This window comes from Saccostrea echinata, unplaced genomic scaffold, assembly GCF_033153115.1.
Source record: "Saccostrea echinata isolate AGI-Se365-2 ecotype Australia unplaced genomic scaffold, CSIRO_AGI_Sech_v1 ptg000045l, whole genome shotgun sequence".
Classification (NCBI taxonomy): domain Eukaryota; kingdom Metazoa; phylum Mollusca; class Bivalvia; order Ostreida; family Ostreidae; genus Saccostrea; species Saccostrea echinata.
In genome coordinates this window covers 6,654,514-6,776,409 of record NW_026889794.1, presented here as the reverse complement: position 1 = coordinate 6,776,409, position 121,896 = coordinate 6,654,514, and the positions used below count along the sequence as shown (strand labels likewise).

The 121,896-nt window shown below is 33.3% G+C and overlaps 2 protein-coding genes and 1 long non-coding RNA gene across 4 annotated transcripts in view; 1 reads left to right on the top strand and 2 right to left on the bottom strand.

The window, feature by feature from the left end:
• The first annotated feature begins 478 nt into the window (after positions 1-478).
• LOC133201845 (uncharacterized) lies at positions 479-69,500 on the top strand. Of its 2 annotated transcripts, none has more exons than XM_061337647.1 (18): positions 479-692; positions 1,061-1,317; positions 1,691-1,799; positions 2,367-2,636; positions 3,066-3,221; positions 3,632-3,688; positions 4,180-4,359; positions 4,608-4,732; positions 5,431-5,863; positions 6,577-6,663; positions 6,963-7,079; positions 20,148-20,329; positions 21,602-21,730; positions 25,633-25,799; positions 29,059-29,178; positions 29,796-29,952; positions 30,372-30,561; positions 66,984-69,500. In XM_061337647.1, the coding sequence occupies exons 1-18, from the start codon at positions 479-481 to the stop codon at positions 67,286-67,288; spliced, it is 3,255 nt and encodes a 1,084-aa protein (XP_061193631.1). In that variant the 3' UTR covers positions 67,289-69,500. The 2 variants fall into 2 exon arrangements, with proteins under 2 accessions (XP_061193631.1, XP_061193630.1); XM_061337646.1 differs by having other exon boundaries at positions 4,605-4,732.
• A 22,901-nt stretch (positions 69,501-92,401) lies between these two features.
• LOC133201829 (uncharacterized) lies at positions 92,402-93,221 on the bottom strand. Its single transcript, XR_009723152.1, has 2 exons — positions 93,055-93,221; positions 92,402-92,917 (listed from the first exon to the last, which is right to left on the bottom strand). It is a non-coding gene; the product is annotated as an uncharacterized LOC133201829 (long non-coding RNA).
• Positions 93,222-116,906: 23,685 nt separating this feature from the next.
• LOC133201843 (G1/S-specific cyclin-D2-like) overlaps positions 116,907-121,896 on the bottom strand; it is an 8,114-nt gene continuing 3,124 nt past the window's right edge. The window contains exons 4-5 of the mRNA XM_061337645.1: positions 120,370-120,500; positions 116,907-119,869 (exon numbers count right to left, since the gene is read on the bottom strand). Of these exons, the coding sequence (XP_061193629.1) occupies positions 119,693-119,869; positions 120,370-120,500 (308 nt within the window). The 3' untranslated portion in view covers positions 116,907-119,692. The remainder of the gene's footprint in view (positions 119,870-120,369; positions 120,501-121,896) is intronic.

The following is a 121,896-nucleotide window of genomic DNA, read 5'->3' as shown; positions in this document are numbered from 1 at the left end:
TGCAGTACGACAGGAAAAAAAGTTGATTTTAAGTTTGTCAGGGGTTCCACCTACATAAGTGGACTTAAGACCCCTGATGTCATGAGGATGTATTATCCCATGCTCTCTGAGTGACTTCAGAATGTTCATAAAATAATTTTCATTATCCCTTGCTTGTGAATTCTCCTTTGTTCATACCTGAAAATCATGATTTTTTTTCAAATTCATTGAATTCCTCACAGTTCCTCACAGTTCCTACTACTTAAACCTAGTTATTTTAATTATTATATTTCGTTGTTTATCTTGTAAATTCAATAATGAATATAGGTAATCGTTTTTTTTTTTTTGGTCTGTTCCACCTCAGAAATTGGTACTCTCTTGCCATAGAAATAGTTTTCTCAAAGTCCTTATGTTTTTTAGCAAGAAAATTGAATTTAGTGAGTGCATGAACTTGCTAAAAATTTCTTTAAAAAAAGTAAAGCAAGGTATTAATTCCAGAATGGAAGATGATCTCTCAGAGGGGAAAATAGGAAATTTTGAAGGAGGAACAATTACCTTAAATTTGGAAGATGCCACTCAGCTGATCCTTCAGCAGCAGGGGTTACAGGGAGGAGCCCTACCCCCAGGGACATACCAAATCCTGACCCAGGACGGAATTCAGATCTCTGACAATTCCCTGACAATCACAGATGATGGTTTGGCACAGATACTGGGTAAGATTCTGGTACCGATTTTATAAATGAAAGATGTGTAAATTAACATTGTTTCCTTTGTAAGAAAAGAATTTGCTCACTTTAAGGTTTATTTCTCTTCATTGACATGAAATGTGCAGATTTTAAATGTTCATTACGAGTACTCTATTAGATTTTAGATAAACAGGAGAATACACCATGATACCTGTCAATTATATATTTATATATACAAGTATTCATGTATTTAGAGAGATTAACTGATAGTGAGAAAAGAAGGCAGCTGCGATGAAAAATATTTTTTTCAATTGTGAAATATTATCACATTATAGATTTTTGCGCATAAGAAATTATCAATAATGTTAGAAAAAATCTCATTCTTTATCCTGTAGGTGTTGAAAGAGCAGAAAACCTCAGTGAGCAGTCTATGTCAAACAGTGTAGGGGAGGTAACTGGAGCTAATGTTTTGGACACTACATCTAGTGATGTACAGAATGGATCAGGGGAGGTAACTGAGGCCCATGGAGAGAGTGTACCTCTAGTAGAAGACTCATCAACGGCCACAGGAGGAGAAAATTCTCTGGAACAAAATGAAACAGCTACTAGAGCAGAGGGACAGACTGAAAAAGAAGAAACTGAACAACAAAAGGTTGGTTTTTATATCAAACATCTAAAAATGGGCTTCTTCCTTAGGAAAAAAAATCAAGATTTATTTTTCAATGAAAAATTGATTAACTTTAAACCTTAATAGAGTTTTAGGAAAGTAACTTTTACTGTATGGGGGAAAAAAGTATGTCAACTTCTTGTTGTCCATTGGGATTTAATTGGAAAAATGAGGATTTACATGTAATTAGAAGCAGTGATTAGTAGTTTCTATTAACTTCATATGTTGTAATTTTTTTCAGAGGATACCTCAGCTCAAGCTTGTAAAATAGAAGCATCTGTAGACTAATTTTGGTCATTAGCATTTTCCATAAATCATATGTATGATATTCTCTGTATTAAATTTGATATAATTATAGCCACTGAATGCAATTTCTTGGGAAACAAAAGATTTCACATCTCCAGAAAGCCCAGAAACAGTCCAGAATAAAACATCACAAATCTTACTGGAAAATATTGAGAAAACAGGTTTGTTAAATGGTTGCTGTGCAATAGCAATATTTTGTATTTCTGAGTGGTTAATGTACATGTCTGTATTAAAAACTTTGAATTTGGTCATGATTAACAGTTTATTATTGTGCCTTGTGAACATAATTCATTTTCACCATGTTTTCAATAGTTTTATACTTCCACTAGAGTATTCAAAGGAGATCTGCATCAAAAGAAAGCTTTATGCAATCTATGATAAATAGTAGTGTAAAATTATACCTGCTAATTATTTCAAAAAATATAATGTATCTTTATGTTGGTCTTGTCCTGGATGTGATTTGTCCTTTAATTCTTGCAAATTTCCTGAAATTACAAAGCACACAAGGTGTAACCTTAGAAGTCTGCCTGAAACAACATATGTATTTTCTTTTCTATCATTGTTAATATTGCACACAAAGTAAAGCACCATAAGATCTGCTATTTTCGTAATTTTATTTGTATAGTATAAGTGATGGGAAAGTCAGAGATTAGTATTAAAAAAAGGACCTAAGAAAAAAATTCTGAATTTCATACAAACAATCATATGAAAAATGATGTGCATTTTAGCTTCAAGTGGAGATAGAGACGTTTCTACTATTCAGCCAACCACAGGACCCACCATTCCCTCTAATCAGCCAATCAAAGATCTCCATGTTATCATAGAACAAGAGGCTCCGCCCACCCCTGACACACCCACTTCTGGCACATCACTTGATCTTTCCAAACCTATTGAAGTGACCAATGAAACCATTGTTATAATTGATGGAAAGAAGTGTGTCCTGTCAGCCAATCCAGACACAGGACAACTCTGTGCCTATCCAGTGTTACCATCTGAAGGTAGAGAATTATTAAATCTAGTGATAATTAAGGCTATATGCTAAAGGTACATGTATTTTACTCCTACATGTACCAGTAAGGGCCTAGTCCCTATATGCTCCTGATGTATGCAGTGTCAAGTCAAAAGTATCTTGCTGTGAACCTCTAGCATGCCGAAGGACATATACTTTAGTTAGTGACCAAATTTGAATTTGAAAAAAAAAATCTGCAAGCATATTTTCAAATTTGTTCAATAAATTTCTCTCTGAGAGCACTTGCTGGTAGAATTCCAGCAATACCAATGCTATTTTTAATATTTTATTTCCAGGTAACATGTTAATGCCACATTCTTGTCTATATCTCTCGGTGATGTAAATTCAAAAATTTCTGATTGTATTCTAATGATTTACTTGTTTTTCTTTATTATTAATTGCATTGTTTGGATTACAGGCAAAAGAAAGCGTGGAAGACCTCCAAATTCCTCTCGGAAAAATGTAGGAATGGTTCCACCTGCAAAGAAGGCAAAGAAACGAGACCCAGTATTAATGGAGACTTACATGGAACAGACGAATGCTGCAGAGGGTCTCTTAGAACTATCAAATACAGGTGATTTTTCTAACCCTACAGAAATAGAAGCAACTAATTAAAAAGGGCATCACAGCTAAAAAGATAACACGCCTGTGTTGGCTAGTTTATGAAAGATTAAGAGTAGCTAATAAATATTAAAGTGCAAGAAAATATTAGAATATTATTACATGTACCCAGGACTTCAATTTCATGTTGTGGGTAATTCTGATGTTGAACTACAGTCAAACCTTGTTATTTCGAACTGATTTGGTGGAGAAAAAACTTCAAATATCTGTGGATTCAAGATATCCAGGGTGAAATACTTAAAGATTTGCAGTTGAGACTTCCAAATCACTTCAACATATCCATGGTATTCGAGATATCTGTGTTTGAGATACCGAAGTTCAACTGTAATACTTTGACAGAAAGTTTTTTGTTTTTGTTTACAGGCCCAGATGGAGTAAGAAGAAGTGGAAGAAGCAGAAAAAAAGCCAGACTTCTGGATGGTCTGTATATATATGTACTTCCTCTTTGCATGTAAATTAAAAAAAAAAACTTCTTTTCTTAGTCTTATTGCTTTTTAAGGCCAGTTTTTGTACAATCTTGTTTACTTGTAGGTCCAAGTTTTTGGCTTGTAATCTCATATTCTTATGAACAGCAGACTTAGCTTAAGTCAGTATCTGTTTAATAGCACAGAAATATTGACTCTTCATATACAGATGTGAAATTTGAAATACTACAGATAAGGACTGTTCTCTTTGGTCTTTTGGGGTTTTGGGTTGCATTCAGCATTATTTAAATGCATTAACTTCTGAATTGGGATCAAACTTTGTATAATATTTATTCTCTTGATTTGGAAATCTGATTTGAGGATAAATCTTGCAATAAGTATTCATATGTAGTGTTCATGATCTGAGGTGTATATCATTAATTACATTTGCATGATACTAAATCTAAAGCGTAACACCTGATAACATATGTCTGTATGTTTTCACAGATTACGAGGTGACGGAAGTCGGCAGTGATGAGGAAGTTTTACATGTAAAGGAGGAGAAAGATGAAGATACGGAATTCTCCCTGCCTGGAATTAAGAAACTCAAGACAGATTCTAATGAGGTCAATCCAGTCGTCCTGACAACGACCATGACCTCTAAAAACTTCCTGTCACCTACTGGAGGTCAGTTGAATATGATGTGTCTTATTCACCAGAATTATTATAAACAGATAATGGAAGGTTTTCATTTGTAAAGTTTAAGTCCATTTACTGACAAAAGTAAATTTTGTAAATAATACTTATGTGTTGTTTGAGATTAGGATTTGTGACTTCTGATTCCTTTCTTTAAGTCAAAATAGGGTAAACTTCTGATAAAGTTCCCAACATTTTAACAATCATGTTTACCATCTACTGAAATCTATTACTAGCAGTGAAAAGAGGAAGAGGTCGTCCCAGAAGATACCCTCCTCCAGGCCAGTCTAATATTCCCACCCAAATCCCAGCTGTGATCATCCCAGGGGCTAATGGACCAACAATAATGATGGCCCCAGTACAGGTATATATTTCAGTATTGGAAAATACAGTACGTGTACATAAATTGGTGCATTCAAAATTTAGCGCAATCAAGGGGTATGGAGTTGTTGGCATAATCATGAATTAGCGCTACACATGTCCGTGCCATGTATTGTATTAGTAAACAATTTCTTAGCGGTATTCATGAATTAGCGCATCGTTGTCTGCGCCAAAGCTGCTAAAATATGAAGCCCGCTTTTTGAAGTACACATACAGTAAGTATGAGAGGATACAGAACTTGGTTAGAAATATATATATAAATTTAAATGCATCTTTTAACTAGTAATGAAAGTCAGTGCTTTATCTATTTTTATCCCATGTTTACCCCTTTATCCTGTGGATATGACTCATTGGATATTTTTTTCATAACCCGCAGTTAAGTGCAGTTGTGACGTCACAATGGTTTTTGCGTTAGAGTGATGAAGTAAAATAAAGTGGAGTATAAAACAGTATAAAAAGGTATAAAACATTGGTTGTGAAGTATTAAACATGGGATAAAAAAAATCTCCCATGATTTGTAGTTGGATATGACTTTTATCCAACTCGTTGTGTGTTTTTACCCCCTCGCCAAGGCTCGGGGATAAAAAAAAAACACAACTCAATGGATAAAAGTCATATCCAACTACAAATCATGGGAGATGCTATATGTATAATTGTTTCTGTATGTCCTTTTTTCTCTAGGGAATTTCCAATATGAATGCTTTGGCAGAACAGATAAAAAGCTTACCCACAATTGTTACTAAAGTAGTGTCACCTGTAGCCCCTAAGCCTACCACCAGTGGTGTAGTGACAGTCCAAATGGGGGCCAAAGGAACACAGAGTACCTCAGAAATAGCTACATCATCCTCCATCATACAAACCTCTATATCAGAACAGAAACCCTCAGTGACTGTGATGGACACCGGTCTGTCTGGAGACCCAAATCTGACCACCAGCTCCAGTGTGGTGTTGTCCAGTATTGTAACATCTCAGTCCACCTCTAATGTCGACACATTGTCCCTCAGCCAGTCTGTGTCAGACAACATACCATCAGAAACACTGCCCACCATCACCATGGAGTCTGATGATCTGGACAATAAAGATCAGCTTTCCCTGTCTATGTCAGTGACAGAAGGTAAACTTATCAAGTAATTAACAATACTGTAGATTTCAAAAAACATCAGACTACTCCATTATTTTAAAATAGTCACAAATGTAGATGTAAACCATACCAGTTTTATTCTATTGATTGTGCTTCAAATAATGTACATATTTGCATTATCTGATATTAGGGATGTGCGATTTTATCGGTATACCGGTATATCGTGATTTTTAATTGCGTGATACGTATCGTGATACGGAGACTAAAATACCGGTATTTAGGTACATAGTTATAAATTCCAGAAATTATTCATTTATTTTGTTCAATCTTTCAAATTACAATTACAGGAAGTGTAAAAAATGTTGAAAACAGTAAAAGAAAGGCATCCTAGCATCCAAAATTGCTTGATATTATGTCAATAAAAAATGAAATAAGTGAAGTTATGTTTTTCCAGCACATTTTTAGGAAAAATTATGAATATTCATTTAAAACCATTGTAAAAATTGTTTGTAAAAATATCATGATATTATTGTGATATTTTGGGAAAAAATTGTGATATATTGCGATACGAATTTTTTGGCGATACCCATTCCTACCTGATATGTAAAACTCTAAGCAGGATTTTATATAGAACTTTTGAGTTTATTTGTTGGAGTATGAGTTTGCTCCCTTGGCAGTCTGAAATGCAATAATCCTCACGAATTCCTAACATCAAGTAATTAATGTGAGTTTAATTTTAAATACAGATGAAACTTTGGATTTAGATGAAACAGTCGATTCCTCGGATCAGATAAATGATGAGAAGGAAGATGACATCAAGCAGGATTCAGAGGGTGAGTCATTTATAATGTCAGCATTTAAATCCAGCAACAGAAGTTTATTCTGAATGTTTAGATTATTATATTTAAATGGGGGGGGGGGGGGGGGGGTAATGAAATTTGCAGTAAAACTATGATACTCTGATATTTTGAATATCTACCAAAGTGAAGATTTAGAAATACAGGTTTATTTTGCATCATGGTAAAAAATTCTCTGAATATTAAATTTGTTGTGATGGTCTGATTTTAGTTTTCAATAAATTCTATAGAATTTATTGTATGTTAGACAGTCATTTTATTTTATTTTGATAAAGATTTGCCCAAAGCAGACATTTTAAAGCCTGTGGATGATCCAGATCAACAGACAATTATTCGAATTCCAGAAAATCTTATCCAGATGTTTCTACCCAAGAAGGATCCAGTCAAACTGGGTAAGCATAAATACGAAGGGTTCTCTCAAAGTTTTAACCACAGAACTTAGGGAATAGACTTCATTTTGACCATGGGGCTTATTTGTGACCCTTCTAGGTACACAGTTCTGCATCCTATCAAATGGGAATTTGAAATTGAAAAAGTGACAATATAGGGAGATATTGATGACTTGTATTTTGATATACTGTAAAAATAAAGACATTAAATTGTGTGCTTATCCTCTATCCACATCTTTATGAACTATTATAATCTAAAACTTCAGATTTCTGATAAAAGCACTTGAAAATTCCAATCTTCTGGTCTTATGTGAATTTTTGATCTTAATTTTTTTTTTTTGGGGGGGGGGGGGGGGAGAGTCACTTTTTAACACAGCACTTGGGACTGCGTATACTTTTACACACCCCATCCCCATGCAATAAAGACAGTATTTAACATGTTTATAGCAAAGTGCCAGGGACAAACAATTTCGATTCATTATAAATGTACAATGTAATTCATTATATCAGTGAAGTTCATAATAGGTTTTAAATCTACAAGGAGGGAAAATCACTTTGTTGTAAGCATGAATTCATTACAAACATGTACACTGTAACCCTGTCTTAATGTATTAAGCCCTGGAACTTCAAAATAGCTAGTGGGTAAAGTGCTAAGCCTTTGTAAGCATCACAGATTTAAGGAATCTTGAAACCCTTTTCATAAACTTTGAATGTATATGGCTATAAGAATTTCCTTTGATAAGAATGATTCTAAAAATAAACACAAGTAGATGTGATGATTTCAACAATTCTTATTGAAATAATACCTTGTAAACAGTACCAGTAATACATTTGAACTTCAATATCTCGAACACTGATATCTCGAATACCATGGATATGTCTAATTGATTTAGAAGTCCCAACCGCTTATTCTTTAAGTAGTTTACCCCTGATATTTCGAATCCTCGGATATCTCGAAGTTTTTCCTCGGTCCCATCAAGTTCAAGATAACGAGGTTTGACTGTAGTTCATTTGATCTAAACATTGAGTCTTGTGGCACTTAAAGTAGAATTAACTTGTGTAAGTTTTGAATTTCAGTCATATTATGTAGGTACAACAAATTAGGAAGACATCAAATAGCTCTTTTATTTTGAAAATCAGATGCAGATTAAGAGTTGTCTTTCTTTTCCCATTTCTTTGTATATTTTATTGTGACATAATTTTTTTTTTTTTTTTTTTTTTTTTTTTTTAAGAATTTGATATTGGAGACTGTGAATATTTCTGGCATGCAGTGTGTCATCTTTATATTATATTTGTCTAAGAAATGTTCAGAGTGAAGAAATGTACATGTTTATGTACATATGCTGATAGAACAGAACAGAACAGAACATGATATGAATGATGAATCCTCGGTTTTAGAATTAAAGCTAATGCATAGAAGGTTGATGCTGATCTGTCATTCAAAGAAAATAATCACTAGCTATTTTAACTTAAGTTTTTGAGTATATTCAATATGACTGAAATTTTCAGTCAACATAAGTGATCATAAGTATCATAAAATTGAAAGGCATCATAAGCACATGACTCTCTTTTATTTTATTATTTTGGTGGTGATGGGGGGGGGGGGGGGGGGGGGAGAGATGGGGGTAATAATTTCTCATTTTAGATTTATCTCATACTGGTATATTGGTGAATATGGCCAGTTGAAAACACAAAGGTTTATCCCAAGGCCTCATTACATTATTCTATATATATCCTTTGGTAGTAATGTCATATGATGCTTTGAAATAACTTAAAATGAAAATCATGTAAATGCATGGATCTAGTAAAAATTAGTGGCATAAAAATTACAGTAAACATAATTGATTTAGTTAGTATATTTTTTTCTGTAAGCCTTGCATTTCAACTTGTTTTAGTACATATTTTGTAGGTCTCAAATGTAATGCACACTGTATTTATATTAATAATTTGTTCACTTGAGATTTCTCTAAGCAACAAGATGTATTCTTCAAAGGAGAGCAATTATAATTGTACTTACTTATCCCCTACTCTGAAAACAATTCTGTACATAAATAAACAAGAGTTCATGAAAACATCCACATGGGGAGGCCTCTAAGGGGGCTCGGTCCACAGTGAGAGGCCCTTCAGGGGTCCTGTGAAAGTAAGCTGTTGTTCATTAAGATGAGAAAAGTCTGTGAATGAAATTTAAGAATATTTAGGTTAAGCATCCTTTGAAGAGGTAATCCCCATCAGCAGAGCAGTGAACTCAATGTACTGAACATGCATGGTTAGAAAATCACAATGAAAACTACTCACTTTACAGTGTAAAGTAAAACAGGCTTGTCTCTGGGGCTGGAACAATAAACACATTACTTATCTAAATACACAGACTAGTGATTTAGCTTGTGGTTTGTTTAATCTATTGCTCAATGATTTCAAAAAATCTTGTTGGACAAAAGTTTACATAAAAAGTATATGTTCATGTTTACAAGTAAATGTCAATGGCTTTTCATAGAAAACTTTTTTTGGAGGGGGATGGGGGGGGGTGATTAGACAGTATATAGATTTAATCTGAACCTATATAGAGTTTATTATAATATATGACATTTGCATGTGAGAGGTGTGAAATTGACTTTCAGCTGACTAATATAGATGAAAGGTTTCTCTTGATTTATGTACATGCCACTTTATCTCACTAGTGACACTTGTGTGAATTTTAACAATCTATCAAAAACAAGGTATTGCTGATAAAGACAAGAATGCCAGCAAATTACAAAATACCATGTAGGTGCAGTATTGGGCAGAGATAATGAAGTGGCTGATATATATAGGATTGTTCTGAAAAATGGAGAAAATTCTTGGTTTTTCCCATTTTTAACTTAGATTATATAACAGTAAATTCTTTAGAATGAAATGTCTATTATTCAGGGGAGGGACAATTGTAGTAGGAAAGTAGCCATCAGTCTGTCTTGTCATGGAGGTATCTTGTGGAGCAACATTTCTCTGATATTTCTGTATGGCTCATTTTTTCTGTTCATAAAATTGTCAAAAGATCTTTCAGCAAGAATTTTTTAACATTTCTAAAGGAAGGTGTGGAATGAATCAAAAAGTATTTCAGATAGACTTATTTCAAAATGTAAATAATATGCATGATAGTAAATTGGAAAATCCTCATCTTGCAGGTAATAATTACCTCCCCTGACCAAGTAGAGTTTATGTGACTTGCAATTAATCTGCTACATATATGCTGTGGTAATGACAGCTTTAAATGAAACTTTGTAGAAAGGTGCATTGCCTCCGACAATAAATAAATAAATGACAATTAACAGGGCTCAACAATAGATAAAATGTCCAGTAAATGTTACTTTTTTTGGAATTCTTTTTCTATTTGTCCAAATCTGAACAAATATATAGAAATTAGTACAGCTTATTTTTCAAGAATGGAGAAGTTAGAAATAGTATTGACTTATAAAGATTGTTTAATAATGACAATAATAACATTACTAATCTATAAAGTAGCACTATGTGTAACCTAGTCTTGATCACCCTTAGTTGTCCATTAACGTTATCTTGTGAAATGAGATTAAGTCCTTAAGATTGTAATGTTTCTTAGATCTTGTTGATATTTGTGATTTTAAAAATAAATGACAGTGTTAAGTGAATTCTGTGGGTTTTTTTTTTCATCTTCACAATATTCTGCAATGTTATGAAAAGTAACTTGTCCAATCAGACAAGTGTGTTTGGAGATTGACTTGTCCGATTTTAAATTGAACTGGACACAGACATAATCAGACAAATGTTGAGCTCTTATTAAGAAACAGTCTGTATGTGTGGCAAGTTCTTTATTATTATACTTTTGAATTTTTTTGTTAATGCCATCTGTGCAAGGTTTTTATGCCCCGCCATGAATATGGCCTGGGCATATAGTGATTGTCATGTCCGTCTTCCGTCTAGCTGTCCTTCCGTCACACTTTGCGTTTAGCTCTGTTCAAAGCACAGTTTCAAAGAAACTATCCAAGATATTTTTATCAAACTTCATATGCTGATAGATATTGATGAGAGTTATGCAACTGCATCAACATTTTTTGACCTTGACCTTTCATTTGACCTTGACCTCACTTTTCTTAAATTAGTGTTTAGCTCAGTTTTAAAGATACCATTCAAGGTAGTGTAATCAAACTTTATATGTTGATACATACTGATGTAAGCTATTCAACTGCATCAACATTTTTTGACCTTGACCTTTCATTTGACCTTGACCTCACTTTACTTAAATTAGTATTTAGCTCAGATTTAAAGATACCATTCAAGGTAGTGTAATCAAACTTCATATGTTGATACATACTGATATAAGCTATTCAACTGTATCAACATTCTTTGACCTTGACCATTCCTTTGACCTTGACCTCACTTTTCTTGAATTAGTGTTTAGCTCAGTTTTAATGAAATCATTCAAGATATTTTTATCAAACTTCATATGCTGATACATACTGATGAGAGCTTTTCAACTGCATCAATATTTTTTGACCTTGACCTTTTCTTTGACCTTGACCTCACTTTTCTTAAATTAGTGTTTAGCTCAGTTTCAAAGATACTATTCAATACAGTGTTATCAAACTTCATATTTTAATACATACTGATGTAAGCTATTCAACTGCATCAACTTTTTTGACCTTGACCTTTCCTTTGATCTTAACTTCATTTATTTTAAATTAATGTTTAGCTCAGTTTTAAATAAACCATTCAAAATATTTTTATCAAACTTAAATATGCTGATACTTATTTGTGAGAAGTATCAACTGCATCAAAAACATTTGACCTTGAACTTTCCTGTGACTTTGACCTCACTTTTCTTAGATTTGCATTTTGCTTAATTTTAAAGAAACCATTTAAAGATATTTATGTAAGTTTATGCACTTATACATAATTTGGTGCGAATTTATCATCTATATATCCAACTTTTTAGATTTCAATTTTAAAGGAACTTTTCAAGATATTCTCATCAAATTTCATACACTAATACAAATTTTCATGTTGCATTACTAATATACCTTCAGCGGGGCATTCATGTCCTATGGACATATTTCTAGTTTGACATAATTTAAACAATAATGGATGAAGGAGGGGGGAATTATTTGTTGCAAAAAGTATGTAAAGTATAGTATTTTTGATCTGTTAGTTATGGTATATGTTTCATTGATGGAAGAGCCCACTGTTTACAAAATGGTTTTAAAAACTGGTTCAAACTAGTTTAGATTTCATCGATTGATTAATGGATGTGGTTTTCATAAGAAATAAGAGGAACAAAGACAACTCAATCTGTACATGTCCATATATGTCTGTTATGTTTCTTTGTAATCTGTAATACTTTACATGTAATGCCTATCTGATGGGTTTTACCGTAAGTTTGACTTTAAGATAGATCACTGTTACATACTTTTGGATGACTGATAAAGTTTTATAAATTTTCATTTGAGTATTGATACAATCATCCTGTGGAAGGATCTTTATCCTTGGAGAAAACTCTTTAAAGCATTTCCTTCAATTTGAGAAGAGCTCAGTACTTCCTTAGAAAATTCTCAAAATATGACACTTGTCTGGTTCTCTTGTTTGAATGAGGATTAACAAGGGATGTTTTTATTGGAGTGCATTATGAAAGTTTTAAGATTAAACTCCTTGCACCGAAAAGGGATTATGTAATGTCCTGTGATAAAGAGCCAATGAGATTATGGAAACATGACATACTGCACATGTTGCCATACTGTTTATCTAATTTTCAACAAGATTTTTTTTAAAGAATGAAAGTAAAGTTGTAAAGTATATCTGAAAACTTTATGAATGGCTTGGGAAAATTTTTTGTGAGCAACTGCAAGAGGCACACATGAGGGAGATTACTTCTGCAGAAATAAAGCCATAGGATAATTTTACAACTGAAAAAATTCATTTTCAAAATAAAAAAAGAGAATTTTAGGTTCATAAAGAATGAATCAAATTTACTGGATAATTCAGTCATAGATTAGTGCTATGACACTAACTCACTGTGTAGATTATCAATAGTATCATCAGGGTACCCCTAGAAGAACGGACAAAAACAGATGTCGGGGCAGGGCACATTTCCTGTGCCAGATTTGTCATGATTCCACCATTCTCTGTGTATTGGCAAAATTTTTCATTCATCCTTTGTTTGTGTAAAAGGAAAGAGGAGATGATATAGGACACTATAGCTATTGGACATCAACCCATAAGCTCAGTTAATAAATGTCTGCACTCTGTTTTCAAAACAGGTGTAGAGCAATAAAGAAAAAAAATTATTTCCTTTAGCTCATTGTTATATGTACTTGTAAAAAGGATGAAATATAAGCCATCATGTAAGATGCTCTTATTAAGAATTTCACTCTGATGAACATGGGATTTAGAAAAAAAACATTTGACACTACGCAATTACATGGAGGAAGTTTTTTTATAGTATAGTATGAAGAAAACGTGTCAACCATAATAAAGTGCTCTCATTTATTTGAAGGTGGCATGTAACTTTCTATAATTGGAACAAAACATCCACTTTCTGTAATATAAGTGTAACTTTTTTGATAGCTCAGTAGAAAAACATAATCTATATTGAAATCATAATAGCATAAAAGACATTTGTTGTCTCATGAAAATTGTTTCCTATATAAATCTTTATTAAATAAAGTCAAATATTTCCAACTTTTACAGAATGGTCTACAAAACCAATCATGAGTGAAATGCTGGACTGCTATGAAGTTTTTACATCACACTTGATTTGCATTTATTAATCCAAACCTTAGATGTGGTCATCCAACACGTTACCTATTTTGCATTCTAGTGACTGGGTTTTTGTGCAGAATGCATTTTGACAAACCCACCAACCAAAATCTATTAGCCTATCAGCCTCATGCTAAATAAACAGATTGGTTCTCATGTTCAACAAAAGGCACGTGGCCCTCAATAAGTCAATAAATGTATAATTTATTTAAATAACAACAGCGTTAAATTAAATAACAACAGCTTTAAAATACATTTATAAGCTCATTTAATAACCTTGCCATGTATGAGGTAAGATTTCTGTGTTATAAACTTCATAGAAATTAATAGTTTACAGAAATTTCTGTATTACTAACTTCATGGAAATTTCAAAAAGCAAAAATGATAGAAAACAAATATCACTAGATAATTATGTTAAAAATTCTTAATAATTTTATTTCTTTCTGTCTGTCTGAAGTAAGCACATTTTCAGGTCACCTTGATAAATCAGGATTACGTCATGTTATGTCCTCAGTGTTGGCATCCTAGGTTAAGGTTTTTTAGCAGGTCTATTTCAAAAGTAAGAAGATGTGTTTGTGAAACACTGATGCCCCAGTATGGCAGCTCAAGGTCAAGGTTAAAGTTTTTTTTTCAAATTTAGGTCAAACTCCAAGGTCAAGAGGTTAAAAATATTGGTACCCAAAAGAAAGGTCTTGTCACAGGGAATACACATGAAATATGAAAGCCCTAGCACCAACCATCCAGAAATTATGACCAAGGTTAAAATTTTCCAAAATAGTTTATGCTCCAAGGTCAAGGTCACAAGGTCAAATATGTTGAAACCCAAAGATAGGTTTTGTCACAAGAAAAACACATGTGAATTATGAAAGCATCAACCTTTCAAAAGTAAATATGGCCAAGGTAAAAGTTTTTGGACAAACAGACAGATTAAAAACTATATGCTCCCAAATCTTTGATTACAGGGGCATAATTATGAGGTGTACCTGGATCAAAGTTGCAAGGATGATGCATCTAGAAATGCACACAGCCATTCTTGCTTAGTATGCTGCATTTGACCTATAATTTCCAGATGAGTGACCATGTTGAAGTTTTGAAAGTAGATCCATTCCTGAGATATAACCAAGACTAAACTAGTACTTGAATGATAATGCTCTAGGAGTGCACATTACCAGTTACATTCAGGGTTGGATTTAATGTAATATGATTAGTAATCTGCCGGAAAATCAAGGGTCGTACGAACTGGAGCAATCTTAGATCTGTTTATTAGTACCATGTGAATTCTAAAATGACATGTGCCTACACTGTATAGTTTACAATTATAATGAATATTAGGTAAAAGCAATTTTCAAAAGCAAATTATCATAACTTTCTGATAAAATAATCTAAAATAATAATTGTAAAGATTTTAGTCTGCTTTCAGGCGAATTTAACAGAATTAAAAGTACAGATGTTGACGTTTTGTGTATTGGGGTCCGAGAAAGGAAAAACCAACTAATCATACGTTATCGCGGCAAATGTCAAACAAAATATTTTTCTGCACAGTTAAAAAAAATTAGCACTTCAAATGGCAACAATGTTTATAAGTCAAAGGTGTATTTTTATGTTGAGTTTACACTAATTTTTTATTTGAAAGCGATGGAAAAATGAGAAATGATAACAAGTATCAACAAGCCTGTCGAATAGAACCTTCGAGAGCCCTGCACGAGTGTCGCCGAGTTCCCGTTTCTTCCTTATCCAGCGATTATATTAATCTCCAAACTAAATTTTAGTCAGGAAAGTTGCTTTTTCAAGTTCTATTTTCAGTTTCTTTTTCTTTTTGGTCGACTTTGTCAATGTAGCAGGCCTACCAGGCTTCCCTCTCTAACCATGCTGTTTTGTTTATGAAAACTACGCATGCGTGCATAGCATGGAATGTGGAACCCCGAACACGTTGCGATGTATATATTTACGTCCCATAAATAACTATTAATTTTAACGAAATAATCTAAATTATTTAATTGTGACAATTGTAATTTTCTGAAAGTTTATACATTTATGAGCAGTAAAAAAATACCAAATCTTGTCGGAAAATTTTATCAAGTCAGTTTTTTGATGAGATGCGCCGTACTGTCACTTTAAGTTTAGAAGCAGATACATTCTCAGTATATTATTAGCCTTCTAGAGATGCACTCTACCAGTCTAATGCATTGGATACTGCATCTGATCTTTATTTTCCAGATGATTCTTCAAGTTCAAGATTTTTGTGCATTAATTCCCTTGAAGCTTTGAAACCTACCTGAACTAAGATTTCAAAGATCATGCACCTAGGGGTCAAACACCACCAGAATTCTTATAGGATGCTGTGTTTACTTAAATTATTAGCAAAAGACCAAAAGTGTGTCAGAGTAACAATGAGAATTTAACATTTTAATAACAAAAAGGAAAAAAAAATATTTAGGGTATTTTAATTCTAAGTGTAAGTTTTCTCCTAGCTTATTCAAATCTCTAGAGCTACAGCCTTACCAGAGACTTTTTTTGCACACTGACCTAGTTGCATAACAGGTTTTCTTTCAATCAGCTGATGTATGCCACCATGTTCCGTGTGGTATTTGAAAAATGAAAATCTGTGTGTGATTAGATTAAGTCTGTTTAAATACAGGAAGATGACTAATCTTTTCTGTAGATTTTTTATGGGAGATATTATCAGATGCTGGAAATTTCTACTAGCTGATGCTGCAAAAAAAACTTTCTTCTTTGCATGTAGTGCTGCAATCCGTGCAACCTTGGAGAAATTGCCAAGGTTTTATGTATTTTCATTCTTGTAATAACACAATTTTTGGGGAGGGGGAGTTTAGAAAAAAAATCTTTAAATTGAAACTATGCCCAGTTTTTCACATCTAAATTTTGTGAAATCATATCTCTATGACGTGGCTGTAATCAAGAGTGAATATGCTTGTTAACATTGTGTGGCATTGAGAGGTTTTTGTATTGCCTTTAGTAGGTTTTGTGTTATTTTTAATGATTTTTAGTTTTCCTGTGGTCGGTAACTACTTTTGATTCCAGCATGTTGCTGACACAGGTTTCCCCTTGATGATACAGCATTGTCTCCTGACTTCCTACACCAGCGCCACCTGCTTGCTGGTTTGTAATCAATGTAGTCAGCAGATTTTTATGAATGAAGTGTGCAGTTCTAGTCGCTGACCTTGATGAGACGAGCTTCCTGTAGTAGACTCTAGTACACAGTACTCATGTCACATGAGTTTGGTGACAATAGAGACTAGCACTCGGAGGATTGGCAACAGAAAACAAGGCCACAATAGGCAAGCAGCATCAAAGCAACTGCAGAGTCTGGGAAAAGTGGGGGAGGTGATTTGTAATGAGAGAGAGCTATAGTCTGTTCTAAAGAAATTGTAGAAGATACGCATAAAATGGGAGCCAACGGCATTCATTCATAAATCTAAAAATTTTATTAGCACTTTCTTTCAGAAGACAACAACCACTATTTACAATACTTAGCTAGTACATGACTGGAGCTTAATCAATTGCAGTTGAATCATAATTTTAATGATTTTAAAAATGAATCATCACTCTATATAAGTATTTCACATATATATATATATATATATATATATATATATATATATATATATATATATATATATATATATATATATATATATATATATATATATATATATATATGTATATAGATATAGATATATAGATATATATATATGTAATTTATTTATTTAAACCCAGTGACATTGGGGTCTTTTAAAGGTTATGGTAAAATCGACCTGAACTGCTATGTCAGCAAAAATGTATGATTGTACTGTATATGTGGCCTATATAAAAAAAGAGAGATATTGATATTTTTTTAAGATCAGTAGTTGCCATGTGGTTTTGGTAATTAGGGTCCTGCTGGTAGAGCGCACTTGTTTAAGATGTGTGAATTATTCTAAAAGGATTATTTTAATTCCCCTTTGCAGTAACACAGCACCTTCGGCTTTAGAGCCAGAAGGAACATGCAAGAAGTGGCCCCCATCAAAATTAATCTTAATTGTCCAAAAATTCCTCACAAATGTTTCTGTGGTTTTTACATTACATGCATTCACCATCATCAAAGGTTTTGGTATTTGTAATGAAATATCAAAAAGAGTGAAATAGACAAGGAAACATTTTTTTATTTTCAATTTTGCAATTTCACTTTCCATTCAGAATGAGACTGGTTTTAATTTTTTTATGTAATTATGAGTCAAGTACATGGGAAATTTATTTTTGTGTTTGTCGGAGCTGTTTGAGCGGCCCTTCATTTGATGAGTTTGGAGTAGGAGAGAAAACAGGGTGTAGCTACATGTATACAAATCGTATAAATCAGAACAAAGCCAACTACAGAACACATTTCCTTTTTTTGGTTCCTTGTCGGTGTTGGTGTTTATAATCATATAACTGAATCTTAGCATGGTGTCAACCAATGAAATGAAAGCCCACGTCAGCATTACTTAAATCAGATGTCAGAATCTGGAATACATTGAGATAAAAACCATACATTATTCTTAATCTGTATTAAAAAAGAAAATTGTGATGATCTCTTGAAACTATATCTGTGTGCATCTTACATACTTGTAAGCTGGAAGCTATGATATAATTTTAAGAACTCTTTATCCTTGAGCATCTCAGAAAAATGAAGATTAAAGTGAAGTTTAAAGATTATGTTTTGCAATTTTTTACTTTGGCATAAACATTTTTTCCACTGTTACAGTAGAACTACATTTGTTGAAATAATAATTAGTACATGTAACTTCCCCAGAGTTTAATTTTTCTCATTGCTGTAAGTGCAGGGACTACTGTATACAAGGTTATTTTCGCCGCATGTTATTTTTGCCCTTTCACACTTGCAAACAATTTTTCCCCGTCTTAAATCCGCCCACCCAGTCACAGTTTTGTTTAAGAAATTATATACCGTGTTCTTTGACTTTGCCCCATTTTAAATTCGCCCTTTTGTGGGTAGGGCAAAAGGGGCGAAAAAATAAAATGGGGGCGAAAATTTCCCTGTATACAGTATGTAAATGTTGCATAAGCACCAACAAAGTTTTCTAAACTTCCAGTTTCTTATCTGTAACAGTTCTGCATTTTACCAATGAACTTAATATGACATGGTCCAAAAATGTTACGTTATATATATACAGTTAAAATCATAACTTTGTGAAAAAACTTTTATAACAATACTTGATTGAATTGTTCTTATTCATATTAAGATAACAGTTAAATTAACACAAAGAATAATAAATTAATTTGCTTTTTCTTTGAAAGCTAAAATTTAGCTCTCTATAACAAGATACTATTAACTATACATACTTTTTTAGCATTATGCCCATGCAGAATCAGCTCTTTCTCATATTCTAGAAAGAGCCATTGGTTTTTGCTAAATAATGAAAAATTTGAAATTCTAGGGAAGTGGAGATCTTCAACTTCACTTGAGAAGTATATGCATATATATTATATATGTTTGCGGAAAGGTCATTTGAAATTGTGGAATGTTGTTGCATGATAAGTTGTCTCATTGGTATTCATTCCATGAGTTTAAGAGTAATAGTATTTTTGAAAAAAAAGAAGCTATTTATGCAGAGGTCTTCTATTCACACTTCTTTTTCAAATACCCGGTATGTCAAGCAACATTTCAGAAATTCCAGATATTTTCATATAGGAGAGACAGAAGCAAATAATTTTATTTATGTTTATTAAGCTATCCTCATTACTTGAAGATCTATATAGTCTAGAAAAAGCATACTTTGACACCAAAGACACATTTGTTTCCCTGTTACCAAATAATTGTTCATTAAGTCACAAAAAACAGTTTATAGAGAAAGTTAAAACAATTGGAGGCCCCACTACTTTACAAGTGTCCAAGAATTAGTACAGTTTTGGAGAAATGCAAATGACTCCCTATGTATTGCACATTTATTTCTGGAGTATAGACATCATACACAAAATATTTGACACAAAACACCAGATGTTTATATTGGGTAAAGTCAGATTTTTTATGCTAAGGTCAGAGTTACAGGTCATAATTGTCAGTCAGTATATTGCAGTCACAAAAAATATTTATGCATGTTCTTGGACATTTTTTCAGTCTTTATTTTAGCTTTAATTGGCTTATTATATATTTGATATTTTATACTGGTTAAGAAGTATGAAATTTAGTTTTTTTCTGAAAGCAGATTCTCATACATTTTATGTGGCAATTAAAACATATTTATGGAATATATAAAGAAACTGTTTGAACTTATAATATGTACATGATGAATAATTATTTTTTTCTGATTGTAGGTCTAAAGTTAAAGTTCAACGATCAAGAATTACAGAACATGAAGTGTCCTAAGTGTGATTTCCAGGCCTACTACCCCCAGCAGTACCAAAGCCACATCGCAACCCACCCAGAGGAAATTCAGAAGTGCAAGTGTTGTAACTTTGTGTCTTTTGACCCAGAAAATCTGCTAGCTCATTTCAAGGTAAATTACTGTGAACAGGTATATTACAATTAACACTTGTACATAAGCCACTGTTTAATTTTTTTTTATTACATGGCATTTCCTGACAATGATGAGAGAGAACATATTTTTCATGGAAATTTATTTTACAGATGGCTTTGTATCATAGAAATAAAGGATTGTTTTTTTTATCATGCATACTTCAGCATTTAGATTTTCTTGGAAATTGCCTGGCCCAATTTTTAAGCAGGAATTAAAGAGAGAGAGAGAGGAAGAGATAGGGAGGTTTTTTCTTGACTGAAGTTTAAATACATCTTACAAATAGAACCTAATTTCATATGAACTTTACCAAATTCCTAGAACTCTCACAACATAAAGTATTTAATTGTTAGTGAAAAGGTTCTGGAATAAGTCATTACCTTTGAATTTTTGCCAAGGTCATGTCAAGGTCACAATAAATTTTCTGAACTTTCTTGACACAAGAATTGTTAAATTTTGGTAGATATGACAAATGATACAATGTTATGTAATAATAAAGTTCAACTCTACTACCTATTATGATGGAAGCTAAAATACTTAGAAAGTTGTACTTGTCTCCCGATTTTGTTGAATTGCTGACACTATTCCATCCCTTAATGATGGTGACATTTGGTACATAGATGGTTATCAAGTAAGGATCTGGTATTGTTATTACTGGACCCTGGCCACCCTAGGTGTTTTTCCCCCCTCAGATAAGACATGGCTAGACTTTCATTCATGGTAGAACAGATGCTGAATGTCACTCAGGCAATCCTACTGCAAAAACGGTGGCTGGAAACCTGTCAGTTTGGATCTCATTCTATCAATACCTTTCTACTTTTTTGTAGATTTTGCTTTTTTTTTTAACTGTGAGAAATAATGCAGAATGACATATATCAGAGGAAAAAGTGACTTCATTGAGGTGAATGCCAGAAATAACTGGCTGCTACTTAAAACTGTGTGGCATTTCCTCACAAATTCTCCCAAAGAAAATTGTCATGTATGAGCCTTAGCATTTTGTATGAAGCGCTCCTATTACATGTGGTATAGAGTGTTTAAAAGTAATGACATTAATATTCCACTTGTTTTACTTATGCATACTGTTCAGTTTACCATCTGGCAATATATTAAAACTCAGAATTGCTTAATAGAAGATGCAGAAGACTATTACAATATTGTTTCTTTCTATGCACTTTTTTAAATTCATTTCAAGGCTGTATTAATCTTTTTTTTTTTTTAAATTGTTTATTAATTTCAAACGTTGTACCATTTCAGGAAAACCACCCAAGATGTATATGCAATGTGTGTAATTTTATGGCAGAGCATGCTTACATTATCAAACGTCACATGATGAGGCACAATATGGAAGGTTGCACCTGTCACACATGTGGTAAAGTTTACAAGGTAAGGTTTACATGATGGGACACAAAACAAAGGGCTGCACCTTTTACACCTGTGGTAAAGTTTACAAGGTAAGGTTTAAATAATGGGACACAAAACAAAGGGCTGCACCTTTTACACCTGTGGTAAAGTTTACAAGGTTAGGTTTACATAATGGGACACAAAACAAAGGGCTGCACCTTTTACACATGTGGGTAAAGTTTACAAGTTAGAATTTACATGAAAGGGTACAAAATAAAATGCTGCTCTTGTTACACCTGTGGTAAAAATTACAAGGAAGGGATTTATATGCTGCACCTGTTACACCTGTGGTAAGGTTTACATGGTGGAGAAATATTTAAGGGTGAATTGTCACACTTGTGGTAAAATTTATAAGATAGGGTTTACAGGATGAGGAAACAAATTAAAGGCCTGTTAGAAGATCAACAAGGTTGGGTGGGTACAATATGGAATTCTGAATTATCACACCGGTGGTAAAATTTACAAGGTAGGGTCTGCCTGATGAGACACAAAAGACAGTGCTGCACCTTACAAATCTGTGATAAGGTTAATAAAGTAGGGTCTCTAAGTTGGGTACAATATGGAGCAACGGAAGTACACTAAGAATTTATCACTTATTACGATAATGTCTGAGAGAGTTTGGGCCTGACGTAGTAATCTCTCTTGAGTGTTATCATAATAGGTAATATATTCTCTATGCACTTCCGTTGCATTTACCTAAGGATTTTTCAATGCACTGACTGCAATGCTGTAAAAGGAGAAATTGTGGGATTGTTACGAGTTTCAGAGTCAATCCGATAGCATAAACTAAGACAGAAATATATGTAGAGACAGTGTGAACCAATATTTTAGGTTAAAATAAAATAAATACATGTTTTTAAACCCAGAAAGACCAGTTGGGGTACAACGTAAACAAACTGGAGTGGCATACCTTTTTCTCTTATAATGTATAAGTGGGGTATTTTTGTGTGGAACAATTATTTTGGGGTTTTCACGATTTTTTCCTATGGTACACATGATGAATAAGTGTAATAAATATAATTTGTGAAAATAATGTCCAACAAACCTTGGGGTTGAATTTGGGGGGGGGGGGGGGGGGGGTCCTGTCCACAAGTACCTGTGATATTTTTGTGTATTTTCATGCCTTGAAAACATCTTTTATGAGTGTCGCTCATAACACATATGTTCTATTATTATGTATACATACAACATGTTGTAAGTACTATATATACACATACAACAAACCCCACCCAACCCCCTAACCCTACCCCTGAATAAATACATACACTACACATCCATTGCTCTAACCAGGTAAATTCTGTGGATATTGGGGGAGGGGGCATTTTAAAAGTTCATGAGTGGGTCTATACATTTAGTTCAATCTAGATTGTGTTCTAGGGTTAGAACACAACAATCAATAAGAAAAAGTGAGGGGGGGGGGGGGGTGGATCCGAAGTTTACTGATGGAATAAGCAAAGATGGCATTGTGAAGGGTTAATGAGCTTAGCTGCTTTACCGTTAATTGGTAAAGTTAAAAGTTTTATTATATTATAGGTATGAAATGTACAGCAAAACATATATACATGTACTGAGTAATAAATTTTACAAATTTAAGACAATAAAATGGTTGACTTATAAAAAAGATGTGAGAAATTCACTTGAAGTGATGGATTATGAATGATAGGTGTATGTATAAATGTATCTAAAAACATATGCAACCTGTAAAAACTATATTGGAAAAAGAAATCTGATAAGTTTATTTAAGTTGAAGGAAATATGTATTTTAGAATGCAAAAATAATTGACTTTTGAATCAGGTTATAGGTATCCAACCGACACACATACAAAAAACTGCTTTGGAGGTTTATGATTTGATCATTAACAGAGAGATTGGGGAAAAGATATTTTCACTGTTGCCACCAATGTGTTAACAGAATAGCAGTAGACCAGGGGAAGCCCTGTGAAGTTCAAAGCTATCAAGTATATGGAAAACTCTAAACCATATAATATGTTAATAGCTTTATTTTTAATAACAGGAAGTGTGCATTGAAGTTTGTAAAAACATTGTGATAGGAACAGGGTCGTGACCTGAAATGGACACAGGTCATCTCCCTTCAATCCCAGCACACTGATGACTTCCTGTGTAGAGGGCAGCTAAGTGCTCCAGAGAAAGCGGCTGATCCGATTCACTCCCCACTCAGAACAACCTTTTGCCTATTTAATTGGCAAAACAGTCAATAGAAAATAAATCAATGTATTATGAAGATGTATTAGGTTTGTCCCATATTACGCTGTAGATATAATGAAGAAAAAAATTAAAGAAAGGAAAGAAATGTTATAAATCAGTCTGAAGGCAATTGATTGTCTACCCTTAGAGGGGAAATTAAAATATTATATTCTTTTTATGTCTTGGATATATATTTATATATAAGCATGTAATAAATTGTGACCTAGTTGTTAGAAATAAAAGTGTCAAGTGCTATTGTTTTGCTGTGGCTCCTAAACATATATTTAGATTACCATTCTGTCTGATGCAGTACGTACAGCAGGGTGACTGAACTCCGCACCGTGTGGGAACAGAGAAAAACTTTCATTCAGCAAAATCCAAAAATAGATGATACATGTAGTGCTCTGCTCATTATCTGTTGTGTGTATTTTCATGTGTACTGAAAGTAGAATTGAAGGAGCAATTAATTAATGTTAATTTTTTTTACAAAGGAAATAAGCAGAGATTGGTGCAGCACAGCATGTTCTTCTAATTATTTCAACAATGTGCAAATTAATAGTTAATTAGGGATAATATGCTATATATAAATTGATGCATTTTATGCATACTTCAAATAATATCCATTTGGGGGAAAATTTGCTGATAAATCAAAAGGTTTAATATTAAAAGATATTGTAAATTTTTCTAAAAACAGTTTTATGATAATTATTATGATTATATTATAAAATAAACAATTTAACAATCACAATGCCCTTCTGATCAGTTGTTTTAAATATTGCCAGATTACTTCAAATAATTACTTTTTTGGTTAAATGTATGCTCAAAGCTGTGTAGATTTGTAAATGCAAGGAATGTCCAATTTAGTGCTGAGTCAGTAAATGACAGCCCTAATGCCTGTAATCTGTGGTAGATAATCAGACAGTAGATTTTGTAATATGTGTGTCCTTTAACCATCTGCCAAGCTGAGTCACAATATAATAACAACATATATACTATTCATCCTGACTCACTTTTAATTTTCATGAGAAGCCTTCAGTCAAACTTGCATGCACAGTGTCATTTCATTTTTTTTCCCATTGCAGGGTTAGAAACTCCCTAAAATTACAACTCGCAAATAATTGCGAGTACCAAGAAAGTGAACTCGCAATTTTATAAGACTACTCGCAATTTTCATATAAAGTTAAATTTATATAAATTAAATACATGTAACTTAAGGAAAAAGTAACTACTGTACAATACACAAAATACAACTACAGTGTGCCTTTTTTTTTTAAATTACTGATTTAAATCAAAAGCGTTGTGTTCTGTCATATTATATAATTTTGCTACAGTTTCAATGCAAAAAAATCAACTCGCAAGTTTTTGCGAGTTACCTAATTTTTAACTCGCAATTTGGGAATTCTAACTCGCGTTTTGCGAGTTGTATATAGTGAATTTCGAACCCTGCATTGCATTTGGAACACACACCCCCCCCCCCCCCCCCAATGAAAGAAAAAAAGGGGGGGTGGAAAATATTAAAAAAAATTTCACTGCAAGTGCATGCAAGTTCAAATGTGTAAAAATGTTTATTATATGGCGTATGATGCAGCATATAATACATGAATATAATAAAGAACTAAATGATGTATGTTTATATTTTGAATTGGTTTGAAAAGCTGTCTAAATTTGTTTTTTCACAGGACCAGTACATCCTGAAAATGCATGTAAAAATGGTTCATATGCCAGCAGAGGTGTTGTTTGAGTGTACAGTGTGTTCGAAGAAGTTCACCCGCAAAGCTCATTTAAAACGTCATCTACGAATCCATGAGCCGGAAAAACCATATAAATGTCCTCATTGTGACTACAGGTACATAGACAAAGGTTTATAGAAAAAATGCCATAATTCTAACAACAGGTATCTAGACAAACCGTATAATTATACCTAAATAACTTCAGTGTGAGAATAGGTATATATATGTAGACAAAATGTATGCCTGCATATGACCAGATACCTATAGACAGACTGAACTATTTATGAATGCCCTCATTGTGGCCAAAGGTGCATGCAACCATAGTTATATAGATACACTGTATATCTAATATCCTTCTTGTGACAAGGTTTATAAGCAAACTTTGATATTTTAATGCCTTCCATTGTAAGATTAAGGGTTTGCATGCTGGTTGATTCCATCCATATTCTCCTTACTAGTTACAGAGCTAATGTGTTTATTTAATAAGATGACTCCATAGAGACAACAGAAAATTGCCTGAGAATATACAGTGGAGCATGGGTAATCTGAATGCTCCACCTTTTAGAACAAAGTTGTTGTTGTTAAAATTTACATTTGAAGCTACCAGTTGTGAAAAGTATGTTTCAGTAAACCAAACACTTCATTTATCTGGACAATTTGCTTGAAAACACAAGTATCCAGATTAATGAGGATCAACTGTTTACACACGGATAAATATACAGTCAAACCTTGTTATCTCAATCTCAATAAAGAACTTCAAGATATCTGAGGATTTGAAATATCAAGGGTAAAATATTTAAAGAATAAGTGGTTGGGACTTCAAAATCACTTTGACATATCCATGGTAGAGATATCTGTTTGAGATACCAAAGTTTAACTGTATGTGTTCAGTATTTGAATATTATGATGAATCAATTAAAAACAAAAATCAGAAGTCATCATGAAAGTACCAAATGAAATATATAGTTTTATGTACTTTTTTTAAAACAGATGTCCACACTTGCCCCTTGGTGCTCTATTGAACTTACATTAATTACAGTGAAACTTGTCTAATCCAGATGTTGTGTATTCCGAAATCTTGCCTAATACAATGTAAACTTTAAGTCCTTTTCTTTGAAATATTTTCTAATCTGTAATGTTGTCTTGTCCAGCCATTACCCTTGGAACCATTGGTGTCTGGATTAGACAAGTTTTACAATACTGTTCTTTATATCTATTATATTAATATTCATAGGTCTTTTGAAGCTAGACTATTTTTAAGTTCATTCTTAGAGAAAAAAAAGGATAAACTCAAGGAACAAAATGTCTCTGTTTATTAATTAGGTAATTGTGAAGTACCGTTTCTGTACTGACATATTGTTGACACTGCCCCTAGATAAGAAGTATTGGTATACACGGAGCAGATGCTTTACTTGTGAGAGTGTCTACATCCTTTGCTGTAGGCAGAATGTTTCCTTCCTATTAGTATGACAGGACTTTCCATAGCAACATTTTTATGTAATGAGTTTGATATACTAGTATTTTTGATACAAATATACTGAAAAAAGACTATTAACATTTGTATTCATGTATGCAAGGGATAATGTTAATTAATGCAAAAGTCAAATGGTGTAAGAAAGTTGAAGGAAAGGACAACTGAGTCTTGCAAACTATAGATATTTTATTAACTCAGGTACTGTTCATCTGACTTTTTAGAGACTATCAAAAGACCCCCCCCCCCCCATTCCCCCAGCTAAGTAGGCTTCAAGGCACAGCAAGGGAGAAATGGATTAATTTGGAAGTACATGTATATAATATAGAGCAATTAAGGTCTTCTTAAAGCAAGTCATAAAGCATCAGCACTTTTTTGAAGACAATGTGGAATTGCATAGACAGTACTATTATTTAGCTATAAGCTACCGGTACATAATACATAATCTATATGTTTTCTCTGTGTGTGACATGTACCAAAGGACCCATACATTGTGAAACTGAAACCCACCAAAACAGTCTATCTCTTTCATTACGAGCCAGCTCCAGTGAACTAGGTTGTTTGACCACTGACATTCTGTTTTGAGACCTCTTCTCTGCTGTATTGAACTATAAACATACCTAGCCTGTAGATGATCACAAGGACCACTTAGGTTCCCTGTAACCTAATCCTTATATACCAGTAGATAGCATTGGGTAAGGGAGGTATATAATAGCTTACCCGCCCCCTAACAACATAATGATAGGGGATATGTAAAAAGTGAATCTAGTCACAGAGAAACTAAAAGCTTTCCACATAAACTGAGATGACCCCTAAGTCTGGGATCTACCTGTGTAAAAGAGAAGTCAATTTATGACCAATTACAGGATTTTCTGAGTGAGACACAGGCTTAAAGATCAGTTGTCTGGCGATCCTTGCTAATTCCTTAGCTTTGTTCTGATTGTCAAATTGTGTTTTAAAATGTTCTATATGCACATATCCATTACAGAAGAAAGATTCCAGGAATCTTGTGTCCCGTGATTTCGGTACTTTATGCTAGCCTTATGCTTATGTCAGTCCCAGTGCAATATGCTAGAAATGAATTTTAATTGCAATATTTTTATACTTTATTTATTAATAATGATCAGATGTAAATTTTTAATGACATTATTATTATTTTATTTTAATGGTTTTGTTTGCTTGTTTACATATCTGGGGGGGGGGGGGGGGATTCTATAGTTTAAATAAAAATCATATTTTGAGTATATTAAAACCCAAATTTCTTTCTGATATGTTCATTCTGCTTCGTTGTCCTGTTGGACTGCCTTGTTATGGGCATTTGGAGGACAGGGTACATGTAGGTGCTATATATATACACTCAAAGACATTAGCCACCACAAAATGCAGTACATTGCCTGAACTTTCACTTAGTTTTTTTGCTGATTATTTCTGTTTTGTTTCAATGACCTGAATACCACAGACAGATGACCTGTTTAATCGGTGCATGTAGAACAAAAATTCTGCCTATGCTGTAAGATTTGTCATGTACAACCAGGTGAATTGTCTTAAACCGCAGACAAAAACAGGAGTACATCACCTATCTCAGTGTTCAGGTCAACCCTGTTACGTTTTGCTTTACTTTGTTTCCTGTGATATAGAACAGATGTCTCAGAAATTTGATGAGGTTAAAAAGGCTAGTGTGTGAAAGGCACAGTATATATCTCGAATTGTGCTGATAATGTAAATTATGTTTCAACTGTCACTTTTTGTGACATGCTACATGTTTCTAAACTTGTCTTCAAAAAAAAAAAAAATCTTTGTATTATCTTAGTGTTTTCTTTAATATATATGACAGTTATCATGCAAAAATAACTTGGTCACTTTCCATTTTTATTATTATTATTTTTTTTTTTTTCAAATAACAGAGGTTGTGAAAAATCAGATATATCAAAGCACATCTTAATTCATGAAGAACCAAAGCATGTATGTGATGTGTGTGGTAAAGCCTTCAGACACATCAAAAACAAAGAACTCCACCTCAAAAGGTAGGACTGCATTCTCTTTAATAAGTATCATGATCAGGTTCCCTCTGAAGTTATCATTGTCTCACTGTCTGTCCACAATATTTCTGTTCATATTCACCCACAATATTTCTGTTCATGTTCATTCACAATATTTCTGTTCATGTTCACCCATAATATTTCTTTTCATGTTCATCCACAATATTCATGTTCACCCATAATATTTCTGTTCATGTTCACCCACAATATTTCTGTTCATGATCACCCGTAATATTTCTGTTCATGTTCATCCACAATATTTCTCTTCATGTTCACCCATAATATTTCTGTTTATGTTCACCCACAAAATTTTTGTTCATGTTCACCCACATTATTTCTGTTCGTGTTCATCCTCAATATTCAGATTTGTAAAATTCACTGTAGCAGAATATTTAAAAGAAAGGGAATTAATTTGTATAACATGGTGTCTGGTGAGTTTCAAATGCATATACATTCATTTAAGAAATTCTGTTTGTCATTTAGCAAAGTCAAGAACAAAATGACTTTCTTTTCTTTCCCAAACAAAGTGGCTAGCAATATGTTGTAATTTGAGCACTTATAATACTCCAACTTCTAGAGGGAATTCCCCCTTATTATTGCAGACATAATGGTCAGAAGGACTATAAGTGCGGAGTCTGTGAGTTCTACGGCTATACGTTTACAGACATCAGGAAACATATAGAGAGAAAACATTCCGATGTCAAATCTCATGTCTGTGAAAAGTGTGGGTCCATCTTCAAAACTGATCCTCTTCTTAAGGTAAGAATAGCCTTAAACTCAGAACCTGGAAAAGTGACTGATCTCATTCATTATTTCATCAATAAGCGAACAGCAGTGTTTTACATCTGTATTTTAATACCTTATTTTGGAGTGCTGAGAATTGAATATAGTATTAGAAAATGACAAGTTAAAAGAGATTTATGTTCGGTAATTTCAATTCAAAAATGAGAAATTCAGTCTTCATAAATTATGCATTCTTATGATGGGGATTCTCTTCTTTATTTGTTGGATCCAAGTGGAGAGAAAGTGTAGACTTCTCTTTGCAGGAAAACTTTGTTCAATAAACTTTGCATTTTGATGACATTTCCTATCCAAATTTTTGGCAATTTTTGTTGTGTTGTTTTTTTTCCATATGTTATTGTTAATGTTATACAATTAAATCCTTTCTTTTCTTTCAGGAACACTTAAAGAATGGGTGTGAGATATTTATGATAGAGCAGGCTTTAGCAATAGCCACATCAACAGGGGGGACAAGCCAAGCCACTATTCAGATTCCCTCCAACTCTATGGGAGTGGACAACGAGTTCATCTCTAAACAGGACAACTCAGGACCAGTGAACATAACAGTAGAGCAGGTCACTCTGGGAGGTAGGTGGTCACCTAATATCCATCACTGACCACTTTGGCTAAAATGAAATAGAGTTGCTTCCCTTTGACCAGTGAGACACGTTATATATTCATTTGGTGTATGCTGGACAAAACCATACTTTAATCTGAAAGAGCTACAGGTTTAGCAATAAAATTTTGAAATAATAAAGATAAAACTTAATTGTTTCAAACATGACATTTGTTGTCAATCACAGCCATTTTTTCTAGATTTTTTCAAAATGAATTCAGGTGTTAGCAAAAATTAAATAACAGTCCTATAAGAAAGAGTGAAAGTACATCATGAAAAAAAGAAGTATGTCAATCAAATGTGATATGGCACTGTCACAAACAATAAAATGAACTTAATTGTGAATTTGAACAAGAGCATAATTAATCTCTTTCAGAAGAAAAAGATCGTATTTATTTTTAGGTATACTTAGAAGTGTTCTAGCGAAAACTTGAAAAATGCCATTTTGACTTCTGAAACTGCATTTGGATCCCCACATTTGGATGTATATAGATCTAAATTTGCTTTTATAGACATAAGTAAGTGATGAACTGTAAATACTTATTTAAAATAAAAAGATTAAAGTAGGGCAAATGAAAATCAACATTGAAAATCTCATAGTAATTTTAATACAGACATGATTTTTTTATGCTTTAAAGCAGAATTCTGCTTTTAAAATTTGTTCAATCCATTTCAAATTTGTATTCCGATTCTTTTTTTTTTAAATCTATTTAAAAATCAATATTATCCGATTATACCATTTTTGTCCAAAAATCTGTTTTATACCTACTGTGTTGATTCAATGTAACATGCAGTTTCATTGGGCCATTTAGAATTTAGAACTATTTATTTAGCCAATTGCTAGAAGTTTAACTAGAAACATGGATTGTAATAACGGATGCAAAAATTCTGCGTCAGGAATAATGTTAAAGATACTGGATGTCGTTTGGAGTATTTATTCAGCCACTTGTTGGAAATTTTATTGGAAACATTGATTATGGTAATGGATGAGAAAATCTTGTGATCTGAATTATTAAACAAAAGTGTGAAAGATGTCGATAAAGAGAAGGTAACGAGTAATATTCATATTTTTTTCCTTTAAAAAGGGATAATTTTAGAGTGAATTTAAGTGCCAGGAAATGCAAAGAATGCAGAATTTTGCACCATTTACTCCAGAGCTTTTGGGGTCCTAGGCGGTCCCCAGACCCCCACCTGGGGTCATCTTTTAATTTGCTTTTTTAATTTGACTTCTGAATCATATCTGTTAATATTCATAGAATTTCTGAGTTGTCTTTCTTCCCCCAGACTTATACATCAGCTCCCCTAATGTAATGCCTTTCTTTAATGAATGCTAATTTATGCCTTCAGTGCATACACAGATGACGTATAATTCATATCTCTCTCAATTGAATAATGTATGCAGTAAATGCATCATTTAGACAGAGATGAAAGTGAAATTAGGCATTCTGTTTCCTTTTTGTTCACTGACTATGTCATGTGACTAAGGTTGGGCATTTGTTATGAAATGTGAATGGGAGAGCTGTTAAGAGATGATTATCTTAAGCTGAAATCATGCTGAGTGGACTCAATTGTAAAAGGAAAATAAAGATCACCACACTTCAAAGGAAATCCTGTTATATATCTGCTTCACAACAGATGTAATATGTCATAGGTATAGAAGGACCATGCTGCTGATAGTCTTTCATTTATACACTTTTTTGTCCTGGGTAGTTGGAACTGTCAAAACATGACCCTGCTGCTGGTACAAATTGCAGATGCTGCAAGTGGTGTCATGTCATAAAAAATGCATGTTCTTAAATACCATATTGGCCCCACTAAGCATCCTAGGTTGTAAAATTTGGGAAAGGGGGGAGAGTTACATGGGATCTGTGTAAAGTTTTTAGGAGTTAAAGTTTTGAATGAAAGACATTTTTGATTCCAAACATTCATCTGATGATTAAAACAAGAAAACTAATGCCTTTTAACCTATGAACACCCAACACTGTTGAACACATGTCTGTAAATATTGTAATTTGGGTTGTTTTCTTGATTTAAACATTATTTATTTTTTCAATAATCTTAAAGAATCATTTTTGTTAACTAAAGCAATTTTAAATAAAAGTGAGAAATATTGTTTTAAAGGATGCTTTCTCTGTTTCTACAGGGGTGCTTATTAGGGTGAATACTGCAATATCAAATGCAAGATAAAATGCCGGAGACAAAAGCATGTGATGCAGGTGGTGCTCTTTGTATGATACCCGAACACCTTTTATTCTGAAGGGTCCAGATCAAAATATTGTGTATCTGTCTTCCTGGTTTGCAGCATACACCATTTCCTGTAAATAGAATCTTTACAGGAAGTGAATTTGGCATTGGATCTGTGCAGCAACAAAGACTGTGAATGTAGAGCTTCTAAATGGTTTACCTGTGTAATAATGTCTTGCATGGACTTAAATTTGGTTTAATTGTGTGTTGTCCACTGAGTAATCTTTTCATTTCTTTCAAAGAAAAAGAAAGAGAGAAAAAATGACTGTCCTTGGGTCTTAAGATTTGAAATAGGAAACTTGTTTTGCCAAATTTGACTCGTTTAAATTCTTTTGCATTTGTAATTTGTACATGCATCTTTCTTACAGGTAAATATGCAGTTGTGCAGAATTTTGTGTGGTCTTTAAATGTTTCTTCTTTGTGTTGTTGATGTACTGTACCTGGATATCACCAAGCTTTTTTATGAGGGAGAGAAAAAAAAAATTCTCTCCATATCAACAGAGCCCAGGGTTATGAATGAGGGGAATGCAGTCTGTGTGGGGAGGAATGTTTTAGCCGCCCAGGCTTATGAATGGCATACCACACAACACAGGCTGCTTTTATGATGTCCCATTTAAAATATCAATTTCCTTCCATTTTAATTCCTTTTAAGGTTCATTTGTACATGTGAGGATTTGATCACAGGTTTTGCAGGTACTGTAAGAGTTTAGCTGCAGTGGTGCGACAGGCCATAAAGATTAATCCTACCTCTCTAAACTACCTGACCAAGGGCTACAAAAATCTTATCAGCACCAATTTCTCATACTTCACATTTTCTCCTTTTCATCCACAAAAACAAGATTTAAAAAATAAACTGGTTTTCGGCAGGCATGAAAATCACAGTGTAAATATTTAAAGATTAGGCTCGAAGGATGAGAAGTACCGTGTCAGCAAATTTCAAGTGACTGTTGACAAAAGCTTAGACTGTACAGTCACAGAGTCCTGCAGTGGCATTAGGGGCCATATGTTAAGGGTCTAAAAATGTAGGTCAAGGTGTCAGAAATTAAACAGTGGTCAGTTGGGACCACCATGTACAAAGCTAATACAGAGAGGAGTGTCTTGCATTGTTACTGACCAGAACGCAAATATGCAGTTTTTATTTTTATGTCAGGTTTGTTTTTTCAGCCAGGACAGATATGTCATATTTCTGTATCAATTATAAACGCAAGGTGCTTGTGGGGTCCACTTCTATGGGCTACTTTGTGTTCCTGTGTTGACCTTGCTGATGAATCATTAATCACCTAACAGCTAAAGTGAAAGTTTGCTAATTTCTTGGGTAACTTTATGTGCAATGACTAGACAATATGATGATTTGGGTATATTTGGAAATCTGGGTCATATAAAATAGATATTTTCAATTTTTTACCCCTGTTGTGATCTAGAAATAGTTAATATATATCTTTGCCATTCATGTAAATTCTTTAATCTTTGAGGTATATACAGAAAATATTGATGCATTAGCATAATGTTATAGGGGGAAAATGATGTAATTGTCATAGATGGGAGTTTTAGGATGTATAAAGTTACATATCTGATCTACAGTGATTTAAAGTAAGCATTTAACAGCAAAATTCTTTACACGATATTGAGAATGTCAGAATCAAATATTGCAAACTTCAATCAGAGGGGAGGAAACAAAATTTATGTAGCATGAAGTGTATCAATTTTAATAAAAATATTTTGATATCTAATTGGGATAAATTGACATGAATCGTTAATTCGTTGGGAATGAGAACCCCTCATTGTTGCAGCTCGCATCATTAACTCAATCCTTAGGATTAATTTCCCTCCACATTTGGGAGGTATTGGGTGGAAACTCCAAACTTAATGGATGGTCAAGTCAGTCAAACACAAGAAATTGAAAAAAAAAGAGATGGAATGTGGAGAATTTTTCTCAGCAGGTTGAGTTTTCATTGTAACTGGTCAGGGGGGCAGGAAGACAGGTACCAAGACCCTGGATTGATGTCACTTTCTGCAGTAGCCCTGTGGCCTACTTCCTGTGTATTGTGGACAGTTTCTATAGGTTATGGTAGAGTTATCATTGAGACTCATCATTGCTTTATTGTTATGGCCTTGTAAAACATGGGTTTTCAGAAGGTCAGGAATTCCAGACCCTTCTGTGAACATATGTTGTGTTTGAAAACTGCCAGCCCAAAATTCTTTTGCTTTTAAATTTATTTTTACTGGAGTTTACTGTACTCAGAAGTTCATGTTCACATTAAACTGATGGTAATATTTATCTTGACACATTAAAGAATTGTGGCATAATGGTTTTTAAATAAATAATGAAGGGGAGTCAGAGATAGTACAGGAAAGTTTCCAGGAAAAGACATTCATTATAAAATTTTTATAAGTTATTAATGCTTCATGGTAAATTACACAAAGACCTGGTATTGTTGGTGATAGAAAAAGTCAATTTTTAAGTTGTACTTCGGTAATCATTGCTAAGCTTTTTACTCAAGCGTATATAGTAAAGGGGGGAAAATTCTCTATAGAGTTAAAAGTTTTGAGGAAGCTACTTCTTAAAGATTTTTTAGATATTGTGGCTTAATATAATCCCAATTTGATATATTGTCAATAAAATACTTTCAAAACAACTCTGTAGAAAATACTACGAAAGGGATACGGGAATTTTCATAGGCTAGTATTTAGAACCAAACCAACTGATAAAACATAATGTAGGTAAAAGTTAACCATACACAAAGTTGAACTGCTGAGCCAAACAAGTTTATGTATCAAATAAGCAAGTATCTTGTCTCCTATCTTCTCCCAATTTAGCAGCAGATACCAATTTTTTATAAAAATCAAAAAAAAAAACAGAGCTAAATGGACCAAAACTGCACTATTGCAACCAATAAAAACATGATTTAGACAGATAACAATATTGCTGTATGACTTAGATCTTTTTGATCAATTAATGTAAGTACATGAGTTTTATTGTCAGTATATAAATCTATAAAGTAGGGTTTCTTTCAGTAGGTGGTCACAACTCAGCAAACCCAAGTCTGATTACACAACTGTTTAAACTTTTAGTTTAATTGAAAAAAATATATATCTGATTTAGACAAATATGGCAGTTTTTGGCTGCACTGTAGCATAAAAGTTCAATACACCTTTTTAATGATGTAGATAAGATATACTTTGTAGAGGTGGTCCCTGATGCTGATTATCATGAGTGTGGTAATGCACAGGGTTTAACTACTTCATAAACATTTTGTAATCGTGTGCAACCAAATCTTGTGTGTGGGTGTTGTACAAAGTCATCCCTGATTTTCATATATAATTTTTTAAGTACTTAGTAGTTACTAAGCAGTTTCTTTATGTAATGAATTCTGGGTATAATGGTACTTTCAAGTCAGAGGGTCTATAAGCTACAGACAGTACAGATAGTCTTTGTTTAATTAATTGACTTTTTTGCACTAAGGATTATATTTTTTAGGTAGTTAAGTCAATGCTTTACAATTTGATCATGTTGCATTTCAACCAGTTTGCTTAATGTTTTCAAGTTCTATTGTACATACTGCAAATCAAAATGATTAACTTGTTCATGGTTAGAGGTTTTGATTATCCAGCTAAGTCAAACACAGTATCTTTTAAAATCCCACAGCACCAGCATATCACTAGCCAGATAAAGTACATGTAGATGTTGAGTGATCAAAGGAGAATAATTGACTTCCTTTGTACAAGTTTTTTTGTAAATTTTAACTGAAAACAGAGTGTAATGTACAAGGTTATTGTATAGATATAAGTAATGTGGTTTTGGTTAAGAGATCAAAGTTGTTGACGGTGGACTGTGGGATAATTAGAAGCATCAGTCCATGAGATGAAGCATTATGGATATATATTGGTTGAGAAATTTTATCTGTATGATATTTGATGTAAAATAAACACATTAAAATCCCTCATACAGGGAAAATGATAAGACACAGCAATATAACGGTAAATATTCCATGTGAAGTCCAGGGAAATGAAACTATATCAAATAATGATTTGATAGACCATGGTGGAAATTGTCAGCAAAGTTTGGTCTGAGATTGGAGGTGACTTTGATTTCCCTTAAAATCACCAGGGTGAAGCTGGCATTAAATGAGTAATAAAATCTGGACCAGTAAATATTTATGTGTGGAATGTAGAAACAAAGGACCAGTCTGGTTTATCAATTTGATTGCCTGACCAGCAAAACCACTCATGCACTTTCCCCAAATAAACCAGGGGATGGATATCAAAGGCATTTCTGTAACAAGAGGGTATGAAATTGATTAACTGGTTGTCAATTATTGGGGGTATGATTGACTGTGTATTGAATTTTGGGAGAAGTTTTCATGCCTTGGTCAGCAGGAGCCGTCCAAAGAGGTGACCAAAAAAAAGTTTAACAACTACAGCTCTTCTGATTAAGTTCACACATTGTAATCTTTTTTAATGAGAGTTATTTATGAAATTCTTGATGCCCCTAAAAAGCACTCTTTGGAGGTGAACATTATAGAATCTGCTTATGAAATCTCTGATATAAAGGTAGTTTATGGGATTTTGAAAAAAAGAAATGAAATTTATGAGATGATTACAATGGTTCTGACTTTCTGAAAAAAGCTTTGGTTGTAATATGAGTGTTCAACCACATTGTGGTCATGAAGTTTGTACAGAAGTGAACTGTAACAGATGATGAGATAGGAAAATGATCGACTTAAATCTTGGAAAAAACGAAGTTTGAGCACACCAATGTTGTCTGACTTTTGTTCTGATTTTATTTGTGTGTGAATGGTTTTCTGCTCATGGGACCAGTAGATGTACTGTTGATAAAACATGAACTGCAGGTAGATCAGGCTGATGTGAATCTAAATTACAATTCCCTTGATTACTTTATAATTCTCACACATGACAAATTGAGTTTTCTCAGCAATTCTCTGTGATGTGGAACTGTATCAATAGCTTGGCCCCAGAGTTAGCTGATCCCAGGAGCCCTCCTGATCGCTGCAGTCTATGTCAGAGTGCCTCGGCACAAAAACCAGCTGTGACTGCAGAGTCCAAAAAACACCTTACACAGTAGGATCTCATAAAGGGGAGGGGATCAGGTTACCTTGAAAGGTGACAATAGATGTGCAAATGAGGACATATATTACCTACATAATGTCTTTGATCTAATACGAGGTAACATCCAATAAATAGCACATAACACACAGTCATGGGGAATGAGTAATCCTAAATGATTACCTCTTCTTCATAACACTGATTTTCTATTGATGGGTTCAATGTGACTGGTGGGACACAAAAGGAGATGTTGCAGTATGTAGGAATGTAGGTGGATAATAAGGTAACAGGTCATCATGGTTGCTTTGCTTAAGAAGTGGATAATTGTATAGTGAATGCACACTGGTACCACATATAACAGGTGGTTCTGCTTCATCAATATTTTCCATGCAATCCTTTAGAACACAAATTAGAGAGAAAGAGAGGGAGAGAGAAAGAAGGAGAGGGGTTGTCTAGATCATTTCTTTTTTACATTTTTTCTTGTGCATAAAATGATATGAATATGGAATTTTATAGACTTGAAATTTAAGTATGGACAAATGATGTCACATGAATGGAGAACACAAGGACAACTATTTTTTTTAGTTAATTTCCTGAACATCATATGATTTCTAATCTTTATTGGGAAAACTGTAAACAGCTCAAGATGACTCTCACAGACTTAAATGTGATCATCCTTAAGTTCAAAGAGATAAACAAATTGATTTTATAGAATTTCACATAAACTAGTATTTGAAATGGTCTGATAGAGTGCAGTGGTCATCAACTGATCCGTTAGATGGTATCAACTCTGGTAATGATATAAAAGAGAACAACTCTCTTGTATTAGTCTTACTTTGATACAAGATAAAGAGATAGGAGAATATTATCAACTGTTTAAGTGCAGTTTTAAGTAACATGCAAGTCGTAGAGATTTGAGAAGAAACAGACAATCTTTTGTACATCTTCACGCAATCTAGGACACAATATACACTTCTCTAAGCTATCAGTTAGTAATTCAACATAGACAAAAGCAGGGTAAGAGTTTCTGCCTTGCTGCCACCATAGGGTTTTACCGATTATAATCTCTCGGATTATCCTTGTGTATTCAGAATCCGTGATCTCTCCTGCAATACACATAATACCACAACAGCTACAAGGACTGATTGTTTAATAACAAGACCTGTCATAAAGTTGATATAGCATGATTTGCCATTCATTGGGATGGAATTTCATAAATAATTGGTGTATCTGGGTGCACTGTCATGTTTGCATTGGGTAGGTGAGGTCTTTGTGAGAGGATTTCAGGGTATAACAATGAATGAGATGAAAAAAGTGGCTTTACAATAAGACTGGCCTATCACAGGAGACCATGGCATCCTGTCATTAAGAGTTAAAAATCTTCAGGGTCAAACAAATTCTTTTGAAACCCATGCACCAATTTCTTAATGTTGTTTAAAGATTTTTTTTTCATGAGGTAATTTTGAGGGGAAAAATAGGTTTTTAAAAATGTGTATGTGTTGAAATAGGGAAAAATATCCTAAAGATACTGATCTTTTCCAAGTGTCATAGATGGGAGCTGTTTAAAACTGAATAAAGGGCAGTAATTTGTTTTTTCAAGGGTCAACGGTATCTCTCATTAGATATTGTCTTATCTCTATAGTTCGAAGACAGATTTAGTACTGTAAAGAATGAAATGCCATCCATTTCCCCAAATTTTTCTTTTTGTAAACAATAGCAACTTTTGTCCTCAAATAAAGATATATGATGTCAGCTTTGCATGTTAAGAAGAGATATATCCTTGCAAACCTTGCTGATTTCAAAGAAGAAATATATCCATGATAAAAAGGAGTAGATAACTTAATTTTCATTGTGGGGTCCTTGGTATTGAGATGGTACACAGCATCAAGTGATTGTTATTACACCTTTACCTTAATGGGTGGCTCATACCACAGGTTAAACAGGAAGCAAGAATTGAGGATATAGATAGCTTATCTTTATAAAGTAGACAGGTAAACCATTGACCTCTTAAGGAGTGGGTTAGCTTTGTCTTAGGTGTATGAATGAAATGGAAGTATATCAACCTAGGTATGTGACAGCTTGCAGTATTTACAAAGGAAAGAGATCAAGAGCAAGAAACTGTTGAGGGAGTGTCAAGTAGTGGTTGCAATTAGGTTTAAAAGCAAATTATTTCTACTCTTGAATCTGCTGATTTGCATTTTTATCAGGACTGGTATTGTTGAAGGTGTACACATTGATTGCAGATTTCCTAGGAAAATTATTTGGATTGAAAGCAAAAGATGACTCTTGCAATTGTTTTCTTGTTTGAAAAGAAACAACAGCCCCTCTTGACATTTCCAATTAAGTCAGTATATTAAGGAATTAGCTAGAAATTGATGAGTCTGTTGACAGTAAAAACAAATAAGGGGACAGTGGATCTCCTTTAATTATTCCTTCTTAATTTGACACAAATGATCAAACTATTGACTCAATCAACTTGGTGTGTATGAGAGAGTCCAGTGTTTGTTTTCTTGCTGATGTAACTTGCTGACCCTCAGCCCTTTAGTTGACAGAAGAGATAGAGCAGTAATGAAACTAGAAACTTCACCTAATTACTACCAAAGGAGAAACAGCCTCTTCTAATGGCATATCCAAGTAGTCTATATTACTTACTCCCTCTCAAGGAGACACTCAGAACCAATACACAAATTGACCAAGTCTTTGAGGTTATTCTGCTTTTTCTCCTGTCCTTTGTGGTCTGATTGACCAGGTCAGTAGTTTTAGGTTATGGATGTCAGAAGAGGAAGATAACTGATTATGAAAGTTTTCTTGTTCTGCTACAGCTCAATTAATAGCAGTTTGATGTAGAGTAACAAGTAGGCATGCGATGCCTCTGATAACTAATGCAGTGCCATCTCCGAAACAACCATGATACAGGATAAAGGTGTGGCCTTGATGGGCAAGAATTTTACCAGAGGTGACAAAGAAGACTAATAAAGTTTTACAGATGCAGACAGAAACTTTTGTGTGTTGTTTGATTTGCAGTAGATGCTTTGAATTTCACCAGAAGAGCATCAGTTAGTTTTATTTTTTTATGGTTATCTACATGGATGATTTGATATATTATAATGATCATCCTAAATTTGAATTTCCAGAGGCATTTTGTATAAAACCAATGTTATGAAAATTTTAACATAGAGGGACAAATTTCACTTACTGTCATTTGAAATTTTAAGTTCAAACAATGGGAATGAACCAGTATGCATCCTAAATATATCTTGCAAGATGGCCTGACAATGAATCTAATACACACAACTTTAAATATCAATATTTAATGAGAAAGAGGGGTTTGATTGCTGAGTGATTTGATGTGTGTCTAATTTTATCTTATCAAAGTAATTTGAAAATACTCATTTTCAGCAATTAGTGTGAAATATTAAGTGAATTGACACTGTAAAATTTGTAGATTGATTGCAAAGCAGGTGCTTCTAATGAAGTGATGATTTAGGGAATGGTCAGTTTCACTGTTATCTTCCACAATTGTGGTCATGGCAGAAATTGATTCCACATGTAACAAGCTTAGTACATTGTTTTTAATTTGAGGGGACCTAGGCTCTAAGTGATGAGGGACATCTCAGCTGATTTGGGGAGGGCTTTTTTCAGCTGATTAGGGTCACATTTTCTAGCTGTTCCGTCAGGGTCTGCCTAATCTTGTCTGGATCAGGATGGCATGACCCTATTATGCGACTCCTGGGGGCCATTTGTAGAGATTTTTTTCTCCGCACCAGTCTTTTGACCAGGGCATTGAGAGGACACATACATATTGCATGTTGTATTATATTAGAGTTGTGACCTTTGATATATATCAGTGTGTTAACTTCTGGGTTTCTGCAGGATCTTAAAGCTTAAGATTGTTGAGATCAGATAGATAATTACAAGGAGTTATATACTTGCTGATGTAATAGGAAAATACCACATGAGTTTTCCCCTGTCTCAAGAAAGTTTTAATAATTCTGTCAAGAATTTTCTGAAAACATGCCATTGTTTTTTGTGTATCTCTACTGCTCCCCAAATGTTCCAGAAAGTTGTAATGATGTAAGTCAAATCAGCAATAGACCAAAAATGATTGATTTTTATCACCAAGATTGATAGAAAGATTCAGTAAAAAGACAACTGATGAGGAAAAATTCCCATCTGGAAGCTTCAAAGTGACTTAAAGTCCATTTGTCCCAAAGAAATACCTATTCTCCTCACAGGATTGTCCCATTAGGGACAAGGCATTTATCTTTCTGTGGGTCTTCAAATCTGTATCAGTTACACAAGCTATTAACCACAGATTAAGAAGTCCCTATGGAGGTCTCCACTGATTTTAGGGTCACCCTTCCTTTGATGACTGTCCAGTAGTGAATTCTTGTCCATCAAGCAAAACATGAATGATTCCCCTCACTTGCTAAAATTTCTGTAATCTGCAATATGTAGAATTCCCTATTGTATATGTAATTAATGATGTAGTCAATCGAGATTATCAGTGATTAATTGTATCTTTCGCAACTTAATTAAAGGTGTTGTTTTCCTAACATTTTTCTTACTTTCTTATCAGATAACTTGCTGCTGTACTTGGATATCAATGGTTTCGAAGGACAATTTTAGGGAGAATTTTTGAATTCATAAATCAAAGTGTAGATATAACCTTATTACTTTCATTATTAGCAAAACTAACTTTGGTAAGTGATTTAATTTCCAAATCAATTCCCAATCCTCCCAGAAACTGAGCAGCATGCCATTCAAATGGTATTATTGTCCAACTTACCAGACTTTTTTTTTACCTGAACCCCCACGTTTTCTCCAAGTTAGGTATGTACCAGAATACATTATGATAAATTTCTTGAATTATACGTATAATTATGATATTGGAGAGAGCTCTGGTTTAGCATATCATGGAAAGAAAAATGAATAGCTAAATATAAAGGGTCAGTTAGATGTATCAGAGGTTATTGACTTCGTATTAGGAGGTATTTTCCCTGGGGCAAGGTATGTAAGACACAAAACCTGTCCTCAAGGTCTGCCATGCTATTGGGAGGTCATGTATAAGTACAATGTAGACGGTGCTAATACCATTGGACAGGTGACATCCTGGAGACCAGTTGAGCGGGAACCATCCAAATTTAACAATAATCATCAGCAGATTCTAGGTCTATCCTGTTCAAATATTTGTATTTTAAAAGATGACCATTTGTGGTGGAGGAATATTTGAGAGTGACATAGATACCTAAGGTCATGAGGCTATAAGGAGAAGTGAATCACCAATAGTATATTTAGCCTGTTGAATGTGATTTAATGGGAAGGCAAGAATGCCATACCTCACAAATAATACTCTTGCAAACAAAAACACTGCATAATATGTGTGACCAATGAAAGACCAGTTATCTTTGGCTAATATTTGTGAAAATGATAGGAAATCCAGGAAGCCAATATAATGCTTCACCATCTTTGTGTGAATTAAAACCATTCATTAAATTGTACAGATACCAGTAGTTGTCCCACTTAAAAATTTTAGCTATCAATTAATTGATTTATTAGTTGTAAATATTGACAGATTTTGACTTAACTCTGGGAATATCTTAGGTTTATTGCAATTTGTTTTATTTTTTTATCAATAAACCACTTACAATTTTAGCAATGGGTGCATTTTGTTTGCATACTGCATAAAGATTTATTGATGCTGTTTGCATTGCACCAAATGTTTATCTGAAGTTCTGTCCAAGTACTCTTCTCTTGTGTAGCTCATATGAACCAAACATTTTTATGTTATGTTCTTCAATTAGTTCTAAATATAAAGAATTTCTTCAGGGACAACCAAAAGTGGCTGCCATTGGACTTCTAAAATATTTCTAGAAAGGATTTCTTTTGAACTTTTTTTCTAGAAAGAACACAAGTCAATTTCTTGACTAAATAAATTGCAATTTGGTCCATTGAAATTCTGACATGATTGCATTTTACAAAGAAAAACACACATATAACTTTTTTTAAAAAATAAATTACAGCATTCAAGATTTAATGTACAGATTTGTTGTTATTTTGCAGTGTGAATATATGACAAGTAACCAAAATTACTTCTGTCTTTTATGACAAACAAACTTAAAGATTTTGTTGGTATACACAGAAGGGAACATTTATAATGACACCCATGACATCATCATTTATTGCACACATAATAAAATGACATAATTTAACAGATTTAAACAACTTTGCAAGCCATTTTATTTCTTGTTTTACAGGTTAACATCTGTAGATATTACACAGTTTTAGTATGCTCTGTAATCATTGGTCATAACATAGTTTTGTACATGTTAAACTGGCCAATAAAGGTAACAGGTTGGTCATAGCAAAGTGTAATGACCATTACTAGTCATGATGCAACACCGACAGATTGTATTGGAAAACAAATCATTAGGGAAGACATTCAATTTAATGAAACAGAGAATTGGGTTATTTCATCTTGTATGACCAGGTAAGATTTATACCCCACAATTCTGCTGATTTTAATGAGGAATCCACTTGGGTAAGTTGGTTTAAGTAATCACTAAGAGGGGAACCCAGCTGAGATAGTCTTATTGTGCCTTCAGTCAACCTCACATCGTAACAGCTTGTGGAAAGACAGTACACTGGGCTCTCTAAGATAGTTGTTTGATAGCCTTTGTCCCTATAATTGAACGTTCTTCTCCATGTCACATACCAGAGAAATCAGCTACATGGTCCAGAGGGTCACTCAGTTTACCTACATGAAAGTTTTGATATCATATTTTAATAATCAGACTAAAGAATTTTTTTCTATGGTAGAGCACCCTAAGCAATAAATTCCAGGAACACTTAGTTTAATCAGTATTAAGATCTGATGAAGAACATCTTAACATGATCTGGAATGAAAATTTGTACTTTTGAGGTAGAAAGGGATGTAGATTTTATTTTTTTTTTTAATCCTGACCTATCCATAATTTAATCCATTTGTGTTCTGTTTATTTACATGCCTTTTGCACAGGGTTTTGTAGGGGGAAAAACCTGAAGTTATATATATATATATATATATATATATATATATATATATATATATATATATATATATATATATATATATATATATATATATCTTTGATTACTACTTTTAGCTGGTATATATACGATTTTATAGATGTACATCTTTTGCATTACAGTCTATTGGGAAACAACTGTAAACTTTCCATTCACCACATAGAAAATGCATCAAAAATGCAATACTTTCCATTTTTGTAAATTATGCATTTATCTGATCTATCTTAAATCCAATTTTTATCCCCCCCCCCCCTTGAATTTGGCTGGGGAATATAGTTTTTTTTCATATAATTGATAATCGAGGCTTCATAGAATATATATTTATATGTGCAGACTAGGGATGGTTATCACCAAAAATTTCGTATCGCGATATATCACGATTTTTCCCCAAGATATCACGATGATATCATGATATTTTACAAGCAATTTTTACAATGATTTTAAATGAATATTCATAATTTTTCCGAAAAATATGCTGGAAAAACAAAAGTTCACTTTTTTCATTTTTTTATTGACATAATATCAAGCAATTTTGGATGCTAGAATGCCTTTCTTTTACCCTTTTCAACATTTTTTACACTTCCTGTAATTATAATTTGAAAGATTGAACAAATAAATGAATAATTTTCTGGAATTTATAACTGTGTACCTAAATACCGGTATTTTAGTCTCCGTATCACGATTCGTATCAAGCAATTAAAAATCACGATATACCGGTACACCGATAAAATCGCGCATCCCTAGTGCAGACCACTTCGGAAGCTGAATGTGGTCTTCTTTCTTTCTTTTCCCCAAAAATGTGCAAGTCCATAATAAGAGTTTTGATGGAGGGGTCATTTATGGAGGATTTCAACCTTTAATGCATGGACCAGTTTTGCATGAATGATGAATGGCAGCATTCTAGGAGACTTTTTATTATCACAAAAAGTAATCAAACAAATTGCCTTAATCAAAATTTGGTAAAAAAAAAATTATAAAATTTATTTTTTGGATTTTTTCTCACAATTGTTACTATATAATGTTTTTTGAAAATATTAACACTAACCCCCTCCCCCCCCCCCCCCCCCCCAAAAAAAAAAAAGGAGAGAGAAAAAGCAATCTCAATCTTTGTATCATACCTCAAAACTAAGTAAAGAAACTTCAGATAAATTAGAAGGAGTGAAGTATTTAGAGACTAACATAGTAACGTTCCAAGGCACTCAGTAGTTAAGTCTGGAGCATTGATGTCAAATAGTCTGCATAATTAATCCCTAATGCATAATGTACATTCTTGCCTTTTTGTACATTTTTTGCATGTCATTATGACCTTCAAAATGGATCAAATTTAAGTACTGGAAGGTAACAAAAATTGTAAAATGTATATATGGTTTTATCTTTCAAGTATTTAGATACTAATCTGTACTGTAACCTGGTGTGTAAGAGAACTATAGAGTAATGAGGACTGTAGGATATGTTTTTCAATTAAGACTTTCTAGGGAAGTCATCTATCCCTCATACAAAGGCTTACTCTTAATGAGCATGATCAGATGATGTGACAGCATAGAAAAATCTTGTCCTGAGGAAGTAATATTCTGATTGGTTAAGGTTGAGAAGTTAGAAAAATCATCTGATAGTGACAAACATTTGTTACCAAAACTGTCAACTTTGACCAAAAACTAACAGAGAAGGTTTTGAGCACATGGGGAGGAGATATGTCCAAGTCAATAGTCCAGATCCCCCTATAGGGCTATCTTTTGATTCTGTGTATTGGAGCTTACACATTGTACCCAGCTAACATTGCTGATTATAGACCCCATATGGTGACATTTCACTCCATCTTTCACAGCATTTTAAACTCCACAAAATAGCTACTTATCTACTTTATCATTGGAAATCTTTCTTTTGAATGACAATTTTTAAAAAAAATAATTAAATGGGTTACTAGGAGGTCTGAAGAAATGGCTTCATTGTTTGTCTGTCAGTTTCTCTGTTATTTTATTTGTTTGTCAGTCTGACCTATTCTCCCCCAAACATTATCTTTTGATGACCAGTACTGACCCCCCAAACAAATCTTGTCACCTCTTATCAACATCAAATTGACCTACATGAAGCAACATTGCTTGCTACCAGACTACAAATTTATTGCATCCCATTTTTCTCCCCGTCTTTGTAATGTCAGAATGTCTCTGTTTTCTGACCTGAGAAAATGGCCAGATTTCTCTTTCATCAAAATTTGTGAATGGGGAACAAATTGAGACAGGGAATGTGTGCTTCCTGTTGTAAAACAATTGCAGGAACCATCAGGAGAAGAATAACGATAATGGTCCTGTTTGGAATCTGCCAACACCAAGCTCTTGAACATCTCTCACCTACTTAGCTTTTTTTATTACCAAATGGAGAAGAAAGCTGCAATGTCAATTGGCTGGCATTGTCTGGGAACAATGAATGAATTAGTTCAGTGTTAGCTTATGGACTTTTATGTGTCCTTCAAGAGGGTGATATTCACACAAAAACTGTAGGACACTGGTGGTTCAATCCCTCTCTTCTCTAAAGCCCATTCACTAATAGGCTGATAGAGTTTTCATTCAACCTCAAGTGGGTTTGTCTATTGTACATGCTCATACCTTTGGTGTTGCACCAATAACAAATGTGGTTCTCTCTCAATTGAGGCAAGAATTTGAGCATTAAAGGTCTTCTTACATGAAATGATTTTAAAATTCTATTTACCAACAATTTATGCAGAGTAATCAGTAAATGTATAGGTCTTCCAATTTTCTCATATGTTTCTTGAGATGGTTATCGGTGTTATTTAAAACGGTATTTTGTGTAAATCTTTCATCTTTTATATCTGAATTGAAATACAGGTCAACGGATGTGACTGTCAAATGAGGATTCCATTCTAACACTGTCTTGTCTGGTAATGAAGTCCTGACTAGGTGTAAAATCAAGGTCAAATCTCCCTCAACCAATGTCAAGATTGAGTTTCATTGCCTGATCTCATGCTTTTCTCTCCCTATAAGTTACTTGATAATGACCAAACACCTACATTGCTAAAACTCAGATGCATTAATGTGAAAATCAAAATCGGTCAGCTCTCAGGGAGTTTGATTCCAGGCAGATCTGCTTTCCTTTTGTGTGGAGATACATTTGAATTTCTATTTTTTTCTGCACTATTTGACCTGGTCTTAGCTGGGAGAGCACATCTCGGTCTCCCCTCCAAAATGGGCCACCTAGGGGACGAGTTGAACATTCAAGTCCTGAATGACCAACCTTCAGTCAAACTTAAGTTCTCGCTGCATTTTCTCATATACAAATTTGCAGATAAACTCTGTATCCAAATTACAGTCATTTACCCCTTTCACCAATTCAAAAATTCACCTGGCATCCTAAAAAAACAAAGTGCTGCAGAATAATTGGTCATTGCATAAAAATTGTATAAATAATTTGTATGCAGAATATTGGACTCATTTAAAATTCCCTCCATGTAATACATAGATATACTTCACCTAATTTTGACCTCATGTGTGAAGCCTTTTGGTCACCTTTGTGTAAATATTATGATAACATTTCAAGGTTTCCCTCTGTCTTGTTTTTTTTATTTATGACCTTTTTTGATACTTTCATTTTGGAGGGAAAAATTATACCCTCTGAGTCATCAAAGCTGTAAATCTTCTATGTGATTTAGGTCTCCTACAAAACTTAAGTTTTCTTTGTCTCATTTTATTCTTATAACATTGTGGAAGAAAATAATACATTTAGATCCTCTTTAAATGCATAACAATGTTGTAATATGATATTGCATACATCACTGAGTTTATCTCCCTTTTCTTGGAAAAAATTGCACATTTTGCAGCAATGATTGAAGACATTCATATAATCTTGTACATGTATTATGATCATGTAGGATAATGTTAAAGATCATGTACGAGTATTTAGGGAAAGAATTGCCCAATCCTTTTAAGTCATTTTTCTTTAACCCTTTCTAAAGGTAGTCCAGAAGACTAATTTGCTGAGTCTGGACAACATGGATCTCTAAAGCTCTATGGACCAGAAGAATTAGAGGAATGTTGCCGCTTGGTTTTTGTGCTTGGTTTCAGGTCTGACCTTCGACTTTGCCCTTTAACAAGTGTGAACCTCACTGATCCTTTTGTGTTTGTCCAAACAGTTTCATTCATAAAGAAAATATAAGTGACAGTATGACAGACCGTGGGATGGTTGGATTCAGTTGAATGAAAATTTCTTTTAAAAACAAGAGACATCATAAGGGCAACATAACAGATTAGCAATGTGTATTGCAGAAGGCTAATGGACCAAACTAAAAACAAATCCTGCTTTTGCTGAACTGCACAATATAACATTTTTAGGCTATAGCATTTTATTCTTTAATACACCCATCTTACTGTCAAGACCCTTCTTTTCTTAATGACCCTGGTCACTCACAGTTGGAAGGAGGGGCAATGATTCTTGTGTGTGGCCATGGGCCCCAGGGCTATACAAGACCTAAAAATATTGTAATTATATGAAATTTTTATTCTGTTTATATTTGGCAATGTCTCGGTAGTACTGCCAATAATAATGAGGTCGTGTTTACTTCTCCCAATAGAAGAAGCACTTGAAGAGACAGAACAAATCGCATTCTGACAATGCTTACATTTTTTCCCCCTGATGTATGAGATAGAGCTTTGAACTTTTTTTGACAAAAGTCATGAATTTTTTTTAGACATGTTATTAAGATTTGTACAAAGGAATGTCTCTGAAAAGAATGGCTTAAGTTGAGAAGAGCACTGAATTAACTGTTAACATCCGTTTAAGATGTGTAAATTAAATAACTTGATACAGAATTCATCAACACTTCAATTAGATGTCAGCAGGACTTCTTCTTCAATAAAATGACATCAAGTGCAATCTTTACAATATAAGGATTTTTCTTTTTTTCTCTCTTCTTTTTGTGGAAAATAATTTTAAGTTGGTCATTAGTTTGTGCTTTGGAAACTAAGGCAACATTTGTAAATTCAGAATTTTTTATCGATAGCTTGCGCTTACTTGTAAAAAATCTTGTAATCAATTAAATTCTACACAGTTAAATTATATACTTATGTGGGATTCCTGTTTGCAATTCCAAAAAAAAATGTTAAACTGATAGCTTATTGGATGGTGTTACTTTTAGCAAATTGCTCTATGACAAATAAGAAGTCAATACTGGGTAACATTTTTATCACTTATTTAAATAAGAATAAACAACTGAATCAGCATTTTTCCTGTGTTTTATGGGAGGTTTTTTTTCACTATTAACAGTGCAAAAAATTAAACAAAACAAAAACAAAAAAAAAAAAACGGTTATATTACACAGACTGTAAGTCTTGCAAGTTGTTGCCAAGATATTTTTCTATCCTTTTTTTCATTTCAATTTCACTTTCTACATTGTTAGCATAAAATTTATATTCCCTTGAAATTTAGTCCTTTAGGGGATAAGAAAACAGACTTGGTACTTATCGTCTTAAATCCGTTACAGAGAATGACCATCAAGATTCGCACTGTGTAACGGGAGAAAAGAAATTAATTTTCTCAGGTATTTATGGCTTTCAAGACTTATATAAAATGTGACAAAAAAGGTCTTGATTTTCCTAGGGTGACAAAGCTGTCCATTATTGCTGGAGATTTGCTCTGATAAGTACACACTTTGTCCATAAATACCAGAGAACGGTTGACCAGCCAGCTTTAGTTCAAGCCTATCATATTTCAAGAATGTTTTATGGCGGCCACCTTAACACCCTGTTCTCAACACCAAGTATTCAATTTGATGGTCTTAAACTTCATTTGAATGTCTATCAAATGGATTTTTTTGTATAATTTTTTTTTCTACTTGAACTAACTTTCCTGGACAGTCAATAAGAAACCTAAAACCTATGATGTTTTATTGCAACATATCAAAAAGTTAGCTATGCTTGACCACAAGTTGTCCTTTCCACACAAGTTCACAGCAAAAATTAATATTTAAAGAATGTATACATTATATTATTTGTTATCTTCATATATATTTGAATAGTTTCAAAATTATTTTAAAAAACACAAAGAAAGACTGATATTTTACTATTCTTATACGTTATACTCTTTTGTAAAATTGACCGTATAAATCTTTGACCAGCTGTAAACCACTTACCTGGTGGTATAATACCATACTCACCTCTTATGGTTTACCACTGTAATCACCTCTGGTGGTATACTGCTGTACACACATCTGGTGATATACCACTGTACAAACCTCTGATGGTATACCCCTGTACTCACCTTGGGTGGTAGACCATAGTACTAACCTATGGTAATATACCACTGCACTCATCTTTGGTGATGTACAACTGTTCTCACCTCTTATTGTATACCACTGTATTTATCACCAGTAATATACCATGTACTCACCTCTGGTGGTATACCACTGTCATCACATCTGGCAATACACCACTGCACTACCTCTGATGATGTGCAACTGTACTCACCTCTGATGGTAAACCACTGTAATCACCTCTGGTGGGATACTGTTGTACTTACCTCTGGTGATATACCACTGTACAAACCTCTGATGGTATACCCCTGTACTCACCTTGGGTGGTAGACCATAGTACTAACCTATGGTAATATACCACTGCACTCATCTTTGGTGATGTACAACTGTTCTCACCTCTTATTGTATACCACTGTATTTATCACCAGTAATATACCATGTACTCACCTCTGGTGGTATACCACTGTCATCACATCTGGCAATACACCACTGCACTACCTCTGATGATGTGCAACTGTACTCACCTCTGATGGTAAACCACTGTAATCACCTCTGGTGGGATACTGTTGTACTTACCTCTGGTGGTATACTGCTGTACTCACCTATGGTAATATACCACAGTTCTCACCTCTGGTGGTATACCAGTTTAATCATAGGTGGGATAATGCTGTTATTACCTCTAGTGGTGTACCACAGCACTCACCTCTGGTAGTATGTAACTGTACTACACCTCTGGTGGTATACCACTGTACTTACCTCTGGTGGTATATACCACAGTACTCACCTGTGGTGGTATGTAACTGTACTACACCTCTGGTGGTATACCACTGTTCTCACCTATGGTGGTATACCACTGTAATCACCTATGGTGATATTACACTGTAATCATTTATGGTGGCGTACCACTGTACTCACCTTTGGTGGAGTACCACTGTACTCACCTCTGGTGGTGTACCACTCTACTGGCCTCTGGCCATATATACTGCTGTATTAATCTCAGGCACTACTGTGTTCTCCTATAAATGAACCAAAAACAATATTTTATAGCTTAGATGCTGGTATTCTTTTTGACATTTCATTCACCTCTTAATTATAGACTTACACCATTTAAAGTATGACTGTGATCTGTCTCGCTATATGTTTAACTATATATTATATGCTAAATCTAAAGAAAAAGGTATCTACATGTTTCCAGCAGTGGCCTCAGTAATGTTGTATAACATTCAACATTTTTTCTTCTTTTGATAGAAAAAAATTCTGTAGGTGGGATTAACATTTGCTTACTTGTTATTTCTGTCAGTTTTGAACAGACCCATCCTCTTTCAGTTAAAGAAACTGTAATTGACTGAGATTAGGTAACAGTTACCATATAGCACTGCGTACTATTGATGTTTAATGTATCAATGGGGAATTGATCAGCCTTGGACCATCCTTTGCCCATTCAGTTTAATTCTAATCATTTGCTTCTAGGCTTTATCTTTTTATTGAATCTTTATTTGTGTAATTTGTTTATTTATTTTCATTTAGAGTTTTATTTATTTTTCACACCTCAGAAAAAAAACTCACAACATGGTTACATTCCGATAAACCAAAATTAAACCTTTAAGGTTTTTAAGAACTCGGAGACTCTTTTACTTTTTTACGGACTGATCAGAGTAATGTTTCTGTAAACTAATAGTGACACTTCCATTGTTCCATTGATGCTACAATCCCTTTGAAGTAATGAGGAATTCTTTGTTGAATGAACCCACAAGAGGATTCAGGAATAGGAGAGGGTTAAGTTACAAGGTATCATCCACTAAATGCTTCCACACCATTATGATGAGACCTCTGTACTTTGTTAGGCAAGGGGTCATGTACCCCTAATGAATACACATCACCCAACAGAGAGTTGGGAATAAATAAGGGAAACACTAACCACACACATCAGCAGGTAGCTAAGATTTCACATGTATTACCTATCCCATAGGTGTTACCTCCCTTTGAAGTTATGTTAGTCCCATGCCTGCTGTTTGATGGGTCTATAATACAGAGGTGATATTAGATTTATACAAATGACTTTAATTTGATCACCAGTATGTACTTGAAGATCAGTTAACTCCTGTGTAAGCATAGTTAAGGGTAAAGGACAGGCAGTGAAAGCTTTTGACAATTGATTCTGATGAGATGCAAATCTGTTTTCCATGTAGTGGTACTAGGCACATTGTGTTGGTCAGCAAATTTTGTTTGAAAAATGGGGGATGATGTTGAAGATAATTGAAAACTTTTGATAATTAAGATCAAAATTTATAGCACTTTTGACTATGTTTTGACACATATAATAGTAAAATATATTAATAAGAAGTGTACCATGTGTGTATAAAATTTACTGTTGACTTTGTCAGTGAATCATTCGAAAAAAATGTCTGATGTTGCAGATTCTCTCAACCAACCAATTAAGTGCAATGAAGAAAAAATGAGTTCAGCAGTCAGTGCACTAAGTGGGTGGGGACTTGTTAATTGTGTCATGGTGCCCTACATTTCCATTTTTGTATGCTTGCAATCCCCTATTGTTGGAGCCACTGACTACTGAAGACCTTCCATATCATTGAAGAAATCCAGGAGACAAGAATGTTAATCTGTTTAGTTTTCAAAAGGCAGGAAGTTAAGAGTTAGCAAATTGTCCCCGATCAGAGGTAGTTTGGTCGATAAATTCAGTCCTGGTTGATGTGGAGGGGAGTTAGGGGAGGGGACTGGCTGACAGGTATGAGGGGGGTCTTAATACTGAAGCTTTCTAATACCAACTCAGCACCTCTCCATTAGAGGATTAACTCCAGAAAAAGTGAGGCCTATAAAAATTATTGCAGCTCAACCTGTTGTAAAAATGCATGCAAAGGAGCACTAAAATTGTAATTAACATTTGTAGGAATGTAAAGATACATTATACCTTTTTTTTCCAAACTTAGAGTACACCTAGGGTAACCCTTTAATAGTTATTACTTTTTATACATATTTCTTTTATGCCCTTTAGCATATTTATCTGATAGATATTCCATGGATGTGATAATACATATGTCAAAATAATCTGCTAAGTGGAAGTTCATAGGTTTGAACCTTATGTAAGGGTTTGACCTAAGAAGATACCTTTTGCATGTTTGTTTGCAAAGAGTGCAAAGGGCTTCTAGAATGGACTCCTTAAAATAAGTCCTCATTTGAACTTTGCTGTTGATCATTTGATTTTTAAAAATGATCAGTTTATTAACCATAATTATGATTTATCAGTCATGTTTCAACATAAAAGTTTTCTGTGAAAATGACCAAAACAAACAATCTGCAACATCTTTTATCCAAAATCTTAAAATACAAACCCTACAAACAAGTATTGAAGTTTACACCAAACTGGAAGATACGTACATGAAAGAATTAAGTTGTATGGACAAAAAATCCCGATGGCTGCAGTCTTTGAATTCCATTATAGAGCATTGTTAATAGTAATGAAAGATTTGTCTTTTGTTTTTTCAATTGATTGATTTTGAGCAAGATATGTAGTAGCTGCATACCGTTTAATTCTTTTGTGGCCAGTAAAAGATTTTTTTGTTATAAGGTGTTCTTTGATATTGTTTTCAATGTTGGTAGATAAACATCATAATGTTACACAATGGCTTTCTACCTAACTGCATTAAAATTACCAATATTGATGGGCTTGGTACAAATTTTCACAAAAGTTTCAAATATGTAGTGAGATCACTGAAAGGAACTCCAAAAAACACCAAAAAACAGTGATGAATCTGATATGATTAATAGTTGCAATATGCAAGTTTTTTTATCTAATGTTTTAACGAAGTCTCGTGCACACACCTGAGTGTTTTCTGGTTCAGTATGCTTGTATAAGATAAAGGTTTAGTTTTCAACAGGTCAGTAAGATGATTACAGAGAAAGACAATCAGTGGGTATCGTCACTGATCATTTCACATCTCTAGTGATCAAAACGCTCCAGTGATGTCGATTGAGATCTTAGTCTGATTCATGGGACGCTTGGTGCATTTGTCACATGGTAACAATAGAGTAAAGTGGTATGTCCAGTGCAATTCCAGAGGTTGTCACTTGGCCTATCTGTACACAAGCAACAGATCAAGGCATATAATTGGAATTCTATACTTCAGACTTTGAATCACTTAAGCTTCCTTGAAATTGCTGATTGTGCAAAATCAAAGTGATGTGGACAATGTGGTTATTATGAGGTCTTGATCCATATATACCAGTATTTCTATCATAATACATAGCACAAACATTATCAAGTATTCAGTGAATTTATAAAGAGAAAACTGCCTGATTAAATTATGCAAACATATAATAGATATTATCATAGGGGATTGGTCACCATCATAAAGAGACATGTGTCGCATGCTTAATGAAGAGATCAAAGACAATGGAATGAGAAGTAAGGTGTGAGGAGGCCTACAAAATATTGACTTAAAATTGTCATGTGACAGAAACACCACAACTGACAGAGTGGGAGGGGTTGGAAAATCCAGTTCTGCAGGCAATTCTTTTTAAACAACCTTGAAGTTTACAGCTTAAAATGGTATTGCATTACATTTTTGCAAGATTTTTGTTTTTCATTTTTTTAAAAAGGGTGTAAATGTAATGCAGGTTAAAATATTGGACAGGCATTTTCTTTGATTTGTAATTACTTAAAATCCAGTTTTAAGTTGATTCTTTATATATAAGTAAAACAATTGATTTTAGCTTAGGACAGGCTGTTTTGCTCTATTTTATTAAATGTTAATACAGAAGCATGTCAATATACCACTCAGGTGTGTAGAGTGGGGCTGGGGGGGGGGGGGGGTCCCCAGGAGGTTGAGGCTTTGGTGTAATGCATTTTGTGCAATGATCCTGAAGAGATGCATTCTCCTAATTGAGATGCTACCAATTTCCAACCCTTTTTCATCATCAAATCTCTTCACCCTGCTTTGGTAATTCATGTCAATAATTTCACAATAAACAAGCTAAAAAAAAAATTATGTAAAATCTCATTACCAGTTATATCCAGAGATAGATGTTTTTACCCTGCAGATGCAAAATATGCATCGTCAAGTTCTCCGAAATCTCTTATCTTCACCCAGGTCTCAAATTTTCCAAAAATGTTGTAACAATGAACATGGTATGAATAAAAAAAAACTTGGTCAATATGTCACCTTGATCCTCTATGGTAGTGCTTAAGTTTACAGAAAACTGAACCAAATTAAATATTTTATCTTAAACCACATCCTGTATGGTGTATGGGGAGGATAAATATATCCTTCTAGCTTGTGTGAAACTATGCAAGGTTGAAGATTCCCTCATATTTTTTATCAACTCTATTTTATTCTATTCTCTTGGCTATATATACAGAAACTTGGAAAACTGCTTTTGATGGGAGGTATGGTTAATTTCACCAAAATATATTGCAAAAGAAGTACAGAGTAAATTTTCCTAGATGGGACACCTTGGTAAGAGCAGAAATGAGTTTATCTGATTATAGTTTGTATCTCTCAAAATTGTTCACAGTTTTGCATTTTATGACCACTTCTGATTGAGACATTTGCAGAACCAATTCATCCAAATTTGACACAAAACAATTCTGTCACAGTAGCTAAAGGTTTTAATGTCTGTATGTGTGAGGCAAAAAATCAAACCTCTTCATAGAAAGAAAATGTGTTTTTTTACTGACTTATATACACTAGATTAGTTAAATTTTAGAATCGATCCCTTTTCAAGGATGGAACTTTAATAGCATTTCTTTTTTTAGCTTTTTAATGACTCAAATTACTGTGTAATCTTTTAATTGAATGAATTTTCTTCAGATAATAGTTGTTTTGCATTGAGGTGCATCTTTCACGGACTACAGTATAAATTTCTCTGTCCCGGCCTGCATTGGTTGGTTGAATTTTCTCATTCACTTGACTGGGTAACTTATGAATGAAATACCTTACTGGTATTAACGAACAAATCAGATCGCTCAGGTAACTCCTGGGAGGCCCGTACAGGGGAGAAGACATGATAGAAGTTGACACTGGAATGTTCTTTGTTCTCTCGCATATCAACCAGATATTTTAAGAGGGAAAAAACATACAAAGCAGTTTGCTTCAGAGTTCTTGTATTTTGGAGTTGTTGTTTGTTTGTATTTTTAAATGAAAACATTTTAGTCTATTTGCATTAGCTTAATTTTTAATTATGATAGACTGAAATAAGATGGAATTCAATAAAGCTGAAAAGTAAATTTTTGGAAACTGCATGATGAGAATATTTTCATGTTTCTTTACTGCAGATGTTCAATTTGAATGGAAATCAGATTTCTGATAAGAGAAAGCATTAATTGAAGTTAATTAATCAGCTCATTTAACATACTGCCACTGGATGAACAGAGAAATCTTTACCTGTGAGACATTCACATTCCATGCAAATAAGAGCTCCGCCCTCTGAACTTTGCGGTTTGTGTTGACAATTATGCTGAACACACAATTCTATCTCTTACGAAATGTTTTAATAGCTAGAACTTATATAAATTAATATCATTTGTTTCTCTGCTCATCATAATATCATATGTTGTCGTAGGCCAATTATTTATGGTTCTTATAGCCAAATAATATTCAGTTTTCATTCAGAACTTCTTTTTGAAAAAAAAAATATATCATGAATTTTACATTTTTTAATTTTGTGGTAATTTAAAATAATCAGAAATTTTTATTTTGTTTTAATTTCTGTTTGAAATAGAGTGTACTTTTGCACTATCAGATTGTAATGTTTTAATTATCTTTGAAAGTCAGAATTCAAGAAAGCTGAAATAATTTTGTCTAATTATATTTTCCCCTTGCACTAAAATTAAAGAGTGGGGGGGGGGGGGAGGGGGGTGAAAGAGATGCAATAACAATGTTCCACCTTTCCCTACTGCTAGATTTACTTATAGATTTTACATTATCATAAATCATTTTATTCATTGAAGCTCCTTTTTATTTATTTTTTTTTATATTGATAAAAAAAGAATTTTATTTTGATAGTTTAATTTCCTCCTTTTTCCCATAGAATGATTCAATTTATTTATAGATTTATTTAACTAAGCATACATTTAAATTTTGACATTAAAATTAAACAGGATTGCTATGCAGTGAAATGAGAAGCATTATTAATTAAATAGCACCTGATGGTTTTCATTAAAAGCATCTGTGAGGAAATAGCATCCTTGTGACCTACAGACACGTAATTAGAATTAATATTTTGTAAATGGAAATAAAACTTGAATTCATTTGTTCCCTCTACTAATTTTAATAATGTTTTTTTGTGGCTTACCCAGACAGAATTTTATAGTCCGATATAAGCCTTTAATTATTGCTTATGCATGTATAAAAGTATGAATGAATTTATTAACCTCAATTTTAACATTGAATTTTTTTCAGTTCTCATTGTACAGTCTTAGTCCATTCAAAGTCCTAAGCTTCAGACTAGTTTTTCATATTAGCAGTATAACTGAGATATAAAGTCATTTTATTTTAATGTCCCATAACAAAAACCTTGTTTTTACCACAAATGCTGTTTGTCTGTCTATTACAAATGGAGTTTGGGCTAATTAATTTTGCCCCCTTTTTGGTGTAAGTTCAGACTGCAGTTTGATGTGTCCCATGACCTCATGGTCTGTCCTCATTATCAAGGCCATGTCTGTAAGGTCCCATGTAGCCTGTGATATGTTAAAATTTTCAAAGATTCTCCAGTGTTAAGTCATAAAAAATGTTCAAGCCATAAATCTGATTGAATTTTAATCTTTCTATGTTTTTAATTCATGGCCCTTACAAAAAAGGTACATGTATGTCTAGAAGGTCAAGGTCATGAGATATTTTTGATATAAAAAATCTCTGGGCTATAACTTTTTCTTGGACATTTAAATTGCCATGACATAGGTATGTCATAATTCTGTGCCAAGGTTAACCATTATGAAGGCCATAGGTCATGGATAAAAAGGGGGGGGGGGGGCACTTGCTCTAGAAGATGTTTCAGTTCAATAGGCTCTATTTTCTCTTTTCTGTAATATTTTTTTGCAATTTGCTTTTTGAATAATATGAACTGAAATATTTCAGATAATGCACTCGTAATTGTGGTTTTCTGAAATCTAGAAAAACAGGTTGTTTTCTTTCCTATTCAATATTTGCATATGGAAAAAATGAATTTTTCTTTAGTAACAAATAATGTCTTGCTGACACTGTGAAGTTATGGATATTTTTATAGTAAAATACTCAAGCTTAAGTTGCATCGATCCCAATAAGCATTTAGCTAGTTTCAGGTTTTAACAATTCTGCTTCAGCCATTCTGGGCTAGCTACTTTGAAAATTGTCAGAATATCATCGAATCATAACAGCTTCATGTACAAGCGCTCATGCATAAGTGTTTCATAATAAAGATGTGGAAAGGGTAGCATAACTTGTATGTAATATATATTCCTGATGTGAAAAATTCATGTGACAAATATCCTTCAGGGATAGAGTTGAAAAGGTATACTGGGCTCTATTTAGACATATATTATATGTATCATTTTGAATATAAAGTTGTTTACATTTTTTGTGATTAAAGTAATTGTTGAATAAATATATTTTCAAATGAACAGCTTCAAAGAGAATATAACCATCAATTTAGAAGTAAAATTCCTTTAAACCTTTAACCTAGACCTTGTGAGGAATCGACTAGATTTTGATTAGCTAAGCAGTGTGAAGTCTGTCAAGATTTTCAGATATGGTCTATGGAAACGGTCAATGCAGAATTTTTAGAAATTCTACCAAGCAACATTATGTAAATGCACATAGTGCAAAAGGTATGCATGTGGGTGGAAAATCGATGTTATTAAAACACAGTGTGGAGGGATCCTAGACAAACTTTTGGAATACCCATATCCTTCCTTGTCTCTAATAAAATTAAAGAAAATAAAAAAATAAACGCCCCTATAGGGGTTCCCAGATCAAATGTACCTATTATTATATATTCTTTACATGTGACTCATCATTAAGGTATGTGTTAAGGCCACACGTATACATGTAAGACATCACCTCAGGTGTGTTATATACAATGATTTACAGGTATTTTACTCTTACCTGATAAAAATCATCAAAGTATTAAGTCAACAAACACTGCATACTAATTTATTATCCATCAGTATAGTCATATACTCTGAAATTTGTCTGTCTCTGATATTTCTGTATTTTGGTTACATGTGAACTTTTTCAGTAAGTCGGAAAATCCTAATGTGTAATTTTAAGGCTTATTTTCTGTACCTTGTAGATAATTTGCATTCCAAGCCAAGATTAAGGTGTATAATTTGTTAAAATTCTTTGACACAAACCATATTGCATTTTTATGCACCTTTCATTATAATTACGTCTGTGTTTGCATTACATAACTGTATGCACTTAGGTGTGTTGCATACCATTATATACACCTTGAGTATACCAATCTTGTTAGGTGTAACGTATCTTGTGATGTCATTCATTAAGATGTGCAAACAAATGAAGAGCATTGCATCACTGAATTGAATCATTCACCATTCATAAAAATTCATCATTATCGGCTTTGCTTTTGCGAAAGAAATTTGTGTACAGTAATTTTTTTTAAATTGGATATAATATAAATTGAATGTATCAAGCTCTAAAATGGCCCTGGGAGATCAGAAAAATGAAAATTATTTGTACATAAAGTCTCTAAAGTGTAAGAAAGTAGTTTCTTTGTTCAATTTATTTTTAAGCATTATGTCATGAGACCATCTATTGTAGTAAGTTCCTGTTCATCATTCTGGCACTGTTGGTCTGTCATTTATTTTTCAATGGCTTGTGGAGTTTTGGTGTGTAATTGAGTTTCATGACAGTTGCTCTTACTTTTATAAGAGTTATTCCCCTTGGACTGAAAATTTTAAAATTCTCAACATTTTTTGAAATTTTTTGCTGCTGTGCTTGTATATAATAATTTTGGTGCATTATTTTACAAATCCATAGATTTTTGTTGTATTTGTAAATACTGAGAAAATAATTCGCTTTTACCTCATCATTGATGACTTACAGGTCAGTTTTTTTCTGCATTCAACAGAGTTGTTGGTTATGATATGAATTTCAGAGTTTTCTGGACATATTTTGCTTTGAATGTAGAAATTTATTTTATTTTTTAGTTTCAATTACACATACCTGGATTGTTGTCTTACAGATTTAATTTTTGGGTATTGCAAGTACTGAGTAATTGACCTCTGTTCAAGTGAAATCATCACTTTGACAAAATTATTTTCAGATACTTAGTGTACCAGACTTTAAAGGACTTATCGCATATTTCTAAATTATTTGAAATTAAAAGCGTATTACGTTCCTTATGACCACAATTTATAAATTCTGTGTTTTTACTGTGGATAAATCGGGGTAACTAACCAATTATTGACTCAAATGGAAACCCCTGAATTAAAAATCTAAGTTAATTAGATAGCGATCACGTGACCCTGTGACGTCAAAGGCGACAATGGCTGATCAGCTCTTCATTAATCTTACTAAAATATACGCGATACAACCTGAATTTTCTGCGTTGTGGACGACCAAATCACTTATTTTATCGATATAAATTGAATATTTAACCTTATATGTTAGAATTGTCAGCAAGAAAAATTCTGAAAAATCTGTTAACTTTGTAAAAATAGCAGTGACGATAGTGAGGGAGACGCAGCGAAGACGGAGAAACTCGCCATAACAATGCAATTTGATTTGTCATCTTATCACATGTATTGACTTATTTGATTCACAAATTAAACATTATATAACTTTGTTATTCTTCGTTTTGTATATAACATTAATTTATGCAAGTCTTCATATGTTTTTTTTAAAGGATGGCGATCTTGAAAAGTAATTTCCAGATCAAGAAACATATTGCGGTAGTTAGAGCTACAGGTTCTAAATGTTTTGAATAAAAACCAAAATATCTTAAAAGCCTTATACCTTAGAACTAATTAATGTTCTATAGTAATTGAAAAGCATATAAGGAATTAATTTTTCAGCATTTTTCGTAATTAAGCTGCATTTGTTGTTGATAACTCTGTAAATAGTGTGCATATTCTCATCTCTCTATCACCGAATTGTCACCTATGACATCAGAGCAGTATTTCGCCGAAATCTGACTGAAATATGCATATTGCCGTATTTGAATTTCAACTCTCAATATCTCTTAAAATATGCTTTCAACAACGTTTATTGTATTCAGTATTTTAATAATTAAGGTTATAGATAATATTTTTCATAAAATTACGATTTTTGAAAGATCATGCGATAAGTCCTTTAATAGGTATGATTGTAGGTATTGAGCTGATTTTTAGCTCACCTGAGCTGAAAGCTAATGTTATGGCCATTTGTACTGTGTGCAGGATACATATATACAGTTTTTGGAACATTATTGGGCTACTGTATATCTTAAGAGCCCCTAGGCCAATACATTTATCAAATTTGTAAATAAATGAAGTATTTGGGCCAAGAGCTTCCATTTATTTTAAAGAAAAAGATAAAAGAAAAAGTGGAGATAATTTAAGAAATTTGTTAAAAAAAAAATGATAGTGGTTACTAAAATATCTTCTTTTCAAGAGCAACTCACTGACCAGGGCAGATTTTCACCAAACTTGCAGATAGGGATGAGATTAATTTTTTCTCTTCAAAAAATCACTTTAGGGCAAAGGCTGTAGTCTCAAGGTCACATCAAAATTGACCTGAAATGATACATGTACTTGTTAAACTTTTAAAATATTTTTCCCACTATGAAAACTAGGATCATCTTTTTTTCAGTTGACACATCTTTGGGCTTTAGGGTGTGACAACCCAAAAGTATGTTATGGTGACCTACATCTACTTATGGAATTCTACAGTTATTCAATTCATTTTTTATACATATCTTGGATACTGCAAAGCTTACAATCATCAAAACTTGCTATTTAATGCATCTTGGGTGGTTTGTCAACTAAAAGGAAGGTCACAGTGACCTACTTAATGAATGTTACTGCTCTTCTTTTCCAGTCTTCTTTCCTAAATATCTTTGATACTAAGACACCCATAATATGTTGACCTAAAAAACATATCACAGTTTCCTACTATCTGAATTATTGCTACTCATTTTGAAATATTTTAACATAAACAATATGAGATGTAGAGTCAACAAACCTAGAGAGTTGATGCACCTTGGGGTCTTCAGGTGTCAACCAAAAAGTTGGTCATCTTGATCTACTTGATTGATTTTCTGGCTGTTCATTTTCAAATTTTTTAAAATGAATGACTTGGATACTAAGAGGCCAAAGAACATCAGACCTTGTCAGTTGATGCAGATTTGGACCTCTTGCTGTATTAATGTAAATGGAGGTCACAGTGACCTAATTTTTGAAATTTTGGTCTATTACTTTTGAAATATTTTAGCCTACATATTTTGAACACCAAGCTAAGTGGTACAGGGTTATAAAACCTAGAGACTTGATGCATCTTGGGCCAAAGATGTGTCAACCCAAAAGGAGATCACAATGAGCTATTTTTTGGAATTTACAACTGTTTTGTTAAACCCATTTATTATTTATTTATTTTCATATATCTTTGGTAAAAATATCACAATTTTGTTAAAGCACCAAAAAGCTTTCAGTTTGGAAGAAATTTGCAACCATATTGCTTTTGTGACAGCTGTTGTTTGTCTTGAGGTCAAAGGTTGCAGTAAAAAGTTTAATAACTTCCTCATCAGAAGCATTAACGAATCTTCTCTGATTATCTGTTGTATGGCGTCCATCCCTCAGTAAACTTTTCACATTTTCAACTTCATCTCAAGAATCACGGTGCCAATTTTAACCAAAAATGGCACAAATCATCCTTGGGTCAAGATTTGTCTGTTATCTGTTCTTGTCTTAAAATTTACAACTTCAGCTTCTTCTGCAGAACCACAGTGCCAATTTCAACCAAACTTTGCATAGAGTATTCTTGGGTAAAGGGTATTCAAAATTGTTCAAATGAAAGGCCACACCCTCTTCCAAGGGGAGATAATTAAAAAAAAGTAAAAATTGGGTTGGGTCATTTAAAAATCTTCTAAAGAACCACTGGGTCAGGAAAGATGAAACTTTAAATATGTAAAAGCTTCCTGACATAGTGTAGATTCAAGTTTATAAAAATCATGACCCCTGGGCTAGGATAGGGTAACAATGGGCAGTCAAAGTTTTATAGGAAAACATAGGAAAAATCTTTTTAAATCTTTTCAAGAACAGCAAAGCCATGATTGGTCATATTTATATGGAAGAATTCTTAGGTAGTGTATATTCAAGTTTGTTCAAATAATGACCCCCAGGGCTAGGGTGGGGTCACAGTGGGTGCACAAAGTTTTACATAGGAATGTATAGGAAAAATTTTCAAAAATCATGTAAAGAACAGCAAAACCATGATTGGTCCTATGTATAAGGAAGCATCCCCAGGTAGTGTAGATTCAAGTTTGTTCAAATCATGGCCCCTGGGGGTAGGGAGGGGCCACAATGTGCGATCAAAGTTTTACATAGGTACACATAGGAAAAACCATTTAAAAATCTTCTCTAAAACAGCAAAGCCATGATTGGTCATACTTATACAGAAGCATTCTCAGGTAGTCTAGATTCAAATTTGTTCAAATCATGACCCTAGGATAAAGGGGGGATGTATTTGCAATCACTTTTCAATACTGAACTGATTTCTGCTTTTTTTTCTGGCCAGTGTGCTCAGGTGAGGGATGAGGCCCATGGGCATTTCATAAATCAGGCAGTGCAGTAAAAAAGATATGTGTGTATAAATTTGGCTTTGTCCACATGGGAAGGAAAGCAGTAAGATATTTAACTTTGGTATAAGAAAAGTAATAAGTTATAATGGTACATTCTGATGCATCAGTATTTAGGAGTCAGTCCAGGGCTCAGCCTTCAAGAAACCATTTAGATGAAATCCTGATCTTTCAAGTGAGAAGTTTGTGTAGGAAGACATGAATGGAGGGGATGAAATTGTCGCATAATAAGCCAAGTATGTAAACAGGCCGCTGATAAATTCCATTCTGAACACCCACTACAATGCTGGGAACAGGGTGGTGGCCAAGCATTACTGTAAACCATGGTCTCTACCTAGACACTTGTTTGGACAAACAGTACAATTTTTTTCTTCCAGATAAAAAAAGGTTTGTTTTGCAAAATTAGTTGTTTCCCTTTTGCCAGTGTCTAATGGTATTAGGAATATATATTTATATATATATATATATATATATATATATATATATATATATATATATATATATATATACACTTACTTTCATATGATAATAAAAATTGACTTAAACTGGATTACGATTTCAAAAGGTCCAGCAAAATATGTATGTAGGGAATTATGGGCATTCTTTCTTTTTCATAATTGATCTATTTTGAAACTCTCAACTTTCTTAACCTTCACAATGGGGACTTGCACTTGAATAACCAAATTAAGTGGAGTTCAATATACCATGAGGAATTCAGGCTATGAGTAACATTAAGGAATCATGCTCTTTAGTGAATGACTTGGTAATGCATGCCTGAAACCATTTCTCTCACCTTCCTGCACAGATTCTATACCTTGGTAACCCGATCCTATATAGGGATGACAGTCAAGGCCCAGCACTCATCCTCAATACTGGATCAAATGACACAGATCACATCTAGATCCTTCATGTGTTTCATCACTGCCCTAATGACCATGAACAATTAAGTGGAAGGAGGAAAATTGGATTGTTATAAAGGATTTTTTTTTCTCACTTTTTCTTTGGCGTCAAATTGCACGATTGTTTTTGACAAACAAGCAAGGCATAAAGAGCTTATACTGAAGAATAAGAGTGATGAGGGGTGAAAACAGAGGAATTCTTCTGCTGTTATCTTTATTCTTTCTTCTTTTTTCTTTTTTTTTTTTATTTTTTTTTTGGTTTATTCAAAGTTTTTTTGTTTTGGCATTTTTTCTGCTGACTAAGCATTCTATGAAGAATTTTGAGGGTATTGTTAACATCAATTAGACACTCTCATTCAAGAAATACAATTATGACAAGTTGTTTTTACTGTTGTGATCACAAGGAATGTGTTTTTAGTTTGTGATGTATTCAACGAAGGTTTTTTTTTTCACCATTGATTGTGACCGATTTCGGGTAGAGAAGATCTGGGGTTGATGTTTCTCATACCCTCTGATGACTGATTTAAGATTCCCATGAAATCAGGGACATCAATGAATAGAAATTAAAAAAAACTCTAGTGGTAAAATCATTACCATGGCAATTAGACTATACACTATCATGGTGCATTAACTCCTCATAATTACCGTGGCAACAATACCCTAAACATTTCACCAATTTACAGAAAATGTTTCAGGTTAATTTACCTGTTGATCATTTTGATAAGTTTTATGATAGACATTTCTTAAATTTGTCATAAAAACATTTTTAACACATTAAATTGTAGCACCAATCAATTAAGTTGTTACCATAGACTTAACAGATCCTGTTGACTTTGTATTGGAGGAGACAGGCATTATGATGTGTCAAATGATAAATATATTTTGAATCTTCATTTGATAGTTGAATTTTTTTGCTGGTTTAATATATTTATTTTTTCCTTTTTGAAGTAAACTTTTCTCAGAAATTTACCTGAGTGCAACACATAAGTGCAGTTAAACTTTCATGCATAATGCATATTTCTTTTGCAATTTTTGTGCGGAATGTTTTGACACAGTGTCGTTTCTTTAATTTCAGAAGCAATCACTTTATCAGAGGAGCATCTTCAGGCAGGCCTGAGGGATGGGTCACTCAGTATTCCCGACACTCAGGTCATAGAATCAGGGTCACTAGATGAAGGTCAGGTTGAGGTCATCTCCCATGGTCACATCATTGAGGAGGGACAGGTCATTGAATCAGGTGATGGAGTGATGTCAGAGGAGGAGGAAAATGATGAAGGTGTAGAGGAGGAGGAGGGAATGATTGCTATGGAACACTTGTCTGGCTCTGTGGTAGAAGAAGATCTGTCGGTAGGGGAGGGGCTTAATATGCAAATGACTTGATCAATTGTTAGGATGCAAGGAAAGATTCTGTTATGAATTAACTGGAAGAGATGAGATTGTTTGACTAGTGGCTGGGTGATCATCATGCTGTAGCTCTAACAATAAACTGTTGAAGAGTTTTCAATTGAGAAGGAGGGGCCTAATATGCAAATCAGAAGTTGAGATGAAGTTCATGCAAGGTAGTATGCAACATGCCAATATGATGTCAGATTGTACAGTACTTCCTATTAAATAGTTTGGAAGGAACATATTCAGGTTTCATTGTATAGTTACAAAGTCTTTAACATCATTGAATCTAAAAGAATGGTAACTACTACAGAGTGTCTAACAAAAAGAGAAGGTACTGCTTTTCAGTGATTAGAAACCAAGGGCAAGGGCAGGCAAGCATCCCTTCAATAAGTATTAATGGAATATGACTTCATGTTATTCCCTGAACACATTGTATCTGGGCAAAGTTTTGAGTACTTCTTTAGATTTGTAAGAGAGAGACCTTTCAAAGCTCAAGCCAGGTATTTCTTTTAAGAGGGAAGATAGTTGAGGATACTTCTTTATAGTAACAGGGAGTATCTTGGAAAAGCAAAACATAGTTTTGGAAAGGTTTCGAGTACTTTTTAGAGAGGGAAGGATGTGTTATGGGAAGGTTTGGTAAGGGAAGTCCTGAGCTTATGATGTTCTTTTAGAGTTCTAAGAGTGTCATCTGGTTACAGTTAGGGGTACTTCTTTTAAGCAGTTAGGGTGTCTCAGCAATGCTTAAAGTAGTTCTGTAGAGTAATAAAAAAGTGTCTTAACATGGGTTAGAGTGAAATAGAAGTGGCCTATCAGAGATTAAGATATGGGTATTTTAAACTGCATGTATAAGTTATTTAACAATATGAAAGAAAAAAACAGAAATTTGATGCAACAACAATTGTCAAAATAAATGAAAGAGGAAGTCCTTGATATATGGAAGCAAATGTTCAGACAATCTAGTGATATGAAAAGAAGACTTGGCAGTTACAGTGATTATTTATGCTTATTGTTATAAGAAGTCTATTAAGATACAAATGACAATAAAATACTGTCAAACAGCATGAAATCCAGAAATGCTGGTAGTTCACAGTTTTTATGCAGTGTCTTAAAAGAATGTGTCTTATTGTATTTTCTCATAATTTCTGGTTGTGAATGATATGAATGTATAAAATCTAACTCATTTCATTTGATAGTCATTTTTATGTGTGTCTGTGATAGTCCATTTGAAGCAGTCATTAATTCTAATAATTTAATTTTTAGGTCACCTGAGTCACTCAGGCGACCTATTGCTATCTGTTTTCGTCCGTCGTCGTCAGTCGTCCGTCGGTCGTAAACTTTTGAACATTTTCAGCTTCTTCTCTTGAACCACTGAACCAATTTTGGCATATAGCATCAATGGGTGAAAGGGTACAAAAATTGTGAATTTCATGGTCCCTGCCCCCCTGGGGCCTGAGGGGTGGGGCTAAAACCATCAAAATTAGTGCTATCTTTAAAAATCTTCTTCTTTACTCCTGGACATCAAGCAGTCAAACTGTTGGCATGATTGTAATAAGCATTGAGCCCTCTACCAAAATTGTGAAATTCATGGCCCCAGGGTCAGGGGTTCTGGTGCTAGGGTGGGGCTAGATAGATCATATAGTGAAAGTGCATTATTTCTTTGAAAATCTTCTTTTCTACTCCTGGGTATTATTGAAACAAATTAAATACATAGTTATGATAAGCAAGGATGCCTCTTCCAAAATTGTGAAATTCATGGCCCAGGGATCAGGGGTTCTGGTGTTAGGGTGGGGCTATATAGATCCTATAGTGAAGGTGAATTATTTCTTTGAAAATCTTCTTCTCTGCCCCTGGGTATTATTTAAACAAATTAAATACATAGTTATGATAAGCAAGAGTGACTCTACCAAAATTGTGAAATTCATAGCCCCAGGGTCAGGGGTTCTGGTGCTAGGGCGAAGCTATATAGATCATATATAAAAGTGCATTATTTCTTTGGAAATATTCTTTTCTGCTCCTGGGTATTATTTAAACAAATTAAATACATAGTTATGATAAGCAAGAGTGACTCTACCAGAATTGTGAAATTCTTGCCCCAGGGTCAGGGGTTCTGGTGCTAGGGTGGAGCTATATAGATCATATAGTGAAAGTGCATTATTTCTTTGAAAATCTTCTTCTCTACTCCTGGGTATTATTTAAACAAATTAAATACATAGTTATGATAAGCAAGAGTGACTCTACCAAAATTGTGAAATTCATAGCCCCAGGGTCAGGGGTTCTGGTGCTAGGGCGAGGCTATATAGATCATATATGAAAGTGCATTATTTCTTTGGAAATATTCTTTTCTGCTCCTGGGTATTATTTAAACAAATTAAATACATAGTTATGATAAGCAAGAGTGACTCTACCAGAATTGTGAAATTCTTGCCCCAGGGTCAGGGGTTCTGGTGCTAGGGTGGAGCTATATAGATCATATAGTGAAAGTGCATTATTTCTTTGAAAATCTTCTTCTCTACTCCTGGGTATTATTTAAACAAGTGAAATACATAGTTATGATAAGCAAGGATGCCTCTTCCAAAATTGTGAAATTCATGACCCAGTAATCAGGGGTTCTGGTGTTAGGATGGGGCTATATAGATCCTATAGTGAAGGTGAATTATTTCTTTGAAAATCTTCTTCTCTGCCCCTGGGTATTATTTAAACAAATTAAATACATAGTTATGATAAGCAAGAGTGACTCTACCAAAATTGTGAAATTCATAGCCCCAGGGTCAAGGGTTCTGGTGAAAAAAAGGGGGGGGGGCTCTGTTGATTATATAGTGAAAAAGCAAAATTTCTTTGAAAATATTCTTTTCTGTTCCTGGTTAAAAAGCAAAGAAGCTAAGTGTATAGTTATGATGAGTAAGAGTGCTTCTTCCAGAGTAGTGAATTGCATGACCCCTGGGTCAGATGTGCTGGTGTAAGGGTGGGGCTCTTGATAATATAGTGAAAATGCATTAATTCTATTAAAAAGTCCTGTCTACTCTTAGTGTTAAGCAGATAAACAAAGTGATTACTTATGATGAGCAAACTTCTGGTCCCAGGGTGAGAGGATCTGGTGTTTCTTGCTGGGGAGGGGGGGGGGGGGGGCTCTGTTGATAATATAGTGAATCTGTAATAAAAATGCATTATTTCTTTAAAAATCTTCTCTGCACCTGGGCATATCAGAGGCAAAAAGAGTAAAAGTTTTAATAAGGAAGGGTATTTTTACCAGATTTTTGAACATCTGGACCATTTGGTCAAGTGTTCTGGTCCTGGCCAGGGCTCTATTAATTTGTATTCTACTGAGAGGAGTTATTCCCCTTTGCCATTTACTTTTGATAATTAATCACTGTAAGTAATGTACTTGAAAGGTTAATGGAATAAGAGAATTATGCAAGAATGTTTATTGTATAATACATAAGGACTTTCGTAGTTTTAATGATCAGATATACTTGTAAGTAATAGATAAATAAAAATGAGACAAAAATAACTTGTCTTTTTAAATGTTCATCAAAGACCAAGAGAGCCAATGTAAGAGATTTTAACAAGGAATTAAAATAGTACAGAAGCACTGATAGTTTGCTATTTAATATACTGTATGGTGATAGTGATAAATGGGGAACAGATTAGAATCTAATTTATGAACTGTTAATGAATACTAGACTAATTATTTTGTTGATCCTGATCACCCTATTTTTCTTGCTTTTGGGCAACAAAGCTTCACCTTTCAGTTCATTTTATACTCTATGGATCCTCTAAATTGTTGTATTATACTCAGGTGACCGTTAAGGCCCTTGGGCCTCTTGTTTTTTTAAATGCTCAGGATTATGTTATTAATTTGTCAATATTTGCACATGCACAAATCCTATATACATGTATATCTATCAGTATGAAATAAATAATTACATGAAAATATGTATTCATTTTCTTGCTTTTTTTAAAAAAAAGGTTTAAGTAACTGTATGATGTTACCACTTGTTATTGATCCAATAGTGGACTAGAGATGAGTTCACTTTAATATGTACAGGTTTGGGGTATCTGCACTGTCCACGGTAATTGATGGTGAGGATTATCATAAACCTGCTGACTTCAAAGAGGGAAAAAAATGACAAAGCAATGATATGAAATTCAGGACATTGTGAGACCAAGTAAGGACAATGACCAAGGGAGGTCAATCCATCAAGTGGGCCTATCTACCTTAAACATGAGATGCCAGCCGCCACTTTCCACCATACAAGCATTTGAAGTGAAGATTTCATTTTATCCATTGTTTATGCATGGGCAATTCCCATATATTTAACATGGTATTATTAAAATTATTTATTATCCTTTCAATTTATATAGGCCTATATGAAAGAATTAAATCAGGATTTTTGGAGTGACGTGTCATATGATTTATGTTTCGTTCTATTAAATTTTGACTTCTTTGTGTTGGTTTTATCTTTTAAGTCAGTGATATTTGTTGGGATTAGGCGGAATTCGGGACATTTTCCTGATCAATAGATATTTTTATCTACTTTGACCATTAGATGATATTTATGAAGCAAAAACGATTACTGCAACGTGAACCATACACAATTTATTGCTTATATAGAAATGTATAATGGTGGTTATTTACCTTAAAGTACTTCCTGTGTACTTATATCTGGTCAACACTTGTAATAATTCAGATATGTATTCAGGCTATTAAAAACTGGTGTATCAGAATTGAAATTGCCATCCTGTATTTTTTTTTTTTTTTTGTGATATCGATGTCTGTATTATAACAATGATTTAAAACCTCTTGTAGAATACCCTTGCTCTTGTAAGGCAACGTCCTGAAAATGGCCAATTTAAGGTAACCAAGTGATCTTACGTTAATGTCTCGTCACTGACAATTTACAACAAATAAACATGTGCATATCTGTTTTGCAAGGGGTCGAATTCTTTTAAGGTAGTTGTGACTTTAAAAAAAAAATTGATTCGGCAAAGGAGCAGTCGATGCAGCCAGCTCATTTACGTTGTTAATGTGTGAAATGAACAAGGTTTTTATTTTTTCATCAAAATTATCTTTTTTCAATCGGAAGTTGAAATTTGTGTTATCAATTTCAACGTCAGTTTTCAGAAAATGCATTTTTGATAATACATGCACCGCAACTTTGAAAAAAAAACATACTTCATGTGTACGCATTTATAAAAAATAATTTTCATCAAACTTAATGGTAACTGTTGGATTAAATCTCTGTATAACAACACTGTACATTTTTCAAGTACTGTAAACCCTTAACTAGCGTTCAGATGTTCATAATTCTGAGAATTTTGTTCTTTTGTGGCTGGCCAAAAAAAAGTGATCGTAACCTTAATGAGCTCGAGTGTAGTTTACATAGACTTTTCCAATAAATTTTGAGCTGCATGTTATTGGCTAAAGAAGAAGATGCAATACCCATGTTTGCAGTCAACTTCTGAAACAACAGTAATGTTCTATACATTTTTAGCTCACCTCAACAAAGTTTGGGGGAGTTTATGTAATATACCGTCGCGTTCCAAGTTAAAGTTCTTTTCAAGTACTCTGCCTATATTAATCAGAGATGCATGGAGGATGTCTCTAGTATGTTTCATTGTGCCAGTCAAGGTTTCAGATGCTGAAATTTCAACTAAAGAATTACCATGTTAATGTTTTTTATGGAGCAGGTTCAAGTTTTTTGGAGCTGGTCTCGTTTCCAAGTAACCATAAGCCCTATATTGACCGAACTTGCATGGATAATACATCTAAGGATGTACACTACCAGGCTTGACTCGGATGCTGGATCTGACCTACATTTTCCAGATGAGTGACCAGTTTAAAGTTCTTGGAGCAGATCTCATTTCCAAGTAACTATAAGTCCTTTGTTGACCAAACTTGCATGGATGATATGCATCTAAGGATGCACACTACTGGACTTGCTTCGGATGCTGGATCTGACCTACATTTTCGATTCCAGATGATTGTCCAGGTTAAAGTTTTAGAAGCAGGTCCATTACCAAGAAACTATAGGGGCTATCTGAACCAAACTTGCATGGATGATGCTTCATGGGAGGAACACTCTCAAACTTGCTTCAGGAACTTGCTTCAGATGCTGGATTTGACTAACGTTTTCTGGATGAGTGACTAGTTTTAAGTTTTTAGGTAAGTCCATTCCCAAGTAACTGCAAGCCCCATTAGACCAAAATTACAGGAATGTTATATCTAGGGATGCACACTACTATATTTTTAGTTTAGTGTGGGACTTTGCTTCACCGAAAGACAACATTTGTTGAGGTGAGCTCTGTAATCTCTGATTACCTATGTTTGTTGTAGAGGAACATTGAAGTCAAAAATGTTAAGATAATTTAATGCAGTATCCAGGTCAGCTTGCATCATAGTGACCAATCCTGGAAATTCCTAAGAATTAAGTGGGCATTAATTGGGTCGAAATATATAGAACGGACAAAGACCTTGGACCAGAGAAGAAATAAAAGTCTTTAATATACGAAAATAATTAGATTTGGAAGCCACAAATATTTATGAAATGCAATTTTCTCCGCCTGATTTCTTTCATGTTCATTGTTTTATGGTCAAAATAAACCTTCCTGATAGAGGCAATCCTAGGGAATGTGGAAAAAGAGAAACAAATTAGTCACTTTATGTCCACGTTCTGCACTTGGATGACCAACAAAAGAATATAAAAAAAAAGCTAAGCATTTGGGGGAAATTGTTTACAATTAGTTATATTCATTACGATTTGTAAACGTAGATCAATTAATGCAGAGTTCTTCCTAAAGAATTTAGTTGCTTGTGGACAATGTACATTTTCAATGAAACTTGAATGGTCCGTCGTATTTGCAGTTCAGCCATTTGAAAACATCCAAATTTCTGTGTGGTCCTATTCTGTGTCACCCTTTTGTTTCCACGGTTACTGATCTACACAAAAACAACAATCAGAACTCGGTCTCTGCTCGTTGGCCTGACAGTCTTAGGTTACGCTTGTCAGCTCGAGTTTCGTGTTCAGGTGTTCAATAAGAAAACTTGACTTTGATATTGGTGTTGTTCGCGTATTTTTATTTATAAGATACGTGTTTCTTCCCAAAAGATACACAGATAGTTACAGACACTATAGTCACAAAAGCGCACCAGATGACCGTGGAAATGAAATGTCAAGGTCATGAATTCTGATGATTGTTAAACGATTGCAAGATAATTTGCCTGTTGATATTGGTACTACAAGGTTTTATATTCATTTATTTCTAAACGTCTTTTGTCGTGCTATGGTAAATAGACTGAAGTTTCAGAATTTGGTCGTATTTTATCTTCTGTATCATTGAAACAAGCAATCTCTGGAACAGTAACTGATTTGAAGATGTTTTTTTTTAAACATTTTTTTTTTTTTTTTGAAACAAGAAAATTGTCGTCCTTGCTTTCCTGCTTAAGAAAGAAGGCATATCATATAATGTATCACACAACTTTATTTTACAGAAATAATAAGATTGTGCAAAAATTAATCATTTTGAGGTTGTATTGCAAGTTGTCATAATTAGTGTTATAACTTTTCTTTTGCCTATCTAGACAAACCACACACCTTCCAAAAAGATGGCAAATGTTACAAATCCTCTGTTACAACATACACAGAGACCACTGACAAAAGTCGCCAAATAGCGAAACAGGCACAAGGTCACAAGTTGAGTTTTAAATTTCTTCCCGGTACATGTATATATTCTTATGTTTACAATTTATAACAATACATCGACATATACGCCACAATATAATGATAAGTACTTTAAAATCTTCCTGATTGAGGTATTTCCTGCAGGATCTTGTGATACTTAATGGCGTCTTTGATAAAATACTCCAGGAGGCTGCACGGCTGCAGCCGACACACTTAGTGAACAGAGGTTTTTACTTCCTTAGACAAATCTTAGTGTCAGCAGCTTCTGCACATAGTCCAGGTCCTAAAAAAGGACCTCTAATGCTTTGTATTTAAAAAATGAAAATTTACGCGCATTTTTATTGGTATTATGACTGATACAGTGGACACCAGGGTATAACGAGATAATCTGGACATCGATTTATTTTATATCCGATATTCGTTATATCCGAAGTCTACATTTCACAAGCTGAGAGAATATACATGTATTTCAAGGCAATATAATTTTTATAAGTATTTTTATAAGTTATAATAACTTTTACTTTGATAGGACAGAAAATATCTCGGATTTTTAATAGAATTTTAATGTCTACCCTTTATTCATTTTTTTTTTCAAAGGTCTCATCAATTAAATTAAATCATTTTACTGTTCTTTAATTGAAGTTTTGCTCTATTGGAAACTGTCCTTGATGAGCATTGCAAACCAGATAATGTTGTGAGGTATGTCCTGCTCCGCGGACCTCTTTTCCTTTGATACTTGTGCATGTCAAGGAGCATCGTCAGGATTTATTTAATTCGAGATGATTATAGCGATTTATCGCAACATTTCGTCATAAACATATCAGTTTATTATCCCCGGGTCAAACTCCATGCATCTGTAGAGTAACGACTTCCGCTGTTCTTTTAGTTTGCCGGTCAGATTCGAATGTAATCATCATTTGTTATCCAGTTGTACCCTTTATCACTCTATATACTCGTATCAAATAGCACCTTTACATGAAAAAAATTAACATCATTTGTCTCTTTCGGGACAGTGTTTTATATTAACCTTTAAGTATTTATTTGTGAATCCATAAATGTGAAATATTTCTTCTAATTCAAACAAGGTATACGCCGATAAAAAAAAATGTCCTGACGATAACAGGCCGTAGGAACCGGGGGGGGGGGGGCAATAATTACCCCCCAATAATGACCCCCCAATAATTTTGCCAATATATAGGTTACTATACAAAACATTGCTACTATATGCTTGTGCCCCCTCAATAAAATCGTCTGACTTGTAGTTGATACATGTAGTGCCCCCATCTGAAAATGTAGGATTGTGCCCCCCCCCCCCAAAAAAAAACTGAAATTGCTTCCTACGGGCCTGCAATACAAATAGAATAATTTTAACTTCACACAAATCAATTAATAGTCAAATGTTCAGTAGTAGAAAGGTAGCCAATTATCCGTCCATTGAGGCGTCATCAGCATCAGAATTAGCCAATGAGCCGCGTAATTACAAATCAACTAGGCTAGTCTTGGCACTCGCCTTACGTCACATTACGTCATATTCAACCCGTAATGTCAGTGTAATTATCGTCCAATCAGCGATGTTGGGAGATAAAGTGAGGAAGCAAACCAACTGATGGCAGAAAAACCTACCGGACACTCGCTTGATTTTGGTTTTATGTCCACTTTACGACATCTTACAGTATGATGTTTAATTTGCCCCTGAATGTATACAATAAGCTATGACTCGACATACAATGATTGCCAACGATGCCACAACTGTTTACCAAATGTCATTACATGGTACCATGATACACTGATCACTTGCAGACTGGTTAAAGTTATTGTAACAGTTGCTACTTCGAGATAAGAATGGATATGTATACCAACTTTCGTGCAAAAAAGTAACTTTGTTTCATTAAATGTTAAACAGCTACTTCCAGACGGACTGTGACTTTATTTCAGTTCTAGACAAATGCCACATTTACATACAGCCTATAAAAAAAGTACATTCTAGGTTAAAAGAATATTTTTGCATAAAATGTACTGTATTCATAGCTAGTTCACCTGACCCTTATTATAAGACTTAGTGCTGAATTGTCTAGCCTTACTTTAATTACCTATGTATTACGACCGGATGCGATTAAAATCTAACATCAATTTTCTTTTTATCCGTTTCCTCAATTCAATCGATTTTACAAGGTTTAAAAGATTATCAAATGTGGGATACCGTCTGGGAAATATTGAGGTCACTTTCACCGTGGAAAAAGACGGAGACATATACACGGCCAGGAAGTATCAATTTCTTCAGAAACAAGTGAATCTTGTCCGCACCCCCCAGAAAACTACTGGTCACTTCCAGGTGGCTTCTGTGTGACCTATTTACTAAAAATATTCACTTTAAAGTCTAGACGCTCATATAAAAAATATTTTGAAAAAGTGACGAATTCCTAATCTTCTTTTTGTGATGATATTGAAGTTTTTTGATCCCGTCTATGGAGGAAAAAAAACGGGTTAAGCGTTAAAACGAGCTAGATGTATTGTCGGGGTAATTTTGATAAATTTTATGTATCAAAGTTTATTGTCAAAGCGATAAAATCGCAATCCCACATGAAAGATGAAAGTAAACACTAGGACTTGATATTGTATACATTTTATACATATGTCATCAGAAATACAAAAATGAGTCATTAACTGTCCTTTATCTATATAAGAACATTTACTAAATCTACCAAAACCAAGAGCAAGGAACGCATTAATTCTGAAAATTCGTGTGGACTTGAAAGGGATACCATCAACCCTCTTATTTTTCGAGGGTTGTTTTGAGAAACAAATTTTCTTTGATTTTTATTACTTATTGTTAAATATATATGCGTAGAATATGACCCGAAAAGAGGTACGGACTTATTAAGGATTGATTTACAAATGTTGTCTTTTTTAAAAACGAAATCGCCATTTCAACAAGAAATTCATTGTTTCATTATTTTATTCAAGGTATACGGATATATACAATTTTTAATTTAGTATAATTCTTCGACCGATCAAAGAAAGCATTTTATTCATAATTGTCTCTGACCTTTACAATAAACTTTTTTCGTCAAATTCCTTTTTACCATTTCGTTGCATTGAGGACGAGTCTCTTTCAGCATTTGGCAGGGAAAACAAATATCGCTGACCCGATTTCTCTGTTCGTCCCCTCCTCTGAAAAGTTGTTTTCGCTTTCAGCAATTTCAGGCCTTGTCATTTTCATTATTTGATCAACGATTTAAGCTGTGATACAAACGAGTCTTGGGACTAAAAGGGTTTTCTCGTTTATCTATTTGTCAACCCCCTCCTTCATTTCTGTTTACTTCTTGTAAATTTCGCCGAGAAATTACCCCTACTTTTGAAACGCGTGAAATACATCTATCAAAACAGGCCCCCGTCAAAGATGATCCTTCATGTATTTGTTCTTTCAATTTCTTTCTCTCTGATTGACAATGCTGGGACATTAAGATTAAGTGTCACACTGAAATAGTTTTAAATATTTAAATTCATGGAATTTTATCTTTGGATAAGACGCATTGCTTATTGAAAATATTAATAGATTTTTCTCATTTAGCTTTTTTATTAATAACTTTTATGTCCTTAAAAGTACAAATACAGAAATTATTTCCATTGATGAATTCTTCCAAAAGATTTTTCTTAAATCGAAATTAAATAATACAATGTATACATTCAAGCTTAGCATACATTAAAATAAATTTGATAAATGCAAGATTGTAGCTTATGTATTATTTATCTTCAAGTCATTACGATGTGTCTTAGAAGCCAATTGATGAATTAAGGACCGCGCAGTAGACATGTAGACATGCATTTTTAGCGACAAAATGTTTCTTGATACTTTTTTCTCGTCTTTCTATGCACTTTACCTGAGAAATACATGTAAAACCTTTTTATGAATTTTCAATCATAATAAATTTCACGGCCGACTTCCCCGCCGGAATTTCTATCACCCAGTAACGGTGATAGTCGGTCACGGTTGTCAGATGTAAGAGGTAAACGCATCAGTTAAGAAGATGTGTATTGCAGTTGGGCTATAACAGTTTTAAAACAGCTGAGTACTTAATTAGTGCCGTTTTCTCTCTTTGAGAAGGGGTGGGGGATAACTGTGATACTGTTCAAGCTCTATCTGAATCCTACAAATGGATACAATTTAACATATCAAGTAAATCCACGGAGATAGCAGTATTTCTGTGTAACTGCTTAAAACAACTCTGATTGAACCCACCCTCTGCTTCGAGAATGAAAAGTATAAATGGACAGATTATATGAGAAAGGTCGAATTTTATCTAAACCAAAACCGACGATACTTTTTTGCAGAAGCTATCCATAATTGTGGGGAAAATATTTTTAAAAAATAATCTATTAATTCATTAACCCCCCCCCCCCCAAAAAAAAAAAAAAAAAAGAGGAAAGTAACACAAAATTAACGTCGGTAAAGTGTTTCAATTCGAATACATGTATATAATCTATATGCATATAAGGGCCCTTTACTATATACATGGACATAGAAAAGCTTTATCTCTATTACCGGTATATTGATCCAATGATCGAAAGTAATTTTGTCCTAACGTGAAATTTTTAAATTAAACTGTACAAATAAAAATAGTTATATTAAAAAGTAAGAATTTTATTGGGAGTGGGGGGAAGGGAAGATAAGTGAACTAGCAAAGAGAAAAAATCTAAATAAATAATAATAACCGAAGCTTTCCCAAATATTTCATTAAACTACAGAATAATTTACTAAATTTTGTTTAAAATATAGTGCATCACTATAAAGAATTAAAATAATTTAGTGCAAAATGTAAATTAATTGTAAAAGCTCAACAATTGAAATTCTTTCCTTTGATTCAGTTTCAAAGATAAATTACAAGTTGGTCTAACCAATATGACAAGTGCGGATGTACCAGGGACCTATATATTAGTATATAGGTCCCTGGATGTCCCTAATATTACGTCGCACAGTGTTCACTGTTAATCATCTGAGAAGCTATAACATACATTGTACATGTAGTTTATAATTCCCTTGTTACTTTTGCCAATATCATTATTATCGCAATTATATGACATCAGATTTCTCTTTATTATCATTACGTCATGTGACTCAGAAATACAAGGGACCGACTGCTCCTCCCCCACTCAGGACAAATTCCAGTTCAATGTTCCAATAACACGAATAACCACAAGTAGCAGTGTTTCCTTGTTAACGTTAGTGTATTGTCGCTTAATTAGTACTTATACACTGATTAACTGCCAAATAAATACCGTGGGAATATTGTCATTTCGAAATACTAAACGCGATTTTGAGTATTCAATTCGCAGCACAGTCAATGTAATAGACCTGAAAAGTTAGTGGTTTTGTGAATCATCCGATATATAAGACTCCTTGATCTATTTCAAAGCATTCTGGCTCATCTCAATTTCTATTTTGCAATACAAACCAGTCCGAAGTTTTTGGTATTTTGTTTACGGCATATTATAAAATGAAGCAAGATGTGCCCTATATATAGTAATTTTCTGAAATAGTATCTCTCAGTGTATTATGTATATTTAAGGTCATACGAAACAATGTCCTGAGCAATTTGTATACGAAAATGAGTTCATCTGAGCTACTTTAATAAGACTGAAATGATATTTTGGATTTTTTTATGTATGGTAGCAACCGCAAAGTCGATCAAAATTTATTTACTTGACCACGAAAATGAACTTCAATTGATGCGGCTTATCTCCCTTTGTTTATGACGTCAGTAAGATCCAGTTTAGCCTGGTTCCGGCCTACCCATAATACTCCGCACGGTAAACCGGAACCAGGCTATTCAATGTTTTCAGTGTATACATGTATACAAACGACCATGTCATTTAGCAGCGTAAATTAAGAAATAACATAATCATGGCTAATACGTCATATTATTATACGATGTAAAACAAGCTAGGTTTTTTTTATATTAAAATTTCACTGCATATTTTCAAGATTATAGTATGTTTTATCTGTGTAATTTCAAATATATACATTTGTGGTATCTCTCTATTATATAAACATGCAGAGAGCAAATATCTTCATATCGGTATGAAGTTTTTTTCACAGGTCATAGGTCATTACGTGACCTAATTAGCCCCTTAACGGTAACTGCGGTACTACTCTTTTGCAGGGCAAAATAATAACGTTTGGCGAAGTTTTTTTGAGAGATAATTAAATGACGTATATTAAACAATTACTTTTACGTCATATTCCACCAAACTATATCATTTTGCCCTGTGTGCCGCAGTTACCGTGAAACGGTCTATTACACAGCGCAATAATATCTACATACAATGACTTTCTCAACTTAGCAATGAGCTACCAGGCTAAGCAATGAACATGCTTTTCATGTATAAAAATGTACAAAATAAAGTTTTTGGCGATCGACATTATCTGTGTACAAGTTTCATGTCAGCTGCACAGTCTCTACGTTTACACTCATTTTCTTGTAGACATTTTAGTTAAATCCTCATAATTAACTCTGAATGCTATGCTGTAATTTTTTTTCTTTAAACTTTACTCACGATAAATTTGTAAATCTGTTGGAAAATATCAATGCAATGCAATCACGCGACAAACAGCTGACAAACACTTCGGGGCGTTGTCGTAACAATGTAAGCAGTCGCCAGTGTCTCTGTGTCTACATCATGAATTCGAAGCGTAACCGCCTTTCAAGCCGATTTACACCTTGCGTAATTTTATCAAAATCTAGGACGAGCGGTTAGTGCAATAATTATATTAGCCTGGTCCCTTGGCTCATTCTTGCCAAGCCTAGTGTCGCAGAGTATACGAAGCAAAATAGGGATAGGGAACCAGGCTATAATTATATTTGATTATATTCAATTGTCCGTCTCAAATGTATATATAAGTAATAGCAAGCGCAGCGCGAAGCGCTGCTCTCGAAGCGAGCTCAATAGACTAACGTGTAAGAACAGAGGGAATTCGGAATGAAATCTGTACATACGTCAAGCAAATTTTCTGGTGCAACATTTCCCAGAATTCCTTCGCTACCAGGGTTCCATGCAAAATTATTACAAAACATACAAAAGACCAAGGATAATTGTTCCTTACCAGGAGATACGTTTACTTTTATTTCTTTGCATAGAGCTTAAAAGAAACAAAAAATAATTGCATCTACTCTATGTACAACGTATTTCATCTATGATTCCACAAGACCCTGTAGTCTCGTTCAACCAGACGTTCGGCTGTCTCCGTTAATTCCGACGTCATGTGAAGCCACAGTCTAGATTGTGTCTCGTGCGGTTTGAAGAGGCGGGTCCATCAACGTTACAAGTGTAAGCTGTGTATAGGTTTTTGATGGTACCACTGCGCTCGCCCCAACGGTCACACCGTAAAACATATTAATTTTTTATTTCGTTATTACGACTTTTTAACTCATTATTACGACTTTCTTATGTCGTTATAACGATTTTTAACTCATTATTATACGACTTTCTATTTCTTTTTTTCGTTTTGGACATTTTCCTAATTTGATCCTTCTAGGCAACGAAAATGTAGAAGTACGGAAAAGTATAATGGTTTCGTGTTGTTGAGTTCGAACGCGATATATTTTTATTATAATATTGTCAAAAACAGTTGCTTCAAAGTTTGCAAATTTATTTTTGGCAAAAATCTCTAATGATTGACACATTTTTACGTGTTTTGGACGAATTAGCAGACCTATTTTTGTATTCATATATGAAGCAGAATTTATTCAAAAACTTCTACATGAGAAGAAAAAAACACTTGCTGTGGCCTTCAACTCGACATTTCGATATATCGACGACGTATTATCAATTAACAATAGTTACTTTCATACATATGTCGACTCGATATATCCCAGTGAGCTTGAAATAAAAGATAACACAGAGTCTGACACATCTGTTTCATATTTAGATATTTTACTAGAAAAAGATGTTAATGGTAACCTAACAACAAAGCTTTATTATAAACGTGATGACTTCAACTTTTCAATCGTCATCTTTCCTTACTTACATGTAGCAATATACCCTTAAGACCTGCATATGGGGTTTATGTCTCTCAGTTGATTCGATACGCAAGAACATGCTCTACGTATGAACAATTTCTAAAACGAGGCAAGCTATTGACAAACAAGTTGATGAAACATGAATATCAATAATCTCATTTGAAGTCATCTTTTCGCAAGTTTTACGGTCGATACAATGACCTTGTCAGCACATACAACCTATCATTGAGTCAAATGCTGACTGAAATTTTTCATACTAATTGTTAGGCCATTATTTATACACTGAACTGTCTACGGATTTTTTCGTTTTTTTTCTTGATCATGACAAGGAGCACACGGTGGGTGTGACCGGTCGGCAGGGGATGCTCACTCCTCCATGGTACCTGATCCCACCTCTAGATTTTGAGGTCCTTGTTTGTTCTGCTCCAAAGTTGTATCGTTTCATTGGACTTTCGAGATTGAATACTGTGCGTTATCTTCATATTACACTTTAATCTATCAAAGTCGAATTCATCAATGTTGCACTTAAATAATTCATATAAATTATGCCACTAAATTGAATATCGCAAACATCACTGCTACGCATCGCAGACATTATTTCAACGTATTATAATTATATGGCACATATAGGCGTCGGAAGCAAATTGAAAGGGCGGGGGGCTAAACCAACAAGAATAAAAAAAAACGTTTGGGGGGCTAAACCCCAATTTTCAATGTTTATATTATGTTTATATTTGCAAAACGGGGGGGGGGGGGCTAACCCCTTTCCCGGTTCCGAAGCCTTTGTGACCACTCACTTCATGTATAGGCAACTTTATTTAAATCAGAGAGGATACGTCATCTAAATATGAAGGACTTGTAATCCTCAGTAAAGCAAAATTAACATAAATTTGTCAAAATAATATAAAGAATTGAATCGCTTGAGTTGCAGTTCATTTTTTAATTGCCTCACAGTTAATAAGTACGGAAGCCCATTTAGGACCTATCAAAAAATATTTTTGAATTCGATATAACGAATTATCGAATTAGATAAAACGAATTTAATTCATTATAACATTTTTTTTTAATTCGTTATAACGAATTAAATCTGTTATAACAGATATCTTGAATTCGTTATAACCAATTTAAAAAATGTTATAACGAATTAAATTCGTTTAAACGGATTCTAAAATTTGTTATAACGAATTAACTTTATTATAACAATTTTTTAATTCGTTATAACAAATTAAAATTTTTATAACAAATTTGTTGAATTCGTTATAACGAATTTAATTCGTTATTACAAATTTTAGAATTCGTTTAAATGAATTTAATCTGTTATTATTAACAAATTTTTGAATGCGTTATAACGAATTCAACAAATTTGTTATAACAAATTTAATTTGTTATAACGAATTCAAAAAATTGTTATAACGAATTAAATTCGTTATAACAAATTCGACAATTCTTTATATCGAATTCAAAAATATTTTTGATAGGTCCTAAATGGGCTTCCGTAGATAAGAGCGGTGAGCATAAAAAGGGAGATCAATGTCAGCTATTATTATGATTATTTTTTTTTAATACAATTAAATTGTTCAAACGTAGGACGACATACGTACGTTAACAGACAAGAACTGTCAAAATATCGACGTGAAAGCGTAATAAATGGAACCATATATATCGACATTTTTTTATTCTCATTATATAAAACTGAGAGAATATTTCTACATTTTTTTTTTAATTGAAACAAATGCTATTACGCAAAAAAAATATATCATACTTTGGCCAAAGTCAACAAAGCTTTAACCGGGCAATTAAATCATCAAACATTTTTCGTAATTTTCTGACCTCGTACAAGTCGACGAAATTTTGACATTGTGTACATTTTATTGACAGATGATACTGATTTTGTGTCTGTCATTTTGAGGTATAACACAACGACACGAGAGCGTTTTTGCGTTTCCGTAATACGGAAAAGTCAAATTAGGAAAACAAAAAAACAAAAACAAAAACAAAAACAAAAAAAAAAAAAAATTAAAAAGTCGTAATAACGAGATAAAAGATCGTTATTTCGACTTTAAAAAGTCGTAATAACGAGAAAAAAAGTTGATATTACTAGATAAAAAGCCGTTATTACGACTTTCATTTTTCTTTTCAGTTTCCAAATTTGATCATTCTAGGCTTTGGTATGTACATAGCACATGGCTGGAAAAAAATGAATCAGTTAGAAAACTTATCATCAATATTTTTGTGTTAAAAATTTATTCAATTGTAAATTATTGGACAGCGTCTAAATACACTTACTCGTGCACAGATCCCCCCCCCCCCTCTCTCTCTCTCTCGTATATCACCATTTATTTTTTTTTTTTTTGTCAGAGATCCTGAAATAATCTCTTCTTCATTTTCAGATTTTTTTTTAATCAACAACTTATACAAGCCTACACATATAATAATGATTCGAGTTAGTAGCTCAAATATTTTAGTGCACTACTGTGACCGAGTGAAATGAACAGATTTTGAGTTACAATTAGTTTCTTCGATATAGTGCTTATAATAACATAGACCTTGACTGCAAGACATTTGATACCACCTGTAACTGAGTTAACGTGTTAATTATTCAATTATATCAATTATGTCCTTCTACTCAGAGTTACTCTTCAATGTAATTGTTTCTTTCATCAATTGTTATAAATTGGTTTTTTCATACAAGATCGTCAGTTGGAAACTGGACCTTGCATTGTCCACGCCGACATCCAGATCGTGTAGAAAACGCCAAGTTTTGGATCGTTCATAAATTATTAAACGAAGTACCGACTTGTGTATTTCTACCGGTCATACTACAATGAACATGTAATAAAAAGTAACGTTTAGATTTAAAAAGTGGAAATATTTCTGTGAAATATCTAGCGAATAAATTCTTGTTTCATATTAATAAGTGAATACATAAACGTATTTTTCTTTTCTTATCAAAAATCGGTATACACTAATATAATATGATATAATTTATCATCGTAATAATTTAGAAAGTACGACATTAAACCTGCTAGCTTTTTCTTTGTGTATTATATATTTACAGACTGAATTGTTTAAATTCGTGTCAGTATAATTTTCATGAACTTCAATACCCCCGTGTTCATATTTGAAGGGGGAGGGGCAGGTGAGCTAGGTTTTTTCCCCGCTCAACATATGTCATATCTTCATTCTACAGAATTTAATAAGCCTATTAAAATTTTTTATTATAAGGGGCTTCATGTCAATGTAAATAAATTAGGCTATTTTTGTTGTAAATTATACAGTTTTACTTGGAATGAAAAACCACATTTTTATATTGCACACCATGCAATATCATCATCATGCAATATTATCTACGTTCTAGATACACATGTCTTATTATGGGGAGTAGATTCATTGAATGCTGCAGAAAATGAAATTCTCTTTTCTTTTGTTCAAACATTTATTAAACATTCTGGTAGATTCCTTGTTAGCATTAATTAATGTATCAGTATATGCATTTGTACAAAATTAAGTGTATCTATATATCAGCAAAATGCATCGATTTGTAAACTTTTGCAAATATTCTATACTTTAAAACTTCAAGTTTAACTGTGACGATTTAAATGTGTAATTTACATGTAGGGAGAGGGCGTAATAAGTTTTCAGAACTTGTGCCTAATCCCATTGTATTTATAAATTACAATAAAATATGTTCAAACCATCATGTATCTTAACTGAAATAAAAATTCAATATTCGACACGTGTCATATATGTATTAAATAGAAATAAGAAAGATTTTGTTTTTAACTTTTATCAGAGTTGGAGGGGAATTCCTGAGAGATATTCATGAAGATCGTCCTACGATTAAATGCTCTTGTTTTTAGTTGCCGTGCCTAATTAACGACTAGTTCACTTTCCTTGGAACTTGGGGATGGGGGGGGGGGGGAGGGAACAGGCACCAGCACTTATTCTGAGTATAGTATTTTACTATAGCAAATTTTCCTTTATATGTTTGCCCTCCCCCCTTTTTGTTGCAGTAAGACCGAGCAGTAGCAAATTCCACTGACTGGACAGTTATTTTTTTTTTTTTTTTTTTTTTTTTTTTTTTTTTTTGCTTGTCAGATTATTTTTGGAAGTTGGACCCCGCAGTTTTGAAACTGTTGCTACGGGCTCTGTTTTTTTTCTTTTGTCAGATTATTTTTGGAAATTGGCCCCCGCAGTTTTGAAACCGTTGCTACGGGCTTGGAACTTCAAACAGAGCCGACCTGTCTTATAGAATCAGAGAATTCATCTGAAAATAAAGTCACATTTATATCCACAAAAGACCTAAATTAACTCAATAAAATACGGTAAAAGTCTTTGTGACGTCATAAAACCACAAAATCAAGAACGTTAAGCGAGTAACAAATTTATCAAGTGCGCAACTGCTTTGTTATTCAAATGCAAATTTTTGTTACTAAATGTGATTTGAAATTCTTTTTAACAAATCTTTATGTTTAAAAATTAGAATTCTAGTGTAAAGAACCGTTTCTATTGACCTTTAACATTTTGAATCTGGTTTTCTCCAAAATTACACACTTTTCGATGAAAATTCTTTGTGCTTTAAATAGGCAAGAAGGCATTATTTATTATATGTGTACGCTTGTCTAGACACGTCGGTTCTGTTTGAACTACGTCGGCTCAGCAACTGAAAACAAGAGCATTATATCGTATAGGACGATCCTGATAATTGTAAATTCAAAAATAATGACCACCAAATTGAAATTTTTTGAAAAATTCAACTACCCATAACATATTTTTCGTTTATATTATCATACTGTACATGCATTCTAGTAAAAATTCCTGAAGTTGCAATAGAATAGATAATTGGATAAAAAAGTTTCAGAATTTTTATTAGTAAAAATTTATTTGAAAAAAGAAATACACCCTAAAAGACCTTCTAAAATACATAATCAAAGGAAATTATAGTTTTTTATGCCTCAAAATGGCATCAGGGATATAAATGATTAGATCTAAACCTTGATTGAGTGTCTTCTCTTGTATATGTGGGGAAAAAAAACAATTTTTAATATGAAAGGAATACATGTATGAAACAATAAAATTCCCCCCAAATCACTTTTTTGTCCGTTTAAGTCATCCGTTAAATCTAAAGCAAAAAAGAATTTTGAAACACAAGTTTTCTTACAAAAAATACTAGATTTTGAAGTGACCCTATTTTACATTATTGTGTTGCACTCCTGACATATGATATGTATTTTACTTAACATTGTTTTAAAAGTTATAACACACAATAATCCATTCTTAGTTTGTAAATCAGTTCGTCGTTTTGAAATGTTTTTTATCACTTACGGCAAATTTTTCATATTTTCAAGACTTCAAAACATGATTATTTGCAATGTGTAACATACATTGTATTTAAAAATATGTGTTAAGTGATGAAAACTATTCTCAGAGTTGACTGTAAAGTGTCTGTAATTAGTTGATGGACACAAAATAGTACCAAACATTTTTTTTCAATTTATTTTTTAGTAAAGGTAGATGAAGATCATTGACAATTATAAACAGTTTTGTTGCACTCATGACTGCTGTAAAATTAAAACTTCATAAAGTGTTGGCAACATCAAGTGGTAACGAAATTGTGCAATATTTATAGTCCAATACTTAAAGCTTCGTAATTAAAACACATGAAAGTATCTAAACTTGGCTATATATCTTGAATTATTCCCTCTCTATGTCAAAAAACTAGCTAAAATATATATTTAGAAAATAAAATATATATTATAGTACATTTTCCTTCACAGGACAAACACTGTAAGCAACTGAGGTCGATCAATTTTTTCTTTATATTTACTCATATTTGATCAGCAATAATTCTAACATATTTGTTGCATTCCTGACTAAGAGCATTGGAGTCTTTAAAGTATAATTGTGAAGTGAAAATTACCTCATAACTTGTCCTGTTGTTTCAGTGAAGTTGAGGTGGAATTACTTAAATTTTATAACAATTTTTCAGCGTGTTTATTTTTTACATTCATAAAAAAATCAAAGAAAAGATGAAAACACATCTGAATTGATAAAATTGAAAAAGAGAAGGATTTTAATAATAAAACTGTCAATAATTTAGTACTAAACTATTCAAATAGATCATTATTAATTAAAGAATATTTCTTAGCATGAAATGAAGTCTTTTCATCATATAACTTGAATCTTAAAAAAAAAACGTGTTGCACTCCTGACCATAGAAATGTAAATCTGAAACACAGACAGACCCTGTAATTGATAAATCTTTTTGGTATAAATATTCTTTGTGTTTTTATTTTCCAAAATAAAAATCAGAGAATCATATTCTGTTAAAAGTTTTTTCATGCTGGGGAACAGAACATCAAATGTTGCACTTCTGACATTATTGGGTATACACAGATACTTGACTCTCATTAATGCTTCATGTAATTTATATAACAGTTTTAAGTTTTAAATTGTATATCAGTTATTGTTTTACTCTTTGAAAATTCTTTTTTGTCTTAATTGTCTTTCAGATTTTTAAAATCGATGTTTTTGTTTTTTTGGCAGCACTACATTTTTTCTGTTGCACTCCTGACATGGTACAGTGTATAACATTTTTTTCAACATCACCCATGACCACAACTTGGTCAAACAAAAGTTTCTACAGTCTATATTTAAAGCTCAGTACTTTGAATATTATCAGGAAAGTCTTTATTTCCAACATAAACCATTATTATTTATTTCACAGATCTTCAAAAACTACTGCATTTTCAAAATGTCAAGAAGGTGTTGCACTCCTGACAATTTTAGCATCATTTTTGGGCATATAACTTTTTGTGAATCGAGATATCAATGAAATATTTGGCAGGTTTTTAGACATTATCTTAAGTCATATGCTGAGATAGAGAAATTTATTCCCATTGCCTGTATTTTTAGTGCAGGTTGATAAATATGTGTATTTGGTCATTTTTTTAAATTCACCCATGAATACTTCTCGGAAAGTCTCCTCCAACTCTGATTACTTATTTTAAATTAATAAATTAGTAAAGTGGCATATTTCCCCCTCCCACTTGTCAGATAATTATGACGACTTGTCAGATCTTTTAGTTGTCTTTTCAGATAATTATGTCGACTGGTCAGATCTTTTTGTTAACTTGTCACTTATTCACGTGTTTAAAAATTCAACATGAAATTGTGTCCATTCCCAGTTTAGGTCATCAGTTGACAATATATTTTTCTCACTACTCGACATAAGTATCTGACAAGTCAACATAAACATCTGACAAGTGGTAGCAGAAATATGCCACCATAGTTTAGAAACAAAAGTCTCCTGATTTCTCTTTGATACATATATGATACGTGTCAAAGGAGTTCAGAGTCTTTAATTTTTTATTTCGGTTAAGATACATGATGATATTGCATGATGTGCAATATAAAAATGTGGTTTTCATTCCAAGTAAAATTGTATAATTTACAACAAAAAATAGCTTAATTTATTAATTTTATTATAATTAATTATTTTTTATTAAAAAAAATTAATAGGCTTATTAAATTCTGTAGAATAAAGATAGGACATATATTGAGCGGGGGGAAAAAACTAGCTCACGAGTGCCCCCTTTCAAATATGAACAAGGGGGTATTGAAGTTCATGATAAACCTCTAGTAGATCAATGAAAAATGTCGGCGTCTTTGAATGTGCGCTTTCTGCATTCTGTAACACGGGGATTGTTGTAAAAACGATGTAGAAATAAAATAGCCGAGATTATGATGACATCATCGTAATTCTGCTATGACAAGAAAAATTATTTTTAAAAAATGGCCCAAATCAAACAGAAATAAGATTTTTGTTTTTAAACTATTAATTTAGAATAAATAAGAGTTGGAGGAGAATTTCTGAGAGACATTCATCAGGATCGTCCTACGTCAAAATGCTCTTGTTTCAGTTGCTGTGCCTTACTGACGACTAGTTCACAGAGTCGTAGAAAGGGAGGAGGGGGAGATCCCAGCACTTTTTCAGAGTATAGTATTTTGCTATAGTAAACTTTCCTTTATATGCTAGGCTGGTCCCCCTCCCCACTTGTTGTTGCAGTAAATTTGTGGATATAAATGTGAATTTATTTTCAGATAAACTCTCTGATTGTATAAGAAACGACGGCTCTGTTTGAACCAGGCCCGTAGCAACGGTTTCAAAACTGCGGGGGCCAACTTTCAAAAATAATCTGACAAGCAAAATGAAAAAAAAAAACAAACAAACAAACAAACAAAAAAAAAACGTAATTTCTAAAATTAGACTTGGTCTAATTTACATGAATGGGTCTTTGTGACGTCATAAAACCACAAAATCAAGAACGATAAGCGAGTAACAAATTTAACAAGTGCGCAAGTTTACGCCTTCACTGCTGTGTTATTCAAATGCAAATTTTTATTACTAAACGTAATTTGATATTCAAATCTTTTAATCCAGTCTTTATATTTAAAAAATAAAATCCTAGTGTAAAGAACCGTTTCTTATGACCTTTAACATATTGAGTCTGGTTTTCCCCCAAATTACAAACTTTTCGATGAAAATGCTTTGTGCTTTAAATAGGCATGAGGGCGTCATTGTTAGACTACAATATTCCGACAAGTCCAGATTTTCCATACGCCGGATGTACCAAAACCACAAAAATGCAGGCGCTTTGATTCTCCGTTGATCGTTAGCCTCGTCCTACCATGTATATCTATTAGTATACAAACAAACAATAACTCCATTCCCGCGAAATGTATGGGAAATTTTCACTTACATCCAAGGCAATCTCTTCTGTGATTTATTGGATTGGAGATTATTTTCCTTTATAACAGCCCACCATTGTAAAGCTTTAAAGGGAAGATGTGATACTTACTCGTCATAAAAATCACTTTTTAGAATTTGAATAATAGAATAATATATATATTGATACTTGTGATAAATATAAATACCCATTGTAGATCAATCAAATTTCAGATTATAATTTTAAAAAAACCTTTTTGCATATTAATGCACTTTTTGTTATTTTCAAATCAAGATTTAAGACTGTATCTTTGCGTTAGTTTTATCCATACTTGCATGAAATTGGAAGCATCGGACTTCCATCTGCAATAAAAGAGAGAGAGATTGGGGAGGCTACAAATCGGTTGAATATATACTTCATATCGATAATACTTTTGGACATGACCTTAAAATCGTAGGTTCCGTGTCACGGTAGGTTTTGTTACGATAAAGAACCCTCAATGTTCAATGACCGTAAGTGCCGAGTATAGCCCTTAACTATTGGGGAAGTCTCATATTCACGAGTGAAAAATTCTCGCAAGGGACGTAAAACAACAGTCAATTAATCATTGTGTGTATATAAAAACTTAAAACCTGTATATATTAAAATCATTTTTTTCTATCATAAATAGTTTTGAAATTCTTAAATTACAACTTTAATGTAACATATGAATTCCACAGTCTAAAATACATATATGTCGAGTCCTTTGCAAACGATAAAACCAGTGTTTGAACTAAAAATATACGATATGGACGTAAAATGTAACAGTTTGATTATTACATTTCTTTTTTCATTTTAAATTACATTATCACATGTTGAGTCGATACAGAGAGTTACAATGTAAAATGTAACACCTTCCAGGCGATGTACAGATAAACTAAATACATGTATATAACCTACAGGTACTTTTTCGATAATGGCCTTGAACTTTACATTTAGTTTAGATTTCATTTTATAAGTACTCAGTTTAGATTTTCTTCAATACTTATACAGTTTAGTTAGTGTAACCATTTCTTGATATTCCCGTATCTACCATATGTCTACAAATCACCCTGGATTACCTACATTGTAGGTATGTACACGAGAATAATCCAGTCATCAGCTGTCGTGTGTTCTACTTGACAGATGTTTCTCTAGTCCAATCCAGAGACGGTTCTACAAAATAAAAATAATTTAAACACATTCCTTCGACAGGTGAGTTTACTTACCTGTATATATATTTACTTACACAAACGGAAAACATTGATCAAAAGGCAGATGCGCTGTCATTTTAAAGAAATGATAATGCATACCGTTGTCTTCTATGTCGGAAAGTGCGTTTCGGCTTTCTGATCAGCAGCTGCTGTTTTTGGAAAGTGTTGATTGGTCAAAAATGTGTAAAATATATTATTTTAATCTGTATATGATGAAATTCCCTGATTAAAGTGCGATAAATGCCTTGAAGAATGTCAAATCTCATATTGTAAAATATTGTCATCTAGAAGAGCGCATTCCTTATAAGAAGCTGACAAAGAGGATTTTGTACGGAATTAGAAATGTAACATACGGTGACCATGTATGAAGTTTGCCATCTTTAAACCCTTTAAGTGTCTGAAGTACATTGAAGAGCAAAGACGTCAATACAGACCACGTGACTATCATGGGCCGGAAGTAATACATCGAAGGAAGTCGCCGAAACAGCATTGTCGAAAATTATTCACATCTCAAAACTATGAACAATGAAGGCTCGATTAGCCGACTATCTCTAATAGTATTAAAAATGTAAATGTTTATTTATTAGTAAAATTGCGCCAGGAATATTTTCAACTTTGGAATATGAACCAAACAAAAAAAAATCCGCCAGCACTTTTTACCTGACACAGAAAAAAAACGTACAAGCATAATGAAAGAATCATAGAAACTAAATTTTTAAAATGTGTACATGTGTATGTATACACCTTTGTCTAGTCTAAATATGAGAGTAACAAAACTTTAGAAATGAAGTATCGCTATTATATTGAAATAAAAGAAAAGGCCTACCTTTATATTTTATTCGACTGATTGATCAATGTACTAATCTACTACATTTATTTTACTCCAGGTATATAATACAAGTCATGTATTATTATATGGTCTAATTATAGTCCCTACATAATCTATTCAATATTGATATTTTTCTGGTGAATTATATACATTTATTGACTGGGTTCGAGGGCAACATTCGTTCTGTCGGACCCAAGAACCAAACTGTTTGCCTGAGGCTGTTCGAGAGGTCGACAAAACACATTTTGCCAGAGAACACAGTTAATAAATGTTTTGATATACCTTTTATTTTTATTCATTTTTTTAATTTTTTTTTTTACATACATGTATCTTGTGCTGGCTTCTTGATGTAAATTTCCTTTACCCACACTGTGGTAAAACTCGATCAATTCTGCCACTGTCAAACACCAAAGAATGTAAATAAGATTTAGCTGATCCCGCCTACAGTGTGACGTAAGCGGTCCAATATCTCATCGACAGGTCTAATATCTCACTCGATCTGAGGTCAAATATGACCGCTCAGTAAAACATTTGAAATGCTAGACCTTATATAGGAATCAATTTTTAAAGGTATAACAACAAACCATAACACTACATATTCATTGGATTTGATGCCATATTCACCGGTAAGGGTGTAACAATACGTCGATGTATTATGATACAGATGGGGGTCGATACGATATATCGATACATAAAATGAAGAATCGAGTTTTGTCCCGATACTTTCAGTAAGTACGAGTACATATAATGCACATTTTTTGGTTTCGAAATTAGAGTACATGTATTTGCATAAATAACAATGGTAGAACTCATTAAAAACCAGAAGAAAAGTTAATGTCCTCTATTATTAGAAATTAAAAGGAAAAAAAAAAGTTTAAACTGACACTTAATACTCAAGACTTACAATAAGATTTTTTTAATGAATGCTGAAATCTAAATTTTCCTTTATCAAAACCTATAAATAATTTTGAGAAATATGTAAAAAAAAAAAAAAAAAAAAAAAAAAAAAACAAACTTGAAATGACATGATATATTGCGATATTTTTCTGATATATCGTGATGCATCGTGATACTTTTTCCCCTCTCGATACTCAACCGTGCAGCGGCGTGACGTCAGAAACTACACCTCAAGTAACGTTGTAAACAATGGTTGCAACGGCAGGAGCCGGGGGCCCGTTTTACAAAAGAACTAAAGACTAAGACCAAAATTTTAATTCTGATCATTAATTTCTTTTTTACTTGATTTGCAAATTGTTTTAATCTTTTTAAAGGAATTTAACAAAAAAAAAATTATGCTAGCAATTTCAAAGAGAATCATTAATTTACAATCAAGTAAAGTTTTTGGTCTTTTGTAAAACGGGCCCTAGCAGTGTGTCTGAGCAGGAAAAACATTAGGCAAGTCTATCGCGCGGGCTGATATGGGTCTGTAAAAGCCCGGGTTCTCTTTATATAATTTATTGAGAAATATATCAAAATAAGTAATAAAACCACGTAAAAGAGATGTAAAAGAAAAAGTAATCCGTACATGGTTTTGTTGTTGTTAAGGTTGTTTTTTTTTTAATAGGAAGCCTATGGATAAATAAAAGGAAAATCAAAATATTAATAAATTGATTGCATAGTTTTTAATTTCTTATTTTTATATATATGAATCAAATAATGCTTCAAAATTAATTATCTTATCTGTACAAACTGTTAACTGAAAAGAGGCGTTCACTGCACATGCGTAGGCAAGTGCAGATCTTTAGCTCTCTGATCTGGGATATATAACCAAACAGCTACAGTTCCATGTATTAAGAAATTCATTGCGCAAAAAAGTGCTTAATGAACAAGTACTTTTTATTACATTTTCAACAGTGAAATACTGTAATTTATTTATTGAATAAAAGTGATATTCTGACACAGTGTGAAAGGATATCAAAAATGGTATTCTCACAGTGTGAGAATATCAGAAGGGCGGCAAAACTTTTCCTTCCCTTCACGAAGAGTGTTTTTTAAAAAAAATCCCTGGCCTGTTATAAGATAGAGTTAATGAGCCATCCTGACATAGTTATAATGCCAAAGTCTTTCCAAATATGTCGTTAAAAATCCATGTTTTTCAATCTCACAATCGCTTATAGCTATGACGTCTCAACCGCTCAACTATGACGTCACAGCCTATGACACTGTGTTACGAAAAGACAGAGGCAAAGGAAAAACCTAAGAAAGTGTAATAAACAGAAAATTCAATGTTTTGTAGATGAATATGGAATTTATGTCACGAGTGGGACAGGATTTTTCGCACTCGTGAAAATATCAAAAAGTCCTGTCTCACAAGTGAGATAAATTCCATTTTCATCTACAAAACATTGATCATCCTCTATTTATTAGATATGAATTTAGTGATAAATACAGTTTTTTTTATAACCATGCAATATGCCTGACGTCACAATAGCCGTAACAGCTTCCAGGGCTGATTCGGATCGTGCTGGGTTGGGCTGATACGGATTTATATCACACCCCTTTTGACTAAACCTTTAAAAAAAAAAATACAGTACTTGTGATAATACACCTATTTTTCATTCACATTTTCTTAATTTTAAATTACTGTTCTTGATATAATAAGCTAGTCAGTGCACGAGTATTCATTTGTTGATGCGTGCTGTATTTTATTACTATAAGTATGAAATAAATATAATAAAACATACCCTTTTCCACATCACATCCTGTATATCAGCTTAAGACACCATTATCACCCAGAGAACCCTCCGACTGATATTGGTGTCTCGGGGTAATACAGGGTGTGATGTGGAAAAAGGGTATGTTTTATTCTCTATTTAGCGCATGGAACTGAGCTCTCTGGTCGTAACACATTTTTCCTGGTAAGACTAGTGAGCTACCGATCTGCAACTAATACTAGTATATAGGGAGAGAGGGAAGTAGAAACATTTTTCATCAGCATTTCTTGGCATTATATTTTATTTATTTATTTATTTATTTATTTATTTATTTATTTATTTATTTATTTATTTATTTATTTATTTATTTTTAGCATTACTGATTCGCTCGATCGGAGAATGATTTTTTAAACCTCTATCGAAAAGAGGAATGTCTTTATGGATTGTTTAAATAATAATGGGGACCACTTCCGGTGTCGGATACCTGATCGTTTGACTTTCATGAAACTTTTTTTTCTAATTCGGGCGGCCAGAATATGTGTTATCTCTTTTAGATAATGATTCCTGTTTTTGTCAGGGAAACTTAGCATATGTTGCAGTTTTTGCTATTGTTCGCCAGATTTTTTTTTAAATAAACTTTTATTTGATGTTTACATTAGAGCCGCACCTCAGACCTTATTTGCTTAAACATTCTCAATTTTCTGTATTTAAAAATGGCCACTTAAGATATCTAAAAAATTAAATTAAAATAAAAAAAATATCGCTACGCATGTATCACTTTGCTCTTTATTTCAAAAACAATTCGAATGTTTGTATAAAATCCAAATATATATATACATGTTTGCAATGTGCAATTTTTGTATTGTATATCTCAGCCGAGCGTATATACTTTATATTTCGCACATTTAAATGTGTATCAACAGAAACTTTAAGTTTCCTATCGAAATTATCCATTTAAACTCCAATATTCACGAAATGGATTTAACCATTCTAAGATTCTTATAAATTTAGATTGCAACTGCATTGATTAAATTCGACTTTTCATTTTTTAATTTTTGAAATATGATACCTTTATGGTGAACCTTGTGGTTTCTCTTTTTTCCTCCCCGCCTTCGCTATAAAAGCGGGGATTTATTTTGTTTTGTCCTTCCGTCTATCCGTTATAATTATTTTACCTGTTTTTAACCTTTTATATTTTCCAGATGATGTCTCTGAAAGACCTTCAGCATTTGCAATGAAATTCAGAATTATTACTTATTATAAGTTAAAGCGACCCCTATCGATTTTGAGGCAAAACCAAGGTACAAAACTCATATATTGCATAAAATGGTTTCCAGATATAACTTTAGTTCTCTTTAAGCTTCTGCAATGAAGCTTATGGTTACTAAAGAAAGACCCCTGTTGATTTTGAGGATTAAAGGTTAAGGTCACAAATTCATACAAATGATTTCCAGATTCACGTCAATACTTTCAATAACTAAAATATGACTCCTAATGATTTTTAAGCAGCGGACATAAATTTGTCATGATTATTTTTTGGCTACTATTGTATGGTTTGAACATATTTTATTGTCTATAAACTTTACAACTGGGATTGGGCAAAAGTTCTTAAAACTTAATACGCCCTCTCCCTACATATGAATTATACCAAAACATATTTACATATATGGGTTTCAGCTTAAAATGAATAAAACACAGAAAAGCATAATAATCAGAGAAACATTATACAATATACAAGCTGTATAGAATTTGCAAGAAGTAATTATTGCATCAACCAAAACGACCTGACTTTTTAATAAATGTTTGTACAATAGAAAATAAGTATTCATTTTCAACATTGTTTAACTTTTCACTATTGTATATGCTTGCTAATATCAATATCAACTATTGAATATGCATGCTACAATTCATACAATTATTGAATATGCATGCTAATCAGGTCCGTAGCAACGGGGGGAACAACTTCTCCCAAAAATCTGAAAAGCAAAAAAAAAAAAAAAAAAAAAAAAAAACAACCTTGACTGACAAAAAAGTGGGGAGGAGCCAACTTCTAAAAAAAAAAGAAAAAGAAAAAAGAAAAAAAAAAGAAAAGGAAAGGAAAGAAAAAAAGAATTGGTCAGTGTTCGACCTTACAAAAACAGCAAAAGAGGGAGCAGCATCTAAAGGAAAATTTACCATAGCGAAATACTATACTCAGAAAAAGTGCCCCCCCCCCCAATCATCATATTAAACTTTAGATAAACAATCATTTACTGTATTGTAAATATAAAACATATTTCGGGAGGAAAATGCATTTTAGTAGAGTTACAAATTACTTTAAATTCGAAAAAGCAATCTACCTGAGCCAATGAGAAGCGTCAATCAGGAACTGAGGTAATAATACCAATTTGCCTTAGCACGAGAAAAGAAGACACATCTAGAATCAATTATGATTTTTTATAAATATTGATTTTTTAAAAATTGCTCTTTTAATATTTATTTATTTATTTATTTTTAAGATGTTTGCTTCCATCTAAAAGGTGGATTCCAATGTGGCATTTCAAGGCACTGTTATGTAAGGCTAGATTTTGTTATCTCTGCAATTCGGTAAAAATATCAATCTTGAATCGTCGTATTTATCTGATTTGTCACTTAATTTGAGATCAGATCTAATTCTTGGAGCGGAGATCTAATTCTTGGAGCGGAGGTATTCGGTCAGAGAGTGTATGACACTCAGAGTCGAATCCGTGGAAAAAACAAATTCTTTTCTCCTTTGGTTTGCTCGCGGGATTTCGCTGAATGAAATCTCGACCTCGTGACTTTGGGGGTCGTGAAAAAAAATGTTCTATGTCTTTTATTTGTACGTGGGTGGCGCAAAAGAGGGACACAAGGTGTGCTGATGAATTTCATGCAATAGGAAATATAGAAACTATATTATCTTAACTTTGTGATACATAACAATATTTATCCCAAATAAATCTTTCCTGCAGGCTAGCGGTGAAAATATGGAAATTTCTCTTTGGAGAATGATTCTCCCGTTTTACCTGCGTAGGTCCCCCTGAATATAGCCGAATTATCTGTTGACTCAGCACTACACAATTGAAATTTGACATACTCTAGTTCATCAACTGTTATTATATATAAAAGACTCAGAGGTTTTACTGAATTCGAGTCATATCGTTTCATCGGGAATGAATACCACACCAATTGTCCATAAAATAACCCTTATCTTCAAACTGAATGGGGAAATCTTGTTTTTACTAAGTCCATCCAGATTTTAGGGGGATACAATATAAGATAAATTGATACCCCCAAAACATTCTCACTTACCCCGGTATGTAGATTCTCACTTACAAAGGAAGAGATTTTCTTCATTCAACCCAGAATAATGAAAGAACTTCTAAATATTTGTGTTTCTACCCTTAAAAAAAAACAATGCTCAAAAAGAAAATTTGTTTTTAACAATTCAATATTTTCAATGCTTTTAAAACTCTTTTGATTGTTCTCATTTATAAAAAAAAAAAATCATGTTTATGGAGTGTTGGAAATATCACTATTTTAAATAACTTCATTATAATTAATATGTTAATACGTTTGAATTAATCCATTCTCTGATTCTAATATCTAAATTAGTTTCAGTTAATCCATTTTCTGATTTGCGCTAAAATTTTACGAAGTCAAGCCACTTTGCAGAATCAGCGATCTCTTTATTTGTAGACAGTCTGGCAGTTCTAGTACGATGTAATCGTGGTAATAGCTATTTATCTTTTTTGCGCGGGAACAAAAAGCTTTCCACAGTGTTTGGCCGCTGGTCGTTTTTACAGTTGATATTATACAGACAATGTCCAGTGTCAACATAAGCGTTTTGTGGACCCCTTCTGTTTGTATATGTCGACATTGGCCTATGTCAGGTCTGGGCGCTCTAATCTCGGGCAGGTACAGATTCTTCTATAAGCTCACGGCGGACGGGTACCTGATATTTCACAGCTATGCGTTAAGCGTACAATGAATTTTACATGCAAGCATTATTATTTAAGTTTTAAATGAATTCAGCAAAAAAAGCAGGTTTATCTTTCACTATTTTGCAAGGAATGTTTGAGTTTCTGCAAGAATTAACACAATCGTTGCTTATACATGGATTTGAAATAGTGTTATGAAAATCGTTCTGTGGGCTAAGATGAACAGCAAGCCAACTCGTACAAAAAAAATAATAATAACGTATTCTATTATAATAAGGATAGAGGTCAATTGATGCGGATACCTGGATAGGTTATAGAGTTTCTGAATTTCCCCCTTTCGACTTTAAGGCAAAGAACTAAATTTAATATGTGCATTGTTTCCGACTGTCGACAGTTTCTTTTTTTTGGGGGGGGGGGGGGGTGGTAATATTATCAACGTTTTGAAATGAATATCTGAGTTTTATGATCTAGTTTGATGTTAAATATTTCATGCAATTCTTTCTCTCTCTCATTCTCTCTCGATCGATCGATCGAAAACGATGTCTGCATGGGTGAGGTGTACGCCTGCTGTACTCAAGCCGCTGATTTTCTAAAAATAAAACAGTTAATTAGTTGATATTCAGAATATTAAACAACTGCTTGTTTATGTAAAAAAAACTTGTAAAAAGAAGCAACAAGTGAACATTTGCTGTATTGTGCCTTGTAATTTTTCATTGGAATGTGACTGTGTTCGAGTTCTATGTTTGTGGATGAAGCAGCAAAAATTATGTTTAAGTACAGCGACCTTGCCCGGGGGTATAAAAAAAGTTCATATAATTCATTAAATCTATGTTCAATTTTTTGCCCATTCTACATATAAATATTTGCTTTGGAAGACAATGCACATTTATAAACAGCACCATTGGAGAGTGATTCGATGCAAACTGTCTAACTAAATACAATTTGTCATAGTCGTAAAAATTCAATATATATATATATATATATATATATATATATATATATATATATATATATATATATATATATATATATATATATATATATATATATATATATACACACACACATATTCATTATACGATGTTGCAACCTATACAGCCAATGATTTTCCTGAAGGATTTTTCCTGATATATTATTGTTAAGAAGCCGCTATTACAAATATTGTATCAATGGACAGGAGGTTTTGTTTTTTGTTTTTTGTTTTTTTTTGGGTTTTTTTTTTTGTTTTGTTTTGTTTTTGATTACCAAATCTCGTGCACTTGTAGTATGCACGCATATCCTAACAGTATTTCGGTGATTAAATAAAAGTAATGTTTAAATCACAGAAATATTGCATAAATGTAGCTTATATAGTTTGAGAAGGAATCTGATAAGGACTTGTTAATGTATAATTTATTCCTTGTCCGTGGCGTCTCGTACTACAAATGGAGTTATTTCCCTTTGACTACTATATTTGGTGAAAAAAAGAAGAAATTTCTCATTACCTGATACACGCTGATTCGGACTGAATTCCTATGGATCTATATTTTTTATCAATTTCGTTTTAAATTAAGTGAGCAGTTTTAAAAGCTTTGTCGTCTGCTACAGTTTCATACTCGATGCTTATAGCAACGAAGTGATCTTCCGCGTTTGTAAATGTAATTTACTTTCGTTTCTTTAACTGCGAAAAAAGGTTATATAGCGATAAATGAATTTAAATACATTTTTTAAAAAAAATATGTGCTTGTAAACAGAAACAACCTGCCAAACAGAAAAATATATTTGCATACATGTAATTAATATAGACTGACCAGTGAAACCTGGATAATACCTTTAATGCACTGGAAAAAGAAATTATGCATCGTCCAAGTGACCAGGACATGCCATTCCGGCATGTCCAAATCACTCAAGAATGGCAAAAAAATGGAGATCTTTATACGCTGTTCTTGTAAAAAAAAAATAAATGCATGTTCTTGGTCATTGTTTTGGTCATTCAAACCGTTGTTTGGTAGTTTTGTAATATTTTCCTCACGTGTCCTGATTTTTTTTTTTTTACATTCAGTGCTACATGTACGTCCATATATTTTAGTGAATGCAGTATGAATTAAAAGAAAACTCATTTAGAGAATGGGGTGGGGGCCAATTTTTGTATTTCTTATTACTATGTCAAGAGAACGTAAATTTCAGATTCAATTATTTCTTAAGTACTTTAGATGTGACCCCACAACTTTTGCATCAGAATTAGATATTGTGATTTAACTTCTTGCTTTATTTAATTCCTTCAATAAATATGAATTTTTTTTTTTTTCATTTTTCTAATTTGTCTATTGGTCTATGTTGATATGCGTGATGTAATATATTATCTATTATATCAAAAGTGAGATAGATCCGATGGGAAGGGTGCTTAGAGACATGTACGTAACCGTCCTGTTGAACTGTATAATACGTGTCAATGCGAAAATGCTCGGTACCTGCAATTAAATTTTAAAATCTTTCAAAAATGAATCGTTGAACTTAAAATGCTGTGGTATACTATAAATAATTAAGAAAACAGAAAAGTTTGCTAACCGTTTCTTTCAAAAATCACAGGCAATTTAAAGAGTTTTATTTTTCCTTCCTTTAGTTTTGTCCATAAACACAAATCCAAATGACAGGTGCGCGCTAAGGTGAGGGGTAACTCGTAGCTCGGCTCTAGGTTCCAGATGCCGCTTGTGCTCACCTGTCGCTTTAATTATTAATTTCAAAATGTGTTTAACTACTATTCAACAATTTTTCAACATCAATTAAAACCACAATTACGGACAATGCTGCATTTGGTCTGGATTAATATAAATGAGGAAATCGGTATTCAACAATGATTAAACGACAGCTTTAAACTGATATCATCTCTCGCTCAGTACAATTTATTCTATTCTCAGACTCTCTATTTAAAAAAAAAAGGAACACACATGAAAAGCAGGGTTACGTTGAAATATACTGGCATCATCGCCAACGCTAAGACAAGGTCCGCGAGTTTTGTAAAGTTTTAACTCAAGAATTTTATTTCATGAAGCAAGTAGTTTATTCGCTGCATTTATATTGAGAGATGTTTTCTGTAAACAAGGCCTCTTCATTACAGAACGTATAATATTATAAATTAATAGAAATGTCTTATCGTATGTATTATATTTTAGCATGTAAGAAAATAAGTGTTTTTTTAATTGGCCGCAATATTTAAGCATACAGCTCGAGTATTCTGTATGAAAAAGAATAACTACACTACATGCAATGTACATGTAATTTTAATGCAAAGCGTTCATAGAGTCGGCATTAAAAATTGTTGAATAAAAAAGTGAAGAAATTTGACAATTTATACACGATTTATTGAGTACACTAATTTGATGGTCATTAAATTTTCTATTTTGGGTTTATATTGCATGGTATTTACATTATCTGAACCCGGGGCAAAGCCATGAAAGCGGTCAGAGCAGCAACGACTTCTATGGAATGTCCGGTTATGATGAATCAAAGAAAACAGTATTTGGCCATCCAGTACGTCAGTAAATCAGTGGTTAATTAATTGATGGAGGCCACGAGCTTTTTCTACCCTTAATGTACATTTTCTGTTATTTTTAGCTCTACTGGTCAGAGACCAGAAGAGATTATGCGATAGTAAGGTGCCCGTCGTCCGACCGGTCTGTCTAGCTGTCTGTCTGTCGTCTGTGAACTACCCCTGCTACAGTTTCAAGTTCAAGCGCTACTTTTCTCTTCCTTTGTTATAAGTACAAACCAGTAGAGCTACAATCTTGTCAGACACTTCTGGTTTCGTCTTGCAACAGATAAGCATTTAAAGACGAAATACCCTTTCATTTCAATGAACATTTATCACCATCATTTTTAAAATGATTCTGTAAGGTTAAATTCCATACATGTTAATTACAAAAAAAAAAAACAAAACAAAACAAAAAAACCAAACAAACAAACAAAGAAAGTATGCATCGGAATGAAAGTACACAGTAAAAATCTGATCACAATAATTTAAATGTTTTAAATTTAAATAAAATGCTCTAAAATGTAAACGGATAAACACAGAAACACTTGCAAATGACAGGTATTATGTGCTGTATTCTGTCGAGGTGAGCAGTCTGTATTTAAATATTACACACAGCTTAATATTCCTGATTCTTATGCGCTCAAGTCAATTTCACTGATGTCGAAACTGGTGTTTAATTTAATTTTGTCCTAGAAAACAAAAATAGAAAAATAAATCTTACACATTAGATTATCTCATCTAGAAGTACACAGACGACTTTAGAATCTCATTTTGATGAAGAATTTTAGCTTCAACTTTAAATTTTGTGTGAATTTTTAAATCTTAAATTTGCAATTGATGCAAGATTCAAATTTTCAAGACTAAGTAAATTTCTGTCTTTTTATATTATCAATATACAGAATTAAAACTCACACACTATCTTTGATTTATTGGTTAAGACAGAAAAAGACATTAAACTGTAATCTTCATGTTGTTATATTAATTAAGGAGGTTATCTAGAGATGTGCATTTTCATGAAAAAAATTGTTTCATTGTAACTGTGTCGAAACTTTCAAAAAGGCAATATACGTAAGCTTGTAAGAAATGGTACTAAGCAACTGCATGCAAGTACATGTACAAATACATGTATATCTGAAGCACATATCTTGGCGGGTAGGGTCGCGCGATAAATCCCGTGGGTCGGGAGATGTCTGCGCCCTGACTCACTGTGTTTGTTTACGTTTGTGTGTTTCTCCTTTCGATTTGTCTGTCACTGTGGAATGCTGATTGTCGTAAAGTGACGATGAACTATGTCACACGACAGACATTGGTCAAGACACACACGAAGTGCTGGGTCAGCTGATTTGGCAAATCGAACGCGACGAAATATGTATATTGGCGTGAATCGGTGCACAAGGAATAAAAAGACCGCTTTATTCTTAATTTGACAAGAATGATAATAGAGTCGTCTACGACCCTTGAAAGTTTATCATTTTGACCCTTTATAAATCTTCAGAACTGTTTTCTATCGAATTTTGCTTTATCTGAAATATGCCGGTCATTCAAAATCAGTTTCTCGGTTTATCACTTTTACTTATTTTAACAGCTCGTAAAAGTAGACTATTCAAACACAGTCAAGCTAATTAATCACGCAATACTGCTAATCGTTGTCGATAAGAGTTGAGTTTCGTAAAAATATACATATATATAACGGGACACAGAAAAATTTGGTAACTAAGATTTTCCCTCAGTCAACGGTCATTTTCTAGCAAAATCTTGGATAACGGTCATAATTATATATAGATAATTGACAAGTATAGATAATCGGAGAGATAATACTATCGTTGCCATGGAAAATAATCAGGATTAGTTACGTCGATTAGTTGGTTGATTGAGGTGTTTTGCTAAATTAAGCTGGTGGCAGCCGCCTTAACGAGTGTCAGGAAACGAGGTGACATCATCCTTAAGTCTAGTTCCAGTCTCAGTATCTACATTGAAGTGTGTAGAAAACACGGCAGCAGGGGACTGAACAGAAGGAAAAGATAATCTCATTAATAATCCGTATAATTGAAAACTAATGATGTCGATTTCTAATACCAATAGATAAAATCATTCTGAAACTAGAGGTAATGTGAGCACTGAGCACACAAAATGATACCCCCGCTCCCCGCTATGAGCACAGTGGCAAAGTCCATATTTTGCTATGGGAAAGCCCAAATATCAAAACATATAATAGGATGCGCACAATGGTATTGTGTAATTAAGATTCTGGGGAAGTCTCTTTTAATTTTATTCAGAGATGTAGGAGGATTTGTCGATAATAGATGGGTACCCTCAAGCATAACGGACGGACAAACGGACGGACACCCCATTACTACATACCCCCGTTTTTTCAAGCGGGAGATATAACGAAGCAGTGAGCTGTACCAGAAAAGATTTCAAAGTAATATGAAATTTTAAATTTTGATCAATTCCTTTCTGTTGATACTATACCTCGATGGTATTTAATGTATAGATTATAAAGGGGTCCTCTATGTTTAATTGACATGGTTCTCAATTTGTCGTATTTTTTGTTTTTTGTTTTTTTGTTTTTGTTTTTGTTTGTTATTTTTTTTTATAAACACTGTGATTAAAGTTAAAAGAACAGTTGATGTTATAGTTATTTTATATTTTAGGGAAAAAAACTCATTTATTTAAACACGCGGTGATATAGATTTATATACATTGGATAACATGAGCAAGTTGGTTGTTCTGTTCGTGCGCTCATCGATTGAGTAGCTAGATGATGCAGAGAGCGACTTATTTCTTATTATATATGTAGAATTTCGTCATTCAAAATATCTGACATGTTGCATTCGTTTTTCAAAGTTGGGAGATGACACGAAAAAAAAGTTTTTTAAAGGAAAAAAAATGTTTGTGTGTGGGTGGGTAGTGGGGGGGGGGGATAGGGAGTTGACCTTTTTAGTAAAAAAAAATCCTAAGCCAAATTAACACACACACACACACACACACACACACACACAAGACTATTCTTGGAAAAAAGGAGGGGAAAAGGCCCTGATACTATATGCCTGATATGAACACGATAAGCACTATATATCTGCAGGTTTTTATTTGGCAAAATATTTCAGAAAGGACACTAAGCCGGGCTATAAACGGACCGTTTTTTATCCCGTCGATTCATCAAAATTCATTCTCCCATTTATAAGCATTCTATAAAAGGTACGAATTTCCTTCAACGATTTTATTTTATTTTTTTAATTTGAAAAATGTGTGAACTGTATTTAATAACACAAACCCTCTAAATCATTTTGATGTATGCCATGATAGTAAATCATAGACTGATTATGTATAAATCTGTGTAGTGTACATGTTGATTTATTAGAACCACTCATATTATTAATTAATGGTATGTTTATTGTCGATCGACAGCTGTGTGCTATTAAGGAGAAATTGGATTAATTTTGGGTCACAAAATTTAAAATCACAAAAGTCTTTGAAAATCTTTTTTTTTTAAACAATAAAAACAAAAATTGCATACTTTTACTTCATATGTTAGAGAACCATACAATTAACGTATCAAGAGATACTTTTCAATAAATCGTCTACTGGGATACGAAATCATCGGTTCGAGTATTTTGCACAGGTGCTTGTGGACAGGACCCCCCCCCCCCCCCCCGAATATACACCCTGGGTCCAATGATATTTTTATTCGACTTTTTTCATAAATTATTCTTCGAGTACACATTTACAATGTATTCCATATGAAAAATCCAAAAAATAACGTAGAATTAACGTTTTATTAAAAAATCATACCCCCGGTCATTACGATAGCTTTTAAAGCAGTGAGAGAGAGAGGTCTTTTGAAATTTCGTAGTCAGTGATTTAGCTGTGGACAGTATAATTTCATCTACGATTCCTCCAGGAACAATAATGATATGATAGTAATCTCCAAGTTTTTCATAACATAGAGATTTTGGGAGCAAGTCTGAGACATTATAAATCGTCCCAGACACCAACAGATGATAATTCTGACTGTAGACAAAATAGCATATATAATTTATCGTAATGAGCATGTTCATCCCTTTTATACATCGACATAACAGATACGAAGCACATGTTCCAGTCTTTTTGAAGCAGTTTTATTGAATTTAAATTCAATTTTAATAACAAATACTTTATTTTTACATTCAGTGTCTTTGAAAAAGAAATATGCATTTTTAATAGATAAAATTTTTGGGCATTACATCTGTTGTTATTTATGACCCCCATGTAAAGAAGCATTCTTTATATCATTAACGTAAATGGGGAAATTTCCCGCGCATATTTCCGATGTTAGGATATTGGTGAATCGCACTTTGTCTGTAAAGTTATTTTCTTTTTCGATTGATACACGATTAGTGTCGATAAAATCCAGAGACAAGATTGTACCATGTTGAAGTAAGTCAATATGTAAGTTGTCTGGAATTAGTGAAGACTCTATTAATCAGAGGCTATCGATTAGAATTAGCCACACTTGCGTGCCAATTAGAATATTTTATCTGATAAATTCCAATGCATATATTAGATCTAGTAGACGGATTAAAGAAAGATGATCCGAGAATTTAGTAGCCTAGAGAAAAAAGAGGGAGAAGTCATTATGTCATGTTTGCTAATGTATTTAATATAGATCGGAGTTTTTCTTTTGAGTTCCCACCAAATCCCAACAAGGGAAGGTTAAAGATAAAATTATGAAAGGCATTATTCATGATTTCGGATCTTAGATATTAGAAGCATCTGGGAAATGATTTTTTTCTCTCTCCACATTTTGAATTTCTGTCTTTAATTAGTTTTCCTTCAAATTTTCGAGTCCAGTAGACAATTTAATTATAATATTATTCGACTTAAGATCAATAATTAACGAAAGACCAGAGGGGGGAGGCTGCATGTGCACTTTTGTGAGAGGAAGGACAGAATTACATTAGATTTCATTTCATCAATCTCTGAAAAAGATTATCGATGTGATATCATCCATTTTAATGATGGCCATCCTCCCTTTAGAGCCCATAAAACAGTAAAACAAGGGAAAAATTCGCTGAAGAATTCCATCACATTGCTCAGGCACCCCTCAACCAGCAGGTGACAACCGGATTGGCTCGACATCAAAGCGACTCCCGTCTCCGGTGCGGACAGGTACTCCAAGGGTAATAGCCCCATCAGCTGAGAGAAGCCGGTAGGGGGCATATGCATGAAACTGCTGTGACGTAATCTGCAATGGCCATACATACATGTAGTACCAGAGACAATGTCTCTGATAGCACTTCATACTTCGAATTTAAAATTAATGTATAGATAACGTGTTATATTCATTTTTGTTTTATAACTTCTCTGATCTTGACTTTGTAAAGTTATTAACATTAAAACGCATCTGAATACCGATACTCATTGATTTATATTTTAAGTGTGTAATTTTACTACATAAGACTTTACAGCCGCCGTATCATACATTAGAGATATATGTATATATATATATATATATATATATATATATATATATATATATATATATATATATATATATATATATATATATATATATATATATATATATATATATATTTGTAATTAGCCATTGGGTATATAATAATTAGCCAGGATTACAAAACCCAGTTTTGACACTTGAAACTGACCATGCTTCTAACTTTCAATCATCAGCCACTAATTAAATTCACATTTAAAATTTGATTAATGACAAAACAAGGAGATGACCATCATATACATAATAAGACATTTGTTTCCTTCGTTAGCCCATAATTATCACCCCGATCAATGGACTTTCCTTATGACGCCAAAACGAATGTAGAATCGTAAGATTTCATTAAGGTTGCTTCAACAATTAGCGAACATAAGACTGGGAGGGGAAATTTAACATTTATTTTCGGTGTAAAATTGTAGCTTGAAGATAAAACACTTCATGATAGGATGTCGATTTGAACTTGGAGCATTTGTAAATTTATCTATCCAAAATATCAGATTATGATGGAGATCAAGTTGATATCCATCAATTTTTTACTTACATGTAATATAAAGATATACACAACATCAAAGACCACCTATGCGAACATATCCGCGGGTGTGCTCGCGTGCGTTTTGATGTATCTGCAATTTAATCCAGGTGTAAACTGATAAGATTAATCATTAATTAATTGATTAAACGGTCATCATTACATGACATGTTATTTTGACGGTTTTGTTGCAAATAAGAAAGAGATAATTGACAGGATATTGTAGAAAATGGTGATATGTGGATTACAAACATAAAAAAGAATTCGATCTAAATGGTCTATCAGATCTGTATAACAACAGTAATGTAGATTCACACTCTGTTAAGATATTGTATGAATTAATTTGTGATATTTTCAAACAAAAAACGTCAAATAGTCATGCCTCGTCTAAAGGATTTTTATATCGACATTTGGTGGATAATTTTACTTTACAATCGTACCTTTGTAAACCTTTACACACAAATTATAGAACATGTGTTTCCCGAATATGATTCAAAAATTGAAAGAGGAAGATATAATGATACACCGAGGAATTTTTAAAAAAATGTTATCTTTGTTTTACGTGATTTAGAAGATGAATTTCATTTTATACTTAAATGTCCAAAATATGAAAATCTGAGGAAAAAGTACATCAAAAACTATCATGCCTGTCGTCTAAGTGTTTATAAGTTAATACAATTGTTGAACAGCTCAAATACTAAGGAAATGTGTAACCTTGGAAAATATATATTTTTGCAAACAGATTAAGAAATGAACTGTTGGATTTATAAATGCTTTATTCATTTATACTTAATAGTATACTTTATATCTTGCTCATATGAAATGCTCTATTGTATACTATATGTATAAAATATTTATACCTATGAGATGTATGTCTCTTGGTTTTAATAAAATCTGAAATCTGATTTATGGGACAATTAAATTGAGTGCTGATCTTCTAGAATTTCTTTTTTTCGTTTTTCTATCAACCTAGAATTTAGCGACCCTCTTTAATTGACTTGAATGTCCTTAACTTTTTTCTGTGTCATAAACAGTATAGAGTCGATTTTGAAAATAAACTATTGATGCTATCCTTAATAAACATTTGGCCTGCCATGCAACAAATCGTGTTACCTCTTATCGGAAGCTGTATACATGTATTGATAGATTTATTATCACTTCTGGAAACCCTCGCCCCTCCCTCCTATTTTTCCACCAAAAAAATTATATACCAAAAAAACCCAATTCTCGGCTGTGATCAAACGTTTTGAGATGAATACAAAGGAGGGGTAGAGTCTTTGTGTGTTTTTGCTTTTCATCGAATACTCATGATTTTAAAAAACGGGGTTTTCTTAATTTCATAACGTAATCACCCTTCTGTGAATATTCAGGTAACCGTGGCCGGTAGATTTTCTTCCTATACCCTGAACTTATTGTCTACAGCCATACTGATACTTGACTTATTTCACTAACAGTAAGCCTTTAACATTCTAATAAATGAAAACTTAAATATACACAGCGGGGGCTTAAGCGGTGACCTTTGCTTGGAATAAGATCAAAGCGTTTCCGTTATTTTTTTTCAAATTCGAATCGAGGTAGGCTAACGCCCCGTTAGTCTGCCTGGGGACCGGAACTGTGTGAATTTTGGGAGGGAACGGGAGGGGTAAATTTTATTCAATATTATTCACCAGAAATGATCTTTAGTTCAGAATTATTCCAAATCGATGCATTATGAATTATTATTCACCTTCTTAACATCTGCCGATTGTCTTGGAGCAAAATCGAGACTAAATGTAGAACATGGTTCACTCTCTGTCACCTGTTCTGAAGTCGAGGTTAGCATGTGAATATCTAGGATTAAGTCAGTTATTCTATTGGTATAAGTCCCTTTCCAGACGGGTAAAATGTCTTCCTGAGTATCGCTACTATGACTTTTTAAGATCCTGGCGAAAATTCAAAATAGATAAAAGCCGAAGTGAACTAAAAAAGACCACATGCAAATTTTATGGTAATTGTATGCAAAGTTGAAGGGTATCAATGAAAATATATTACTTATTCTGCCAGTCTAAACACTTACATATGCAAATAATGTGCTGGTAGTAGTTTGATTTTTGAACTGCCAACGTTATTTTAAAAAAGAACCTTAAAACCGATTAGAGGTTGCTATAAGGTCGACGATCACATGCAGAACTACAATTAAGCGAATATCAGTTGTAAAAGACAATTACTCTCCAACAAGCTTAATGATATGGACCAATCCAGGTGCAAGGAGAGTCCAGATTTCTCCGCAGGATAATCCTGTTGGTTATCTCCCTTCATGCGAAATAATCCTGTTGGATCACTCCTTCTTCAGATTCCAGATCTAGAACCTTGATAGATTATTGAAGAATTGATTGGCTTATTGATAAACCTGCCAAATTCTTGAACCTGTTGGAATGCATTTAACAGGTCTCAAAACAAATCGCCCAGTTCTTTGTCTATAAAAAGGCAACAACTACTGACGTCAAATCAAATTTTTTACGATTTTAAGTCTGCAAAGGTCAGTTCTAGCGATTTCAAAGTTTGAAAGCAGTAGACAAAATGAAATGAAAGCTTTAATGAGTTATATATATAAATGTTATTCAAATTACAAGTGTCAATCGGACATGACAAGATTTCTTCCAAGTGATCCAAATAAATTGCCAAACAATGGCCGCTCCTGTTCGCTTTCGCTATGGTTAGACAAAAGACCACAGGTTCGATGGCATCGTTTGGACATTAAGAATTTTTTCCAACTGACCAGCCTTGCTTGATCAGAATTTCCTCAAAATAACGGTTCTTTATTTAGACTGAAAACAAAGTGTATCGATTTTTGGAGGCAGCTGGAACTTGGTCATCGCCCCCTTTTTTTTTCAACCGACGGCAGGTGAATCTGGGAGGCTGGCATATGTCTTTGACGACCATTCCATCACAGTGCAGTGGAATCTAAAAGCTTGGTTGATCTCGCATGAACCAATAACTGGCCGCTTATCCTGCACATGTCTTCATCATAAAACCAGGGTCTTTGTTTGAAAAGAAGGTTTAAAAAAAGAAAATAAAAGAAATAAAGCTAATTTTAAATTTTTAAATTTTACTCAAAATAAAAAAAAAATCACAATTTGCAGTTGTTAAATGAACATTTCAAGTTGAAAAAGGCTTCTTCATCTAAAATTCATTAATCACTTTTTAGTTATGACATGCCAACGAATAGATTGCGTTAAAATCTATTGTGTGTTTTGGATCAAACGAATCGCATTTCATTTTCTGTAAATATAACACGCAATAAATTAAACATAAAAACTAAAAGTGTGCCGGAATCTATTGAACTTTCAGCATTGTCCAATGGGAGACGATATAGTGTGACGGCATGTGCTACAGGGAATATAGTATAGGACTGATTTCACCGTAATTTCAAATCGCATGACAAAGAATTCGCTGGTCTGTGTCGACATTTACCTATTATAGAGAGTATTATGATGGAAGTCGATTTCACCACCTGCTCATAATAGATGGATAAAGTTGATCTATATCCACGATGCAGCTGTATTAAAATTCGGCGGAAGGTTACAACGCTTGATGTATCGCTATGAATAAAGATGAACCAATATTACAGAAGCGCGTGCCGACACAGCACCTGCGGGTTCGGTTCCATTATGTACAAATTAAACAAGATGATTCAAAACCTATAAGTTTACCATCTTTCGCAATTTCTCCACACGGAATAATACCCCAGCCAACACGCGTAAGTTTCACCTGACGGTCTTTTCATCGAAAGTGGCTACCTCAAAAGTTTTAGATCACCGACCCCGTTAGCCACGCCTCGAGTGTTTTCGAATCTTTGTGTTCTTTGATGCCGTCGCGTGCCAATGGTGAATTTTAAAGGTTTGTCTTCTTGTCAAACGTCATGGAGCGTTTATTATTGCTAATAAGTATCGCAATGTCTGATGCGATGTATCGGTATTGATGAAACAGGGCGATCAAACAAAATGTCTGAACATACAGCGCTTGCCTCTTTGTCCCCCACACGCGCACCTGCCCTTTGTGAAACACGCTCGTGCAAAATAAAACTAATCACGGTCGTGCGATATCGAAATTTTCGATTGTAATGGAATTATTAAAGTTATTCAAACGAAACAATTAGAATTTGAAGAGTGTGTTCCATTTATAGTGGAGTTTCTCTCGGGCAGACGCAGGTTCGTTGTTCTGGGGGTAGCTAACAGTCCGTTTGGGGACATCTGGGTATAGACGGACAAAGAGGAGGAAAAAGTTCCGTTAGTGCCCAGATAATTACCCGTACAGGTGAAAAATACAAGACACTGGCCTTTGTCCTCATAATCTTGAAAGTTCTGTTGTAATATGAACATAAGAAATTTGACATAATTTATATATGAAAATTGATCGTAAAAGAGAGATTTTTGTTAGAAGTAAACTTTGCATTTTTATGCTGAAGACATTTAAGGAAATGATGAAATGTTACCATGTTCATAACATCAAAATTTAAATACTAAACTTAAATTTTTTTTAAGAAATACCTTTACACTGTAACATCGAATCAAACTTTGAATATCATTTTAAGATTACCTCAATTTTTTTTTTCTAAAAGCACACTTAAATCTGAGTATTATTATTCACAAGGCGCATTGTTGGAGAAATCGAAAATTTCCTACCACTATTGATTCCGTTTACAAGCCTAGTTCCCTACCCCCTACAGTGTACTGGTCAGTCATCGAATCTAGTTTTAATTTCCACTAATTTGTACTAATTCAACCCAGCAGGTAGGGGCTGTTAGACGACTTGTAATCGGAACTGGTCATCGTAATATTTCGCACCTCGGGGAGGGGGGTGTCGATTTTATGGGGTCCGAAATGACACTACTCACACTTTGCAACAATCACATCTATATGTAACTTTTCACGTTGCGCGTTATGAAAATGTCAAATATCGCTATGGAATTGGTCACACACGTTGGCACTGGACATGCCAACACGACCTCCCAATTACTGTCCAGGTTTTAATGACCAATCTAAAGCCATATGAAATCATTTACTCTATCAGATATCAGAAAAAAGGTTTCAGTTGTTAGATTAGTTTTCATTTCCAAACGTTTCGAATTTCCTTCAGACAGACTGAGCGAGTTCATTATAAATGCATAAAAATACACAGTAGCCCTTGTTCTTTAGACAAGAGAAAGAGAGTGCCGTAGCGCCAAGAGATAATGATAACATATTACTTCATTTTAAAGCTTTTATCTGAGGATAGGTTGCAAAGAATAATATGTGTCTTTTAGGACACGTACTGCAAGCGGCCCTTTTCTGACCTTTGATAATGATTCGTATTGACCGGTATGTATGCAATGAGCATTGTGTGTAAATATATACATGTACATATAATGCCATCGCTATTGCGGACTCATTGACATACTGCAGTGCATATAATCAAACGGGCTACATCTTTTGTTTGAGAGAGAGAGAGAGAGAGAGAGAGAGAGAGAGAGAGAGTGGGTACGTATATATATGAATCAAGGATCTTTTTGAAGCATATACATGTAAAAAAAATGTTTCTATTTGTATGTGAACATTTTATTTTTCTTTTTTTAGAGTTAAGATACGGTAAATAAAGAGATTCCGGGTATACTGTATCTATTTTGTCTGTAAGAGACAGGCATCTCTGTAACTTGCATTGAATAATCATTGATGTTTTGTTTTTGATGAGTGTAACTTGCATTGAATAATCATTGATGTTTTGTTTTTGGATAAGTGTAACTTGCATTGAATAATCATTGATGTTTTGTTTTTGGATATGAATAATCATTGATGTAGTGTTTTTGGATAATTGTAACTTGCATTGAATAATCATTGATGTAGTGTTTTTGAACAACGTGTACTTTTTGAGGCACCAATATCAACTGAATAGTCCTATCTATCCAAATCATCCGTCAACCACCTGATATCTTCTATACCAAATGGAAAATATATTCAAGACATTTAATTCCTCAATTGTTGTATTAATTAGACCCACTTGATAAGCTAATGACGAGGTAGGACAGTTTTGTCATATGTGTGCTATCGGCACCCCACCTGCAAAGCAGATCCGCGCGACCTTGTGCAAGATTCATTGACCGTTCACGTAAAAGATTCCTTGTTATCAAAAGAATTATGCATCTGAACCTATTCTGTGATTTTATCTGATAACCGTTGAAATGACCTCTAAAGGACTTTATATACATAAATTTACTTAGAGCACTGTCTTTTCAATAAAGGTTCAATCACCCAATTATAGGATTCATCTATGCTTCTTGTCAGACTCTGCTTCTGTCAGACTTCGCACTGTCTTACAGTAACTAAAATTTAAGCAACACCCTAAATTATGAAAATCTTGATGGTTATGCATTACTAGAAAATTTTTACACCGCGTTATAATTAATCAATTATGCGTTGCACCCAGGAAAGCAATAGACATAGGAAGTAATATACATCTGAAAAAAATGTCGTCTCAGCAGAATACAAATTAAATATCTACATGTACATGTATATAAGTATGTCTATAACACGACTCTTAATGGAAATGTAATCGTCAAAATCCCTCCGATTTAATCTCCATAGAAAAACTTCCTACTTCCGACCATCGGACATACGCTGACGTTTAGATGGATTTTACATCTCTGTTTGTTTCCTTGATAACCTGCCCATATGTTCTTCTAAACACGACGCCCCACAAATTTAAGATTATGGATTATTTAATTATGTGGAGCTTTGTATGCGTTAATCCGAATTTACTTTCGAAAATCAGTTTGCTCTTAACGGCATTTCCCTCGCCATTGTATATTTTATAAATCGGTCGTACATTTGTGGATTAACAAGCTTACTAATGATCGGGTTAATCCGGATCAGAAACCCTTTTCAAGTTTACAATTTACAACTACTATAACTCTCTTAATGAATAAGCCAGTCCGAGCCAGCAATGACTCCCAAATCTTGAAACTGTCAATAATAACAGAAATTCTTATTTCAATTTCAAATATTTTATTCAATATTGCCTTCAATTGATTTACACATTTATCGTGTAAGATTTGGTCGAACAGTATAAAAGTACAGTTCAGTATGGTTTACATGCATAATAACTTTCCAAATTTACAAACTACTTTCGTCGCTTTCCTATACAAAGTAAAACATTTCTTCGCATAAGTTTTCTACAAGAATTCTCCGAACTTTACATCCCTTTGAACTGCGACCAAAGATACGAAATAAGAGACCATAACCTATCGTACACAAGTAATATCCTCTAAAATTGCAGCTTTACGGGTAAAATAAAAAAAGTTATCACATTCTTTTTTGCGAGGATAAAACAAAATGTACGTTAATTTTGGTCGCCATTTTTACTCATCGTATGCATATTGCATTGAAACTAAATATACAGTACCCGCAATTGTATGAAGTCTAGCATTCATAATCCTCATATTTTCAAACTTTCATACAACTATCATTTCATCATTGGTATTCAGACAAAATATCACAGATAAAAATGAAATTCTTTAAACTTGAAAGACACAGATAAAAAAAATTAATTACTTTCATTATCTTTACTAAGGTAAAAAAAAAAAAAAAAAGGGAAAAAAAGACAATACTGCCTACATTTGTCCTGCTCTTGGTTTTGAGACACAATTTCTTTGTTTCCAGCTCGGAACAATACACAGTGTTAACTGGAAAATCACAGAAGAGCAGGACAAGGCCTCGGATACAGAATATATTATTAGATACATATGAATAAACGCTCTCTTAATCGAAAAAAAAAGACTTAAATAGTTATGGATTTTGTTACATAAACACATATCTGAGTAAGCTCGAAAAAGTTTTGTGTATGCTTACTTGACAAAAAAACATGTAACCATGTATAATATGTGGGTTCACCTCGTACAACTACTGTCCTAACATGTGACTTCTCTCTCAGAGTGAGGCTAAGGTCACATGATCTTTCAAATCGAGGCTATGGTCTTGTAAGTGAAAAATCATCACTTTTTTGATCGAAACCTTATCATTTGTTATCCAATACACAAATGGAACAGATGATATCCTCTTACTTGGAAGGCAATACAACAATCTGAGACAAATTTTTTTTTTTACAACTTAATAAATAAATTAACTGAAAAATATCAAAAAATGCAAATATTTTCAACTTTGTTGAAAATTATAAATATAATTTTGAACACATCATTTATGGTTTTTCATGGAAATGAGAATTTGCTTGGTTAAAAAAAAGAAGAATGGAAATGTTTTAAGAATTTTTGGTCCCTTTCAGACAATCAAGAAACTTGGATGTGAAACTTTGATCCTTATGAACACAATTCCAACAATTTTTCAAACTTTTTCTGTCAAAAATAGTTTGTGATTTTTTTTGTATCAAATATATAAATATATATTTACATATAAAATTTACACACACAGTGAGTTACTGTTGTATAAAATATAGCACTAATTTTTTTTTGTTCTAACAAACATTGCATAACATATACATGTTTTGTGACAAAACTGTGATTAAATGAATTCATGATTGCCATGTTACAATGAAGTTTTAAAATTTCATGCATAATCTATAGATTTTTTTTTTTGTATCATAAGCACCGATATATGAATACATTTTGCAGACGGATAACTTCTTTTAGAGTTAAAATATATATAAATGATTGAAATTTTTTTTTGCTCTTTCAAAAAAAAAAAAAAAATGGAGAAAATGAAAGTTGAAAGTGAAACCAGAATATGGAACAATGAAATTTGAAAAAAAAAAAAAAATATGTACAAGGTAAAAACAGGCAGTACCACATATAACATAGAAAGTTGTGAAACATTTCAAACAGACAACAACTCGTACAAAATTAACAAACCATGGCCCTTTGAAACACATCAGAGCAGACAAAATGATAAACACCAGCAAAAAATAATAAAAATTATATATATCACATATTTGTTTCTTAAATTATGAACACATGTACTCTGGTGTTTATTTCTGGCACAGTTTATCAGAAATATTGTTTAAGGCAGTGATTCTTCATTCAGGTCCACCTAACCACACCTCGTTATGAGGTCACACAAAAAATATAAATGGCCAAATTATTTGGAGATATGAAGGTCTGGCATGGCAAAGGGTGCAGAATAAAAAAGAAATGTAATAATAAACCGTAGTAAATGCAACTAAATAATTTCCTTGGCAGTTAGGAATATGTTAAAATAATTTTTGAGTGGTTGCAAAGTCAATCATACAATGAAATTCATCTTTAAAAAGAAAAAAAATATATATACTAATATACTGAGAAAAGCATGCATTGTTTACCATATTTATCTGAGCAAGACTGACCAAAACTTTTTTTTTTTTTAATTTATATATTGTAGTTTTTAAGAATTTTTTTTTTCACATTTTTTTTTAACTAATGGAGGCAACTACACATTGTACATTGTGTACATGCATAAATAAAAGGAAAAATCTAAGCTAGTTTAATTATAAACTTAGTCTACTAGAGTACAATTTTTTTTTTAATTTTATTTTCTAGTCCAAATGGTTCTGAAAGGATTTTTGAATGACCAATCCTATATTTGACCACTTCTTGATGACAAAACTAGGAAAAAATTTTTTAAAGGATAATTTCAAATTATGAATGACTTAAGCAACCATTTAACTGCCCCACCATACCATACTGACACTGAAGATGAAGGTAACCACACAACAGAAATACTTGGCACCACTCTTCCCAGTATCAGCATGGGGTGGGGCTGAACTAACGGGAGGCTGTAGGGTTAGAAGACGATATCTTGAACATCTGTTGGGGTGGTGGGCTGCCCCTCATGTTGAACACGGTGGGTATTGTGGACCTCCACTTTCGGTGGTGCTGTCGCTTCCGAAAACTGTGCCATGTGCGACAAATTTGATGATAGAGTCTGTTCTATCTGGTCCTGACATGACTTTAAACAATCCTGCAAAACAAAAATTTAGAATTTTTAAGCATGGTTTGGTGAAAAGGATTTTATCACAACAATATTTTATCTATATCTCAAAGCCAACAAGAAAACAGGAAAAACACTTCAGCTCCATCAGTAAACACTAGGGAGAAAATCAGCGTTCCCACACTATTGCTACAAGTCTGCCAGGTCACTTTTACAGTTTATAGTTTATTGTGACATTGAACTCGGAGCCTTAGAACCTTATCAAATAGTCATTAACCTTTTGGCTGGGTTAAGTTTGCTTAATCACAAGCTTGGTGTGTTTATCACTAACACCCAGCCACTGAGGTGCTAATTGGACAACAAAGGACCCTAGACTCCTTTTTGACTGTATTACCACTCGTAACAAAGAGTAGAAAGTGACAACGATTTCTTACAACAAATATCAGAAACTTTTTTCCAAGCTGAAGGTGTCAAGAATTTCTTTAAAAAAAAAAAAAATGAATCGAAAGTGCTGTAAAGCAGACACCTACCACGTCAATACTAAGGATGTGATGGAGACTCTGAAGGAGTTTTGTGTTGTCCGTCTTTAGAAGACCATGGGCTGCTGCTCCCACGCTACCTGCTGCAATCATGGAGGGAGGGTAGTTAATGAACTTGCAGTCTGCAAAAAGAGAAGAAAAAAAATTTTGTTAGTCATTTGATGCATTAAATCTCTGAGCGCGCATGACACAATGGCAGCAATGAGAGGCTTTCTTGTAAAAAAAAAAATTGCTCGACTAGCACAAAGAAAATTAAAAGATTTCAAATTCCATTTCATATGAGTTGTACATTTCCCACCATAAACAAACAGCATTCACAGGGTTAGGTAAATAAACTCTGATAAGTAATCCCTCACCTTCATTTGTATACCTGTCTACAACACCTAAAACTTCTTTTTACACCTTAATTCTCAATTTCACACAAAAAAGGCTCTTTCTATTGTTGTTGTCAAGGAAAAGGCATTTAAGCATTTTTATACAAAATTTCTCAAGAAATTTAAATGGAAAGTTTGGGTAGATAATAGGCTTTTTTGAAGGTGAGTTTGACATCATAGGTCAATTTTGATTAGGTGGCACTTGACCTAGGGTCTTCTGTGAATAACCCCACTAATCTCTCCCTTCCTGTCTTGTTCATATCCTATGTACTCTTAATTCTGGATCTATCATTTCGGCCATGTTTATTTGCATAATCCCTAAATCTTTTACTTAGTTATTTTTATGTGTATCAATTAAACTACTGCTTGAAAGATTTTTTGACATACCCACCATATGGCCTCATCTATACCAAAAGGCCTGCTGCAAAACTTTAAATTTTTTAGATGTCTTTTTAAGAATTTCTTTTTTTTTTTTTTTTTTTTTTTGAAAATTGTAAAATGAAAGAAAATCTGTTTTGAGTTACTTCAGTGAAAATATGATTAGTCAAGAACTTTTATTTGATCATATTTCTTTTATCTCTAGCTTGCATTAAACACCTGCTTTGGTAATTTTCCAATTTTAATTTGTCTTTGTTTGGTCACCCACAGCAAGTCAACTGAGGGAATGTTTTGTGGTTGCTGTGTCGCTATTTTCAACAATTTGACAGATGCCGGGAAAAATTTGTAAACAGCTGAGCTTTCTAGCGGCATTCAAGCAGAGACTCAGACAATACCTATACAGGGGGGCCAGGCTGAAGCATCACCTGTTTGCAAATGACGACAGGAGCCACGCGACTTCTAATGATCGGGACATGCCATGACCTCAGAAAAGCAAACAACCCCTCACCTGAATTTTTTTGCAGGTAAATTTGATAGGAAAAAAAAAAAAAAATCAATACTGCTAAAAGTTCCCTTGTAAAAAGAGAAGAGCAATTAAGAATTTAATTTCAATAATATTTTAATAAATATTTCTTTTGAATTTTTTTTGTACCTAGGCAACTTTTGAGTTTAAATACCAAGAATAAAAGGTGACAAGTTCTATCAAAGGGAGAAAACTCTTTACTGTTTATTTGGTTCTTTTAACCCAAGCTGTTGATCACACAAG

Bases quoted from the DNA above. Each gene is read 5' to 3' on its own strand.
- LOC133201845 (XM_061337646.1), top strand. From the start codon at position 479: ATGGAAGATGATCTCTCAGAGGGGAAAATAGGAAATTTTGAAGGAGGA. The intron at 1,318-1,690 runs GTTGGTTTTTAT...ATATAATTATAG, and splicing joins AAGAAACTGAACAACAAAAG to CCACTGAATGCAATTTCTTG. The intron at 5,864-6,576 runs GTAAACTTATCA...TTTTAAATACAG, and splicing joins GTCTATGTCAGTGACAGAAG to ATGAAACTTTGGATTTAGAT.